Below are 144,179 nucleotides of genomic sequence, written 5' to 3'. Positions count from 1 at the left end.
CTTGACTGGTTTAGTTCATCTCACTACTCGCTGCGGGAGATTTTTAAGCTGTAAAGTATTTGTAATACGATTTTCAGGAAATTGGTATACTTACACACAATGGGACCTCACAATTTAAAAATGATCTTACCCCCAGTCTACTTGTAATGTGTCTTCTAATCTTCCATTCATGGTTTCTTGTAAATATTTAAACGTCTTTGTTTTTCTATTTACCACACATACCTATTAAAAATTTTTCTGTTTATTAAAAAAATAATTTATTGCAGTTTATTGCAATTGTATGACGTGAAAGTACACAGAATTACATAAAAGTACAGTCCTTTCTGATTTCAAAATACTTAGTGTTATTTGTTTGGGACCCTGCTGTGTATTAAGTGTGGTGTGGACACGCATTTAAATGTATAAACACAGACTCATCATTTGAAAACATAAAAGCTAACCTGATTAAAAAGTAGGCTTGGAGTGTCTATTGTGAAGTTCATTCTGAGGTGATATTCAAAGCTTTTCCACAGCATCTCAGATGCATATGTTTTGAGTTTGGTAGAAAAAAAACGAGACTACATGAGTGTTACGGTGAAATTCTAGGGGTTCCAATAAGATCCTTTATTTTAAATGAAGTGTAATTGACATACAATGTTATATTAGTTTCGTGTGTAAAACATAACGATATTTATACATATTATGAAATAATTGCCACAATGAGTCTAGTTACCATCTGTCACCTTGCCAAGTTATAAAATTTTTCTTTCTTCTTGTCATGGGAACTTTTAAGGTTTATTTTCTTAGCAACTTTTAAGTATGCAGCCCAATAAAACTGACTGTAGTCACTAAGCTCTCCTTTACATATCATGACTTGTTGTTTTTTCACATATGGAACTTTGTCCTTTTTGACACCTTTCACCCATGTCACCCATCCTCCCAACCCCCTCACCACTGACAACCACCAACCTATTCTCTGTATCCGGGAGTTTCCTTTTATTTGTTTGGTGGGTTTTTAGACTCAACATGTAAGTGAAATCGTAATGGTATTTGTGTTTGTTGGGCTTATTTCATTTAGCACTATTCCCCGCACAATTGCACCTTGGAGGTGCATCCATGTTCTCACAAATGGCGAGATTTCATCCTTTTTTATGTCTGTGTAGTATTCCATTGTATATGTATAACTCACCTCTTTATCCGTTTATCCATCCGTGCACACTTAGGTTGTTAATATATCTTGGCTAGTGTAAATAATGTGGCCATGACAATAGGGGTGTGTATGTCTTTTTGAATTACTGTTTTTATTTTCTTTGGATAAATAGCTAAGTGGAATTGGTGGATCAAATGGTAATTCTTTTTTTTTTTGAGGAACCCCAAACTGATTTCCGTAGTGGCTACACCGATTAGTATTCTCACCAACAGTTCACGAGTGTTTCGCTTCCTGCACGTCCTCGTCAACCCTTGTCATTTCTTGTCTGGTTCACAATAGCCAATCTGACAGGTGTGAATTATATCTCATTGAAGTTTTGATGTGCATTTCTCTGATAATAAATGATGCTAAGGATCCTTTCATGTGCTTGTTGGCCATTTGCATGTCTCCTTAGGGAAACTGTCTGTTCAGATCCTTTGCCCATGTTTAATTAGATCGTTTGTTTGTTTGTTTGCTACTGAGTTGTATGAGTTCTTTTTTTTTTTTAATTTTTTTAACGTTTTATTTATTTTTGAGACAGGGAGAGACAGAGCATGAACAGGGAGGGTTAGAGAGAGGGAGACACAGAATCTGAAACAGGCTCCAGGCTCTGAGCTGTCAGCACACAGCCTGACGTGGGGCTGGAACTCGCCGACCGCGAGATCACCTGAGCCGAAGTCGGCCGCTTAACCGACTGAGCCACCCAGGGGCCCCATAGTTCTTTATGTATTTGGGGTATTAACCCTTTATTGGATATGTGACTTGCAAATATATTCTCCCACCCAGCAGGTTGCCTTTTCATTTGTTGATGGTTTCCTTCACGGTGCAGAAGCTTTATAGTTTGATATCATCCCACCTGTTTATATTTGCTTTTGTCGCTCTTGTCTTTGCAGTCACAAAAAATCATCACCAAGACTGATGTCAAGGAACTCACTACCTATGTTTTCTCTAGGAGTTTTCTGGTTTCAGGCCTTATGTTCAAGTCTTTAATCCATTTTGAGTTACTTTTTTGCAGATGGTACGATAGAAGTCTGGTTTTATTCTTTTGCATGTGGCTGTCCAGTTTTCCTAGCCTATTTATTGAAGAGACAATCTTTTCTCCATTCTATATTCTTGCCTCCTTTGTCATAAACTAATTGACCATATATGCAGGTCTTTATTTACGGGCAATCTATTTTGCTCCATTGATCTATGTCCCTGTTTTTTAAAAAAAATTTTTTTTACATTTATTTATTTTTCAGAGACAGAGAGACAGCATGAGCAGGGGAGGGGCAGAGAGAGAGGGAGACACAGAATCCAAAGCAGGCTCCAGGCTCCGAGCTATCAGCACAGAGCCCGATGCGGGGCTCGAACCCACGAGCTGTGAGATCATGACCTGAGCCGAAGTTGGACGCTTAACCGACTGAGCCACCCAGGCGCCCCATATGTCCCTGTTTTTAAGGAAATGCCATACCATTTTGATTACTGTCACTTTGTAACATAGTTTGAAATCTGAGCGCACAATACCTTCAGCTTTGTACTTCTTTCTTAAGACTGCACTCTTTGGAGTCTTTTGTGGTTTCATAAAAATTGTAGGATTTTTTTGTTCTATTTCTGTGAAAAATGCCATTAGAATTTGATAGGAATTGCATTGAACTTGTAGTTTGCTTTGGATAATATAGACATTTTAACAATATTAATTATTCTAATCTATTAGCATGGAATAGCTTTCCATTTATTCATGTCATCTTCAATTTACTTCATCAATATTACATAGCTTTCAGGATACAGATTTTTCACCTCCTTGGTTAAATTTACTCTTAAACATTTTATTATTTTTGATACAGTTGTAAATGGGATATTTTTGATGACTCATTTTATATCTTTTCATCTTGGAATCCCTTAACTCATTATTATGGTTATAGTTATTTTTTCTGCTTTTTGCTTTTTAACATTCATACCAGCCTAATAAGCTTAATAATCCTTTACTATATATTTACCTTTACTAGTGAGTTTGTTTTATTATTTATTTTCATATGTTTTCTTGTTAGTAATCAGGGCTCTTTTCAGCTTAACAAAGTTCCTTTAATGTTTCTTAAGTGCCTGGTTTGTCGTCATAAACTCCTTTAGCTTTTGCTTGCTTGAAAAACTCTTTATCTCTTCTTCAATTCTGAATAACCTCACTGGGTAGCGTATTCTTGGTTTGAAGGTTTTGTTCGTTTGTTTGTTTTCCTTATAGCGCTTTGAATATATGGTGCTGCTCCCTTTTAGCCTGCACAGTGTCTGCTGAGAAATCTGATTATAATTTTATGAGGGTTACCTTATATGTAACAGGTCCTTTTTCTCTTGCTGTTTTTAATATTCTGTATTTAACTTTTGACATTAAAAAAACTTTTTTTAATGTGTATTTATTTTTGAGACAGAGACAGTGTGATCAGGGGAGGGGCAGAGAGAGAGAGAGGGAGACACGGAATCCGAAGCAGGCTCCAGGCTCCAAGCTGTCAGCATAGAGCCTGATGTGGGGCTCGAACTCATGAGCTGTGAGATCATGACCTGAGCCGAAGTCGGACACTTAACCAACTGAGCCACCCGAGTGCCCCATTTAACTTTTGACATTTTAATGATAGTGTGTCTTCGTGTGGATTTGTTTAGGGTCATTTTCTTGGGAGCTTTCTGGGTTTCCTGAATGTGGATGTCTGTTTCTTTCCCCAGCTTAGGGAGGTTTCCAGTCATTATTTCGTCGTAAGTTTTCTGTCCCTTCCTCTCTCTTTTTTTTTTTTTCTGGGACCCGTTTAACATGGGTGTTACTCCACTTGATGTTTTAAGAGGTCCCTTGAGCTATCTTCAGTTTTTAAAAATATTCTTTTCTCTTTTTGTTGCTCTGTTTTGGTGAGTTCTGCCGCCCTATCTTCCAGATCACTATTCCTTTCCTCTGCTTCATCTATTTGCTGCTGAACCCCTCTAGTGTATTTTTCAGTTCAGTTATTATATCCTCCAGCTCTATGATTTCTGTTTGGTACTTTCTTATATTTTCTATCTTTTTGTTAAAGTTCTCACTGTGTTCAGCCATTCTTCTCCTTAGTGTAGTGAGCATCTTTCCGGCCATTACTTTGAACTCTTTATCAGTTAAATTCCTTATCTTCATTTCATTATGTCTTTTCTGGGGTTTTGTCTTGTTCTTTCATTTGGAACGTACTTCTCTGTTTCCTCATTTTGCACAGTTCTCTGTGGTTTCTACGTATTAGATGCAGCAGATACCCCCCCAGTTTTGAAGCGATGGCCATAAATAGAAGACGAACGTTATCATGTAACATTGCCCTAGTTCTTGATTGGCTCTCCAACCTGATTAATTTTTAATAGGTCCCAGTTGTTGAGGGTGTGTGTGAGGAGCCGTCAGTGTTCCAGAGAAGAGATCTTGGGCAGCACCTATTTTTAGGCTGATTGGAAGCCAGACCCTGAGACAGCAGCTCTCAAAGCAAATATATACTGTTCGGTGAGACCGAAATCGTAAACCCTGCTGGCCTCCAGACCAGGTGTCTGTAGGTATCCCGTTGACAACAACTGGAAAAAAATTCAGGTCTCCAAATGGATGTTTGAGCTGCTTTCTGGAAGATGCCGGTGAGCTGTGGCAAGGCTGAGGGAGAGATAAAAATGGTGTCCCTCAGCCTGGGTTCCCGGAGAGTCTCAGAGGCTATTTCCACAGCCTCTAGATACATGGGAAACCTGACGCCTGCTTGTCAGGTTGAAGCTTCAGGACAAGTAAATAGGCCTTTTGCACAGGAATAATGATGGCGTGCTTTAGTCTGCGATCTCTGTAGTGCCTTGGGGAAGGTAGCCTGCTAAGAACTATCTCTCTGTTTCAGACCCACAAGGCCCAGAAATGCAAGCCCCTCTGGCCACAAGAACAAGGTGCTCTCGTGTAGACTGCCTGTGCCTGCCAGCTTTAGTGGGGCTACAGGTGAGCCCAGGAGCAGGGCGCATCTGCTGTGGGCACAGGCAAGGCCATGGGCACAGGGGAAGAAGGGCATACTCATCATCACTGGCAAGGTGGAGAGACATGGCCAAAATGCAACGACCAGTGCTGGCGCCCTCAAGGTAGAGGGAGAATGCAAAAATGGTGCCCACCACAGCCTCCTTCCCCAGCGAGAGTCCCACCAGGCTTCTTTTTCCCCTCCTGCAGACGTTTTAAGATTAACAAATGAATCTCCCGTCTTCATAGTCTAGGTGTTTTTCAACCTGCTGCTTTTGCACTGGGTCCCAGGGCTAGTGCGTCTGTATACACGCCATTTACGAGTGGAATCCGCGTTTCTCATGGCCCCGTGGATCTCCTGGATCTAAGCCCCATGGGTTTTCAAAGCCAGATATTTTGGGGGCTCCTCTTTCCTGTGCAAGTCCCAAGGACTGAGGGTGGCCGATGTGGGGCACAAATCTCTCACAGCTTAGTGAGAAGCTCTAGGCTGGTGAGGCCCTCCTGATCCTGGGTCACCGTGCTGGGGCTAGCTAAGGGCTTTTGCCGAGACAGTGCCTCCGCCTCTCCCATCTATCCACGTGGCCTTTGTCCTCTGTGGTTGGAAGATCTGTTCAGCCAGCGTTTAGGTGTTTTTGTGGAGGAAATTGTTGTATATGCAATTGTGGATGTACTACGTTCACAGGAAGAGGCAAGTTCATGAATTGCCTGTGCTGTCATCTTGAAATATCACCTCCCGATGGGATTTTATACTCGGGAATCGGTGCCTTTGTGAAAAGAGGCCTCAGAGAGCTTGCTCTCTCCTCCTGCCATGTGAGGATAGAACAAGAATACTGCAACTGGAATGGGACCTTGACCCAATCACGGCGCCTCAATCTCAGACTTCCAGCCTTGAGAACTGTGAGAAATTTTCTGTTTATTAAGGCACCTAGTCTGTTATTTTGTTAGAGGAGCCAGAAGGGAGAAAGGCACTGGTTATAGTAGTGAATACCTGGTACCCATTGAATTTATTATATCGTATCCTTGCTTTCATACTACCCTAAGTGCTCATTATCCATGCCCAAAGTGATAATTATTTAGTTTGGTATTCTCTGTAGCTCTTATGACCTGGCTACCATCAGTCTTCCCAGCATCGTTTTCATCCCATCTGTTCCGTGAACTCTCTGCTTCACCCAGACTACACAATGACCTCATTTCCAAGGAAAATACCTTTGCTCAGGATTTTCCGCTCTTCCGAAAGGGCAACCAAACCTTTTTCCTCATACAGCTGAGTCCTATTTATGATCTAACGCCCAGTTTACATTGGACCTGAACCAGAAAGCCTTTCTTGACCTCCGACACCAAAATGTTCTTTCTCGGAATTTCCGTAGCGTAAAGGTCCCTTTCATTCTTTGGGTCCAAAACAGACACTATCTGCGTTGTCAGGCACCTTTATTTCTATCCTTATATCTTGTTGTCTCAGCTATGTTGAAAGTCCTTAAGTGTAGAAACATGGGAGTTTCCTCTTTGTATTCTCCCATAGCATGCAATCTGTGCCTCACACTACACTCAAATATGTATTTAATTGATTAGTACACCCAACAAAAGTAGATATAGTGTCCATAGAACTGAATTTTTAAGTGCTTGTACTCGTCATTTTTAATATAGGAAGAAAAACATGTTAGTAGTCATTCCAGTTAATTTTTGTTTTCTTTTTTTTTTACATTTATTTATTTTTGGGACAGAGAGAGACAGAGCATGAACGGGGGAGGGGCAGAGAGAGAGGGAGACACAGAATCGGAAACAGGCTCCAGGCTCTGAGCCATCAGCCCAGAGCCTGACGCGGGGCTCGAACTCACGGACCGCGAGATCGTGACCTGGCTGAAGTCGGACGCTCAACCGACTGCGCCACCCAGGCGCCCCATTGTTTTCATTTTCATAATATCTTTGCATAACATCTGAGCTTTCTTTTCAAGTGATACAATAAACCTTAACTTTAAATAATATGGCACAATTTTTTAAATGTTTTTAAAAAAATTTTTAGGTTTATTTAATGGTATGGCACCATTTTTAACGCTGATAAGTGGTAATTCTGACTAAAAGTAGCCTCACTGAATGGCTCTGTTCTTTGTACTAAACGTTGAAAAGAAGAAATTCAGTATTTTTCCTAGAGCTTCTTGTTGGAAGCACCACATGTATTTCCAAGATTGTGAAGAAGTTATAGCACAGTTAAGTTTGTGTGCCCAGAAGCCAACAATTCAAAGGAACATATGTTTGGCAAGTTAGTGGGATGTCAGATGATGGATTTAAATGACCACAGGCTAAATCTGTTATTGTCTTTTAGAAGTTTCCAGATGAATGTGACTGGGATGGGGGTGGGGGGGGGAGAGCTGAGGGCACGAACAGAGCATGTAATTGTGGTCATTTATTCTACATTTTCTTTCACTTGACTATAATTATTTGCTCTTCTCCCACAGCAAATAGGCATCTGCTCTGTGATATTCCATTACCAATTGGAAAGGAAAAAGCTACATATCTCCAGGGCTGTTCAGTAATGTACCATATCAGAGCCAGTCGTCCGAGCATGTTCTGCCCTCAGAGCCGAACGCAATTATGAGGCCATTACATACATTTTTCATCTAATACCCTGACAATTACTGAGGCGGTATTTTCCAACTGTTTGTAACTCACCTCAATACCCTGAGAGGACCGGAGAGAAGTAAAGGGACTTAGCTTTCCAGTCTGCAGCCTTCAGAGAGTAATCGGGCATTTATTTGTTTCACTCTCAGAATTCTACTCTTTAAAAAAAAAGAAAAGCCCACGTGATTTCAATGAAAAGCAGAACACATACTTATGATAGTTAATTTGGAAGAACAAAACAGGTAAGAAATAAAGGAAAAGGAAAGAAACTTTTCTCATATTTCGAACCATCTATAACGAGCTACTGTTAATCTTTTTCTGCATTTCCATTTTTTTTCTTGGGATATATAAAATGTTTGTGTATAATTTGAAGCACACAATGCTATTTGGTATTTTCTTTTTAATTTAGCAATACAATGGGATACATTACATGCCTTCCGTGATGCCATTTAAATATCTTTGTAGTATTTCAATATCTCACTATTCTATATTTTAACTAATATTTTAATAATGAATACTTACGCTCCCGTTTGTAACTATTATAAATACTTCACTGAATATCTGTGTCTTTGGTTTTTTTGTTTTTTGCTACATGTTAACTTCCTATTACATTCATATTTCATCGAATAAGTAAGTTCTTTGTTCCTCTTTATGATATTCTTTTCCTGTGCACATCCTTCAATTCTGTTTAGGTTTAGGATGAATTCTGAACTCAGAAGAATTACTCAAGCTTGCTCTTTAATCCCCTCTAGTGTGCAATCTAACGTTGCCTGCTTCATTTGCACTTTAGTGGAGATTATATTTTTTTATCACTAGAATTTTCTTGATTTGAACCTTTTCTTCCCCTCTCAGGAAGGCCAGGTCTAATTTCAGGATGTAATAGTTTCTCAGATAAGCTGATAAACAAAATTTAAATGGTTGCCCCCACCTTCTTCTGTCTTAAAATAATGCATCTGTTTCCTTAGGGCTGTTTGTCGATGCCTCAGCTCGACTTCTTTCCTTGAATAGCTCAGTCATTTCATGTGCAGCTAATCCCCCCAACACACACCCAGTTATCCCATGTAATAAGCCATAAAATGAGACCTATGGGGTCTGAAAATATTTTAATGCTACTCCTGGGTGACAGAAAGCATATACTAACAGGTGCACCCTAAATGTTAGAATTTCTGGAGTATCCTGGCAAGTATGCTCTTCAGGATGGACACCATCTATCAAGTAGTTTTCTGATACGTTAAAAAATATACAGGACTGGGGACACTTGGGTGGCTCAGTTGGTGAAGCGTCTGACATTGGCTCAGGTCATAATCCTGCAGTTTATGGGTTCGAGCCCTGTGTCGGGCTCTGTGCTCACAGCCTGGAGCCTGGAGCCTGCTTCGGATTCTGTGTTTCCCTCTCTCTCTCTGCCCCTCCCCACTCTCTCTCTTCCTTTCTCAAAAATAAATAAACATTAAAATCGGTTTTTTTGGAAAAATGTATAAATGTTTGTTGATACACGGGATTGTAACTGAACCAACCTGAGTTTGCTCCTTGCTGAGTCAGAAACCACACCAGGTTGAGTTGTCCCACAAAGAAAACTTTTATTTGCATCAAATAAGGAGATCTCGGGGAATGACTTCCAAAACTGTGACTCCCAGAAAGAGGGTGAATGGGTTCTTTTTGTTTAGGTTGAGGATGAATATTTAGATAGGGAAGCCTTGTCATCCTATGCAGAGACAGACATAATCGCACACGTGCACCTTAAGGAAACATCCTCTACATGCATTGTGTGCTATGCAAATGAGGCCGAGGCTCCTTCTTGGGCTGAGATTTTGGTATTATAATGAGGAAGAGGTAATGGCAGTCCTTCCAGAGGTCATCCTATGATGACCACAGGTCCCTCTGTGCAGACATGAGTCTGGTTTAGCTCAAATGGTCTAGGGGATCTGGGCGGATGGGAGGTCTGATCAGGGTAGTGGCCATACCTGGGCATTGGTTTCAGGTGTATTTACCTGAGTTAAGAGAAAAGCTGGAAAGAAGGGCTCAGAGGAAAACGTAAGACAAAGGTTAGTGAGGACAAGCCGGGGGGCTGTAAAGGCCAGGTCTTGGGTCTGACTGGCGATAGGATCACTGAAGTAAATTAGAGGAAGAATGATGATTAATGTCTGTTACTAATTATGCCAGCAATTTTGTGAAGTCTTTTGTTAACATGGCTTATGAATACAGTATCACAAATGGTTTCCAAGGGGCAGAAGCTTCTCATAGAAGAAAGCAAGAAATCTAGTCTCTTTTGTTAGAATTTTTCCCCCCCGTTTCAGGTCTGTCTTGTTTTAATCTCAAAACAATTCTGTTTTGTTTGCAACCTTAGGCATAAGGATAAAAAAAAATCTCTATTAATGACTACTTATCATTAGCTACAAATTTCTGACTTTTTTCCTGTTTTGAGGGAAGGGGGGCCATTAGTGGGGGGGGCATTGTGTATGTGTGTGTACATGGAAAAGTGTACGTGTGTGCAAGCACACGACGAGGAGGGAGTAAAAGGGAGAGAGATGCAGACTCAGTGAGAGACATACTTTTAAGTTGAAATCATCAAGAATGGTAGCATCTAAAATAAAGTGAATGACAAGAACAAGAAACGACCTGGGGCGCCTGGGTGGCTCAGTCGGGGAAGCCTCTGACTTCAGCTCAGGTCATGATCTGACGGTTTGTGAGTTCGAGCCCCACGTTGGGCTCTGTGCTGGCAGCTGGGAGCCTGGAGCCTGCTTCGGATTCTGTGTCTCCCTCTCTCTCTGCCCCTCGCCCGCTCGTGCTCTGTCTCACTCTGTCTCTCAAAAATGAATAAACATTAAAAAAAAAAGAAAAAAAATGACTTGGCTAGCAGTTATACGAACACAGCGGAGCAGTGAATATTCACTGAATTATAACTTTTGAGGGAAGGCAGGTTGATGCAGACAACAGAAGAGGCCTGTTATGCCGAGGCACTGGGTGCCTAGTAATAGTTTATGGCTTACCAACAACAGATCAAAGTCTTTCCTACTTTTATGGAAACTCATTTGAAGGGCGCCTGGGGGGCTCAGTCGATTAAGCTTCTGACTCTTGATTTCAGCTCAGGTCATGATCTTGTGGTTCGTGAGTTCGAGCCCCGCGTCGGGCTCTGTGCTGACAGCTCAGAGCCTGGAGTCTGCCTCGGATTCTGTGTCTCCCGCTCTCTCTGCTCCTTCCCCACTCACGCTTCGTCTCTGTTTTTCAAAAATAAATAAACATTAAAGAAAATAATAAAAAAAAGAAATTAAACGTGGGGGGCACCTGGGTGGCTTCATCAGTTAAATGTCAGACTCCTGATTTCAGCTCAGGTCATTTTGAGTTTGAGCTCTGCATTGGACTCCGAGCCGACAGCACCTAGTTTACTTGGAATTCTCTGTCTCCCTCTCTTTCTGTCCCTCCCCTGCTCTCTCTCTCTCTCAAAATATATAAACATTTTTTAAAATTTTGCAAAAAAACAGGGGCGCCTGGGTGGCGCAGTCGGTTAAGCGTCCGACTTCAGCCAGGTCACGATCTCGCGGTCCGTGAGTTTGAGCCCCGCGTCAGGCTCTGGGCTGATGGCTCAGAGCCTGGAGCCTGTTTCCGATTCTGTGTCTCCCTCTCTCTCTGCCCCTCCCCCGTTCATGCTCTGTCTCTCTCTGTCCCAAAAATAAATAAACGTTGAAAAAAAAAATTTTTGCAAAAAAACAAATTGAGTAGAATACTCCCTTCATATTAATATATCACTTCACATTCATTTCTAGACTGTCTTTAACTTTCCACAGTGCTACCAAATCTTTTTCTTTACGACCTGTGGGATAGCTAAATAGTATATTACTATTTCCATTTTACAAAGAAGAGACTTGAGAGTCACTTGTCCAAATCACCTAGCAAGTCAATGGTAATTCCTGGGCGAAAATACCAAGGGCTTGACTTCTTAGTTAATTCTTGCTCTCCCTTCATCACCTCTTCAACACACACACACACACACACACACACACACTCACACAAAGAATCACAGAACAAACTCTTATGCTCGCTTCTATTACTGTTCCTAATGACTTTATAGGCTTTAAGCACACTAGTTATTTCTCATAGTTCAATTTAAAGGATAACTGAAGCATCACTGATCATCAGGGAAATACAGACCCAAACCACCATGAGCTACCACCTCCCCCCTGTCAGAATGGCTAAGATCAACAACACAAGAAACAACAGGTGTTGGCGAGGATGTGGAGAAAAAGGAACGCTTGTGCACTGTTGGTGGGAATGTAAACTGTGCAGCCATTCTGGAAAACAGTATGGAGGTTCCTCAAAAAGTTAAAAATAGAGCTACCACGTGACCCAGCAATTGTACTGCAGGGTATTTACCCAAAGAATACAAAAATACTAATTCAAAGGATACATACACCCCTGTTTATAGCAGAATTACTTCCAATAGCCAAGATACGGAAGCAACCGGAGACTAATATTACACTCTATGTTTACTGGAATTAAAACTTAAAAAAAAAAAACCAGTTCTCCTTTTACCTATTTTGTTCTGAATAGATTTGAATAAATGGTAAAAAGACTAAATGCTTAAGTATCCTGCCTCCAGAAGGAAAAACATCTTGTGGGCGAAATGTGGTCCCGGCGCCTGGGTGGCTCAATCTGTTCAGTATCTGACTCTTGATTTCAGCTCAGGTCATGATCTCATGGTTTTGTGCGTTTGAGCCCCACTGTTTCATGAGTTTGAACCCCATGTCTGGCTCTGTGCTGGCAGTGCAGAGCTTGCTTGAGATTCTCTCTCTCTCCACCCTTCCCCGACTCGCGCTTTGGTCTCTCTCAAATAAATAAATAAACTTAAAAAAAAAAAGGGAAATGTAGTCTGTTGAAAACCAGGATGAGATTACAAGCTGGCCTTCAAATTCTCATTACAGCTTTTGTGGCTGGTTACTTAATCTCTCTGAGCCTATTTTCTCTTCTTAAAATGAGAAAGAGGGAGTAATTCCTATATGGCAGAGACATATATGTACATATATGTATATGTACATATATATCAAGCATTTGACACAGAAAGTTTAGAGTCTCCATCAAGTAAATGTTGCAAAAGTTAAAAAAAAAGGATATCTGAATATTTTAACTGATGCTATTTAACACATAATTACTGTATATAGAACACACTTAAGATTTTCTCTAATGTATAATTATACGTAATTAATGTTTTGCATTTTAACTCTGTTTTTCCTATTTTGCCTTTTTCCTCTTTTATATCAGTAATTGTATTTGAAAAGTTAAAGTGAGAGAGGGGCCAGGCACAGGCAAAGAAGAACTTGCATTTATAATATATGTTAGGTATCAGTTGTAATAAAAGCAAAGTTTTATTTCTGTGATTTTTCTAACTATATATTTGGTTATTGGTAGACGTTTAATTTCATCTCTGATATTAGGCTGGGCCATATCTATAGCATCATAGATCAATAAGTGAACTCTATTCTTAATTATCTGTATTAACCAGTAATTTGCTGTGTCGTCTGCACATTACTCTTTTTTATAGGCCTATTTATTTATTTATTTGAGAGAGAAAGAGAGAGACAGACCGACAGAGTGAGCTTGAGTGGGGAAGGGGTAGAGAGGAGAGAGAGAATCCCAAGCAGGCTTCAAGATCACGAGATCATGACCTGAGTCAAAATCAAGAGACCGACGATTAACTGACTGAGCCACCCAGGCAGGCATCCCCATGGGATCGAAGTATTGTAATCAGAGATCAAAATATATTTATTCATTTTAAATGTGATCAGACATGTTAATTACAACTGGATTCTAATGAGAGACAACCATTCACCTCGAGGCTAAGCCTCTCAAACAAGTGCTTCTGCACTAAAAAATCAGTTTTAAAATTGACATAAAGGGGCGCCTGGGTGGCTCAGTTGGCTAAGCACTAAGTGTGCAGCCTGCTTAAGAATGTGTCTCTCTCTCCCTCTACCCCTCTCCCAAGAAAGAAAGAAGGAAGGAAGGAAGGAAGGGAGAAAAGAAAAAAAGAAAGAAAAGAAAAGAAAAAGAAAGAAAGAACAAAAGAAAGAAAGAAAAGAAAAGAAAAGAAAGAAAGAAAGAGAAAGAAAGGAAGGGACACAGATGTATTAATCCTTCTTAGTTCCCCAGAAACTAGGTCTAATGATTCCTGTACAGTGTGAATCAACAAATACAAACCAACTATCCCACACTGTGATAAACACTATGGGGTAACATACACTTTTAGAGAGTCTCCAGTGTAATTTACTATGACTTCTGTTACTTCACCTATGGCTTATGCTGGGCACTATGTGCCAGGCTCTGTTCTAAAAGCTTGAAGTATAGTAACTCATTTAATTTTCACAATACATGAACGAGGCAGGTATCATTATTACATACAGGAGGAAACTGAGGCAAAGAGATGTTGGGTGACTCTAACTAGTATGTGGTGGAGCTGTAGTAAGACACTCCCGTGGAAAGATCACTGATGTTAAGAAACAAATCGCTCTAAATGCCAAATGAGTGTCGGAAGCAGTACGTACTTTAGGTATTCATTAGAGGAAGAAGTCAGCGTGAGCTTATGTGGTCAGGGCATGGGTCTTGGTAAGCACAGGATCTCGACAGATAAAAACAATGTCTTTTAAGGACACTGTGAATTTACTGAAGCACAGTAGATGAAGACAACATCAAGCTCAATTATTTTTAACCTAACCGCTTATTTATGGTGTGAGTTCAAAGATGGGTGGGGGCTGGGAGTTTGCATCAAGGACACTTAGCCACTGCCTGTACTTCCTCTGTATTCTGCATTTTTTTTTGAGACAATGCTCTGCTCTATGATTTTGACAAAGAAAGCATGGGAATCTGAGAAATCAAGGTAAAATAGATTAGGTTTGAACAGATAGGTTTGAATAGATAGGTTTGAGAGCGTGATTTATAAAGATCAGCTTTGTTTCCCTTCATTCTCCATCAAAGCTCTAAATAAATCTGAAATAACTTTACCTGTGCCTTTCATGATTACCTGAGGTTGCTCATTAAAGTGACTAAGTCCACTCTGGAATGTATAGTACAGAGGCTAAATAAATACTGATTGTCTAGGAGAATGAACTGTAATATTTGATCTTGATGTTGTAGACATAAGGCTATTGATTGGACAGTGTTAGAGAAGGCAATACTTAAATCTTCCCAAATACTACTCCTCAAACTGTTGGTCAATTTTTCCTATAAGACCCCTTGTGGGTTTTTGAAATGTATTTATTGACATCTAATTGAAATATAACATGAGTTTCAGGTGTACAACATAACAGTTTGATATATGTATACGTTGTGAAATGATCACCACAATAAATTCAGTTAACATCCGTCACCACACGTAATTATAATTTTTTTCTTGTGATAGGAACTTTTAAGATCTACTCTTAACTTTCAAGTGCACAGCACGGTATTATTAACTGTAGCCACCACGCTTCACATTACATCCCCACGATTTACTTATTTTATAACTGGAAGTTTGTACATTTTGTCCATTTTCATCCATTTCACCCACCTCTCAACCCCCACCTCTGGCAACCAGCAATCTGTTCTCCGTATCTATTTTTGTTCTCTCTTTAGAGAAAACTGACTTCACTTAGCATAATACCCTTAAGGTCCATCCATGTTATGGCAAAGAGCCAGGTTTTCCTCTTTCCTTATTTTCTATGGCTGAATAATATTCCTCTGTGTGTGTATGTGTGTGTGTGCTTGTATATATCCCACATTTCTTGATCTATTCACTTTTCAGCGGGCATAGGTTATTTCCATGTCTTGGCTATTACACACGATGATGCAATGAACAGAAAAGTGCAGATATCTTGTTGAGTTGGTGTTTTCATTGACCTAAGAAAATTCCCCAAAGTGGAATTGCCGGATCACATGGTAGTTCTATTTTTTATGTTTTGCGGAAACGACATATAGTTTGTCATAGCGGAGGGTGCACAAGTGTTCCCTTTTCTCTACATCCTCACCAACACTTATTATTTCTTGTCTTTTTTCATAGTAGCCATTAAACAGGTGTAAGATGATAGGCCATTGTGGCTTTGATTTGCATTTCTCTGACGACCAGCGACGTTGAGCACCTTATCATGCACCTGTTGGCCATCTGTATATCTTGTTTAGGAAGAAAAGAAAAAAAAAGGTCTATTCAAATCCTCTCCCCATATTAATTAGATTGTTTTGTTGTTTTTTGTTCTTGTTTTTTACTACTGAACTATATAAGACCTTTATAGACATGAATTCTTTATCAGATATATGACTTGCACATATTTTCCCCCATTCAGTAGGTTGCATTCACTTTTGTTTTTTTTCATATTTCCTTTTTGGTGTAGAAGCTTTTTAGTTCAATGTAGTCCCACTTGTTTATTTTTGCTTTTGTTGCCTTTGCTCTTGATGTCAAATCCCCCCCAAAAAAATCATCGTCAAGACTTATGTCAAAGGAGCTTACTGCCTATGTCTTCTAGGAGTTTTATAGTTTCAGGTCTTATGTTCAAGTGTTTAACAGCTTTTTCTACTTTAAACCTGACATTCTTATATTTTGGTTTCCAGTTTGCAAGGGTAGCATGTCTTAGACTTACAGAATAGTCTTTTTCTTCATTTTAGCATTTATCAAAAAATGAATCACTTCCTATTATAAAAATCTTCAGCAGGGGCGCCTGGGTGGCGCAGTCGGTTAAGCGTCCGACTTCAGCCAGGTCACGATCTCGCGGTCCGTGAGTTCGAGCCCCACGTCGGGCTCTGGGCTGATGGCTCCGAGCCTGGAGCCTGTTTCCGATTCTGTGTCTCCGTCTCTCTCTGCCCCTCCCCCGTTCATGCTCTGTCTCTCTCTGTCCCAAAATAAATAAATGTTGAAAAAAAAAATTAAAAAAAAAATCTTCAGCTATACTCAAGAAGGGAGTCACCATGGTAAAGTAGGAAAATGAGGACAACTCATTGAAAAAGACATTTTTTACAAAAAGAAAGGTGTAAGCAAAGAAATAAGACAACCATCCTAAAGGAAACCTCCCCCTTACTTTGCTTTTGACCATGTCGATTTATGGACCAAAAGCCCGAGATCAATGGTTCCTCAAGTTCCTGGCTGAGCATTAGAATTATCTAGGGAGCTTTTAACAAACACCAAAGTCCGGGCCTTCCCCGTGAAATATGCGATTTAATTGGCTCGGGGTGACATCTGGGTGTTGGCATCTTTAATAGCTCTCCAGATGATTCCAATGTGTAGCCAGGGTTGAGAGCCACTAGTCTAGAAACTGTCTCAACTGCCTATATGAAATATATAGATAACATAATCAGAAGTGTATTTTATTGAGATTTCAACTCAAAGTGTGAAACTTAATTGATCTCTGATTTTTTTTTTCACTTTCAGGAAATGTTGTAGTTAGACGTTAAACTCACCTAGGCATAATAGTACACCATAATGAATCAGATCTTTGGAGCAACAGAGAGGCATGGTCTTTAACATGGTCTTAAATACTATTGGTTAAAACCTCCAACTGGCAGTAACTTCCACAGTGATAAGCACTGGTCTGTAAATGGAAATAGAATTGCACAATTTGAGCTCCTAAGACTAAACCTTAACTCTTAACTATAGTGATGGATACATAAATTGGAAAATTCTTTGGAAGGGGCTGTCCAGTGTTCATTTGCTCTCTCTTGGATCTGAAAGTGATAACACATGAAGAGTGAAAGTAGGAATGCGGGGTGGGATGCAGTCCCCATTAAAATCTCCTCCACACTGAGAAAACTGCTATAGTTTGAGGTGGCCAGGCTATGGGGGCGGTTGAAGACTCGTGGGGAATATGTCCATACACCTCATCGCTGCAGAGCAAATTGATAGGCAGGAATAGGGCTGCAAAATTCAGCAGGATGGAGAAGGAGGCATGGTCTCCCTACTCAAAGCATGCAAATATTTCTTTTATTAACTCTTTATTACTTACTGTCATTAGATGATACTGTTAAGCCAACATAGTCTCAGGGATTCGTTGGAAGTCAGCACTATGTAAGAATGGAGCATTGACGAGGCAGCAGAGTCTAGGCAAAATAGCGTCTAACACAGTCCACCAATGTGTTAGAAAACTTGATGGAAATCTACATCCAAGTCTTTCCACATAGTTTTCTCTTCCCCAGTGATTGATTAACATGGGTGGACTGCCTAAGCTCCTACTCCCCAGATCTTTTATTGCTACCTGAGCTTCTGATGCCTCCCTCCTTTCCTTCTCTCTTTCCATATCTGAATCTCCCGCAGCCATTGTCAGGGTGCCTATCAAAAATCCCTTCAAAATTCTGGTTCACCCAATGAATACTTACATAACTTTTGACAACCTCAGTGTGTAAAGTGGAAATGATGTTACTAGTCTTATGGTTTTTATTAGAACAAAAATTAGAATGATTTATGGAAGGGTAAACGGTAAACTTTTGCTGCTCAACTTTTGACAACTCAACTCAAACTGCTTATTTTCTTTGTTTTTACTGTCAAATATCGCTGTGGGAAGTATCCCAAAGATACTGATCCTACTGAAGTATTTATTTTGTTTCTATAGAATTTTATTTTGAAAATGTTATTTCACCTGAAGATTGTTCTAAAAACATTAAAAAGTTTTTTAGTGTTTACTTATTCATTTTTTGAGAGAGAGAGTGCACAAGCAGGGGAGGGGCAGAGTGAGAGGGAGAGACAGAATCTGAAGCACGATCCAGGTTCTGAGCTGTCAGCACAGAGCCAGACATGGGGCTGGAACTCATGAACCTTGAGATCATGACCTGAGCCAAAGCTGAACACTTGACTGACCCACCCAGGAGCCCCCCCAAAATTTTAAGATATAAAAATGTTATACAACTTATCTATTACAAATTAATCTGATAATTACTTCTGCAATTAGGTACATTGTGTTGGCTCACCTGTGTAAAAAATATTGCACACTTTCATTTTGTCTCCACATGTGACTGGTGTCTAAACTACATATAGTTTATATATAGGACCATATATATAGTTCTATAGGATCATAGTACTATATATAGGGTTCTATATACAGAATTCCAAACTATTTAAAAGTTATTCTGAAGGGGCGCCTGGGTGGCGCAGTCGGTTGAGCGTCCGACTTCAGCCAGGTCACGATCTCGCGGTCCGTGAGTTCGAGCCCCGTGTCGGGCTCTGGGCTGATGGCTCAGAGCCTGGAGCCTGTTTCTGATTCTGTGTCTCCCTCTCTCTCTGCCCCTCCCCCATTCATTCTCTGTCCCTCTCTGTCCCAAAGATAAAATAAACGTTGAAAAAAAAAATTAAAAAAAAAAAAGTTATTCTGAAGGCACCTGGGTGGCTCAGTTGGAGAAGCTTCTGACTTCGGCTCAGGTCATGATCTCACAGTCTGTGGGTTCAATCCCCCCATAGGGATCTGTACTGACAGTTCAGTCTGGTGCCTGCTTCAGGTTCTGTGTCTCCCTCTCTCTCTGCCCCTCCCCTGCTCGTGCTCTGTCTCTCAAAAATAAGTACATGTTAAAATTTTTTTAAATAAAAGTGTTTTTTGTGAAATAACAACTTTATAAATATCCGAACTCAATGCACTGTAAAACAGTCATTTTGGTAAACTCAGTGGGTTAAGCATCTGACTTCGGCTCAGGTCATGATCTCACAGTCTGTGGGTTCGAGCCCCGCGTCGGGCTCTGTGCTGACAGCTCAGAGCCTGGGGCCTGCTTCGGATTCTGTGTCTCCCTCTCTCTCTGCCCCTCCCCTGCTCATGCTCTGTCTCTCTCTGTCGCAAAAATAAATAAAAACATTAAAAAAAAATTAAAAAAAAATAGCCAGACCACTCACTGGTCATAATTGTAAGAAACTGACAAAACCAGACCATTTTAATGTTGTGAAATTGATTCAAACCTGCCTGATACGGCATTCCTTCACTGAGCTGAGGTCATATTATATTAAAAAAAATACAAATAAATACATCGAACTGTGAGTCTTATTTCTATAATACACCCGGTGTTTAAAATAAGCTTCTCAAAGAGAAGTGGGTAGCTTCAGAATACAGATCCAGACTTGACTGCTACCCACTGAAGTATTCCATGCCAGTCTGGGTGTCATTGCTGTTCTATAATTTTTGAATTTAACCTTTTCAGTCTTCCTATTGTATTATTTACAATGGTTATGTCATACCTTATCCACTTACCTCCAGTCTCCACTCCTCCCCCTTTTCAGCCCCTGTGAATAGATGCCTTCTCGCTATTAACAAGCACGATTGGGCCCACCCACTGGAGGGCTGCATTAAGTGTTCTACGTTTTAGCTGGCTATTTCCCTGAATTTTCATCTTCCCTATCTCTCTTTGCTCCTGCCAAAAAAATCTCTCCTCTCAGATTAACTTGACGGAATCTCATCTTCTCCTGCTCCTCTGGAACCTGCTAAGTCATCATATCCTCTCTGTTCAGCTTCTTCTCTCTCTCTCCCTTTTCATGGGCTTGTTGCCTTGAGACATATTCGTGCCACACCCTTTCCTCTCTTTCTACCTTATATTACCGTGATACTTTCCTCTTCCTTGGACCCTACATTTCTGAAGTGGGTAGTATTTCCTCATTCCCCTTTCAATATTTAACCTCTCATTATTCCTCTTCACCCCCTGTTCCCAAACTTTATGTCCTGTGGCTTCTCCGTTACACTTCCTGCCATTCGTCATTCCTCTCTTTGTGGCCCTAGCCCCCGCTTTGTCCTCTGTGATAATGGCTGTCTTCATTTTTGCCTTACATCCCACGCCCTTCCACCGAAGTCATTTTTCTTTCTAGCCTTCCCAGTTCACTTTTACACTAAACGCATTCTACAACTATCTTCTCTTTTTTTCACTTTCTCCCTTAAGATTACTATCCATTCCCACAAATTCTAATATGTCTATCAACTCTCAAATTTGTTCAATGCCAAATTTGACTCTTCTTGGGTCATGGCTTGCATTTTCAATTGTTTGATGGTCACCTCACCAAATTCATGTAAAATTAATTTGTTATGTTTCGGTCAGGCACATTTTTTCTAGTGCTTCGTATTTCTATCAGTTGAATTCTCAGCTATATAATATTATCACTTCGATTTCACTCAACTACCTACCCACCCATATTTACTCTAAACGTGATTGGATTCATGTTTAAAAAGCATTTGTTCAGTCTAGCCACGCAGTAAAAAATTCTCCTAAATATACATACCTTATGTTTTCTTTATGGTCATTTATTTTTATGAGTAATATGAATGTTTAGTAAATATTATTAGCATGAAATGGGTTACTAGAAATAGTTTGATTTGATGGAACAGTACTAATGGAGGAAGGGAATGGGTTTATAGTAATCTGACACACAACTGTTGTTTAGGAACTAAGCAAATCTAATATCTAGAGTGGCATGAATCTCTTTTACAATAATTACTGCATTCTGCCTTTAGCGTCTTTTCAAATTTATCTTATTTTATATCTCAGGTTGCAATGTTAAATGATAGTAGGGATTATGTCCTATTCACCTCTGTTTTTTTTTGTTGTTGTTGTTGTTAATATTTTATTTTTAAGTAATCTCTACACCAACGTGGGACTCAAACTCACAACCCTGAGAGTGAGTCACATGTTCTACCAGGGAGCCAGCCACGTACCCATAGCTCTGTTTTATCTATAGCCTCTAGAACATTCCCCTTATATAATAGGTAATCAATAGATAGTCACTAGCTTCACAAGGACACTCCGTTCTTAAGGTATTGTGGAAGAAACCACCCCCAAAATGGAACGGCTGATGAGAAGATTGCCGATCACGGAGTAAGGATTACAAAAAACAGTCATTGCTCGCTGATACATTTTGTCCTAGGCCTGGACATAGCTGTGCATCCTCAGCAAGAAACAGGAAATGAATACTAGAAGTGCATACAATTCTGCCCTGTGTTACCACCATGTGTTTCTTATATTCCATTGGTTTCCTTTGTGATTGGCAAGCACTACATATTTAGCTTAACCATTCATTCTGGGAGTTCTTCCAGAAATATGAGCTTAGCTCACTTATGAAACTTGAGCAATTTCACTACATGATTATTACTAGTAATAACAACAATTAGTTAATAAAGAGAAACATTGATTCGGAACCAACAGGGCTCTGTGGAATCATTTGTTGTTTGAAACGTGATGGGACGTGGTGCCTGCAGAGCCCGTGAGCAGAGTGTAGACATTTTAAATCAGCCTGAGCCAAGAATTACGGACACAAACCTTAGGGGAACTAACTTCCAACTTTATAAATTTCCTCATAAATTTTCAGGGTTACTTTTTTTGAAAATGTTCATGAAATCCCAGCACCTTCCATTTCATTTTGGAACCTGGATTGTCTTAGAATCAAGTCACTGTTTTTATCTGACTTTTACAGTTGATTTCATGCAGCCTTTCCATTAGTTTTACTGGTCCCGGCTCTAGCACCGTGCCTAAAAATGCTGGCATGTCAAGAAAATCCAACTTTGGGGTCTTATTGCCAGCATGTTATGTATGATCTCATAGAGTGCTTAGTGGTTACATGGATGGTCTTCGTTCATTGTGGCCATAGGAATTCGTTTTCAATATACTCATTTGCTGAAAACGAACGTGCCGGTGTAGGCTACTGCTTATGCCAGCAGTATGTAAAATTACAAACACATTATAAGAGACCTTAGAACATGAAGACTTGACTGAAATCTTGAAGATTTTTTTTTTAAGTGTATGTATTTTGAGAGAGAGAGAGAGAGAGGGCATGAGCAGGGGAGGGACAGAGGGAGTGGGAGAGAGAGAATCCCAAACACGCTCTGCATTGTCAACAGGGAGCCCAAGGCAGGGCTCGAACCCACCAACTGTGAGATCATGACGTGAGATCATGTCTGACGCATAACCGACTGAGCCACCCAGGTGCCCCTTGGAGAGTTTTAAAATTAGTAGTTTGAGATTTGATTTCTTAGACTCACACAGGAAGGATAAAATACTTACAGGAAAGAAGTGAAGGGGAGAAAAAGGAAAAGAAAAGAAAAATGTAAAAAAAAAAAAAGCCCTTCCTTTGAATTTTATTGCCTCTTTTAGCCTATATAGGCAACGCAAAGCTCAGAATTCATTACCAAATATGTATCCCGTGAGCCTAAGTCCAATTACATGTTAGTGTAAACATTTTCAAAATGACAAATAGCTAAATAAATGGAATAACATTTCAAGTAACACTGGACGAGAAAGATCAGGAAATGTTTGAATTTTATGACAGATTGTGAGCTCTTCAATGCCGGGAAAGATATTTTGCTTCATCTTGGTATCTATTCAGGAAGCTGGTGAAGACATAAATGTGAATATGTTAATATATAATTTCACATAAATAGATATGTGAAAACATGTATATAGTTTATATATAACTATACTTAAGTATGTATAACATATAAATGCATATGTGAAATTTACAAAGGTGTAGTGCCGTCTCAACGAGCTTGTGTTTTCATCACCTTAATAGTCACAGCCGTATGCTTCTATTGCTCTGTGGAAACATGAAGAGTGAAATTCAGAAAAGTAAGACAAAGCGGGAGCCCAGCATTCCTTAGTGTGACACATTGGGAATATTCCTACAAAACAGAAATGTCTATGGCCTGATGTGTATTACCTGAGAATATGGCCCCACAGAGATAACAGAATGAAGAAACATCTTGGTGACTTGTCTATTTTCAAGAGATGTGCTACAGTGTATTACAAATGGAAGGCATTCCTGCTCCAAAATAACACCCCCCACTCTTTATATAAAGTTAACCTCATATGTCTGTTTCTTTATAGAAAATTTTAAAGCCAGCCCCTAAAACACTTTGGAGATTTAATAAAGGTTTACCAAAAGTGCAGAATGGACTTTCTCCCCCGTTTATTAATCCTACCAGAACCTCCAAACCCAAGTCTCGTCTCACCTCCTCCTAGAGGCATCTAAAGTCCAGAAAGGGAAATTAAAAATCATCTTACTGGCTGTATTATTTTCGACACGAGAAAACTGAGATGGAGAGAGGTTAAGTGAATTACCTAAGGCCACACAGTCTGTTGCTCTGAGGCCAGAGTCTAAAACTTCCAGGCAAAGCCTACTCCATTTTCCTGGCTTCTTCGCCATCCCTAGTGAACTTCTCAGGCTTTTAAAATTACCAAAAAATGCAATAGGAGGTTAGTATTCTGGGAAGTGGGTGAAATGTTCCAGGACAAGCCGCCTTGCCTTCTTAGGAAGTGAGGCTTCCCGACAAAGAAAAGAAATGTAGGCGGCCCTTTGGAGGCAAGGCCTCCCTCGTCCTGGCTGGTTAATTCGAGGGGGTGATGATGAGAACGACAGCAGGGTAAGAACAACCTCCTTGCCAACATTATTATAGTCTACCTTTGGTATCAAGAATCAGTGTACGTTCTAGAACATTGATTTTGAAACCAGATCTCTAAATGGACTTCAGGAGTCAGTGTCTCCCACATAAAAATCTATGCAGAAATTTTCTCTTTTGCATTCATCTGGGATAAAATCCACTGACGTCCTCAAATTTTCTGAGGGTGTTACGAACCAAATAGGGGTTCAAAATCACTGATTTTACTTTCAACGAAGGTAAATGCCACGATACAAATTGTAATGTTGGGATTTTATCTTTGGTATTTCCACCCTCTCCCTTCTGTAATGTTTTGCCTTTGTTAATACTCCGTTTGTATCATCCCTTACCATTTTGCGTACTCAGTATTCTCACTCTTTTTCTCCCTTTTAAAAGTTTATCTTCGAGGGAAAAAAAAGTGCCCCAAACTTTAGACTCCCACTGAGAAGGACGTCTTGGCTCAGTAATCCTTGGCTCTTTGCCATTCTCTCTTTTAGGCCAACTCAAATGATTCCAGAACTCTTTCTGTGTTTATCAATTTAACCTTCTAGAGAACATAGAGTTTTGTCCGTGGGAGCGAGGTCACATTTCTATTAAGTTCTAAGAATTCTCTAATATCTCTTGAGATTTGTGTTGTTTGATCTTCAGTTTTTGAGAAGTCTGTTCTTAAACCCCCAAGCATAAGCCTCCTAGAGATTCAATGCAATCTCCATTCTAAAGGCATTTTGATTCTAAAGGCTTTTTTTTTTACAGAACTAAGAAAAACATTCCTAAAATTTGTTCAGAATCAAAAAAGACCCTGAATTATCAAAGAAATCTTGAGAGATAAGAACAAAGCAGAAGGTATCACACTTCCTGATTTCAAGCTATACTACAAAGCTATAGTTGTCAAAACAGTGTAGGACTAGCCTGAAAATAGACAAATAGACCATGGAACAGAATAATCAGCCCAGAAATAAACCTAAACATATAGGCAACTAATGTTTTCCAAGGGAGCCAAGTATACTCAGTGGAGAAAAGACAATCTATTCAATAAATGTGTGCTGGAATAATTACATGTTTGCATGTAAAAGAGTAAAGCTGCACACCATCCACAAAAATTAACTCAAAGAAGGTTGGTGACTTAAGTGGAAGACCTGAAGCCACGCAACACCTAGAAGAAAACATAAAAATTAAGCTTCTTGATACAGATTTTGGTAATTTTTTTGGATATGACACCTAAATCATAAGCAACAACAACCACCACCACATGAGATTACATCAAACTAAAAAGCTTCTGCACAGCAGAAGAAACCATCAACAAAGAGAAAAATAACCTACAGAATGGGAAAAAACAACATTTGCACACCACATATATGATAAGAGGTTAATATCCAAAATATAGAAAAACTCATATAACTCAATAGCATAAAGTCCGTAACCCAATTATAGAATGGGAAAGGGACTTGAATAGACATTTCCTGAAAGAAGACGTATAAAAGGCCAATGGGTGCATGAGAAAATGCTCAACCTCACTGGTCATTAGGGAAATGCAGACTAAAACCACTGTGGGATATCCCCTCAGCCCTGTTGGAATGGCCATCATCAGAAAGATGAGAGCTAACAAATGCTGGCATAAATGTGGAGAGAAGAGAACCCTTGTCCACTGTTGTTGAGACTGTAAGTTGGTGCAGCCACTATGGAAAATAGTATGGAGGAACCTCAAAAAAAAAAAAAAACAAATTAAAAAGAGAACTGCCACATTATCCAACAATTCCATTGCTGGGGACAGTACAGCTACTATAAGCATCATGCTGTAAACAAACATTGCTTTGGAAATATAGGAAAGCTAAGCCTTGAAAATTTTATGGTACAGATTTTCCTTGACTCGCAATGGGGTTATGTCCCAATAAACCATTGTACATTGAAAATATCCCAAGTTGGAAAAAATGCATTTAATACACTTAACCTACCCAACATCATAAATTAGCCTTAAACGTGCTGAGAACATTTACGTGAGCCCACAGTTAAGCAAACTCATCTAACACAGAGACTGTTTTATACTAAAGTATCGAATACCTCATGTAATGTATTGAATACCGTACTGGAAGTGAAATACGCAATAATTGCCTGAGTCTGGAATGATTGTCGGTATATTGGTCGTTTGCCATTGTGATCTGGGTGGCTGACCAGGGGCTGTGGCTTGCGGCCACCACCCAGCATCATGAGGAAATATTGCATCGCGTGGCAATAGTCTGGGGAAAAAGCTAAATTCGAAACTCAATGTACAAATTTCTACTGATGGTGTACCACTTTAATGCCCTTGTAAGTCAAAAAATCACAAGCCAATGCACTATAAGTCAGGGAAGGTCTGTCTTTTGATGATATCTGAGTAGGGGAGGTGAGCGAGTAACAAGGTATAAAATAATTTTAGTTTATGTTGATTTTTGTTAGCTTTTCTGACAAAGAAAATTTGCATATATCTAAGGTGCGTAGCAAGATGTTCTGAGATATGCATACATTATGAGCTCATTGCCACAATCAGACTAATTAATATATCCATCACCTCTCACTGCTACCTTATTTTTCTTGTGGTGAAAACACTGGAGACCTACCCTCTTGGCAAATTGCAAGTTTACGGCTCATTAACGTTAATTCTAGTCACCATGCTGTATATTAGGTCTCCAGAATTTACTCATATTATTACTTTTCTCCCACCTTCTCACCTCTGGTTACCACCATTCTACTGTCACTATGAGTTTGATTTCTTTTGAAACTTTTTTTTTTTTTTAGATTCTACATATAAGTGAGAAAAGGACTTCCAGACTAGCCTGGATAAAACAGATTTGGCTTTGGGAACGACAGGAAGGAAGGGGGAGCACCTAGAGGAAGATAAGTTATGTGGGGCCACCTATTCTGGAATAAATTTAAACAGTGTTATCACTACAGATTTAGGTACAAAATAAGGTCCGTTTGCACTGACTTTGGCAAAAAAGATGCTGGGGAAAGTGACTTGCCTACAAGACTGACTCCAGAGATACAAGTGGGTGAAAAAGATAGTATATGACTTGGCAAATAACTCAGGTGGCCAATGAATCAGGCATTCAGAACAAAATGGTGGGGACTTCAGGCAAAGGTTAATTTTCAGATTTCCGCAAGAAATTAAGGAGGCAATTATTATTTGTGAGAAGTGCCCATGGATGTAAGATCTCTCACACTGATTTGGGTCTCGAGCAGAGCTCCGGGCTTAAAGTGAGACTGTGACAGGCACAAGGACCTCTCTCCCTGCCAAAAAGTAAACAAAATCCCAAATCAGAAACAGAGGACAGTGGAGGGAGGCCAAGACTTGGTTAGGTTGGAGAAGGGGGTTATCAGCCAAATAACTTGTATCTAGAACTCTTTTCTGGAAATATAAATGTCTGGATGACCAAAGGGACACCGAAACTGTCACAGAAATCTAGCAGGTATGATTAGACCATTTTATTCCTTAGTCTAGAAGGGGCAACAATTTCTACTAATAAGGTCTACCAGGTGTGGAACAGAATAGAGACAATAGTTTACATCTTACGTGCCATGCTATTTAGGATTGACAAAATTCTGGTATGAGACAGATTGAGTCTATGGGTGGTAACACCGGTTGAACTGCGGGGTAGATGCAGGGGAAATTCGTGAAGACTACAGAAAAGATGGAAGTCATGTTTTGGAAAGATTAGTCTAAGTGAGACACGTAAAATATTCCTTAGGAGAAAAAGCTTAGGCTTAGGGGGGGCAATTTTTTTCAAATATTTTTTTAATGTTTATGTTTATTTTTGACAGAGAGAGAGAGACAGAGCATGAGCGGGGGAGGGGCAGAGAGAGAGGGAGACACAGATTCTGAAGCAGACTCCAGGCTCCGAGCTGTCAGCACAGAGCCCGACGTGGGGCTCGAACTCACACTGCGAGATCGTGACCTGAGCTGTAGTCGGACGCTCAACAGACTGAGCCACCCGGGCGCCCCGGGGAGCCAATTCATACACTGGAACGTTACAGAAGACCAGGCATAGCCATAGAAATTGAGAAAGGGGGGAATGAACATGACATAAAAACTACATGTGAGTAGAAAAGCTTGCAAGTATCTGATTAAGAGTTTGCTCATTTTGGCTAGTTTTCTGTCCCTTATGCATTTTAAAAGCTTGTTGTGTGCTCCGCACCTATAAGCATTGCTATATTAAAGGACGGTCATACACTGTCCAGGAGGTGTTTTTTCAGAGATTGTTACTTCCTCTCTGTTGTTGTACTTTGGTTATTTTATTACCCTACTCGAAGTGATATTTTGGACCCCCCACCTGGTGTGCTTTGATTTTTTTCCTTGGAGTAGCCCTGGAAAGGAAAACAGATAGACAAACAGGAGACAAAAACATGCAAACACACAAACAAATAAACAAAAACATAAAACTAAAGACTAAAAACAAAAAAACCCCAAAACACCGACTACAAGTAAAGACGAGGGTGGGGGGTGGTGCTGATGGAAGAGCACAGACAAAGAGAGAAAGGACAGGAACGGGGGTGGGAGGTGGAGAAAAAATAAACATTGACTAGGCGGGGAGACTAAAAGGCTTAATCCAGAGAGAGAAAGGAAAATAAGGAAGGAGGTGGGGAAAACGAAACACAGATAAAGTTACCCAGACAGAGAAAGTGTATGGCTTGATTATTCCAGAGAGAGAGAAAGGAGTGTAAAGAAGGAGATGTAGAACATGTATCAAGAGAATGGATTAAATATACCTGTTTAGACAGACCACTAACCAGAGTAACCAGCCTAGGGGAAAGAAGAGAGAAGGAGGCTGTTGTTTAAGATAGCGTCGGAAGTTCTAGCATCAGCAATCAGACAAAAGGAAATCAAAGGCATCAAAATTGGCAAAGATGAAGTCAAGCTTTCACTTTTTGCAGATGACATGATACTATACATGGAAAACCCGATAGACTCCACCAAAAGTCTGCTAGCACTGATAACATGAATTCAGCAAAGTCGCAGGATCCAAAATTAATGTGCAGAAATCAGTTGCACTTTTATACACCAATAATGAAGCAACAGAAAGACGAATAAAGAAACAGATCCCATTCACAATTGCACCAAGAGTTATAAAATACGTAGCAATAAACTTAACCGAAGATGTAAAAGATCTGTATGCTGAAAACTATAGAAAACTTATGAAGGAAATTGAAGAAGATACAAAGAAATGGAAAAACATTCCATGCTCATGGATTGGAATGATAAATATTGTTAAAATGTCAATACTACTCAAAGCAATCTACAGATTCAATGCAATCACAATAAAAATTGCACCAGCATTCTTCTCGAAGCTAGAACAAGCAATCCTAAAATTTGTATGGAACCACAAAAGACCCCGAAGAGCCAAAGTAATATTGAAGAAGAAAACCAAAGTGGAGGCATCACAATCCCAGACTTTAGCCTCTACTACAAAGCTGTAATCATCAAGACAGCATGGTATTGGCACAAAAACAGACACGTAGACCAATGGAATAGAATAGAGATTCCAGAATTAGACCCAGAAATGTATGGCCAACTAATCTTTGACAAAGCAGGAAAGAATATCCAATGGAAAAAAAGACAGCCTCTTTAACAAATGGTGCTAGGAGAACTGGACAGCAACATGCAGAAGAATGAAACTAGACCACTTTCTTACACCATTCACAAAAATAAACTCAAAATGGATGAAGGACCTGAATGTGAAAGAGGAAACCATCAAAACCCTAGAGGAGAAAGCAGGGAAAAACCTCTCTGACCTTAGCCGCAGCAATTTCTTACTTGACACATCTCCAAAGGCAAGGGAATTAAAGGCAAAAATGAACTATTGGGACCTCATGAAGATAAAAACTTCTGCACTGCAAAGGAAACAATCAACAAAACTAAAAGGCAACCAATGGAATGGGAAAAGATATTTGCAAATGACATGTCGGACAAAGGTCTAGTATCCAAAATCTATAAAGAACTCACCAAACTCCACACCTGAAAAACAAAATATCCAGTGAAGAAATGGGCAGAAGACATCAATAGACAGTTTTCTAAAGAAGACATCCAGATGGCCAATAGGTGCATGAAAAGATGCTCAACATCACTCATCATCAGGGAAATAAAAATCAAAGCCACGCTGAGATACCACCTCACGCTGGTCAGAGTGACTAAAATTAACAACTCAGCAAACAACAGATGCTGGGAGGATGTGGAGAAACGGGAACCCTCTTGCACCATTGGTGGGAATGCAAACTGGTGCAGCCGCTCTGGAAAACGGTGTGGAGGTTCCTCAAAAAATTAAAAATAGATCTACCCTATGACCCAGCAATAGCACTTCTAGGAATTGACCCAAGGGATACAGGAGTGCTGATACACAGGGGCACTTGTACCCCAATGTTTATAGCGGCACTTTCAACAATAGCCAAATTATGGAAAGATCCTAAATGTCCATCCACTGATGAATGGATAAAGAAGATGTGGTTTATATACACAATGGAATACTACTTGGCAACGAGAAAGAATGAAATATGGCCTTTTGTAGCAACATGGATAGAACTGGAGAGTGTTATGCTAAGTGAAATAAGTCATACAGAGAAAGACAGATACCTTGTTTTCACTCATATGTGGATCGTGAGAAATTTAACAGAAGACTGGGGGGAGGGGAAGGGGGCAAAAAAAAAAGTTACAGAGATGGAAGGAGGAAAACCATAAGAGACTCTTGAATACTGAAAACAAACTGAGGGTTCATTGGGGGGGGTGCGGAGAGGGGAAAGTGGGTGATGGGCATTAAGGAGGGCACCTGTTGGGATGAGCACTGGGTGTTGTATGGAAACCAATTTGACAATAAATTATATATATATATATATAATATGTATGTATGTGTGTATATATATATATATATATATGTATGTGTATATATTTATAAAGAGTGTAGGTACAGATGAGTCATTATATAATTTACCATCCAAATCAAGCCATATTGAGAGTAAAAAGTGGTAATACCAATAGGTAGGCAAAGACAACAGGGGTAAATGGGGGCTGTCCTGGCATGTTTAGATGTATGGTCTGGATATGGGGTCAAAGCGCAAGAAGGATTCTCGGGTTTGATCAGCTCGTGGGAAAATCCAATCCAGCATACAAGGAAATAGCACTTTGAATTTACTCACCCTTTGTGTGGTATGGGATCACAGGGGTGTGAAATCACCTAAGTATGTGTTATTTCTACTTTTTAGACCCATTTTGTTATACCAGCTACTATGACTCATATGTGAAGTGTTAGTATTGTAATGCTCAAGGCTTTGCACTCATACTAATTAGTTCAAAAACTATCTGAAAGAGAGTTTCCCAAACCATACTGTAAGAAATGCTACCTGAAATAATATGGTGGTTTTAAAACATGTCCTCAAATTCTTTGACATTCCTTCCATGAAGAAGAGTCTAATTCCCTCCTCTTAGTGACTTGTTTCTAATAAATAGAATATGGTAGAAATTTTACTGCATGCTTTTTTAGGGCAGGTTATAGATACAACTTCCCCCCAGGTCTCTCTTGAGACACTTGCCCTTGGAACTGAGAGGCAGTGCTCTGAGGGAATGTCCAGGCCATGTAGGGAGACGTTAGGCATGTGGCCCAGCTGATACCCAGCTTGGGTCCCAGGCAACGGCCAGCACTGACCTCCAGACATGGAGAAAATGACCCTTCTCGTGTTTCAAGCCCCAGCTGCTGTCACACTGCGATTGTATGAGAGATCCCAAGCAAGAACTGCCTAGCCCAGGCAAATCCCAGAAATGTGAGGGATAACAACACTCATATATGATCGTTTTATAAGTATCGGTGGGTGTGAGACGGTATATTACACAGCAAAAGATAACTGGAATAGATGGAAACTATTCTTCCACTAAAAAAAAAAAAGAGTTCCATGACCAAGTATCTTCTGGCAATTCTAGATACTATCTCGGCATGTCACCAGATATAGTAACATTGAAGTTTCTGATAGGTCTTACGGTCGAGAAAGCTGATCTGTCGTAACTGGTGCCTTCAATGACCACCTCTGCCCCACCGTTTTGGTGGAAAAAACTCGTAATATCAAAAGAATCACACATTTTCACAGAGAGTATTGAAAAAAAAAAAACTAGAAAAGCTCTCTATTTCTATTCGGTATTGCAGGTTGTTACCGAATTATCTCATTACGAGCTAAATTCACGCTCTTATGTGCATCGCTATCTTTCTAATTTGGCCAAAATAGATACTGTTCAACTGAATAAAACCTTTTGCTCCAATTCACCAAATGTCCTTTCTGGACCAGTCAAGGTCTTTATCTGAAGAATGGGGTAGACAGAACCCAGGGGTGACAGCACAGATTATTAGGCTGGAACAGAATAAAACTCAAGTCTGTGGGTAGCCTAAGCCCAAATGATCTACCTAGATGTCTCGCGAGTCTCTAGCTCTGATCTCAAAATGCCATCTGAAATTTATGAGAAGTAAAGATTAGCAGGCTGAAACAATGCTGGAGCAATAGTAAGGCGCACAGAACCATGATAATAAGCACGTAGGGCTTTTGGAGACGGTGATGAGTAATACACAATTCAGTCTGAGATCTGGCTTTAACGAGAAACGATAACGACAAGTGTGCATTAGTCACGACTCGCTTTGTAATCTGGTTCAAGCCACACCCTCTCATGTCAGATGTGGCCAGCCCTGTTCCTCTTTTCCATCCACAACTGGTGGGAACAGATGGGTCGGAGAGATTTGTTTTGTAAGATGAGCTTCTGAATATTCTAGTGCACTTTTTTACGTGAGCTCTACCTCTAAGCACAAGGCCTTCAAATCCTTTATCTATCACAGTGTTAAGGGATGCCAACCTGTCTCAGTCTACGCTGACAAATCTCATGCCCTGGCCCTCGTCCGTTTCTGCCTAAATTAACAGATGAGAAAGGCTATAAATGGAGCAGAGGTTTGAAGGGGAAAAAAAAAGTTCTTGATTGAGAGGTAGGAAAACTAAGTTTATTTGGCAAAAACTGATGGTGGGATTTTTTTTTTAAGTGACTTGGCCTCACCAACTTCAGCTTTCTTAGGAAAATAAGTGGGTTTAGCTCAAAGGCTCCCTAAGGATTCTTCCCACCGAACTTGTCATTCGGTAGCTCAGATCCCTGGTGCATTCAGCAGCACTCTGTTGGGGTTAAAAATGGCATGTCGTGGTGTGAAAAGTGGGTTTGATTTTCACAGCTCAGTTTTTCCCCTTCCTGGTTCTATCTTTTCTGTCTCCTCCACTGATTTCAAATTCTCTTCTCCCCACACACACTATGTGCTAACTTTGCCCCGACCAGCCTCCCTGGACTTCCTGTCCCTTTTACTTTTTATTAGTTCTAAATTCTAAATATCTTCTCATTTCCTCATCGGCTCCTCTCTCTCAACCTTCAGGCTTGTATCCAGGTTGTTAGCAATCACTGGAACTGTTGCTTATGTCCTCAGCCTGCTTCTTCCTCTCGAAGCATTGTATCTTCTTACGACAAGTGCGTCCTGCCTGGACAGAAAGACTAACCCAAACATGACCAATGGCGATATTGCCTCTTCCCTTCCATCTTCTCCCATCTGCAGTATGCTATCTAGGATTGCCTACCCTTGATTATAAAGTCTCAGAGGAGGAGAATGTTCTGCACTTGAGTGCTGGGTGTATGAGAACTGAATTCTCAGGCTTATTTGTTACGGGCTGTGTGATCTCCGGCAAGGAGGTGCTGTATGACCTGTGCAAATTTATGTTAATGATACCTGTAATATATTAGCTGTTTTCCTACCTTGCTTGAGTTTCTTCAAAGCAGCTGGCACTGTGCTTATAACAAGAGGGTAATCTGTAATCACTTATGAAGTGAATGAATGAAACTGGTTAAAAAATAGGAATCTCAAAAAAAAGATAAGAAAACCAATGAAGCATTAAAAGTGTCATTTTCAGTTAATAAATGGAACAGAGAAACGCATTCACCTGCTAATTGACTGACTTCTCTAAGAAAAGCCAAAGTTTTGAAAAAGTCAATAAGATTTCTGTAGCTCCCACTTTTCAGGTTTCTTTTGAAATGTTCTAAATCCCACACCTTCACAGAAGGTGTATGTAAGGTTTCTAAACGGAAGTAAAATAAGACATGCTTCTGGAAAATATCACTCTGCTAAGAATTAGTTGATTGCAAATTTGCAGATGACCATCAGGTCGCGTTGCTAGGGACCACATGAGTATGCTACACTGACCACAGATAGATTTGCCACTAAATACAGTTGACCTTTGAACAACACAGGTGTGACTTCTGGGCTCACTTATGCACAGATTTATTTTGATAAATATAGTACAGTACTGGAAATATATCTTCTCTCCCTTCTTTATTTTCTTAATAACATTTTTGTTTCTCGAGCTTGCTTTATTGTCAGAACACAGTATATAATACATATAACATATGAAATATGTTTTCAGCAACTGTGTATATGATCTCTAAGGCTTCCAGTTAACAGCAGGCTATTCGCTAAGGATGGGGGAGTCGAATGGTGTATGGGGAGTTTTGACTATACAGGGGGTCGGTACCCCTAACCCTCTGCACAGTTCAAGAGTCAACTGCACATTTTTGTTTCCAGTGAATGTTGTTGCCCATTTTGGCAAGAGTGGGACTAATTTATAGATTACTAATTTGCTCTGATGTTGTGGGTACAGATATGCATATACAAACACATGTATATCGATCAATCCATCGATATGCTAAAGACAGATATATCATAGATAGATGTAGATATACTTTCCCAGGAAACAATAGCTCAGCTAACCAAGACTGCAATCCAATTTGCCAGTAGCTGTAGTTCAACTGTGTCTGTCTCCAAGCGGTAAAAGCGTTCACATGCTCATACGTGAACATTCCCTGTAACAGTATCATAGTGAAATTTTAGAAACAATCCCAACAAAAGGGCATTAGCTAAACTGCATGTCCATACAATGGATCAAGCAAGTGCTTCAGAACTGTACCCATTAATTTAAAGATTCTCACAATAAATTCGTAAATGACAGGAATGCCATAAAACTTAGTATCATGATCTCACTTTGGAAAAAGCAATACACGTGTGTAGATAAATAGATGTGTAGAAGAATTTTCTAGAAGAATATACCCTGGAGTGATAACTTGTCTCTGGTTTGGGGAAATAGGACCTTAAAAGCCCTTTATTTTTCTTTTTTGCTTGTTGGTACATTACGTTTTTCTGTATTCAACATGAATTAACATCACAGGAAGGATACTTGGCCATGTATTTTAAAGCCCAGGAATCATCATGCCCTCAGCATAAGAAGATTTTTATACTTTGGAATATAACTCAAGAAAATATTAGTAATGTGTACAACATGCACAAAGTATTGAACTTTTTTCAACGGTTGTACCCTTGGCGATATAAAGCATTATTATGTTTTAAAAAATTGCTGAGGTGCCTGGGTGGCTCAGTCAGTTAAGTGTCCGCCTTCAGCTCGGGTCATGATCTTGCGGTCCGTGAGTTTGAGCCCCGCATTGGGCTGTGTGCTGGCAGCTCAGAGCCTGGAGCCTGCTAAGGATTCTGTGTCTCTCTCTCTACCCCTCCTCACCCATGCTCTGTCTCCGTCTGTCTCTCAAAAATGAATAAATGTTAATTTTTTTAATTTTGCCAATTTGATGGGTGAAAAAATGTTTATTTATGTTCATATTTTATATATCAATCTTTAAGCAATCTGGAATTCATATTGGACAGAAATTCTAAGGTAATACTTTCCTTTTCTATATTAGTAGACTTACTAATTAGTAAACCTACTAATTAATATCATTTATTCATTTATTGAGCATTCTAAACTTATATGAAATTGTAACCTTATTTTGCACTAAATTTTAAAATGTATTCTGGTTCATTCCTGGATTGTCTATTTTGATTCTCTTATTTGTCTATTACTATCCCTATACAAGACTTTTAAATACAAAGCTTCATGATTGATTCTAACATCCGTTGAAAATTTACCTTCACTTGTTCTCACTTTAATGAAAGGGCCATTTACAAAGTTTGACACAGGTAAATTGCTGATATATTTCCTCAGGTCTCTGGGCCAGTAATTTCATTATGACTTATTTACATGCATAGACAGGTTTCATCTGCAGATCAGTGCTTCTCCTAATCAGCTTTTTTGCTATAAATTTCCTTACTCTCTGCCACTCAGCTTATTTCCTAGGAACAAGCAATAACAATGTAGAACGTTCTTATAGCTCCTTGGATTCTGTGGTTCGTGTTTCATTCTATTTATTCTACTGTTCTGGTCTCATTCACAAGGTATCACTGTTCCTGATAAATACCTTTCCTAAGTAACACATTCTAAGGTGTGTACCCAGAAGCTAAGGTATGTCAAGCAATTCTGGCAATGATTCATTAGGAAACGCATGCTTTAGACATTTGAGATTATTCTGGAAGTTTCTGTGATACATGAAGATAATTCAAGGCAATATTTTTACATGAAAACTCTCATCTCCCATTTCTGCATTCTTCTTATTTTTCTCCTACGATCTTGTCTCCTGGAATCGTACATTTTTCTGTCAAGTCCTGGTATCCTTGGTTAGCTTTCCAAATGGAAAGTACTTTGGTGAATATTTTTCTATCCTCTTGTCTAAAAATTTCTCCACCATCTTGTCACCTCCCCACTGCTCTGTCATGCAAGCTCTCCAACGTGCCTTCCAGAATGAGTTTCACTGTTTACAAAACCTGCATAGTTTTAACATCTCTTCACTTGATCCAGCTACTCCAAGGAGGGTGCATATCTGTAGCTTCTTTGTAGACAATCCTCATTCTCTTACCTCCTAGGAATGCAGCAGTGTGGTTAGTTTTCCTAAGTTTCCCACTGCCATTTGCAAATGCTCAACTCTTGTACATGCTGCAAGCATGTCTTTTTCCTTGCAGTCAGGCAGCCCTCTACATGTCCTTAGCCTCCACGCTATTTCTCCCTTTTCACCCACAATTTAGTACACACTTCACAGTGTTTCCTCTTTCGCACCCAGTTCCTGCCATCATCGCACGTGACTACGATGTTCACGTAATCTGATAGAAAACCTTAGCTTATCTCTCAGTTTCTGGATGTTCAGTTGCATTTATCGTCTCTCTTCTTATGCTGTTTGCAGAGATAACTTCATTCTTGACCTGTTCATCACTCTAAAATTCTTCAGCTTTGAAACATTTAAAAAAAGTTTTGATTTCTTACTATGTTATAAAAATAATTGTGCTTATATTAGAAAATATTAAGGGATCACAAATATATAAAGACAATACAAGTCACCAGTAAGCTCATGATATTGGCAATTTGTATTATATATGGACCCCTATATCTACTATCTATCTATCTATCTATCTATCATCTATCTATCTATCTATCATCTGTCTTCTATATATATATCTCTTTAACATCTATTTATTATTTTTCATATGTATGTTATCCGGCTACCTATTTATCATCTAGCGATCTAGCTATCTCTTTATCTGTAATTCTTCCTCTCCACACCCGTAGCCACACCCTAACACACATATACTAATATATGGGTATACATACATACCTAATTTTGTCTATGTCTATGTGAAGTGGCATATAGCCCATTCTGGCCCAACCTCCTAGGAATAAGCATGTGCTCTGGAAAAGGACTGTGTAGACGAATTTTCAAAATTGTAATACTTTGATCCAAGCCAGTTTGAGCAAGAAGCACACCACTTCAGATATATTAGGTTTCACCACCTAAATGGAAGACCTCTTTAACTGCCTATAGCTCTTGAATAGTTGCCAAGAGTGTGACAAGCAGTGGTATACCAACTGTCCTGCAGGACATCTAAACAGCCCTGTGTTCTCTACCTCTCCAGGGGGCTTTGGAGTGTCCGGAGCAGAAATATTTGGTCCCTATGCTCACATTGCAGGCTTACATAGTCTTCTTTCACATGTTTTTCTCGTTACAGGCAGCTCTCTTTGCATGTTTGAGTGTGGTTCCTTCCCATGCCTTTCTCTTTCCATTCAGAGATTTTTAAAAATACATTTTGGAGGCCAGCATATGCCTCCTCAATCGTTTCTATTCCTTTCATAAAATTATTTTAACATTCACGCTTTTTGATTAAATGAGAGCATTCCATTGCCTTAATTCTCTACATATTTTCATAGACTCCAAGCTGGTTATTTTATCTATATTCAACTTGGATGGAAAGATATCTTTCTAGTTCTGATGTTTTCTAATATGTATGTGGATGGCACTGCGCTGCATATTTACGGATCCCAACATCCAACATGCTCCTCAAGTCCCTCACCTAGAGCAGGAGACTTGGCTCTTTTTTTTTTCTTAGAAGAAATATTTTTCATAGTGTGTGTACTGTTTTCATTAGCTGCCAATATTTTTTAGCTGTTTCCATATGTGTAGCCACTTATAATCTATAACTCCAGTGTAATCCATTTCTAAACCTTCACATAAGTGGTCAACTGTTATTTGACAAAGGAACCAAGAATACTCAGTGGAGACAGCTTAGACTCTTCAGTAAAGGGTATGGGGAAAACCGGACAATCACATGCAGAAGAATGAAGTTGGACCCTGATTGTACACCATACACACAAAATAAACGCAAGAAAAGGATTAAAGACGTGTACAAGGCCTGAAACCATGAAAGTCCTAGAAGAAAACACAGGGGACAAGCTCATTAACAGTGGTCCTGGCAATGACTTTTTGGATGTGACACCAAAAGCACCATCAGCAAAAGCCAAAAAATAATGAGTTGGACTACAGCAAATTTAAAAACTTCTGGATGGCAAAAGAAACAATCAACAAAATTGTTGGGTTGTAACCTCCTCAGGAGCTCCCTGGGTGTAATCCGAAATCCCTGAACGTGGAGGGCTGGGAGAGACCAAAGAAACAGGCAGGCCACTCCACGTTAGTAGGTGGCAGTTTTAAGAAGCAAAGGGAACTTGCATACAAGGCTCGTCTTAAGTAGCAGCAAGACAAATGGATCCTCACACCTGCCCCCCCCCCCAATCTTAAACGTTCATAAAGAGACCTTCGCTGGGTTCAGTCATGTACACTCTTCAGATGTTCTCCTCGCCACATCACTATCTCAAAGCCGTGTCCTTGGAGCAGCTTCTGGGAATGGGAAAGGCAGGTGGAACCCACATTCCAAGGATAGAAGAGAGGGTGTGAAGCTTCTGATTGCCCGGATCCCGTTCACAGGGCAACAAGCAGTCACATCTTTTTGATGACCTTCCCCAACACTCCACCCCTTGTGGCCAGCTCTTACAATCTCACATGCCACCCTCTTCTGCCATGGCCCTGCGTGGTCAACAAGGGGCTTCCCGAGCATGGAAGTGGCCCTTTCGATGGCTGTCTGGTTGCACTGAAGGCAGCTGCTACGGCCACAATACAGGCACATACATAAGAAAACAGAGATTAAATAATGATGCCCCAAATCAGTGACAGCTTTTTCCCTTAAGAGCCCCATGATCTGAACCATTGATTTATCAAGTTCCTTAAACTGCGGGTCGGATCACTCAGGATGTTTACTTGTGTCCCCATGTGACTTAGGTATGAACACACAACATTCTGTTTAGATAATGGCGCAGATGTCTCCTTGAGGCGTATATATCTATATCTATCTATCTATCTATCTATCTAACGTCTTAGGCTATTCATTTTGGAAAGCAGTTTTTCTCATGAGAGACATTTCAGTGTTCAGTAAGAATGGGTTTCATTGGCTAGCAGTTATGGCTTGCTGGGTGAATTTAGTGAAGGCTTCTATGTGCATTATACTATCCTCCAGGCAAATCAAGGAGACAAAGATGGCTGCCAATTGATCATACTAGTGGAATATAGTATCCATTGGCCTTAAAAAGAGGGAGGCTAGTAGTTTTAGGAAACTGACTTGGCTTTGCCTAGTGTACATGTTGGCTAGGGGAGGCAGCATTATCAGGCATGAAGTGATGGGCTAGGGGTGGGATATGCCAGATGGGAGCCCCGCCTTTTTCCCTCTTTCAATGATGTGTGCTCCATTTCAGGTATAAGACATTTTAGCAGGTTCAGCCTGAAGTAGGACATTGGGATCCTTGTGGAGACTGAGTAGTTCCCCTTGACCTGGGAGTGTGAATAACTCACCAATCTCAGCAAGACCTCCCACTGTAAATTCCAGAATGCTCTTGCAGCATGGTTATCCATGGTGGAAACCTCCATAACCATGGTTGTTTCCCATAACCTCCATACCTTCACAGTATTGGGTGCCTTGGCAAGGGTCCCCTGCTTGAACTGTGGGGCAACAGGACCTAGTGGGTGATTATTCACATGTATTCAAGCCTGGACCAATACTTCAGTCTACCTGGCCGAGATGGTTTTTACCTGTCAATAATTTAACCTACTGCTTTAATATTCCATTTTTTCTTCTCGGCCAACCCTTTTGCTTGTGGGTTATAGGGAATATAAAAGCAGTCTTGCATGTTATGGCTTTTGAAATGTGTTCCTTAAGGACTGTCTTGTCAATGAAGGTATCCATAGGTGGTATATACCTTTTATAATCCTCTAATGGTGGCAGCCTAGTCTGCACAATAATAGAGAAAAGCTTAGGTTAGGCCGGATGTAGTGTCCACACAAATCAAGGCATATTTAGATCCCTTACTCAGAAGGAAAGGGCCAACAAAATCAGTATGCCAATCCCTCACTGGTTGGAAACTCAGGATTCTTTTGGTTGGTTGCCTTGGGCATTGTTTAAAACGCACAAGACATGCTGTTACTACATTGACCAAGTCACTATTCTTCAAAGGCATTTGGGATTCCTGGCAATATGCCATCTTATTTTGGGACCATGGTAGCCGCTCTTTTTACATACCCAATCAACTGTATGTACTGATGGGGTCAATAGCTAGGACTCATACCCGAGCTAGGACATCAACTTCCTAATTACCAGGGGCTCTCAGTGTCTTATGAGCGGAAACATGAAAAACACTGACGGCTGCCTTAGGCTCTTGTAGATAGACCCCAAAGTCTTTCCACAGATCTTGTCCCTAGAAGGGCTTATTTATGATCATTCACTCCTCAGTTGTCCAAGCCATAGGAATAATCCCTTTATAATAGCCCAATTGTTAGTGCAAAGGGTTAATGTTTAGGGCTCCTGAGGGATTGATCGCCAGCCAGACTGCTCTGAGCTCGGCCTACTGGTGGCTTTGTGAAAGGCTTTAGCTGGAGGAGTGCCACGAACACTCCCAGAAGGGATATTGGGTTTCTACCCCCTTCCAGAGCTGGGGCCAAAATTCTGGGGGCATTTCTTCCCTTATTGTCTCTACCAGAGGGTCTGGCCCATACCTTCTAAATTCAAAGACACAGCTAACTCAAATGTTAACCCTGCTTAGGGGATCCCAGAACTTTAATCTGCTTTGTTGGTATTGTTGCCTTCTCAAAGGCAGCTTGTTGCTCTGATTCCCAGTCCCACACATACCCTTTCTTTATCAGACAGCACAAGGGATGGGGGCACTGTGCCAGGTATGGATTAAAAATCTTCCCAAACCCCCAAATCCCTACAAAGACTTGCACCTCTTTCACATTCTTTTTTTTTTTTTTTTTAACTTTTTTAACGTTTATTTATTATTGAGAGACTGAGAGACAGAAAGCGTGAGCAGGGGAAGGGTAGAGAGAGGGGGAGACATAAAATGTGAAGTAGGCTCCAGGCTCTGAGCTGTCAGCACAGAGCCCGACACGGGGCTCGAACTCACAAACTGAAAGATCGTGACCTGAGCCAAAGTTGGTCACTTAACCAACTGAGCCACCCAGACACCCCAACCTCTTTCACATTCTTGAGGGTTGTATGAACTTGGACCTTATCAATCACAACTTTTGGTACAACATCCATTTGACCTGACCAGATGACTCCCAAAACCTTACAGTGGTGCCTGGGCCTTGAGTTTTTCATGGGTTTATTGCCCATCTTAGCCCTCATAGATGGCCCAGCAAAGTCTGTAAGGTGTCCTGCTGCGGAGGCAAATCTTCACTAGTTAACATTCTACTATCAATGTAATGGGTCCATTTTACTGAGGGAGGAAGAACAGGGATGGGTCCCAGCTACTATCCTGTCACATATTCTGTATCTGTGCAGGCAGCCTTGTGGGAGCAGCTGAAAAGTTCATCATTGTCCCTCCTACCTGAAAGCAAATTGATCTTCGTTATCAGAAACCTGTACTTGTTAAAGTCATTTCTATGAATGTCGCTGAAGGAAGCAATTTTTAAGCTCAACGTGGAGCTCAGTGAAGGGCTCGATCCCACAACCACTGGATCGTGACCTGAGCCGAAATCAAGATGCTCAACCAACTGAGCCACCCAGGCGCCCCAGAAGATGAAGCACTTTTGTAGGAATACATTTTTTTTTCCGAAGCATCGGAGTGAAACGATAATTGTCTGCAAATGACCAAAGACTTAAAAATTGCCACAATTAAAGAGGTGGTGAGAGTTCATTATATTGCAATTGACAAAGGAATTTGATTATTTCTGTGACATACATGCTTACATTTCAAAATGATGACTGATGGCATTATACCGGGACAAATGAAATGGAATGAGTCCACCTCAAGGGTCATCTTGTGGTCACGGCTTCTCCATGACCTCCCGCAGCACTTGCTAAAAAACAAAAGGATTAAAAGCACAGCTTTTAACCATACAAGTCCCTTTTGGAACACTTGGATGTATTTGGTATTTAGTTAGTTGTGGTGGTGCATTACAAAGCAATTGACAAGGGAATTTCTACGTTTTAAAAGCCCCCTCCCTTCTTTTTCCTTAGTCTCTGTGGGCAGCGTTTTTGTTATCTTCAAAGACAGGAAAAGATTTACAACTTGAAAAGACAGAGAAAGAATGCAAGTTTTCTCCTAGGAGTTTGGGGGTGATTCTTATTTAATGTTTCCTTTGTCTTAGGGGTCAGAAGGCATGGGGCATTTTGTCCATTGCCACGTCAATTACAACACCCTCCTCTTTATTTTCATCACTTTCTCAGATGTTCCATTTCTTAGTGTTCTAATCCAGCTTTGGCACCAGTGCATGGGACTTAAATGGAGGCATGTCGGGCCTTCTCGGTTTTGCAAAACAGCCTGTGAAGGCTCTAATTTGTTATCCTGCTCTCCACCCGGTCAAACTCCGAACTGGCGATCAAGTTCCCACTGCCTTCCTGGACCCTGCATCACCAGCACAAGACACAGCTTCACCACCAAGAGCCCCAACACTTTCTTTAAGATGCAGAGCCTCCCTCTCCCCAGGTATGCCCAAATAAACTCCTTGGGAAAATAATAATAATAATATAATGGTAATGGGAGTGGGAGTGGGAGGAAATGGTAGCAGGATTTTCGCACAGAGAGTTGTGACACCGAGGCTTTTCTTTCCAGGAAGCAACTTTATTCATGCCGGAATCACTCATTGGGTTCACACCCAAAGAACTGAGCCCCAAACGACCAGCAGCATAGTTTTTTTTTAATACATTTTCTATTTCTTTGTCTTCCATATATGGCAACACACACAAACATGTAGTCTGATTAAGTAGTCTCAATTTACAAGGTCATGAGGGATGTTGTCACGTAGGCGCATAGCCAGGTTACCTTGAAGTTTATTGTTTTTTGTTTTTTCTTTTCTCTCTCTCTTTGTTTTCTCCTTAGGGAGGGGACCCTACCACAAAATTATAAGAGGAGTTAGATAGGTCTATGTCCTGGATAGTGGTGATGATATCATAGATGTAGACTTATATCCAAATTTATCAACTTGTATACATTAAATATGTACAGCTGTTTTTTACATGTCAATCATACTTCATTAAAGTGGTTGTAAAAAAGTCTGCTGATTTAAATGTAAACCTCGTCAAAAATACCTTCATAGAAATATCCAGAATAAGGTGTGACCAAATATGTGGGCATTATGGCTCAGCCAAGGTCACACATAAAATTAACCAACCATCAATATTTTTAAACGATATTCTGAATTTTAATTTCTTCAAACACTTTTCTCTCAGTTCCTTGACATTTAGTTACATTTATCTCCTCTCTTCTTAAGGCACTCTTAGATATGGCTTCATTCTTGACCTATTAAGCCACCTGCATAATCCAAAAATTAATTGAATATATGAATAATTGGATGGTTTGCATTGATACATGTAGTGTATAAATGATCACACATTGATAAGAGCATGGGTTAACAATGTTGCTTAGTTACGTTGGCAGAGAAATCAGAAAAGATCGCTTTGTCCTGTATTTTGATCCTATCAACCTTACCGAACACTTCTTAGGAACCCAGAAACATGTGACACAGAAACAGAATTTGTAAAATGACTTAGATATAAAATTGATCAATTAGTTGAACAGTTACTCTCGTCAAACAATGTTCTTCCATATAGTTTGTTTGAAAGTAAGACCCCCACCATTAATCTTAGAGTTCCTCCAATGTACAGAAACAACCTAAATGTCTATTGATGGATGAATGCATAATGAAAAATTTGTGTGTATATATATATACACACAATATATATATATATATAGTGTATATATACACAATATAGTAGTTTTCAATCTTAAAAAAGAAGGAAATCCTACTATTTATGACAAACATGGATTGACGTGGAGAAAGTTATATTAATGAAATAAGTTAGATACAGAAAGAGAAATATATAGCTTTTGTTCTTCCTGGCTTATATTGATCCCAACCTGCTCAAAAGAAGCATATTTGGGTCTCAGAGTCTACTCAAAAAACAACAAAAAACAAAAACATTTACTCAGGACTTGCCATCAGCATCTGGTGCTCAATTCCAGCTGTTTTTAGTTCATTTCTACCAACCTGTCACATCTTCAGGCATTATGGGGGGTGCTCCCTTACTTTGGGGAGCCCCCCTCCCATACATGGGGGGTATCCCTTACTTTGTAGAATGGGTTCAGGATTTCTAATCCGGAGAAGCTGGCCTTCCTTGTCCTACAAAGGATCACTTGGAGGGCCTTCTTTGATATGCAAATGTAGGACACATTTTTCTAGGAATAGTGGATTAGTATATAACAAGTCCTTTCACTCTCTCTCTCTTCTTAATGGTTAAAAAGTTGCAATACCCATTTGGTATGCAGTAGATCTCTGTGGCGAACGGGACGATGTAAATAAAGAGCACTGGGTTTTCTAAGGAGGAAAAGGTCAAATCGCAACCTCTATGCCCTGTGATGATTAACTGCATGTGTCAACTTGGCTAGACCGTAGTACCCAGATACTTGGTGAAACAATATTCTGTTTCTGTGAAGGTATTTTTTCAGATGAGATTAACACTTAAATCAATAGACTTGAGTAAAGCAGATTACCCACCATAATATGATGCGTGGGCCTCATCCAATTTGTTAAAGGCCTTCATAGAAAAAAGACTGACCTTCCTTGAGAGAGATGGCATTCTGCCAGCAGACTGCTTTCAGACTTGAGCTAACATCAGCTCTTTTGGGGCTCCAGCCCGCTGGCATACCCCGCAGAGTTTGGAGTTGCCAGCCTCCCGAATTGTGTGAGGCAACTCAGGGAATGCTTCGGGCCTCTGAATTACGTCACACGGGAGAAAAGGGAATGTAAGCTGGAGAGCTGGGCTTTAGATAAAGATTTAAGTTTGACTGAGAAGAGTTAGGTTTGGAGCAGTATAGAACTGTTATCGCCTTTAGATTTAGTTACTCTGGAACGAACAAGTCAATGTGAACAGCATCTAACTAAGTCCATGTGAACTAAGAACCTTAATGCCCTATCTGAAACACCATCGTAGGGAAGTGTAGGGAAGGTCCAGGGCCTATAAAAATGCTTCTACAGTAAGGACCAGTTTCAGATCAATAACTATACAATTGCAATAACAGAGCAGTCAGAATCCAATCCTCATTCTATGCCCAATATCTTGGAAGGGCATGCCATTCTATCAACTATGTAAAGCTGTAAAAGTTATTGAATGATTTTTGGGAGTGGGGGTAAAAGAGAAATACCATGGACTTCCTGATAATAGTGTGTAAGGAGGGCTCATACGGGTTACTGAAAACTTTTCTCAAGTGAAAAATCTGTACCACAATTCTAGGTTAATAAGTAACAGAATTCTTCCTAGAAAAACTTTAAACAATCTTTAATTTAAATTTACTCATTTAACCAATATTAACAAATATTTAGGGGCGCCTGGGTGGCTCAGTCGGTTAAGCGGCCGACTTCGGCTCAGGTCATGATCTCGCAGTCCGTGAGTTCGAGCCCCGCGTCGGGCTCTGGGCTGACAGCTCAGAGCCTGGAGCTTGTTTCGGATTCTGTGTCTCCCTCTCTCTGACCCTCCCCCATTCATGCTATGTCTCTCTCTGTCTCAAAAATAAATAAATGTTAAAAAAATTTTTTAACAAATATTTATTACACTTGCTCTGAAGCAAGCACAGTTACAAGTCCTGGGAATAACTTATTGAACAATTACTTGCCCTTATGGAACTTGACATTCAGGTGGGCAGGAGACAGACAATAAAAATGAGGAAATAAGTAAACAAATGCATAATGTAAAATGCTAGTGTGTGATAATTGCAGCAGAAAAAAATAATAAAACACAGGGGGGATAGGTTGTGCTAGAGAGGAGAAAAACGAAAATTTCTGATCAGGTTACCTCTCATCGAGAAGGCTATGTTAGCCCAAATACCTGATGTAACTGTTACTGGAGATGTCTGTGCTGAGTGCTTAATAATGCCTATTACTTTACCCCATTGGTGAGGGAGAGATTCCTGCCCTATTGTTACGGGGATGGCTGAAACATAACCCCATACACTGGAAAGATGAGATCAACAACAATTTATGTCACAGATACTCACAACCCAGAGCTGGAGAATGCCCATGGCATGCACCCCACACCCAAACACCCAAGGGTTGCACTTGGGCATGGAGTGAACCAGGGATTGTGAGAGGTAGGCTTAGTAGTATCCAGGGGATGGGGTACTCTCCACCACCCCCCCGAGCCCCTCCTCCCCCTGCCCCGGTTCCCATGGAAGTATGTGATTGGCTTGTTTGGGTAATTCTGTAGGTTCATAGGGAACTGAAGCCTGCTATTCAGGAGATAAGCAGGAACTGTGCCTGCCTGGTCCTGTTAACCAAGGGGGCCTGACCGACGGAAATAAGGGTAGAGAGGGAAACTCATAGTTAGGCCAATCCAGGCCCTCTGGTGTTTCCCCAGATGTCAAGGAAGACATAATATTGTATCTTAATTTTAGTTCTTATGCCAGATGGAGGGCTGGGGGGGGGGAGGTGCAGGATGGAGCACAGAAATTGAAGGATCTGTTATGAAGATGGACAGTGCCCATCCTCATTGAACCCGGATGACAAAGTGATCTTCTAGCCCCTGGTACTTAATAAGCCCTCGTCAGCTTGTTAACTACATTAGATTATGCAAATGGCGAATCAGCTTGATTAGACCCAATAAGCCTCTGCTGATCACCTATTGCTTTTAGATTCAGATTTTGCATGCGGAAAGGAAAGACCACGTTGCATTATGCGTATACCTAGGAAATATTGTGGGTTCAGTTCCACAACACCGCAATGTAGTGAATGTGGCAATAGAGTGAGTCAGATACATCTGTTGGATTTTCAATGAATATAAAAATCATGTTTACACTGTACTGTATAGTCTATTAGGTGTGCAATAGCATTACGTCTAAAGAAACAACATACCTACTTTAATTAAAAAATACTTTATTGGGGCGCCTGGGTGGCTCAGTCGGTTAAGCGGCCGATTTCGGCTCAGGTCATGATCTCGTGGTCTGTGAGTTCGAGCCCCGCGTCGGGCTCTGTGCTGACAGCTCAGAGCCTGGAGCCTGTTTCAGATTCTGTGTCTCCCTCTCTCTGACCCTCCCCCGTTCATGCTCTGTTTCTCTCTGTCTCAAAAATAAATAAACGTTAAAAAAAATACTTTATTGCTAAAAACTGCTAATCGTTATTGAGCTTTTAGCCAGTCATAATCACTGATTACAGGTAACCATAACAAATATAATAATGAAAAAAATTTGAAATATTGCAGGAATTACCAAAATGTAACACAGAGACATGAAGTCAGCCAATGCTGTTGGAAAAAATGGCACCAATAGCCTTTGTTGGTGGGAGGTGGCCACAAACCCTCAGCTTGTAAAAAAAAAACAAAAAAACAAAAAAACAAAAAAACCCACACAATACCTGTGAAGTGCAGTAAGACGAGATATGCCTGTACAAAGAACCTAATGGAATGTAGCAGGTTTTAAACTAGCTAATAATTTTCTGCCAGAGGGTTATTGGCTGGTTATAATAGCAAAACCTAAGCAAGAAACTAAACTCTTATGTAAATACAGTACCTGAAAGGCGATAACAAAATCTCTGGGCCTTCTTATGTAAAAATGTATTTACTAAGCTTAAAAGCAAATCGCTTTCTTTCATTCGTGTCATGGTATCTACTTACCACAGGTAGGAATATGATAAGTTAGAAAAGGGAACCCTGAGGCTTTAAAGGGGTTTTGGTTTTAAAAGACTAATCGCTATTTTTCCTCCTTTTATTCTAAGACTCGGCGGTTGATGGCTTGTGGTTCACAGGCTCTGCTTGTTTTTTAAGTGATCCTCCTCTAACCATTAATTCAGTGTGCAAACACATATTTAGTAGCTACTCATTTCGAAGAATTACGCTGGGGTCTTGGGATATGAGGATGACCAGCCCACATCCTAAAGGAGAGCTCAGTTTAGGGGAGGGAAGCCCTGTCAATAATTTTGTAAAATATTTTGATTTTTTGGTATTGATTATATAATGTTTAAATTATTAAAAACAAAACAGCAACCACTACTTAAGAATCGAGAAATACAGAAAGAAAGAGATAGAAACCGTCCATCTCCCAGCACGTATAGAAAAGCTTCTTTCTCTAGGGGCACCTGGGTGGCTCAGTCGGTTGAGCATCTGACACTTATTTTGGCTCAGGTCATGATCTCATGGTTCATGAACTTGAAACCTGGGTCAGGGAGCCTGCTTGAGATTTCTCTCTCCTTCTCTCTCTGCCCCTCCTCCACTCATGCTCTCTCTGTCTCTCTCTCTGTCTCTCCCTCCCTCCTTCTCTCCCTCTCTAAATAAACAAACAAAAAAAGATTGTCTTTCTCTCTACCTTTCCCCACCCCCCCTCTCTAAAATGTAAATAAATGAATAAATAAACACATAAGAAAAGAAAAGCTTCTCCAAATATTTTGGCTTTTTTTTTCCTGCTTTTGTTTTTCATTCTGAATAGGTTTGTGAGGTTCTATTCAGATTTTGATCATTTTGTACATAGCTTTATTGCTTTACTTTTGTTCTAGGATCATAATGTAGAGACTTCCCATAGTACCAAACTTCATTGCACAGGTAATTTAAAATAATGGTTTAATATGTCACTGAGTGTAGCAGGTTCCATAGCTACCTTCGTATTTGGGGGATAATTTGGTTTTAACCTTTTCCTTTAAAAATAATGTAATTAACGTCTTGCTGCCTCAAGCCCGTTTGCTACCTCAGACAATTTTCTTGGAGTGATTCTCAGTGGTGGAATTCCTTGTTTCGAATATACGAAAATATTTAAAAATGTTGAATCTGACGACCCGTCTGTCTGCTCTTGGAGATGACGTTCCCACTTTAAGTTTGTGCTATTGGTTGTTCTGTTACCGGAAGTGGAGGTAGAGACGTGACTAGGTGAAATTTCAACATGTGTGCATCGTGTGCAGAGGACAGAGAGAAGGAATATATCCAGCCAAGTTAAAACCTGCGCTCCGTATGCCCCTTGCCATTAGCCTTTAATAGCATCCCTGGAGGCGCTGACTCAGCACCAGCTCTGAGCGGTTCTTTTCTAGGTGCAGGCTAAACAGTGGAGGCAGTGCCTCAGTGTTCAGGCACCTTGTAGTCAGTCTTTGGCTTGAAGGAGCGGTATGGCTGAGTCTGCTCCAGAGGCAATTGCAACAGCACGACAGTTTAGAAATGTTTTCATTAAGTGAAAACTTATATTAAAGATCCTGTACTCAAGGGTGCCAGCATTTGTCCCACATGCTTAGGAAAGATCAACTGTCTTTGGTTTTTCAATGCTGCTTCCTTCTCAAGGCTGTGGCCAGAATGGATCCCTGCAACGACCTCACAGTTCTTGAGTTCGAGCCCCTCGTCGGGCTCTGCGCTGACAGTTCTGGATGTTCCGCTTGGGATTCTCTCTCTCCCTCTCTCTCTCTGCCCCCTCCCTACTTTGCACACTGTCTCTCAAAAATAAAACAAGCAAGCACGCAAGCAAACAAACAAAAAGATGGAATGATCCATGCTAATGTGAAGACTGGCATACTCTGATCACCCAGAAAGACTTTGCTCCCTTCTCTCTTCCTCTTAGGAAGACCTTGCATCCTTGGCCTAAGTAGGTGGGGACCGAATTATCTTTTCCTCCTGGTTCCGGTACTAACACCATCTGCTCGTATTTCTACACGACCGTCTTTGAAACAATTAAATTGGAAAGCAGAAAGGATAGTGAGGATTCTGGGTTGAAAAGAGATTTTCGTAAAGCAAGGAAAGGTATCATCTTCCACATGTGTAATTCCTTTTCTGCCCTTAGTGACTAGAAAACCTGGGAGTAGAGGCATTATGGTCCTGGGAGTGAAACAGTTACAGGAACGTCTTCCTGGTGCTCCAGTAAGAACCAGAAACAGACTCAGTTTCCTGGAGCCCCAACATCACCCCTCCATAGTGATGCAGGGACCGAAGGCAAGAAGGAAATGGCAGATACAATGAAATTTCCTTATAACCTGCAGGCCATTGACAACTACTTGAGGAAGGCAGAGTAAAGCTTTCTCCAGGAACTCCTCACTGTCTTAAGGCTAACGTTTTGCTAGAGGGAAAAATAACCTTAGCTTAACAATAGCTAGGCCTCCAGTCATCTGCGTCTTCTTTAGCGTATGAAAATCTCTTGGAAAACTTCCTCTTGACTTTACCTCCCCAACTCCCAGGTATATAATCAGTCTCTCCTCAGGGTCCTGGGACAGCTCTTCCTGCCCCCAAATCCTGTCCCTGTGCTTTAATTGTAGTGGTGAGTCACACATAGCAAGTCCTTGGGGGACACCGAGGTTTTTCTTTCCAGGAAGCAGCTTTATTCGTGCCAGCAGGGGCTCAGCGGGCTAAGACCCTAAAGTCTCCCTATATAACATACAGTCTGAATGGGCGGTCTCTGTTACAGAGTCATGAGGAATGTCGCACATGCGCAAAGAGCCAGGTTGCCTTCCCTTGAGGTTTTCACCACACTCCTTAGGCAGGTGCTCTGCCATAAAATAAAATCACCTTTTTTTGCACCAAGGATGTCTCAAGAATTCTTTCTTGGCCTTTGGCTCCAAACTGCCCCACCATCGCCCCAAAACCTCATCAGGTGCTTTTCTGGTCTTTTGTATTTTAAAAGGCCTCTTTTTCCCTTTTTTTAAAGTCTTAGGAATGGGGAATGATCTAGATAAGAGTTCCCAGCCATGTTGAAAAACTGTATTGTTGCTGGGGCCTCATTTCTAGTTTTTGCAAAGAGTTGCAAGGTAAGGACAGTTGCTTTCAATACCTCAGGGGAGGTCAACCCAAAAGACATTGTAGGTTGCTATACCCATCTGGTTCCATTTCATCCTGTGAGTATTTTTAGAAGCTTCCAAGTACCAATGAAAATATGCATCCTGCTCAGGTTGTTTAGTCTAATAGCTGGCTTTCTCAATTTGGGTGCGCATATACACTCATTAGATATCTTTTAAAAGATCCTCATTTAGGCCATTTGAGTGTTAAAGTCATCCTCAGTGTAATCTTCTTAAAACTTTCTTTTGACATTCTTCATCTGGGAATTTCTAGGCTCTGCCTGAACAGAAGTATTCAATCTGCCAGTCCATTTACCAAAGGGGGGCTTTCTCTCTGTCTCACTTGCTTGTTTGCTTCCTTCCTTCCTTCCTTCTCTTTCTTTTGTTCTTTCTTTCTTTCTTTCTTTCTTTCTTTCTAATTTCTTTCTTTCTTTCTCTCTTTTCTTTCTTTCTCTCTTTCTTTCTTCTTTTCTTTCTTTCTTTCTTTCTTTCTCTTTTTTTTTCCCTAAAAGGGTACTTCTCTTAAAACACTTCCCCAGAGATCTCCCTTACCCCCCACTGCTTTAGATAAGGGCAAAACCCTAAAGCTGATTTGTAGGGTAATTGCCTCTCACCTCTCTGAAGGAATTCTCTGATTAAAAGCTCCTGAGTGGCCACTGAAACTGTTCAGTGAACCAAGGTACACAGACTAGACAAATCAAGTGCCAAGGAGGATTCTCCGATGCCTCCCACCACCGGCTCCTGCAACATAGATGAGCTGGACCAGCTGAGCTGCGGCTGCCCACTGCATTGCCTACTGGGAGCTGGGGGAACCCTAAGGGGTTAGACCAGAGGTCCCACCTGGCTCCCCAAATCTGTAACTGAACTCAAAGGATTCACTGCTTGGAGCGCTTTAAATTGAACATCACCCAAGGGAGTGTTGAAAGCAACGATTACTAGCAAGGAGACAGGGAGATCGCTCTCAAAGTGCTGTCTCATGTAATCCCTTCCCTGTGATGTCTTGTAATACACAGAACAATGGCTGAACTACTGCAGCAACAGTTTGTTCACTTTCCCTTTTCCCTTCCATCCTTTCCTCCACCATTTCCAATAGGATATCTAACAATCCCTTGGGCTTTTGGGGGGCGTCCTTATACTCATGTGCTGGTCTAAAATGGTCAAAAAACCGGGACAAGTCTCCCCACATAGAGGTGACTGGCCAGCTTGGGATTTCCCCCACCAAGGACAAGAGGCTTTCCCTGGGGAAGGGCCCCTTTACCCATGCTCGTTTCGTTTTTCCACATCCTGGCTGGCTGGCCAACTGTTAGAAGATGGAGGAGAGGCAGCAGTGTCACCTCCAAACTGAGAAGGCACTTGGAGACCAAGACACAAAGCAGGACCCCGCATACAGTTTACACAGAGTTCTATTCAGAGTAACTTACTGACGGGGGAATCTGGCGGATGATGATCCTGACAGCTGCACAGACGTTCCCCACCAAGTCCAAACCTGCGTCTGCAGATTTTGTAAAGTGAGGGGATCCGCAGAGGGTATGTGGCAAAGTCAAAGGGTCCACTTACTTGGTAGCTAACATTTAACAGATCTCGCGATACCACTGGTGCACAGGAGTTGGGGGGGAGGGACCTATATTATCTCTACCAGTTATCTAAACAACTTTAGGGAAGAGCAGAATAAGCCTCCCTGCGTTTCTGTTGGGGTCTCCATTAATGTCCAAGGGGCCTGGAACATGTAGCCCAGGGAAGGTCATCTCACGAACATGGACGAGATGAAGGGCCAAGTGTGGAGTCGGTATTGTGGGCACGTCTACAAAATGCTTTTCAAATGTATGATAGCCTCTGATCCTTGTCAACTCCAGCGAAGCAGAATGCTAGAAGTTACCTGTTACATGGCTTTGGAACCTAACTTTATCTATAATCAAGGTTTACAAGAAAGTCATAATCCCTATATAATACAGCAAGAGGCAGAGCGGGACCCGCACCAAGATCCTGTGCTCTTCCTCATGATATGACAACACAACAACATCTACTACTGTAATTGCCAGATTTCGGTGAGAAATCAGGGACATCGCATCTTCAAAGCATTAGCCAGGTTTCTGGCACTTAGTAAGTGTTGAAAGAATTAGCTCTCACCATCATTATTTTGTTTTTAGGGGTAGTCGTCTAAATCTCTATTCTGATAATGTCTTGCAATGTGACTTCGGAAAACCTTATTTTTTTTCTGAACAAAAATACCCAGTCGCGCTATTAGAAAGAAGTTATTTCTGTGGATTAATAATCGGGAATCCCTTGCAAGGTGACTGTAAGCTCAGTCCAGAGCATTGTTATAAATTCGTGTGCGTGGAGCAGGAGTAGCACAGGAGGAGTTCTCTCCTGGGTATGGGGATAATGTGACATGTGTTTCACTCAATAGGAGTAGGGGACCATGTCCCCAAACCACATGTCGTGTGATAGTCATGGTCCCTGTAGTAGTTGTAATGAAAGAACTTTTTGCAAAATGAATTAATATAAATAAAACCCACAATGAGATGTTACATCATACCTGTCACAATGGCTAAAATGAACGACATAAGAAATAACAGGTGTTGGCGAGGATACGGAGAAAGGGGAACCCTCTTGCACCGTTGGTTGGAATGCAAACTGGTGCAGCCACTCTGGAGAACAGTGTGGAGGTTCCTCAAGAAATTAAGAATAGAAACTACCCTATAATCTAGCAATGGCACTATTAGGTATTTACCCAAATGATACAAAAATACAGATTCTTAGAGGCACATGCACCCCAGTGTTTATAAGAGCATTATCGACAGTAGCCAAACTATGAAACTATAGAAAGAGCCCAAATGTCCACTGACTGATGAATGGATAAAGAAAATGTGATGCACACACACACACACACACACACACACACACACAAAATGGAATATTACTTGGCCACCAAAAAGAATGAAACCTTGCCATTTGCAATGACGTGGATGGAGCCAGAATGTATTAGCCTAAGTGAAATAAGTCAATCAGAGAGAGAAAAATATCATATGGTTTCACGTATATGTGGAATTTAAGAAACAAAACAGATGAACATATGGGAAGCGGGGGGAGTGAAGAGAGGGAAACAAACCACAAAAGACTCTTAATGATAAAAAACAAACAGGGTTGATGGAGGGAGGTGGGTGGGGGGATGGGCTAGATGGGTGATGGGCTCTGAGAAGGGCACTTGTGATGAACACTGGGTGTTGTGTGTGAGTGATGCATCACTGAATTCTACTCCTGAAACCAATACTGCACTGTATGGTGGCTAAAATTGAAATTAAAAAAAATTTTTAAATAGATTAATAAAAATTCTTTAAGGATTTGGGATGCACAAGATTGTGGGGATCAACAGCAAAGACCGTGACATGCTTTTTAACCCCTATTTTGAAATCTAAGTAAAGAGGCTCTTTTTTTATGAATAAAATAATAATTTGAGATAGCATAGAAGTTTATTCATCCACAGAAACTTATTAGTGATTGTGACAGGCCAGAGAATTCAAGAGGCCCTGTAGATGGCCATGTACAGGTCTGACCTTTATGGCATGCTGCTTGGGTCTAAAGCTTGCTTCTTTTGCAGAACAACTGCATGGTTTTGCCTCACATCTTTTTACCTTAGTGCATTCTTTTAAAAAAAAATGCTAATAAAAGTATCACTTAGTTCACAAGAAAGTTGTGAGGATAAAAATACGTTAACTCACATATAAAAACTCAATACGTGTGATCAGTCATTCTTTGAAATAGATCTCTAGCTTGGTTCCAGACCTATCTATTTGTTTATTTTTTAATTAACAACTGGACATCCTGTCTCCATGTGACACATCCCAAACTGGTATTTTTCTTCTTACCTGCTTTACTGCATGAATCCACTCTCTCAGGGAATAGTACAAGTGTGTGTGTAAGACATATACCTATATCATATGTATTATATATATATAAATATGTATGGCACCATTGATCACTATAGTTTATCACAGTCTCTGAGTGCTAATTTGTGCTTTTTCACACTGTACCGCAGTACTCTGAGCAAAGCATATTATGAAATGTATGTGGCTCACTCATTTAGCTATTCTTTCTGTCATTTATTTTCTGCTCCCGCAAAGAGTTTGACCAATAATGATGAAAGATGTAAGCAGTAACGTCGCATCTATCACAAGAAACAAAGGGGAAAATTAAACTAAATGTCAGAATTCAACTTTTGGGGGACGTGGGTGGCTCCGTCTGTCAAGCGTCTGACTCGTGGGTTCAGCTCAGGTCATGATCTCACAGTTTGTGAGATTGAGCCCCGCATCTGGCTCTGAGAGTACAGAGCTTGCTTGAGATTCTTGCTTTGCCCCTCCCCTACCCCCCCCCCCTTTGCACACATTCTCTCTCTCTCTCTCTTTCTCAAAATAAATAAACTAAAAAAAATTCAATTTTTATGTTTGCTCCATACATCTTCTAAGAAATAATGAGGAAAATAGAGAATAAAATTCATTTAGAGATTGGTTTAAATTATTTGACATTAGAGGGTACTATAAATATAATTCTAGGCTATGCAGAGTGACCAAAACGTCTGAGAATGACAGCTGGAAAGGCATGGTATGATTACAGATTTAAAGAGAACTGAAGGACGATCATCAGTTTAAAAATGTCGTATGCATCCCTACGCAGACCGAGATCATTCTTCATTTCCAATGCACCGCCCACTGAAATTGGCAAGAGTGCAAGTTGCCACATTGATTAGAACCTGTCAGTGGTGCCCATTCCCTACAGGGACAAAGCCAGATATGAACTTGTTCTGTTTAGTAGGATCTCTTCCCATTCTTCCAGGTACTCTGCTCCAACAATGCTAAAGTATTACCGTAAACAGAACGACATTACATCCTCATTTTTTCTCAAAGTTAATTTTACATTGACTTCATTGTTCCTGCCTCCAGGAAGTCTTCCTTGCCCTGCTAAGGGTCGCCTCTGACCCCCATGCCTGCATCTTTCCTAGCCTAAAGCACAGTGTGTCATAATGTATAGGCAACACTCACTTTGCACATCTTTGTGGGACATGTCCTTGCCTATCTCCCTCGCCAGGCTGTGTAAGCATCTCAAAGGGAATGACTACATTTTCAACTGTGATCTCAGGGTCTTTCACCTTATAGGTACTAATGAATGTGCATAGAATCAATGGGGGAAAACATGTAATAATTAAAAAGTGGGTATAAACTTAAAAAAACATTTTTTAATGTTTATTTGTTTTTGAGAGAGACAGAGACAGAATGTGAGTGGGTTAGGGGCAGAGAGAGAGGGAGACACAGAATCTGAAGCAGGCTTCAGGCTCCGAGCTGTCAGCACAGAGCCCGACCCGGGACTTGAACTCACGAGCCGTGAGATCATGATGTGAGCCGAAGTCGGATGCTCAACTGACTGAGCCACCCAGGCGCCCCAAAAGTGGGTATAAACTTTCTGTTCCCTGAAAAAGACAAAGCAGTAGAACTTGGATTGAGAGAAAAGAAACCCGGGAGATTCCTAATCCTACAGCTGAAATGCTCAGTAAGTAGATGTAAAAATTCCCTTCTGGTTGTTGGCTGATGCCTATATGACATTTTGAGAAATCCCTTTTCATTGAAATCGCTCTATTACAAAAATGCGCTTCAGAATCCATAGAATAATGCCTAATTTTAGTGGATTAAGAATGGATTTAATAGTAATAACCTCAGGATTAGCTCATGGAATGTGTATTTTATAGGAATATATATATATATATACACATAATTTCTCAACAGAAATAAGACTGAGTGTATAAATCAGCTGTTAGAATGTGTGACTAAGAGCTCAAACAATACTAGGTTCAAATTCCACTTCTGCTACTTACTAGATAAAATGACTTTGGGCAAACTTTTTTTTTTTTATTTATTTTGTGTGTGTGTGAGAAAGAGAGGGAGTGCAGGGGAGGGACAGAGAGGGAGAGAGAGAATCCCAAGCCCTACTTGGGGTTCGAACCAGGGAACCCTGATATCATGACCTGAACCAAAATCAATAGTGGGACGCTTAATCGACTGAGCCCTCCGGGCACCCCTGGGCAAACTTCTTATTCTTATTTACTATATAAAGGAGGACAGCTGAGTCTCAATCTTTTGAATCTTTTATCTTTTTATTTTGAAGAGGCTTTTTTTTTTTAAGTTTATTTATTTTGAAAGGTGGGGAGGGGCAGGGAGAAAGAGAGAATCCCAAGCAGGCTCCACACCGTTAGGGCAGAGCCCAACGTGGGGCTCGAACCCATGAACCGTGAGATCATGACCTGAGCTGAAATCACGAGTTGGACTCTCAACTGACTGAGCCACCCAGGTGCCCCTGAATCTTTTATCTTTTTAAATTCCAGGTTTTTATCAACAAAATAGGGGTAAGATGGCATTTATCATACAGAAGTGTCGTAAGAATTTATATGATCGTAATATCAAGGACCTGGAACTTAGTAAGGGAGCTCACCACGAGCCATTTAGTGAGTCATACACTGTGCTATCTGGACATGCCTGCTCAGCCTCACTACCACCAATGACAGCCCCTCAAGGTTTTTTCTGGAAATTACGTCCTTTGGGTCTAATAAGGCTTTTTCCCACTCCTGGTTGTTAGTGATGATACTGAAGATGCCCTTGGAGATCTGAACAACCTTGAGCTTGTATTGTCCTACATTCTTATTTCAGGATGGCTCAAGCTCCCTGAGAGCACCATTGTGTGAGAACAGAATAGAAGATAACTGGAAAAGAGAATTTTATCTAATAATTGGAGTGGATTAGAAATTGCTTCACTGAACCGCATCTGTATGTGCAGGAAGAATGCCATTCACAAATACATATATAGCAAATACATCTGTAAACATAGCATATATTTAGCAATACATATATAATACATAGCAAATACATATATAAACATTTGCATACATTTATAACATACATAATAAATGTGCACACTTACCAAGGTCCATCCAAGCCAGTTAGCCCAAGGTAGCTTCGTGGGCTATAGTCATATACTGGAAATGTACTACTCCAGAGTGGGGAATGCGGGAAGCACGAAAGAAAGAGAAACAATAGCTTATGGTAAAGGAGCCTTAGAGCCAGGAGGCAGCCAGAACTTCCTCCTGCAGGGCCATTGTTGCAGGACAACAGCTTCAGGGTTGTGCAACACCTTTAGTAAACACTTCCTGAAGCAGAGACAAGAATGAACCCGGGAGTTTCATTCTGTCTCACTTGAGAGGAGTCAGGGACAGATCAAGCAGTGCACCCTGAGCGAGAAGGGCAGGCACTCTGCCCCTGGGCTCATCCAGCATGCTGCAGGGGCTTCTTCTGACGGTCACGGTCACGTTCCTCCTTTCTCCAGTTCCAGGTCGGTGTTTAATTCCTTTTCGGGTTCTGTTAGATACGCCAGTGAACTGCTTGCTTTTCACCTTCTCTCAATAGCTTTTTTTTTTAAACCAATTTTACTCACCAGTTGGGCTGGTTTTAGTCTGCTGTTTGGGGGGGGGGGCTGTGACTTCTGTAAACCCTCAATGTAAAGGAGAGGGAAGGAGACGACTTGAATCCATTTTCCTATGTCTGATATGGGAATACATAGCCATCAAAGGGAAAACTTCATACAGCTTAATTGAAGCAGAGAATATGATCTTCGTGTCACAAAGCGGAATTCGTCAAATCCCGCGTGTCATTTTGAGAGCAGTAAAGATGCAGAGGATTTGACTAGCTACCGCTGTGCACAAGGCTTTCAGAAAGTATCCGCTGTAATTATAGGGACCAGTTTGGCTCGTCCTGTTCCTTTTTTTTTTTTTTAATTTTTTTTTTTCAACATTTATTTTTGGGACAGAGAGAGACAGAGCATGAACGGGGGAGGGGCAGAGAGAGAGGGAGTCACAGAATCGGAAAGAGCCTCCAGGCTCTGAGCCATCAGCCCAGAGCCTGACGCGGGGCTCGAACTCACGGACCGCGAGATCGTGACCTGGCTGAAGTCGGACGCTTAACCGACTGCGCCACCCAGGCGCCCCTCGTTCTGTTCCTTTTGAGTGCATGTTTTTATGTTTGGTCCTGCCATTACTGGTGATAATAAGTATGACTAATTAGGAATAAACAGGTGACCAGCTTGATATTTCTAAAGCATTGTGCTATTACCTGATCAAAACAAGGTTATCGTTAAGCTTAAATGGATCATTTATTTCTATTTTGCTGGTTATCAAACACGTAAGACTTCAAAAGGAGAGAAATTTTACTTCTCCATAATAGGTCACTTCTGGCCTGTCCCTCCATTTCTGAGAAATTCGCCAATTAGATGTTGGTTAAATTTAATTGGGTAACACATTTCCTTAACTTATTTCTATTTCCAGAGCTTATTTAAGTCACCACATTAGCTTCAGTGCGTGAAAATCCTTCCCATTCAATCTTTTCTTGGGTTTTAGAGTGCTTGCGGAGACGTAGGAATGGGAACAGATCATCAACAAGAAGTATAGGGTTAGGGAGGGAAAGATTCTCTTCTCTCTCGCACTCTCCCTACTTGGTCACTAAAAGTAATTCTCCCCACCTCCTCCCCACTGTTTCTGATTTTTTTTCCAGGCTTCTGAGAGTTTTACTGCACATCATTAACTAGAGAACTGTGCTGGGCATTTAAGTTATTGACTTCAATTTCTACTTTGAGAGTCAACCTTAATAGAAACCTTCTTTCCCTACATGTCTCCAAAAGTGCTATCTCTAAAAATTCTTTGGGATCCCTCACTTGGTTGGCCCCTGAGAATTGCTTGGGAACTAGCTTTATTGAACAGCATAAAGATCAAGCAGGATCCGTTAACAGCTAACCCTGGAGTCCACCCACATGACAGGCTTTTCACCACATTGGGCATACTAGCTGATTCTGTTCTCTCGTCTTTCTTTGCATTCACAACATGGCACCAAGAGACAGCTTCCTTAGGAACCATGCCTAAAACCGTGATGTCTTCAAGTATTTGGTGGTGGGGACAGAGGGTTTGCAGTATCTCTTGTGAGAACAGGGTGACCGACAGACAGTTACCCCTTCATCTTCTATCTTGAACAGAGAGACCCCCCCCCACTTTACCTTCCATTTTTTATTTTCAAGACTGTCCCCTTGGCAGTGAGTATTATTCCTACTGATATTATTCCTACATGGATTTCTTTCCCAGCCGGAATGTAAAAAATAAAGCAATTCTCATTTTCTCATCTCTTCCTTTTTGTTGATCTGCCCCCACCATCCAAAGAAAACATATGTGCCTCAGACCATGACTTGTGCCCAGTTTCCATAGACATGAAATAAAATAATGAAGTGTAATTAGGCCAGCTGTTTGTACGCACTTCACCATCCCCTGAGAAAAATAACTTCTAGGATTTCATCATAGGAAAAAACCCAAATATTTAAAAGGAAGTAACAGTTGTTTGGGGGTGAGATGTACGTACACTGACAAAAGAGAAAGTTCTTTAATATATTTCTACAGGATATCCAGAGGGTACAGTACTTTTTAAAATTATTTTGTTTCAAATTAACAATTCTTTCTTATCTTCATAAAATGACTGGATGAGCCTCAAGAGCATTTATAATTTAATCTTCATAGCCAAAATGATAGATTTAATGAGGATGCATTTTTCCTCGATGTTTGTCGTCACTTTTACTACACTAAGCTTCCAATCGCCAGAGTTTGAGGGGGTGCAGCGTAGCCCAGATCTGAAGTCAATATTGAATAAACTCTGATCCAGGGCTTAATGTCATGTGTTTAGTTTGGAAAGACATTCTTTAAACGATTTGGAACAGATGTGATCAAAAATGAAAATGCCAAATATTATACACAAATGTGCTAAACTCCAAAATTGCCCCCAAACACATTAAAACAGAACATGGCAATCCAGACCAGTGCCTGTGATATTAATCTTGCCAATGAGTATTCGCTTTTCTAAAACCAATATACAGTAAAATAATTATCTCAGGCAATCCAAAATAATAGTTTTGTTTTTTCTCGATCTAGTGTTGCCGGCCAGAAGTAATCCAACGTGTGAGTTCTGTGGGAGAGAGAGAAAGCGAGTACTAAAATGAATTAGTAGAAACATATTGTGTTACATCTCGGATTTGTGTAATCCCAGGATGGCAGTTAGTTGTGTTTGTTCCACAGGCTTCCAAGTAATTAGCCTGATTTTATTCAGCTGGGAGGAGGCTGCGTCATTTCCATCAACCTGAAGGATGATTGAGCCAAACGATACTTTGGACTGCTGTGTATCTCTAACTTGGGTCATCTGTGATCATTTGAATCTCATTCTTTCAGGGGCCTTCTTGGCCCCACAAAAATAAGAGCCATTAAGAGAAAGTCTGTTTCCTGTAGAGAATGTACTATGTTGCAAGAGCGCCGAAAATCTGTTGCTTGCACACTGAAGATAGTGAGAGGTTGCCCGAGGCTTTTTAAAAAAGTATTCTGGTTTCTTGGTTGATAGATTTTATTTGCCATTTGGAAGTGTGCAGCCATCAAAGAGCTGGAGGTAAATTTCTCCGCTAATGTACATATTTGACTTCATATTTAAGTCAATTGGTAGTTCCCGATTTCATGAAATGTTAAGATTTAGATACTAAGTAGAAGCATGGAGATGCGTGTATATGTCAAGAAAACTTGCATTGGCCGGATGGCCTGTTTCCCTCACCCCTTCTGAAAGGGGAATGTGTGTGTGCTGTCATTTTTTGCTTTGATAAAAAGAATCAGCCGGATAGTTATTATTTTATGACCCAAGGGCAACTTGGGCTGATATTTACTCTTGGAATAGTGTATCATGGATGAAAACCAATTTTCAAACAGCACTGTTAGAAGAGTTACTTTGGCTGCACATTGGTGACTATATGGCTTCATGAACTCCATATTAATGGGACTAATTGCACTGATTGGACATAACCCACAAGACAGCATGTGGTTGCCTTATGGTGTGCTTGTTTGGTATTACAGGTTTGCAAGAAGCTTCAGGGAATTGTGTCAATGCCGTCAGTTAATTTGTGGCAAGAGTAATTTTCTGAACCTCTTGGCATCTTATTATTTTGACATAATTATGATAATTAGGAAAATTTTAACTCAATGCTAAAATGATCGATTTAATGTTCCTTTAGGCTTTTTAATTTCTGTTATAAAATTTTTTGATAAATAGTATTATTGTTTTCCTTTACAAAAAATAAATTAAATAGAAATAAAAATGCCCAGTGATTATCTCTGCAACAGCAAGAAGGTCTTTACAAAAAATAAATTAAATAGAAATAAAAATGCCCAGTGATTATCTCCGCAACAGCAAGAAGGTCTTGAGGTATCTTATCTGGTTCTTGAAGTCTTGTCTATGTAATGATACTTATTTTATCAAAACCAATTACAACTTTCTCCAAATGATCCTCATCTCTTCAAAGAGATTACAGAGAATTCGGTATTTGTTTGCAGAAAACCATAGACTACATGAACTGTCCTTAAAGGTCATTTAATCTTCTGTCTTTTTAACCAATTAAAAAATTAGAACCAAACCCAAAGTTCCAGTATCCTAGGGTTGATTCCATGATTTTAAATGTTTTCAAAATGTTTTTAAGAGTAAATCTCAAGTAAATCTCATTGAAAGAAAAGCTATTGCATATCCCTTTAATGGCCTGGTTTTTACCTAATGAGATTTAGCCAATGGCTCTTAAGTGGTCAAGTGCATTTAGCCATCCTAAAATGATAAAAGAAAATGGACATAACTAGGAATTTTTTAAAGTTTCTGCTTTAGGGTCGCCTGGGTGTCTCAGTCAGTTGAGCATCCAACTTCGGCTCAGGTCATGATCTTGTGGTCTGTAAGTTTAAGCCCCACGTCAGAGCCTGGAGCCTGCTTTGTATTCCATGTCCCCCTCTCGCTCTCTGTTCCTCCTCCGCTGGTACTCTGTCTCTCTCTGTCTCAAAAATAAATAAGCATTAAAAAAAATTAAAGCTTCTGCTTTAGTTTCTAAACAACATTTAAAAAAATATTCTCTGGGACATCTTTGGGATAAGCGTACAAGTCACCCAAGATGACTGACAAAAAATACTCAATGTTATTTGTTAAAAGATCAAAAAATAATATAAATTTATATTACCATAGAATTTAGGTTTGAGTGCTTTAATAAGTTGGGATTATCTTTAGAAAGCACTCTAGTCATTACCCAGAGAACTAAAGCCCTTCCAGACCACAGTGTTAGTAAATGGCCAGCTTGGGCCCATACTTTGATTTTTGGTTTCTACTGCACCTATATTCTGGGTAGACCAGTAGCCCCTCCAGAACCCAAAGAGCTGATCTATTGACATTTACTTAGACACTATTCTACACGGAGGAAGGACTCCATCAAGTGGGAAAATAAAAAAGAAAATAGAAAATTCAGTGTTAGTTTTCGGAAAGCTGAATTCATCTCAAAAATAACTTGTAGAAACAATGCTGAGATGAGAATTCAAAATGTAGATAGAAGGTTGGATGAGGTAACTGTTCAATTGTCTTTCCATAATGGCTCCAGGCTCAAAGTTCCCTTCCGGACCAGTAATAGTGCTCTAATTGTTTGCTTCTCTAATTTTTATTCTTTTCATGCTTTGTATGCAAAAATAAGTTTACCTGTATTGCAAAAGCCAAGCATTCTATGGAGCTGGCAGTGGAGCTTTATTACTGCATCATAGTTTTCTTCGTTAATGTAAAATATTGCTATTCGACAATACGAAAAAATATTAGAATCAGAAATGGCATACATCATTGATTTCATTTTTGTAACACTGTGTAGTTTTCAGAGTACTTCTACTCAATTATGCTGACACTGATAGAAGATTGTCTTAGAAGGTTAGTTTGGTTTCTGCCTTTCTGTTCTGGCCTGTATTGCTTGCTACGTTGCTCCGCAGAAGATTCAAGGTAGCGAAGAGAAATGGAAAAATCCAAAAGAAATACTTTCACCAAATAGAGATACACTTGCAAGCTTTCAGTGGGGATGTATGTGAAGGTCTAGGCTAAAGATCTGAGAGGAAGAGTGGGTTTCTGATTTTGTCTCTCTACTCTTAAATTACTCTGGCATAAAACTCAGTTAAGCCTCTGTATGTGGCATTATTGCCGAAACCCAATACGGCTGATTATTACCAACAGGCTTGTTTATTTCTTCTGCTTCACTCAATCTTCTCTTACCTTTTTTTCCCTCCTCAGTAAACACGATAAAAGAACTCTCTGGAGTGAAGAACTATGAAGTGGTTTATCCCAGAAGACTTCATTCACTTCATAAAAGAGAGGTCAAGGAGCCAGAACAACAGGTACTTCTTTTGACTTAACGAAGAGTCTTGAAAAAAAAAAATGCATATATTTACAGGTGGTATACATATAGATATATAACTCTAATATATAAATATGTACACATATTTATATAGAGACATTTTCATTTGTTATTTGACCTATATTATTTTCATTAATCGTCACAATAACCCAATGTTCTATTTTGAGCCTCATTTTTTTGCAGATTAAGGTTCTGACGGTTGAAATAAACTGTCCAAGGTCACACAGAGAGTAAACCTTAATACTTTTATGGTAATTTCTAATTCTGTGTACTTCCAAAGAAATTAGATACAGTTTATTTTATCTATCTATTATCTACTTATCGATCATCTGCATATCTATGTACACACGTACAAACAAAACCATGAACATTAAAACTGAAGTAGAAAATAAAATATTGTGAATCAATTAATATACATATATGCATATTAAGTTAAGATGAATTACTGTAATTAACCATGAAATTTATTTTTGTCTTTCCTAAAGAGAAAGTTATTGAAGTTTGTAGAATTCTTACTACTTAATGAAACAACACAGTCTCAGTCAAAAGCTAAAAGCTAAAACATGATCCATTCAACAGTTTTCTCATTACCTGCACTCAGGAGTCTTCTGCTGGGAGACAGGAAAAATACAGATAAATGAGACATAAATAATAACTTGTAGAAATATTGTAAGATGCAACTCACTGGGAGTACATATCCTCCCCACTGGATAAGCTTCCCCACAGATGATTTCTTCTAAAGCAAACATGTTTATAATAGCAGAACCCATAGGAGACCCTGTTTATTGAAATTATTCTCTCTCAACAAAATGTTTCTGGTAAATTTAAATGGGACCTGTATGCACTGGGTTCCTCATCAGTATGGCCCTCTTCAAATGCTTTCCAGTATTCTCTTAAAAACACCAGGTACCTTTTGTCACTGAATATTTTGAGGAAAGTTAATACACGTCCAGTGTTTTAAAGTGAATTCCTCATAAAACAAATTTAAGCTTTTGAACAATTTATTTTGTTGAAAAACTCTAGAATAATTACTGACACCTATTAGATGATCAATCTTAAGTTTTGGAAGAATTGAGTGGATGGATGCAGTTGATACAATGTGCTTGATGTTTATTGCCAATACATTATTTTTCTAGTCCACAACTCGATTCACTGATTGTATAAGCCTTATCTTTCCTTGATTCATAGTAAAAGTGTAAAGGATCTGAATTCAAAAGGCTTGTTTATATTCACATCTTAGCTTTGTTAATTTTCTCTGTTAGACACTGATGAGCTTCAATTTTTTCATCTTAAAATTGAGATAATGATAAGAATGCTTACTTTATATGGCTATTTGGAGAAAACTTACATGCAAAGCAAAGCAGGATGCAATTATTAACTCCCTGCTCATGATTATGCTATGGCACTGTCTTATATAACTCACCACCTTCTACTTCTGACTAACTGTCATGGCTCTTTTGCTTAATATAATGGTTTATTAAGCCGTTTTGTTATCTTTCTGCTTCTCAACATAACCTCCTTTTTAGTCAGCTTTGGTAATCTCAAAGCCTTTCTTGGCAATATGTTTATTTCTACCACTCGGCCCTTCTTATGGATTTTTTTGTTTCCTATTTAACATGTTCTCCCCATATGTAACACCCAGTTCATATTCTATTCTTGTAAAGTAAACATGGAATATTTGTATATGTACTGATAGATCCTTTTCCTGGAGTCATGCTTCAGGAATGGCCAGTGTTACACCATGTGGCTCTTGATTTTCTCTTAATATTGATTTCACTATCATTATCGTGTATGTGTGTGTGTGTGTGTGTGTGTGTCCAAGTGACTGTGAGAATAAGTTTAATCTTCTCATCTGGGTTGAAACTGCCCACGTCAATAAAAAAAAGTGGGTTTTTTTTCTACCTTTAACATGCCTCTGCTCCTCCTTACCCTCACCTCTCAACCTGTCCTATGGAAGGTATTCCATAAATGTTCATTGATTCAAAGAAATCCCCACAGAACACATCCATCTTACCTTTTGGAGGAAATAAAAACATTTCACCAAATTCCATAGACAACCAAAGGGAAATGTGCCTAAACGATTGGAGGGCTTTAATGTTTCTTTATAGGGTGAATTTTATTTTTATTTTTGTCGTTTTGTGGAGTATATTTGCAAGAGTCTCCTTGCTGCCTTCAGTTGTCGACAGTAGGAGGTAACATGTTATTCGCCATGAAGAATGTGACAGGATGAGGACTGAATGCTTCCGACCATCTCACAAATACATGTAACTCAGTCATATTTGCCTTTTAGTATTATTCAACTAGCATTGATGTTCTCAGGTGCTGGTTGATGCCTTTGAAGTACCGGCCAGCAAGAATGTGATCAAACCACTAAAAACCACAAAAAACAATTCCTGGCTGAAGAAAACATTCCAAAGGCATTGATCTGCTTTTCCCAGTCACTGTTTTCATCCTCTGATATTTCAGAATCTCACCTCCTTTCCCTCGTCACAGATGTCTAGCTCTCATTCTTATAGTTCCTGGACTACTGTGTATAGAATCACCAGATTCTAGCAAATAAAAATACAGGACACCCGGTTAAATTTGGATGTCAGATAAACAATGAAAGCTTTTTTTTTTTTTTTTGTATACGTCATCTCCAATATCATGTGGGTCATGCTTGTATTTAAAAATTATTCACTTTATCTGGAATTCAGATTTAACGATGCCCTGTATTCTAGGCGGCGATCATACCATGGGGCTTTTTTCACATCCCTGTGAACGTGTTCTGTCTACAAATATAGGGTCCTGTGCTGCTGCATGTCTGATATTTCAGGCCTGCCTGGTCAGGCTTGCTGAGTTCTGCCATGACACTTGTTTCACAAGCATAGACTATAGAAGCCAGGGCCTCCTTGTCTATCTAACACGCAGCAGGCACATTCTCTTCCCTTCCACAGAATCTTCCCTTTTTGTTCACATACAGCTTATGGCCAATAAGAACTCTGTTATACAAATAAGCCAAGTTGTTAGAAGCTATCTTCGTAGGGGAAGGAAAAAAAAAAGAGGTTAGAGTGGGAGAGAGCCAAAGCATAAGAAACTCTTAAAAACTGAGAACAGGGGCGCCTGGGTGGCGCAGTCGGTTAAGCGTCTGACTTCAGCCAGGTCACGATCTCGCGGTCCGTGAGTTTGAGCCCTGCGTCAGGCTCTGGGCTGATGGCTCAGAGCCTGGAGCCTGTTTCTGATTCTGTGTCTCCCTCTCTCTCTGCCCCTCTCCCCCGTTCATGCTCTGTCTCTCTCTGTCCCCAAAATAAATAAACGTTGAAAAAAAAATTAAAAAAAAAAACTGAGAACAAACTGAGGGTTGATGGGGGGTGAGAGGGCGGGGAGGGTGGGTGATGGGTATTGGGGAGGGCACCTTGTGGGATGAGCACTGGGTGTTGTATGGAAACCAATTTGACAATAACTTTCATATATTGAAAAAAAAAGAAGCTCTCTTCGTGGTTTCTGCGTTGAGATTATCGGTCCTCCTTGTGCAAAGAATTGATTAGCAATTATTCAAAATGACTAGAATTTGGAATGCATGTGACGGAAGGGATCTCTACATCCTGAAGATGTTATATACATTCTCAGTGAAATTAATCACTTCTCAAAGCAGGGAAGATGAGGACTTGTATACTTATTATTATTTTTTAAATATTTTTTTATTTTTTTTAATAATTTATTGTCACATTAGCTAATATATAGTGTATACAGTGTAGTCTTGGCTTTGGGAGTAGATTCCCGTGATTCATCACTTCCATACAACACCCAGTGCTCATCCCAAGAAGTGCCCTCCTCAATGCCCATCACCCATTTCCCTGCCCTCCTACCCCGCCTCCCACCCCTATCAACCCTCAGTTTGTTCTTTGTATTTAAGAGTCTTTTATGGTTTGTCTCCCTCTCTGTTTGTAACTTATTTTTTCTTCCCTTCCCCTATGGTCTTCTGTTAAGTTTCTCAAATTCCACATACGAATACAAAGATATATCTGTCTTTTTCTGCCTGGCTTATTTCACTTAGCATAATACCCTCCAGTTCCATCCATGTTGTTGCAAATGGCAATATTTCATTCTTTTTCATCGCTGAGAGGTTTTCCATTGTGTGTGTGTGTGTGTGTGTGTGTGTGTGTATCTATATCTATATCTATCTATCTATCTATCTATACCTTTTTTACCCACTCATCAGTTGATGGACATTTGGGCTCTTTCTATAATTTGGTTATTGTTGATTTATCCAAAGGATACAGGGGTGCTGATTCATAGGGGCACATATACCCCCATGTTTAATAGCAGCGCTATCAACAACATACGTACTATTAATCAACTGTGCCCTCTACTGGTCTAGAGAACAGAGGCACTGGCTTTACCTTCAGCTGTGCCAAGAGCCTGGCCCCATCCTTCTGACTTCATCATGCCTGGCATCATGAAATAGTCCTCTGAAAAATTTTCTGGAGGGGATACTCAGGGGCTGAGTAGAAACTTGCATGTTTTTTTTCATTATCGTATTTTTGGTTATGCTGCGTATGCATGGCATAAGGAAAACTGAATAACTATTTGTTGAATAAATGAGCAAATGGATAATAAACAAATGAACAAATGGGCACATCCATGAATTAGTGTAACTGGAATATATTACCCATATATCTGCATAGAAATGTATTCAGTAAGTACTTAATTAAGGTCGCGGGTGTTGGGAACTTAATATTCAAAGGTAATTCCTATCTTCCCAGGATTCTGCCTATAGAGCCCACACACTTCCTTTGAGGCCAAAACTGCCAGGCTGTTGGCTCATGTCACAAAATAAAACATCTGGCGGCACAGTACCTTCCTTATGTTGGGAACAATTTCAGGTCTTAGCTGGATCCACCAGAGTTTCTGGAGGCCTCAGACTATTGTATGTCATGGCAACAGTTGTATTACTGGCACCACACCTCCCTGGGACTTCGAGGGCTTCCTTGGCTATTTATTTTCTGTGTGCATGGGCATCATCTTGACTTCATCCTCTTGCTCCCCTCCCAGGAACGTCCGGGATGGTGGCCTTCTCAATCCACCCACTAAACCTTACCCATGGATGGTGTTTCTCCTGGAGGAAGTGTTTATTTATATGTCCCTATGGCCAGCTAACCTTATTCATTGGGCTCCAAATAATTTCCATCTAGTGGACACTGTCCAAATCAAGGTGCATCTTTCCTCTCCTAACCCATAGTTCAGGACCCAGGTTATATACAAGTAGGATACGCTTTTTATTAGCAGGCATTGCTTTCCACCATGGACTTCTACTTGGAAAGTACAGTTATAACATCACCTAGAGCACCCTCTTTCACAAAGACTTGTTTTCTTCCTTGCTGTTTCCTTTCGTCTATAATCTCTATGCTAGTGTTGGCTAAAACTTCCAGTCCAAAAGCAACAATCTTTTCTAAAACCACCACCAAATAAATTTTAGGTGAAAATCTACAAAAATCCATTGCTGACAGGAAACGCATACCTGGAGGCTTCTTCTGGGTAGAAGATTATATTTACTATCCTCCAAATATTTTAATCCCATCTGGCCTTTCTTAAACCTGAATAATAAGTGGTTACAATGACTCCCTATAATTTCTATTTTCTTTTTTTTTTTTTAGTTTTTTTTTCAACGTTTATTTATTTTTGGGACAGAGAGAGACAGAGCATGAACGGGGGAGGGGCAGAGAGAGAGGGAGACACAGAATCGGAAACTGGCTCCAGGCTCTGAGCCATCAGCCCAGAGCCTGACGCGGGGCTCGAACTCCCAGACCGCGAGATCGTGACCTGGCTGAAGTCGGACGCTTAACCGACTGCGCCACCCAGGCGCCCCTATAATTTCTATTTTCAACCCTCAGGCTTTTTTCCCCCCAGCTCCTGGTGTTTATAAACATGATGTGAATTACAGCAGCCTCTCCTCATCTAGATCCACACATTGTGCTTAGGAGTTTTTGACTTCAGAAAAGACTCCAATAATTGATCATTTAAAGGGAATGTGGGCCATAATAGTTGACTTTGGAGGTGGCAAACCCCGGCACAATCCTCCTGATCTGGAGGCCCAAATTCACTATTGTCCCTCGCTGAGCTCAGGTATTGCTCTGGCCAGGAGACGGAGGAGAGAAGAAAAGCAGAGAAAACCGCACTCAGTCATATTTGGTCTGACATATTTAGATCTCTTTAATAACAATGTCCTGGCACCCCGCAGGGAGTTTTTAGATTCACTGTTTTATAGAACAGAATCAACATTCAGCACACAATAACATCTTCTTTAACACACTTCTGTACAGTCCTATCTCCTCTTGGATATAAAAAAAAAAATCTCAATTTCCAACCATTCTCCTTTTCTCCATGAGGTTCATTTGAGGTAATACTTTCCCATTCTGAACTCCTAAGACTTATTTTCTTCCTGATGACTTCTTTCTGCTTTCGAATACATATTTCTGTTGTTTTGTCCATATTCTAGCTTCCATTTAGCCTTGAGAAGACCTCCAGACCAAAAATCATCCGTAAGAGTCTTTGAGGTCTCTGGGTCTGTGTGCTTACTATTCCTTCTTCTCAAATAACTTCCCCACCCTGCTTCACCTGGCTAATTCATGTCTCCGCTTACATGTTACCTCCTCAGGAAAGCCTTTTCTGACCTTAAGATGTTAGACACCCTACACTGCATTCATATTTATGTCTCTTATCATATAAATCATTTTTATTATCTGTATTTCCACAAGATTTTAAGCTTCCTGACAGTTGGCATCAATTTTTTCTTGCTTAGCGTTGAATTTCCGGAACCAAATAGAGTCATGCTTATAACTCAAATAATATTTGTATGTATCATGCCTATAACTGAAATAATATTTGTAAAATGCATGGGTGGATGGGTGGATGGATGGATAGATGGATGGATATACAGGTCTCAGGTAATTTGTCCATTCAGGTGGCAGAGTTGTGTGATTTGTTAAAAGAGACCAGAAGCAGACATTTGCTATTATATGGACTACTGCTAAAGAAAGCAGGCATTGTTTGCTGATGATTAAAAGATGAACGCAGCCAAATCAATTATTTGTGTATTTATAACTACCAGCGAATGTTTGTGCATTTTTGCAGGAAAAATTTGAAACTGAATTGAAGTATGAAATGACAGTTAATGGGAAAATTGCAGTGCTTTATTTGAAAAAAAGCAAGTAAGTGTTTTTACTTCTCACATTACCCTCACCAACAAAACGTTAGCAGGTGGAAACTGTGCTGAATGAGTCTGTTTCTGCTTAAGGTTCTCAAAAACCTCGGCTAATAAGCTTTTTCTCTCGACTGGCCCACGGGGTTGGGTGAATATATGTTCCTACTGAAGTGGTTTACGTTGAGCAAAACAATAGTTTATTAGTGTTTCAATTCTTCTAGTAATAAAACACAGTGAATGAGGTACAAGCAGATATACATTTTATCAAGTTCGAGGAAAAGGCAGATTTCTAGACCTTCCCCTACATTATTTTGTTATTTTAATATTTTAATTTTAAATTTATTTATTCAAATTCAAGTTAGTTAATGTACAGTGTAGTATGGGTTTCAGGAGTAGAACCCAGTGGCTTATCACGTGCATATAATCCACAGTGCTCATCTCAACAAGGGCCCTCCTTAATGCCCATCATCCATTTAGCCCACCCCCCGCCCACCACCCCTCCAGCATCCCTCAGTTTGTTCTCTGTATTTAAGAGTCTCTTACAGTTTGCCTCCCTCTCTCTTTGTAACTTATTTTTGCTCTCCTTCCCCTATGTTCATCTGTTGTGTTTCTTAAATTCCACATATGAGTGAAATTACATGACATTATTGTATTTTATTTACTTGGACTGAAAGATTAGATTTGTTTTTATTGAGAGAGAGAGAGAGACATAGAGAGCACATGGGCTGAAGAGGGGATGAGAGAGAGGGAGAGAGAGAGAGAATCCTAAGCAGACTCTGCGTTGACAGTGAGGCTTGATCCCATGAACCTCGAGATCATGACCTGAGCTGAAATCGAGAGTCTGACACTTAACCAACTGAGCCACCCAGGTGCCCCCTGAAAGATTAGGTTTTAAAACGATTCGCAATCATTTCCATCAGGAAAAAAAAAAGATATATCTAAGTTAAATAACCCCTAGAACCAGTTGGGCTCTCCTGATTCCAACGCCAGTGCTCTTTCCCACCCAGTTACACACTAACCCGCCCACTTTCTCATGCAATTACATTGTCCTTCTGTTCCCTCATTCTCTTTATTCACGCCGGCCACAGGCAACATTTCTTGCAAATTTCATGGCCTCTGCTCTTGCCCAGATCTTGATCATCCTACATCTTGACTATTTCAAACGTAGTTTCCCTCCCCCCCCCCCCGAATTCTGTGCTTTCAAGCTCTTTCAATCCTTTAATTATCCTATATAGTACAGCAAGATTTTTTTTTCATTCAAATAGACTCTTTGCCTTTTGCAAAACTTCACAAGAGCCTGGAGTTTGGAAATCACGTGGCAGGGTGGAAATAGTACAGGTGTGGACTTGAAGCAGACCTGGATATGATCCTTTGCCACTGGAACTGTGTAATTGTTATGGAACCTGGCCTGGATCCACCCAGCCGAAGAACCAAGCGGCACTCAGGGATCTCGGAAGGCAGGAGGTTTATTTCACACAGGCGGGCTCAGAGAAGGTCACTCTCCAGAGGTCTGAGTTCGTAAGCAGACGGAACAATTTATAGCCTGTGACTTCCGCATTCCGCATTAGTAGTAATTTGGCCAGTGTGGCAAGAGGGGTAGGAAGAGGAACCGGGAAGGGGAGTCTTTGGGCAGGGACTGGAATTTTCCTATCAGTCCTGTTGGCCACTTTGTAACAGATTTTTCCCTGTCATAATCTCATCTGGAAAATAATGTGAGTCATATTTACCATGTAAGACTTCAGAAAGGATGAAATGAATGATCCATGTAAAGTGTGTAACTCAGGTGGCATTTTACACCTGCTAGTTTCTTCCTTTTCTCCCCACCCCGCCTCTTTAAAAGGTATATCCAGGGGCGCCTGGGTGGAGCAGTCGGTTAAGCGTCCGACTTCAGCCAGGTCACAATCTCGCAGTCCATGAGTTCGAGCCCCGCGTCGGGCTCTGGGCTGATGGTTCAGAGCCTGGAGCCTGTTTCCGATTCTGTGTCTCCCTCTCTCTCTGCCCCTCTCCCGTTCATGCTCTGTCTCTCTCTGTCCCAAAAATAAATAAACGTTGAAAAAAAAAAATTTAATAAAAGGTATATCCAGACTCTTATGTGCTGGTGGGTCATTGAAAGAACTCAAAAAAGCTTGGTGAAATCTCTGGAAGGGCCCTACCTACCAAATGCATGTCAGTTCCCAATAGACTTTCACTGCTACGGTTGTTAGCAGTCGCTGGGAACTGAAAAGGACTGGTGAAAATATAGTTATCGTAAACTGGTGAGGGACGCTGCCCTTTTTAGGCATTTTTATCAACTCTACCCTTCTCACTTCCATTTGGAAATGGAAATGTATCTCCCCTAAATAAGTATAAAAGTCTGATGAAAAAGCAGATACTGTTCCATGCTAGTCAGGCATATCTCTGGCCCTCTCAGTCTTCATGCTTGTATTAGTCTTGAGGGGTTAGGAGGATGAGCTCAGGAGCTAGAACATTCCTGCGCATCCAGTGAAAGCATTCATTTTGATAACTGGACTTTAAAAAAAAATTTTTTTAAATGTTTATTTTTGAGAGAGAGAGAGAGAGAGAGAGAGAGAGAGAGAGGTGAGTGGGGGAGGGGCAGAGAGAAAGGGAGACTCAGAATCCAAAGCAGGCTCCATGCTCTGAGCTGTCAGCACACAGCCCGACATGGGGCTCGAACCCATGAACCGCGAGATCATGACCTGAGCTGAAGCTGGACACTCAACAGACTGAGCCACCCAGGCACCCCTGATCACTGGACTTTTCAATTAGTGTGAGTAACCATGAATTTGTTTTTCTTTTTTTCTTCAGGGGTCTCCTTGCACCAGGTTACACGGAAACACATTATAATTCCACTGGAGGGGAGGTCACCACCAGCCCACAGATCATGGTAAAATAGAATATCCTAGATTCGCTGTCAATCAGGGTATGACTCACACACCCAAAGGCAGTGTCATTGCCATACAAACAGGGAAAGTGAAAGCATTTACGACATTGGTGCCTTTTCCAGCAGTAGTAATTTCTTAATTGATCCTCCAATATTCGTACAGTTTGACAAGAACAAATGCATTTCTTGACCCATGGTCAAGACCCATGGTAACCCTTTCCAGCCTTCAGGGGCTCTCTCTAGGAGAGTAGGCAGGAGTTGCTCATCTTCATTAGAAGAGTGAAAAATTGAATACGTCTTGTGTCCTTTTTTTTTTTCCCATTTCTTTTCTTTCTTTCTTTCTTTCTTTCTTTCTTTCTTTCTTTCTTTCTTTCTTTTAGAGACAGAGAGAGAGCAGGGGGTAGGGGCAGAGGGAGAGAAAGGGAATCCCAAGCAGGCTCCATACTCAGTGCAGAGCCCAACATAGGGCTTGATCCCACAACCCTGGGATCATGGCCTGAGCCAAAATCAAGAGTCTGACACTCGACCAACTGAGGTACTCAGGCGCCCCTATATCTCATGATTTTAGTCAATGCCAATCACCTCACTGGATTGTATAGTCTCTTGATCTCAAGACTATTTCCTCAATGACAGAACTGTAGAATTCTGGTTTTTTGTAAATACTTTTTTTACTCTTAACTCCTATTTAGAGAAGGCAACTGTGTTAAGTAGTGTGAGGGGTATTTTATCATTTCCATCTTTTCTGAGCTCCATTTTACTTTTGGAAGGCTTTCACTCATTCTCCTCATAGTGATGGCACAGACATTTATGTGGGTCAATACTCATCGGTCCCAAAGCAGAAAGGTGTGCTTGATTAAAGTACATCCATATGGAAAAGTGCTACAGTTGGGCACTTTTCTCCAAATGGAAGCAGAGATGTCATACTAATCCAGTTAATCTGCTGAAACTTTTTGATTGCATCAAGAAACAACAACACAATCTGGAAAACCTATTCATTGGAAAGAGCTTGTAGGTGTCAGAAAAAATAATTTAATGAGCAATCAGCCCAGGGAAAGAATATTGATGTTTTGGGGACTTGGGTTTTCAATTTTCATCTGCATGTTGTTTCTTCCAGACTGAATTCACGCCTCTTACCCTTTTTTCTGCAAGACTTATATTTACACCAACATTTAACAAATGTTCCTTAAGCATTGGGCTAATTAACTAAATATTAAAGGTTTTAACCATAAAAAGCTTCTTAACCATTTTTTTTTTTGTATCTCTAAGTTGACTGTTGTTCAGCATAAAAGGATTTGAAAATATTATAGATCTTGTTGCCAGATTTCAAATTCAGATTTAGGAGTGGATCTAAGAACACACACACTTTCCTTTACAAAACTTTTTTTTTCTTGTTTAGGATGACTGTTATTACCAAGGACATGTCATTAATGAAAAAGTTTCTGATGCTAGCATGAGCACGTGTAGGGGCCTAAGGTAAGGCTTCAAGAATGGTTTGCGTATATCTGCGGTGATGGGTGAGTGTGTGTGTTTTAATAAAGCTGAAGAATCTCAAATATAATGAATTATATTGTAGTTAACTATGAATCCTAAGGGATCGAGAATTTGAAATTTGAAGGAAACAGGTCTCTTGATAGTGGTTTGTGAATTACACATTTGAATTACTTGCAGAAGTGTGTTTGTTTGTCTGCTTTTTTTAAATAGTGGGTTTTTTTTTTTTTTGAGCGCGAATCTTTAGGAAACAGGAGCTCCTCTCCACCTTCTCTCTTTACTCTAAATTCCCTCTTCAGCTTGTCCTATCCAAGCCTATGACATCATTTTCTTCTGTAGGCATCTGCCCACAGTGAGATATTTCTTCTGATGCCCAGACTTGATTATCCAATTTTGTCTTCCATATCTCCACATCTCTTCCATATCTAGATAGCTTAATGAAATCTCAGTCCTGATGAACCCCAAATCAAACTAATGATTTCCTCCCAAATCTGGTGTTTTTCCAGTGGTCCCTATGCCAGTGAATGGTATAATCAACCAACTTCTTGCCCAATCCAGAAACCTAGGTTCCTTGATGATTTCTTGCCTCTCAACTACCCACTTTCAATCCATTATCAAGCCCCATTGATTATATGTTCTAAACGTTCACTGAGATTATTCAATACATTCTCGTTCTACTGCCACATCCTACTCCAAGGTACCATGGTCCTTTATGCAGATCATTGCAACAAACCATCTACTTCTCTCTTCACATCCAGTCTTGTCTTCTAATTCAATGTACACTTAATCCAGTCTCTTGCTATATATTCTTATGCTTTTTCTTCATAGCTATTATCTGTAATTGTGAATATTACACATAATATATGTACTTGTGGGTTAAATGTGACTCTTTGATCCACATCCATCTTCCTTGTTTGACTATAAGCTCCACAAGAGGAGAAACCACAACTCTTTTCTTTCTTACTGTCTGCCCTTAATCCAATGACTAATGAATAATGGGAAAGCCCTAAATCTTGGTGAAATGAATCTTCGCTTGGGGCTCCAGCAGGGATAATTGATAAGAAATTGATAATATTTGTTGTTCAAGTGCTTTATATATTATGTCCTTCAATCCTTACAATCATTCTAATAGGTAGGTACTATTCTCATTTTATAAAAGGAGAAACTGAGGCTGTGTGGGTCTAGGTACTTTTCCCATGGAATCAGAGCTAAAAAGTTATAGATCCAGATTTTTAATTCTTATTTATAGGACTCCAAAGTCTTAATTTGCAGGCACCTTTAATGCAGACAAGGCTTGAGAATTGGAAGAACACTGGGTGAGAATCAGGAAATTTCCATTCTAGTGTCAGCTCTGACACAACAGGTGAGCTATGTGACATCACAATAGTCGCTTCTCTCCAACGGGCCCCATTTCCTCATAGAAAAAATAAGTTGAGGTCATCTCTAAGTATATCTTCAGCTGCAATGTTACCCTATTTTCCGTGGCCGTGAGCTTGAAATTATACAGCACTGGTAACTTTTTGCGATCTCTACGTCTATAGTGCTTTCAAAAGCAGGAATATTTTTTAAGAAGCCTGGGTTCTCATGTTTTCCAGGGGCTACTTCAGTCAGGGAGATCAAAGGTACTTCATTGAACCTTTAAGCCCCACAAATCAGGATGCACAGGAGCATGCACTCTTCAAGTATGATCCCGAGGAAAAGAAGGCTAACAGCACCTGCGGGACGGATGACATATTGTGGGTACACGGATCTCGGCAGAATGTGGTTCCACCTGCCACCAGTCTGGTGGTATGTATGCTTTTATTTTTTATTTGCAGTGCTCGCATGTATCTCGTCCTGGTTGCCCCGTCTTCCGGTCTCAGTAGTTGCGATTAATGGAAACTCGATAGTCATTGTCGAACTAGTAGCCCTATAGTAGGCTCTAGAGACACTAACATCTTGTTGTACATTGATGATTTATTTAATAAGTATTTACGGATCAACTATTATGCGCGAGGTTAAAATGCATAAGGTTAAAACCTATCGATGCGTAAGGTTAAAATGAAGTGTAAATATGATGCTTGCCCTCTAGGAAAAGGCAACTTCGCCAATGCTACAACACACGACAAAGGTCTAAAGCATTACTTTGACGTTAAATATCCTGCCATCTTCATGAATGAACTCATTCAACAGATTTCTTTCTTGGAGTGCTGCCATGGGTGCTGGGGATGTAGCAGTGAGCAAAAATAAACACAGGATGTGTCCAGAGGAATTTAGAATACTCTTACATACATGAATTCATCTTCCGGTCACAGAAGAAAAGTGAATATGGCTTGTTTGAAGCCACAGGTGGATCTAAAAAGTCATTGCCATAATTACTCTCCTTTCCTTCCGGAGACACTGTATCTAATCATTTCTTCTGTTTTCAGAATCCATTAAGCACGGGGCAGAGGTGGTCTGAATAAAAGAAAATCTCAATCCGCTGGGTTTGATTTGAGTTCACTTTGCTGTGGGTTTAAATTCTAGCCGTGATATGGTATCTAGGAACCCAGAGGAACCACTCCTAGAGACGAAGACTCAAGGGTTATTTCCAGGTTTTGGCCTGAGCAAATGATGAATGGGAGTACTGTTAACTGAGGTGGGAGAATGAGGGAGAAGCAGATTTTGTTTGCAGTTTGGGAATCGGTGGCTGTAATTTTGACCACGTTACGTTTGTGGTATCGGACATTCGAATGGATGCATGAAGTAAGGAGTTAATTATAAGAGTCTGGCCTTTAGAGAAGAGGCCAAGACTGGAGATATACGTTTGATAGTAATTAGTGCAGGGTTCCTATTTAAATAAGGCAGAACACATAAAAAGCTACCGATGCCACATAATTTCAAGCTCATGGCAGTAGAATATAGTATAACATTGTGATTCCCTAGGAAGATTGCCTGGATAAAGCAAAGGGTTGAGCTTTAATGACAGCCTCTAATACTTAGTGGTCAAACAAAGGAGAGGGTTACAGGAGTTACAAACCCCAAATGGTTAGGGCCCTGCTTCCCTCCGTAACCTCACCTACCTTCTGCTCCCCACCCACCGATGACCTCCCCCATTATGTTCTGACAAACACAACCTGTTTTCTCTGTGCTTTCAACATGCCAATATCAATTTGCTTTAGAGTCTTGTTCACTTTTTTTTTTTTCCTCAGCTGGAATTATCTTCCAATGTGTCTTCCCTTTCCTGGTTTCTCATTTTCATTAATAATGTCTGCTGCACGACCAAGTCTTGAGAACTAACCATATATTCTGAAATAACTCCCTTGTCACTCAATATCACATCACTCCATTTACTCCTTTGAGTAGCGCTAAGATCACCACCTGATAGCCCTATGCCTGTTTGTCTACTGGGAGCTCCTTAAGCCCATGGACCATGCCTGGTTCACTGCCTTATGCCTGGTGCCCCCAGCACCGGTGGTGGGGTTAGGTGCTAAATGAATGTGCTGCTCCTGTGGAGGGTGGGAGGGAAGTGCATAGCTCACCAGATGACGCCTAGAAGTCTTGTTCATGGAAGTTTATTTACCTGTTAAAAGACAAGCACTTCCTGAAATGCAACATGATAAACTTTGATAGTTTATCAGTTAGTACGAATAATGTATCTGCTACTTGTCAGTGGCACAATCCACTATGAAATGTGTCTTTTGCTGTCGTGGTTTAGTGGAGAAAAGGGAACAGAAAATAGGGAAGCTTGGAATGTGGGCAAGAGATCTAGTTCTGCCTAAGGAGAAGCAAGCAGAGGGGCACCTGGGTGGTTCAGTTGGTTGAGCGTCCAATTTCTGCTCAGGTCATGATCTCCTGATTCAGGAGTTCAAGCCCCACCCTGCGTCAGGCTCTGTGCTGACAGCTCAGAGCCTGGAGCCTGCTTCAGGTTTTGTCCCCCCGTTCCCCCCCGGCCCTGCCCCTCCTCTCTCTCTCTCTCTCTCTCTCTCAAAAATAAACATTTAAAAAATAAAAATAAAAGAGCAGACTAGGTGCCATGGTAGCTCTGGACATTGCACCATTGCTAAGGAAGGAGGTAGTCACTGGGAGAGGAATGAAAGGCTACTTAAAAACAAAAACAACAAGAAGAAAACACTGGGAGGTTGCGGAAGTCAGAGTTTCTCTATTTCAGGGCAGGAGAGCGGGAAGAGTCCATGGTTCAAAAAAATCCAAAGACTTTGGTTTTAGTTCCAGTGCAATTATTAGTTAGTTGTGCAATCATTTAAATTCTGACAAAATGAAGGGGTCAGGCTAGAATATCACCGATATCCCTGCTAGTTCTGGTATTCTGAGCCTCTCATCATAGTTAATTCTGGTTGGTTAGAGTTCAAATGATAATGTTGTCTTTATTGCCAGATATCAACCCATCTCTTAGAAAATTACACATTTCAAAGAAAAGAATGACTTTTGCGGAGAATGATGTTGTCTCAGTAATTTTCCTTTTTATATTTATTATAGAAATCAAAAGACCGGAAGGGTCGGGAACGTAAGAAATACATAGAATTTTATTTGGTCCTGGATAATGGTGAGGTAATTATACCAGATACCTATGTCTTTTCAAATCTCCTATATCAATTTATTGTGTGAAATATTAAATATATGGGTCAGTTTTCAAAAATCATGAATATGAGCTATTCCTTTTTTTGAATTGCTCTGACCCTAGGAAATTTGACATTTAATTAGAGTGTTAATGACTTCTCCTTTTCAGGAATGTACACCTGATATGATATGGATAAAGTGAATTTTTTGCACTTTATCCTTTATTTTTGTCTCCAAACTTAGCTTCCAATTAAGTTCCTTTGTTATTTTGTCTTTCATTAAGCGGTTAAATCATTGGCAAGTTAGAATATATGCTCATCAGAAAGTGGTAAATGCATAGGACTCATGAATGGAATCTTCTGAAAAAAGGCAATTTTGGGGGTAATATTCATTGTTCATATTCTTTTGCAAGAATTCATTTTCATATATTGGAAATCTAAGGTTCACATGTATGCTCCCATAAGGAGAAGTTTTATGCTATGATAATCTAAGTTAATTTGTTTAAGTCATAAAGCTTGGCCTCTAATTCTACTAAATTCATTTACCATTTACCATTCATATATATATTTTTAATGAATAGCATATTCCTTGCACTGAATCTGCACAGCTTATGAAACCATGGTATTTAAGTGGAAATACATTTGGGATAATTCCATAGAGACTTACACTGAGCTCCTACTGAAGGTGTAAAACATCATCTCTACTCCAAAAGTGCTTTAATTTAGCTAAAGCAGTAAGGAAGCATTTTGCATCTTTTAACTGTTAACTTTCATAACTGTTTGTTCATTATAACCACTGATAAGCAAAATAACCTGAAGTTGCCTTTTTTCACCTTCTAATGATATTCATTTCTACCAATGCCCATATCTTATCTCGTTTCTTGTTTGTTTGTTTGTTTGTAGTTTAAAAAGCACAATCAAGATCCAGAGGAAATAAGAAAGAGGGTGTTTGAAATGGCCAATTATGTCAATATGGTACGGTATATTTTATTAAGTGCAATTTCAACAATTTGTGAGGCGGTGCCATTGGGTTTTTCTACGAATGCTCTTGAAGCAGGGAAAGAAAGTCACCACTCCTGACTAACAATGCTTGATTGGCTCTTGAACTTTTGCTACTTAATTGAATATTAATATTACATGATAGAGATATTTCTCACTTACTTGCCACACTGTTCTCAGGTTGAAGAACGTATAAGAGATGATTTTGTTTGAATCGTTTTTGTTTTTCTAAAGCCTGGGGAGACATCACTGACCAGCAAATCCCAACAGAAATCCAAATCTATGGAAGAACATGGAAAAACAAACAAAATCAGCTGAACTCTGGCACAGAGTTATTTCATTTAATCCTCAACACAACTCTGAGATATTTCTAAGCCTTAATAGTATAGCTAAAGAATTAAATCCTGGGAAGCAAAGGAGCTTGCCTAAAATCACAAAGTTAGGAAATGGTAGACATAAGATTTGAACTTAGATTGGTTGGATTTCCGAGTCCATTTTGATTGGAAAGATGTTGATCTTGGTCTGTAAACATGATTTTATCATCTAATCCACAAAATCTTTAAAAAATGATTTCTGTATCCCTTCTGTTTAAATCTTAATTGTTAGCGTCTTGTTAGTTAAACATCTAGTTAGTCTGCCTCCTTAGATGGGTGAGTCACTTTGTGGCAGCCTGCAGGTTCTCTAAGGATAGAGGAAAAAATGAAAGTGGATTCAATGACCAACATCATCTGGGTCTCGTCTTCTCACCACAAAGACTTCTCCCAAAGAACCCCAAGAATTGGCCATATTTGCTGAGCATCTCCTTTGTAAATTTGTTTTTAAACATTTATCTGTTATTGAGAGACAGAGAGACACAGAGCATGAGCAGGGGAGGGGCCGAGAGATGGAGAGACACAGAATCCGAAGCAGGCTTCAGGCTCTGAGCTGTCAGCACAGAGCCCGACGCGGGGCTCGAACTCACGAACCGCGAGATCATGACCTGAGCCGAAGTCGGTCGCTCAGCCGACTGAGCCACCCCGGCGCCCCACTGAGCATCTCCTTTGTGACAGGAACTTTTTGATGACAGAAATAAAGTGGGGAACAAAACTGACAAATATCCCTCCCTTCAAGGGAGTTTACATTCTTGTCCAAGACAAGCATACAAATACCAAATAAAGAGTAGGTAGGATGGTGATTATAAATGCTATAAAAAAGTAAAGCAGGATAAAAAAGAGAGAGAGAGAGAGAGAGAGAGAGAGGCAGGTTCCTCTTGGGTGCTGTGTTAAATAGGGAAGCCTAAGTCCAAGATGTCCAAGGTGACATTTGAGTATGGAAAGGAAAGGAGAGAAGCATCTGACCCTAAGGGAGGGTGTGCAAGGCAGAGTGAGGTTCTGAGGACAGAACCCAGATTGTCCTATTTGAGGAACAGCGGGAGGGCCATTGTGGCTGTATGCGGTAAGCCATGGAAAGGGTGGGAGCAGATGACACATGACAGGCAGCAGTGGCTGGAAACTGCAGGTTCTTGTAGACCTATGTAAGGACTTTGTTATGCTGCATGGGTGAGAAAGACATTGGGGGACTGGGCTGAGGTGTAACATGTTCTGATGTGTGTCCTTAAAAAATCACCTTGGCCACCGCATTGAAAATAAACTGAAGGAAAGCAATTGGCAGAAATAAGACCCGATAGGGGATTGTTCCCTAATTCAAGGCAAGAGATGATGGTGGTTTGAGAAAAAGTAGTGATGGTGGATCTATTGAGACTAGCTGGTCTCTGAATACAGTCAACAGAGTATATGAGGTAGACGAGGGATGAGACGTGTGAGAAAAGGAAAAGATGAGGCGACATCGAGGATCTTGACCTGAGCAACTTGAAGAATGGGTAACGTATTGGCAATAGTGACTCAGAGGAATGATTAGCATTTCCATTTTGTACACATTCATTTTGAGATATCTTTTTGTATAAAGATTTCCGGGGGGACATCATTATGTTGTATACCTAAAATAAATATGTCATAGGTCAATTGGATTGACAAAAGTATTATTTCTTAGCGGAGGTGCCAATGGGCAGTGGGTTGCTACTTTTTATTAACTGTTCTATGACTGAGTACTTTTTAAAAATACGTTCATGTTTCGTGTTACATTTTTATATTTAAAAATGAAAATATTGGAGACCCTACATTTCAAAAATCAGAGAAAATGCTAGGAAATTTCCCTGAGATCAGGGGTAGACATGTCCATATCGACAATGACCCCCACGTGTCTAGACCCTACGAGGTGCCACATTATATCATTGTATGTATGTGCCGATGGATCATTAAGGATTAAAGAGAAGATTCGTGGGTGAAAAAAGAAAAAAAAGATATCCAGGTAAAAATGCTAGAAATACAAGATTGTTTGAAGTTTTGAAGTCTGGGTGGAGAGATAAATCCAAAAGTCTTTTTTTTTTCAAGTTTATTTATTTATTTTGAGAGAGAGAGAGAGAGAGAGAACTTGCATGAGCAGGGGAGGGGCAGAGAAAGAGGGAGAGAGAGAGAATCCCAAGCAGGCTCCATACGGTCAGTGAAGAGCCTGATGCAGGGCTTGAACTCATGAACCATGAGGATATGACCTGAGCCAAAATCAAGAGTCAGACACTTAAATGACTGAGCCACCCAGGTGCCCCTCAATGCTCAGAATGGCATAAGACGTGGGCCAGCGAACTGTAGCCTGTGGGCCGTATCTGGCATGCTGCCTTTTTATAAAACGATTTTATTGAAACATGGCCACACCATTTGTTTACGCATTATCTGTGGCTGCTTTCCTGCCACAGTGCCAGTGGTGAGGAAGAGTTACAACAGAGGCCACGCAGCTTCAAAGCCTGAAGCAGTCTCTATCCGGACCTTTAAGGAATAAGCTTGCCAACCTTGGTGTAAGATAACCAAACGAATGGTGTAGATAAGAAGAAAAGAGACCTAAGAACAGGTCCTTGAAGTGCTTCTTTGAGGAGAAGTCAGAGTACAGGAGAAACCGATAGAGACCAGGAAAGAGGAGACAAAGAGCTTCAAGGAAAACCAGGGGATAGTGTTGTTCTGGAAGCCGCTTGAGACAAAAACCCATCAAAGGAAGAAATGATCAATGACGTTAGATGCTTCTGAGGACTGAGGATTGGCCATCGGATTTAATAGCGTAGAAGTTACCAGTCGCCTGGATGAAGCACATTTCTGTGGAGCGTTAGAGTACGGGCACGATTAGAGTGAGCCCGACGAGAATAGGAAGTGGAATTAGAGACAGCAGATACAGAAAATTCTCTTCAAAAATTTCGCTATAAATAGAAGCAGAGAAATGGTGCGTAAGTGACGGGGGGGGGGGGGGGGGGGGGGGGGAAGGGTCATAAAGAGATCCTCCCCACTGTGATGGGTCATTCTTTTTATGCTGATGGGAACCGGCCCGTGGAAGGCTAAGCAGAGACAATGCAAGGAGGTTGGAAGAATTGTGGAATCATCTCCTTGATCTGGGGAGAGATTGGAGGTCTAGCGCATGAGTAGAGAAGCTGGCCTTCGGCTCTCATGAGCATTCCTCTGTAGAGTCAAGAAGGTGAGCACAGGTTGTTGGAAGAGGTTTAGCTCAGTAGGTAGACAGTGGTGGGAGCCAGTCAAAGTTCTCTTCTGATTGCCTCTTTACTCTGAGTTTGGAAGCAAGGGCATCTGCTCAAAGTGAGGTTTCAATACTTAAAAAAAATTTTTTGTTAATGTTTATTCCTTTTTGAGAGGAAGGCAGAGCGCAAGGAGGGAGGGACGGAGAGACAGGGAGACACAGAATCCGAAGCGGGCTCCAGGCTCTGAGCTGTCAGCAAAGCCTGACACGGGGCTCGAACCCATGAACCTCGAGATCATGACCTGAGCCAAAGTCGGAAGTTTCACCAACTGAGCCACCCAGGCACCCCAGATTTTGACTTTTCTTTTGATGGTTACTGGATTCCTCAATGCTTTTATTATTTTCCAAACGACTTAAAAACATTTCTTCAGGTTTCTCAGCACAAAGTTGACCCATGAGGAAGCCTGTCACCATGGTTTTTCTTTTTTTTTCTCCCCCAGCTTTATTGAGATATAATTGGCATAGCACATTGTGTGGGTTTAGCTGTTGAGTATGTTGGTTTGATGTACTCATAACACTGCAACATGATTTCCACCATAGGTTAGCGTCATATAATTACCATTGCTTTTCTGCGGTGAGAACATTTACGAATTACTGTCACCAACGTTAAGGTATATAATATAGTATTATTAACTATAAGTACCAAGCTGTATGTTAGATCTCCAGAGCGTGTTCATCTTATAACTGGAAGTTTGTACTCTTACCAACACTGTGCAGTTACATCAACTATAGTAGCAACTTAAACTCTTGAGAGTAAGCATATTGTCTTATAAGGTTAATTGATTATTTCTAAAAGTTACCCTGTATGCATCATTAGTTATTTGGCTCATTCCAGGTTTAAGAATCAGAGGACCACTTCATTGCGACTCACGGGTGCAGAACTTTTTCATATAGCACGCTCTTTTTCCCATGTCCAAACCAGCACTGAGTCAACCTTGCTAATTCTGGAATGTTCTGACTCAGGGAACAATGCAAAGCATTTGAGTCATTACCCTTACATTGAAGTCATAGTAGTGAACTACTAACTGAAAATTATAATCTGCCTTAAGGTGGCAAGCAAGAGAAGTTTATTTTGATAGGACTTTTGCTCTGAAAAACAGCAGTCTCCAGACCTGAAATACCTAAGGGTGTCTGCCTTGCCTGAGTATGGGGGTGCTAGCATCCGTGAAAAGAGGTGGTAACTTCCATTTCACAAGTATGTTTGGAAAGAAAGTTTTTACCGTGCTGGGAGAAATAGGTTTGAAAATCTAAAGTACATTGAAAATATTGAAAGATAACATTACCACCTATGTCATTCCTTTGACATGTATTCTCTTTGGACAGCTTTATAAAAAGCTAAATACTCATGTGGCCTTAGTCGGTATGGAAATCTGGAATGACAAGGATAAAATAAAGATAACCCCAAATGCAAGCTTCACCTTGGAAAACTTTTCTAAATGGAGGGGAAGTGTCCTCCCAAGAAGAAAACGTCATGATATCGCTCAGTTAATCACGTATGTAGAGTTTTTCCCTTTTGTGTGTTAAATGGTATTTAGCGTAGAAAGTTTCCAAAACCTTGGCAAAGCAGGTGGTTTCTTGGGGTAGAGGGTAAGAGGAAGTGGCTTACACAAAGGGGGTAAAAGTTTAAAAAGTATTAGATCGAATCTTATGTTGAATATTACCTAACTTTTGTTATAAGTGTTTCTTTTTTTCTTTTTTAAAGAAAAGCTAACAATTTAAAAATGATTCATCAGAAGTCTGTTTTGATTGGGTATACAGAAAGGAAAGACGGGTTTAGATAATGGCAAGAGAAGTTTCAATTCAGTGTTTTAAAAGTCCTGACTAGCTTTAGGTATTAGTGAGGACAAACTTCTAGGATATAAAGAAAACTGCGTATCATATTCTAATCCCACACCTCTCTACCATCCGGCTGAAGTGACAAAAACAGGGGGAAGGAGGAGAAATAAATCTAGTGACTATAAATTAACACAAAACCGCTGAGCATATGCCTCAAAAGAAATCGAGAAATTTCTTTTGAGGCATATGAAGATGCCTGGAATAGTTTGCAGCTGGAATCAGATAGAAGGAAACAGCAATGAATAATTGAAAATTATTCAAGAGTTACTTCCTAAGAAAACAGTAGGTGTCATAGCACATAAGAGGACTAGGTCCTGTCAGAATTAATTAATATTCTGAATTGGTTATTTACTACACATGACACATCAACCCACAACTCCCTGACTTAAAATAAGTCTTCTTGACTTGCGTGTCTGGTTCCTTGCCTGGTAGGGCTGGAGCACAGGGGCTGGTTGGTCATCTCTGTCTATATAACTTTCAAGTGGCTAACTTGGACTGCCTCCAGCATGGCAGCCTCAGGGGTCTGGGCATCTTACAAGGTGATTAGTTTTCACCCAGAAGAAGCATTGTAAGAGGACCAAGAGAAAGCCTCAAGTCTTTTCATGAGCAAACCTCAGAAATTACAGCGTCACTTCTGGTATATTCTGTTGGCCAAGGGCAAGTCGTAGATCTACCCATATTCAAGGGAAGGTACTACACAGGATAGGAATACTGCAAGCCTAGCTCACTGGGGGTTATATCTGAAGAATAGCTGCCATAGTTCCTTAATTTTGAAAGGTGAGTTCCTTAAATTTTCAAGGGTTCACCGCAGGGTGAGCTCATTTTGTTTGGAGAAAGTTAGTATTTTTTTTCAAGGACTCATAAGTAGTAAGGTAATTCACCTCTTACCAGACTGCCTCCAGGGCCATGCTCAAATTATATAAACCCCCATACTTTGAACCAACAGGGTAGAGAGATAAAAATCACAGACAAGATGGCAAATGCATAGATAAAAAATGACAAGCCAACAGGAAGAGTAGATTTCCTGTCTAGACTGGAATAAACAGGGTAAAAGTACTAAAAAGATATGGTGGAAAGAAATAATTGCACTTTCATTCAAAAATTTACCAAATCGGGGTGCCTGGGTGGCTCAGTGGGTTAAGCGTCCCACTTCGGCTCAGGTCATGATCTCACGGTTCGTGGGTTCAACCCCCGCATCGGTCTCTGTGCTGACCGCTCAGAGCCTGGAGCCTGTTTCAGATTCTGTGTCCTCCCCCTCTCTCTGCCCCACCCCTGCTTGTGCTCCGTCTCTCTCTGTCTTTCAAAAATGAATAAACATTAAAAAAAAATTTTTTTTAAAAGAAAAAAAATTACCTAATAAATTAACAGAAGGTTGTGTCTATACCTAGGCATAACAAGGTAAGAACTTTGTGGTACAGCTATAATCTATCCACTAAAAAGAGTAAATAGCTAACTCCATAACGGGGGAAGATTTATTTATTATAAATGAGCTGGTAGTGAGAATTGAACCCACACAAATGCAGACTTAAGTATAAGTAATTTTTTAATATGAAATTTATTGTCAAATTGGTTTCCATACAACACCCAGTGAAGTATAAATAATTTTATAACATAATTTTTAAAGAGGATATAAATACTGCAAATCTTTAAAATATCAGGTATAATGCAAAATATCTTTTCAAAACAACAGATATCTGAAAATTGTCCAAAGGAAGTATAAAGTGGGACGAAGTTCTCTAATTGTCCTTATTCTGCATGGCAAAATCAGTACTCTCCATTCTTGATTATGATAAGTGGGAAAATATAAGTTCAACTTTTTAGGTAAATGCATCTACTAAGGGCATTTTTTAAGTAATGCATTCTTTGAAAATTACTAGAGGCAAGCCAGGGTCAGGATCTTGATCAGATCACAGAATAATAACAAAGGCAGCACATGGAATCATTGCAAATGGAAAGAAAAAAAAGTGAAGAAGACTAAAAAAAGAAATTAACATTACTAAAACCAAACCAATAGTCTATGCAAATAAATGTAAGTGGCTCAAATTCCTTTTAACAAATATTTCAATAACATAAATGCTTCATAATGCAAATACATTCAGAATGGGCCCAAATTCCAAATCCCACTATAGCTTAAAACAGTGCTAAAAGTGAACAAAAGTAAATGATATAAAAATATATGAGAGAAAAACATAAATTAAAACAAAGCATATGTGAAAATATTAATATTCAAATTACATATATATATATATATACATATATATATATATATGGACAAAAACATTCCTATTTATTTACTTCCTGGCAAGAGATGAATTCCACAACAAAAAATATAAAATAATGAATGAGAGATATAAAATATTAAAAATGATTATATCCAGTGATTATATCCGGGTGCTTATATTTAGTTGATATGACAACCATTGCACATTAAAAAAAATGCCTAGTGCAAATTCAAAAACTGAAGGAAATATTTAAGAGTTATTATTTACAATGTGAGTTTCTCTGTTAACCATTTAGAGTCCTGGATGAGTTGTCTATAGAAAATACCATTTAGAATCATAAGTTGTTATATCAATTATTTTCTTTCTTTCAGAGCAACAGAACTTTCTGGAACAACCGTGGGCCTTGCCTTCATGTCTACAATGTGCTCTCCTTATCATTCTGTTGGCATTGTTCAGGTTTGTTTGAAGATAAATAGTTGTTTCTGCAGTTCAAGTCTGTCAAATGCTCTTTTTTTCTGAATCATGTAGGGTTTGTTTGTTGCTATGGCAAATAACATGGATTGAACTTCAAATGTTGAAACAGTCTTGCATATCAAATATAAACACATCATTGCCATAACGTATTATCTTTTTTATATATTGCTGGATTCAACCCACTAACATATCTTGAGGATTTCTATATTCTGTTTAATCCCGAGGGATTCTAGTCTGTAGTTGTCTTTTCCTGTTACGTGTTTTTCATGTTGTGTTATTAGAACAAATATCGGGTAAATCTGGCCGCATAAAATGATGTCTTCCCAACGTTTCAATTTTATGGAATGTTTTAGTAAAATTGGTATTATTCCTTCCTAAAATGTTTGGTACAATTCATCAGTAAAACTATATGGGTCTGGCATTTCTTTATGTTTTTAACTATGAATACAATTTCTTCCATAGATAACAGAAGTATTCAGGTTATTTATCTTTTCTCAGATGATATTAGCAACTTATGTCTTTTTCTTATGATCTTCCTAAGGACTTATTAATTTTATTGATTTCAAAGAAAGAGCTTTTGCTTTATCGACGTTCTCTACGGTTTTCTTGCCTTCAGTTTCATCGATTTCTGCTCTTGATTATTGAATTTCTTTTGCTTTCTCTGCATTAATTTGCTAGTCTTTTCTATTACTTAAGGAACATTTTTAGATTATTCATTTGAGGCTTCTCTCTTTTTCAAATATAAACATTTAATGCATAAATTCCCTACCATGCACTGCTTGACTGCATCTGTGATGTTTGGATATGTGTGTTTTTATTTTCATTCAGTTAGAAATATTTTCTAATTCCTTTTTGGATCTCCTTTTTGACTAATGTATTATTTAGAAGCATACTATAATGATTTCTCTTATGATTTTCTTTTAGTTTCATTATATTATGATCTGAGTATTCATTTGCTAGGGCTTCCATAACAAAATTCCCCAGACTGTATGGCTCAAACAACAGAAATGTATTTTCTCAGAGTTCTGGAGGCTAAAAATCCAATATCCAGGTATTGGTAAGTTTGGTTTCTCCTGAGGTCTCCCGCTTTGGTTTGCAGATGGCTACCTTCTTGCTGTGCCCTCACATGACCTTTCCTCTTTGCACACATCCCTTCCTCTTCAGTCATGTTGGATTAGGGCCCCATCCTAACTTATATATTCATTTAACCTTAGAGGCCCTATCTCCAAATACGGTCATGTTGGGGGTTAAGATTTCGATATACGAATTGGAGTGTGGGAGGGTGGGCACAATTCAGTTCCTAATAATCTGGAACATACCTCGTAGAATGTTAATATTTTAAATTTTTTTGAGGTTTGTTCTTGGTCAGTACTGCAGATGAACTTGAAAAAGATTACCTTCTGCTGTTATTGAATGGAGCATTCTATAACTGGCAACCATGTCAATTTAACTTACAGTGTTCAGTTCTTTTGAATAGTTTATAGAGAGTGGTTAAGTATCCAAGTATAATTGTAGATTTGTTTATTTCTTCTTTCAATTCTACAAGTTTTCACTTCATGTATTCTGAAGCTCTATGGTTAAGCAACTACACAAAAACAGTTGTTATGTCTTTTTGGAGAATTAATCCATTATTGTTTCATGTTCCTCTTTTTTCCTGACATATTCCTGTTCTGAAGTCTACTTTGATATCATTAGAGTTATTCCAACATTTTGTGGCTAAAGTTTGCTTGATGCAACCTTTTCCTTACTTTTACTTTTAGCATATATTTTTCTCTACATTTAAAAGTTTCTGGCATATAGTTGAGTTTTACTTTTTATCTAACCTGACAATCTGTCTTTTTTTTTAATTTTATTTTTTATTTTTTTAAAATTTACATCCAGTATCAACAATAGCCAAAGTATGGAAAGAGCCCAAATGTCCATCGATGCATGAATGGATAAAGAAAATGTGGTGTGGGGCGCCTGGGTGGTGCAGTCGGTTAAGCGTCCGACTTCAGCCAGGTCACGATCTCGCGGTCCGTGAGTTCGAGCCCCGCGTCGGTCTCTGGGCTGATGGCTCAGAGCCTGGAGCCTGTTTCCGATTCTGCGTCTCCCTCTCTCTCTGCCCCTCCCCCGTTCATGCTCTGCCTCTCTCTGTCCCAAAAATAAATAAACGTTGAAAAAAAAAAAAAAAAGAAAATGTGGTGTGTATATATATATATATATATACATATATATATAATACATATATATGTGTATATACATATACACATATACATATACACATATACATGTGGTGTGTATATATATATAATACATATACATGTATATATATGTATACATATTATATATATATGTATATATATAATACATATATATATATAATACATGTATATACATGTAATACATATATAATGTAATACAATATATATTAATGTATTACTGTATTAATGTAATACATTATATAATATAATGTATAATAGTAATACAATGGAGTATTACTCTGCAATCTGTCTTTTATTTCCTATATTTAAATCACTTATATGTAATATAATTATTGATATTGAACTAAAAGCTTCAATTTTTTTTCTAGATGTTTTCTATTCCATCTAGTCTATTTTTTATGCCTTCTTTAGGATTGAGGATTTTTAAAAAATAATTTCTTTTATCTCCATTATTAGCTTTTCACTGTTACCTTTGTTTGTTTATTTTTAATGGTTGCCCTGGCTTATTATATACCTCTGTTTGTTTTACGTTGAAATAATACTGAGCTGCATCACTTGTAATATAAGAATGTTATAAGAGTACACCTCTAATTACTCCCTTCCAGTTTTGTGCTATTTTTATCATTTGTTTAACTTTACATACACTATAAATACACAATATATTGTTACTAATTTTTCTTAGACAGTCATCTTTCAGCACAGTTTAAAGTAAGAAAAAAATTGAGGCGCCTATGTGACTCAGTTGGTTAAGAACCCAACTCTTGATTCAGGCTCAAGTCATGTTCTTATGGTTTGTAAGTTGAACCCTGTGTTGGGCTCTGTGTTGACAGCATGGAGCCTGCTTGGGATTCTCTCTTTCCCTCTCTTTCTGGCCCCTCTCTGACCTCTCTCTCTCAAAATAAATAAATAAACATTTAAACATAATAAAAGAAAATAAAAATAGTATTATGTTTATCTTAGCTTTATCTACACTCACCTTTATTTCATTCTCAACACTCTCCATTTCTTTGCAGAGTTTCTATCTGGTATAATATTTTTTATTTCTTCCCAAAGATTTTTTGAAAATATTTCCTATAACACAGGTGTGGTGTGGATGAATTTTTTAGTTGCTTTCAGATGACTTTATCTCTCTTTCTTTTTTGTATACATTTTCAGTGAGTTTGTAATTCGGGCTTAGTAATGTTTTTTTCTTTCAGTACTTCTAATAATTTCACTTCACTGTCTGCTGGATTACAGAGTTCCTGATGAGAAGTCTGCTGTAAACTTTATCTTTGTTGCTCTGAAATGTATCTTTTTGTTTTCTACTTCAAGATTTTCCCTTTCTTTTTAATTTTCTTTAGTTCGATCATAATGATGGTATAACTAAGTGGACTTTGGGAGAAATGGGTAATATATCACATTTAGTGTTCCTTGAACTTCTTGGGCCTGGGGCTGTATCTGTGATTAATTATGGAAAATTCTGGGCCGTTACTTCATCAAATATTTCTTCTATTTTATTCTCCTCCTTTTTTCTTCCAGGGATACAAATTCCTATATCAATGACCATTCTACATTGCCCCTCAAAAGTTATATGCTCTGTTTTTCTATTTGTTTTCTTTTTTGTCCTTTTTGCACTGTGTGTTTTCATTTGGGTAATTTTTGTTGAACTGTTAGGTCAAGTGATTATTTTCTCAACTATTCCAAATCTATTGTTAAGCCTGTTGAAGATATCGTTCGTTTCAGTTACTGTCTTTTTCATTTCTAGCATTTCCATTTGATTCTTTCTTATGGTGTCCAGGTCTGTTGAAATTTGTCATGCAGACTTGTGTGCTCTTCATCTTTCCCACTGGAGCTTTTACCATACTAATCGTAGTTATTCTAAAGTATCATCTGATAGTTCTAACATCTGTGTCAGATATGAGTCTGGATATGTTCATTGGCAAGGTAGGCCTTTTTCTTTATTTTTTTCTTTTTTGGTTTTTTTTTTTTTTTTGGATGCCTTATTATTTTTTGTTGAAAGTCAGGCATCCTGTGAAAGGCATTATCTGAGGGGTGTGTGTGTGTGTGTGTGTGTGTGCGTGTGTATTTTTTCCTTGCCTGGAAATCATCACTTCTTTCCTTCCTTTAGGCCTCTTGAGTAAGGTTTGAATCAATCTAGCAGGAGTTGGTTGGATTGGGATTTTGTTGTTGTTGCTATGACTAGCCTCAGTCCATCACAAGCTTTAAATTCCTCTCACATTATTTTATGTTTAGGGTGAAGGCTGGTTTTCCAGAGGGTTTTTCTCAGTGTGTGCTTCATACTCATTTTTAGGTCTTTACTGGATCCCCCAGAGAGTTTCTTTATGCTGCAGACTCTCTCCCTTTGGTAGGTGGTTGTTACTTGTTACTGGATGATCGTTAGAATTTTGGTGGGCAGAGGGCATTTTCTTTCGCTTTACTAAACCTCAGTTTTTGGTAAGTCTTGTGTCCTATAGTGTCGGGGGTAGGTCCTTTTAGTGCTCCTGTTCCACTGCCAGAGGTAGCGACCTCTAATGGACATAGCCCGGTATGTATTCCTGCCCTTCCTTCTCCTTTCTTCCAGGGGTAGAAGCTTTCCATGTGTTTTATTTTCCTTCCTGTTCCTTTTTTATAGTTGTATTGAGACTTTACCGGTGCCCTGGGTGACAGGATTTGTTGCTCTTTCTCTCAGAAGCTTAAGCTCTCGGTTTAGGGCTAGAATTAGAATGAGGCGAGTGACACGCTCATTTCACCCTGGTCCTTGTCATGTTTGTGCCATAGGAGAGAGAGGAGAATGATCTTCGAGTGATTTCATGCCTTTTCACGCTCCTGTTCCCCTTCCCCAGGCCCACACTATGAGGGAGGCTTTCTCAGAGCTTTCACGTGGTGAGGTCTGTGTGGAGAAAAACCCAGGAGTAGGTGAGAATTCCCCTATGTCTGAAGCTCCGACGTTTGGTGTATTTTCTTGCTGTACCACACACACTCTAACTATATGGGTTTTAAGATTATTTTATACGAGTTATTGCTGGAACCTGGTCTGTTCCAGGTAAACAAATATTCATGTCCCGACTTTCCCTGTAGCTGCCAGCCTACCTTTCCTTAGGTTGCCTTGTGGCCTCAGCTCTGGATGAGTTCTAGAAAATTGTGAATTGATGGTCCAGTGTTTTTATTGATTGTAAGTTTGGAAGTGATGCTCTCCCCAGACTTCTACAATGTGGTGGTAAGGAACAGAGGTGGGGGGGGGGTTCTCCTTTGCCTTTGTCTGGTTTTGGTCTTAGGCAGGTCCTGAGTGTCAGAAGCAAAGCTTTCTTAGGGATTCTTTCCATCCTTCCCACAGCAGCAAAATTCTGCTTTCCATTTTTTGCAGATCTTTTGAGGAAGAGTTTTCTGACCATCCCTCAGTAGGAGAAAATCTCGATGAATGTTACTATAGGATCCTGGGCTCAAGATGTTTGTTTTTTTGTTTCAGGAGTAGAGGATGTGTGTGTGTGTGTGTGTGTGTGTGTGTGTGTGTATGTGTGTGTGTGTGCATGTTTAAACCCATCCCTTAACCATGTTGGGTCTTCCGTTCTACCCTAGGTTGTCAGAGATTACTATTTCTTTCCCCAGTGGCTTTAGATTTCTATTCCTTAAAGGAGAAGGTTCTGGATATGGCTTCAGGCTCTTTTCTTGCAGCAGTTGCTACTTTACTCCTTCTGGACTACTCCCACCAAGACAAGTTCTTTCTGTTCTACTACCTGGCTCCCAAAGTGTGCCCTGAGTTCCTAGAGGAGGTCCTTGGAGAGGAGTCTCTAAGTGTATGCAAAGCACCCTTGTTTCTGAGGTCCCTCGGATTCTATACTCTGGCACTGGCCTGTCCTAGGCCTTTAACAATTCACTTAAGAAGTTAAGTGAATTGGGGCGCCTGGGTGGCGCAGTCGGTAAGCGTCCGACTTCAGCCAGGTCACGATCTCGCGGTCCGTGAGTTCGAGCCCCGCGTCGGGCTCTGGGCTGATGGCTCAGAGCCTGGAGCCTGTTTCTGATACTGTGTCTCCCTCTCTCTCTGCCCCTCCCCCGTTCATGCTCTGTCTCTCTCTGTCTCAAAAATAAATAAACGTTGAAAAAAAAAAATTAAAAAAAAAAAAAAAGAAGTTAAGTGAATTAACTTCCCCACTTGTAGGATCCCTGGCGTCTCCTCCTCTACACTTTGCTAGAGACTAGCCAGTTCCGTCTGTCCTTGGGAGGGCCTATTTTTAGTTTTCAGGTTCTGTGGATGTTCTGCAACCACAACTGACTGATAGAGTCAAGGAAAATTATCATTATCTGGCTAGTCCTTGTTGTTAGTACAAGAGTAATGCTTTTTCCAACTTTGTACATCCTAGGTGGAAGTGGAATATATATATTATATATATATATGTGTGTGTGTGTGTGTGTGTGTGTGTATAATATATCTTATAAGTCTGGGTTTGTGACAAGCTTTGTAAGATGAACAGAGGAAATAAAATATGTACTTTCTAACCTGAAAGAGTTTACCATAAAGTCGGAAGCGGAATCGGACTACTTAAAGCAATACTTAAAATATATGATAATAGAATTGAAAACTGCAGTAGGAATCCAGAGGAGAGAATTACTGATGAAGATTCACGTGGTCAGAAAAAGTTGCTTGAAAATAAACTTCAAAGGGTGGATAGGGGGAAGAGAGAATAGAGGTCATTCCAAAGGAAAGAAACATTTCAGTTAAGAGAATAATGAATTAAAGGAAGACACCATGCATTTAAAGGGACCTCAAATAAGGCAATCTGGAAAGTCTAAACACATTTACATTTTTTCCAATTTTTTTTTGGTTTGTTTTTGTCCCCATTTGAGTAACTCCATCTTATTAAAATAACAAGCTTTACTGGTTCTTCTTGACAGGATGATACAATATCGTGAATTGTAAATATGAACTTCCCATCTTACACAGGTGTTCCTTGTTTGCCAGCCTTGTACCGTGCCTTCTGGATCTCTTTATTTGGTTCTTTGACATGAAGTAGATAAGGAAATCAGGCGTCTGTGCGTGGGTGTCATTGGCAGATTCCTGTCTCCCCTGTGGGAAATTACAACCTTCAGTGATTCTCTAGTGTTGTGTTATTGTTCTTGAAAAACCTGGAGCCCCCAGTCCAACACTTCTAATCAGAAATCATCTGGTAATGAAGTTGCCTATGGGCTGGACTTTATGCCATGGGGCAAGTCTAGAACTGACTGAGGTCTAGCTTGGCAGTAACAGAACTAAGAGAGATACCAACGGTACTAAAGCCCTAGGTTAACAAACACTTTTGGATCCCTATTAGCTAAACACATCCAAGACCTTCGGTCAATTAGAAGGCATTGAAAAAGAAGCCAAGGGGAAGGAGGTAGATCAGGATTAAGCAATGCTGATTCCTTATCATTTTTGAAGACCTTTTGCCACTGTCTCTCATGGCAGGAAACCACAAAAATGTTTCTCATTAAAAATATTCCCCATTTACAAGAATAAAGAGAAAGCAGTGTGCCCTGTAATGGGCATTCAGTACCAAAGTTGTGTGTGTGTGTGTGTGTGTGTGTGTGTGAGAGAGAGAGAGAGAGAGAGAAACAGACAAACAGAAATAGAGACAGACAGAGGCAGGAGGGGAGAGGAAAAGGTGGGGAGAGAAAGAGAGATGGTGATTAGTGAAAAATCTGAAGCTGAAACCATTCGATCTACCCCACTTAGTGGAACTATTTAATTATACCCTGAGTGATAATTTATTTTAAAAACCAGAGGATCTGTTTTCCCTGTTCTTGCCCTTAGGACCACAGTGAAAACGTGCTTAGAGTAGCAGGAACGATGGCCCATGAAATGGGCCATAACTTTGGAATGTTTCATGACTCCTATGTTTGCAAGTGCCCTTCTACAATATGTGTGATGGACAGAGCACTAAGGTGAGGCTTTCTTGGAAAGATGCGTTCATATCCCTGTTTTTGGTTCACTCTGGACTGTGCTGTTCTTTTATGTCATCTTTGGCAACACATCCACGCTTTTAAATGTCAAATAGCATAATCATGAATGAATATCTACACCAAACCGCCTTCCCCCTCATCAATGTGCATTTTTTTTTCATTAACTAAAGACATCATTTAAACACATTGTGTCTTTGCTGTTGGGGTGACTTGACATTTTTAACTTCAGGTTATCTACACCAGATCTGGTTTCGGAAAATAATTGGTATTTATCACATTTTCAATAAATTCAGATTGGGTAGTGGTAGGGAGAAAGTTCTGAGAGAAAAATCTAATCAAAGAAGAACATTCTCGAGGAGCCTGGGTGGCTCATCGGTTGAGCGTCCAACTTCGGCTCAGCTCATGATCTGACGGTTTGTGAGTTTGAGCCCCGCATCAGGCTCTGTGCTGACAGCTCAGAGCCTGGAGCCTGCTTCAGATTCTGTGTCTTCCTCTCTCTCTGCTCCTCCCCTGTGCACACTCTGTCTCTCTCCCAAAAATAAATAAAGATTAAAAAAAAATTAAAAACAAAAAGAAGAACGTTCTCCCAGAAGGATAAAGAGATTATACATTCCTGCCTTGCCTAAGTAAACTTACTGTGAAATTTTATCCTTAAAAATCCCATAGTCCCTTTCATATATATATTTCCTCTCTTGTATTTCCCTTTCCCAGCTCACTCAACCTAGGGTTCCACAAAATTGTATTATGGCAGCATGCCAGCTACATATCTTATGTTATCTCTCTCAGATACTACTGCATTTTTAAACCTCATCTTTATTTGTGAAAAGAAGAAATTCTATCAAAAGTAATTCATCCAGGGTGCGCGTGTGGCTTAGTTGGCTAAGTGTGCAACTCTTGATTTAGGCTCAAGTCAAAATCTCGCGGTTTGTGGGTTCGAGCCCCACGTCAGGCTCTGTGCCGACAGCTCAGAGCCTGGAGCCTGCTTCAGATTCTGTGTCTCCCCCTCTCTCTGCCTCTCCCCCGCTCGTGCTCTGTCTCTCTCAATCTCAAAAATAAACATTAAAAAAAATAAAAAAAAAGTTGGAGGTGTTTGTGTCCATCCAGAAGGGCTAATTTAGGCACAGAAATGAGCTCATGATTTAGCCATTGGGCACTAGATTGGATTTCATCTCTTGGGGAAGGTTTGGGGTATATCATCCCCAATGTGTGACATTGCTCCCTTCATGCTCAGCATGACTGTGTTTCATTCTCTTCTTCCTTGCCTTCACAGCTTCTATATTCCTACAGACTTCAGTTCCTGCAGCCGTGTCAGCTATGATAAGTTCTTTGAAGATAAATTATCAAATTGCGTCCTCAATGTTCCATTGCCTACAGATATCATATCCACCCCAATCTGTGGGAACCAGTTGGTAGAAATGGGAGAAGACTGTGATTGTGGGACTCCCGAGGTACCCTCAAGTACTCTCTGTGGTTTTTAAAAATAATGTTTATTTATTTATTTTGAGAGAAAGAGCGTGAGCAGGGGAGGGGGAGAGAGAGAGGGATAGAGAGAATCCCAAGCAGGCTCTGTCTGCCCTGTCAGTGAGGAGCCCGAAAGGGGGTTCGATCTCACAGTTCGTGAGACCTGAGCCAAAGTCAAGAGTCAGACACTTATCTGACTGAGCCACCCAGGCGCCCCCAACCAAGTACTTTCTAAAATGATCGAATGTGTTTTGCAATTGCTAAGAAGATAAACCATAAACCTGTATTACGCAGGCTCACTCTGAAATTGTGTGTTTCTATAATTTCGCATATGTTCAGGCTGGCTTTTCTAACAATGAATGATGCATTGCTTAAAAGACTTCCTACTTTCCATCTTGGGGTTCCTTCCCCATTTCTTTTTCTTTTTTCTTTTTTAAGAACAATCAACAATTGAGTTTTGTACTCTCTTCCTTCCCATCTGGCAGACATACTTAATGGCTCCTATGTGCCTATGACCTCTTGAGTGGTTACTTGAGGCACAGCACTGTGATAGTGCTCAGAGTGCAAATAGCTTGGCCAAGGTCACAGAGCTGGTGAAGGGAGGAGCCGAGACATGGACCCAGGTGTTTGTGTCAGCAATCCCAGAACCACCCTGCCCTGGGATTGAGTTCTTCCCTTTGGGACTGAAGAGTTTTTATCGTTAGGAGTTCTGGCTTGATCCCACCCTATTGATTTGGCAGCCAGGGTTCTGAATGGGACCTTTGCCCCCATTTTGTGAAGACTTAACATGAGTAGCACGTCAAGCCCTCGAGGGGTCAGCTTTTCAGTAACTTCAAAATATGACCATAAATTTATTCATTCTGTGAGAAAGCAGATTCTTTCCAAGATGATGTGTATATCTGAAATAAGGGTAGGGGCGCCTCGGTGGCTCAAGGGCCAAGCATCCGACTTCGGCTCAGGTCACAATCTCGCAGTTCATGGTTTTGAGCCCCGCGTCGGGCTCTGTGCTGACAGCTCAGAGCCTGGAGCCTGCTCCAGATTCTGTGTCTCCCTCTCTCTCTGACCCTCCCCCATTCATGCTCTATCTCTGTCTGTCTCAAAAATAAATAAACGTTAAAAAAAAAAAAGAAAGAAAGAAGGGTGAGAGTTTTAACCCTAACAAGTTGTAACTCTAAATATATCTTAGGGATACTAAGCAGCTATAAGAGGAACTTTCTGAGGTAGGAATTTCGCCAAAACCTTATGCAGGTATCTGATTTCCTAGAAGCAAGGTGGGGAGAGCAAGACAAAGTCTATTGCTTAACACAGAGTTGGATTAAGTGTCAAACTTAGATAAAGAACTGTACTTTTAGCTTTTTAGTGTCTGCCCTGGAGACTAAATTTACTGCTGGGTAGGTTCATGAGTTCAACTAATTATGTTTTTAATTATTTAGATAAATTTTATTTTATTATTATTTTTAATGTTTTATTTATTTTTGAGACAGAGAGAGACAGAGCATGAGCAGGGGAGGGGCAGAGAGAGAGGGAGACACAGAATCTGAAGCAGGCTCCAGGCTCCGAGCCATCAGCACAGAGCCCGACGCGGGGCTCGAACCCACAAACTGTGAGATCATGACCTCAGCCAAAGTTGGACGCTTAACCAACTGAGCCACCCAGGCGCCCCTGATAAATTTTATTTTAAAAGACTGTTCCTTTTCCTTTTGTTTTCACTCATATTCTACTAAAACTAGATCACTTGCAGTACTATAATGGGAGGCTGAGCAAACTAGAAGAGATATTCAAATTAAAGAAAGAAGGTGTCAGTAGCATTCAGGTCATAACAAATCACCAGTGGCTCCAAAATCTGTTTGTTTTTTTTTTAATGTTAAACTTTGTTCTTTTATTTTCATGAAAATTATATTCAGACTTACCAAAGTAGGGTTTATGTGATGAACAAATAATATTTTGAATTAATATGAAAATAGGGGCGCCTGGGTGGCTCAGTCGGTTAAGCGTCCGACTTCAGCCCGGGTCATGATCTCGCGGTGAGTTCGAGCCCCGTGTCGGGCTCTGTGCTGACCGCTCAGAGCCTGGAGCCTGCTTCGGATTCTGTGTCTCCCTCTCTTTCTGCCCCTCCCCTACTCATGCTCTGTGTCTCTCTGTCTCAGAAATAAATAAACATTAAAAATTTTTTTTTAAATATGAAATGAGAGCAAAATTTGAGGCCCAAACAGCGTTTGTATTTATTTCCGGTATTTCTTAGGAATGTACCAACATTTGCTGTGATGCTAAAACTTGTAAAATCAAAGCAAGTTTTCAATGTGCATCAGGAGAATGCTGTGAAAAGTGCCAGGTAAGATTATTACTTTAGTCTCTTTTAATAATTAAATACTGTGTATTTTTCTATATTAAAAATCTCTGAGATTACGTTGAATAAAATAGCAGAGTGCTAGTTTTCTGTCTATAAAGTAACGCTGCTTACCATTTATATATGAGTGCTTTACAAATACAGGCTATTCGATTCTCCAACAACCTTTTGAGTTAGATATTACCATCTCATTTTGCTTTTGAGGGAATAGAGGTTCAGAATAGAGAACGTGTAAGATAATAGGGCCACTGAATTGGCAAACTCCAAACGATCAGTTCCAAAGCCAAAGCTGGGGACTCCTACCTGCCACTGCTTCTGATGAAGGGCCTTCTTGCACCAAACCTCATAATTGGTTGCATATTTCTTTTGGTGGAAAATCTTTTATTTTAAATCTTGTGGAGTCTCCCCTATCTTGACACTTAGAAGTCACTTCAGGGTGAAATTCTTGGAAAACAGATATAAAGGATTCTGTGTCCTTTTCTCTGTGGGGCTCATTGACTTTCCTTTCAGGTTCAAGTTTAGAATTTTACATTCCATTGTTGCATAGGATTCTCTATTATGATTATTTGTTTATGTGTCTCTTTCCTTAGTTAGATTGACTCCAAAGGGCAGGGGGCTGATTCATCCTCGCCTAGCACAGAGTTTTGTGCATTTTAAATGCGCAAAAACTGTTCTTAGAAGGAATGTAGAGTTATAACGTACCAGATTGTGGGTAGTATTTGGGAGAGATTGGTTTCTTTTAATATCAGAGGGAGAGGAAAGAAAGAAAAGAGACCAAAAGGAAGAAAACTTGAGAACATAAGTAGTTTTCAACAAGCGTTGAATAATGGCTATTTGTTAGAGATTGTGGGAAATTAAAAAAAAAAAAGTAGTCTTTGACTTCAATGAACATGCTGTTTCTTTAGGGTAATGACATACATACCTGAAACATATGAAAATACCATGCATGATTAAATGCCCAGGTAGACGTTATAAAGATACATGCCCTTTGTGTAGCTTTTCACTTAATTTTCATAATGGCTCTGTAAAGGCGATATTAGAAAGGGAATTGGGTTTTCAGAGTGATGAAGTCCATTTTCAGCACCTAGCCCCTGGCAGAACCAAGATTCAAACCCGTATCTTTCAAATCCAAATTTAAAGTTCTTCCCACCCTGCATAGAAAGTAAGGACTGCGTTGTGCACTGAAGAAGACAGAGGGGGCTTCATGGAAAATGAGGCTGTCGCTAGTCTTAAAGTAATGTGTAGATTTTAGATAGCAGACAGAAAGAAAAAAAAAATCCCCAAAAGAGGAGACTGAGGGAAAGAATAAAGATAGAACAGGAGGTATAAGTGTGGCTCAGGGGACAGCTGGTAAGAAAGCGAGTCTGGCTGGAGCAGTCAGTGGGGGTTGAATTTGGAGGGTCTCTTATTAAATTTTGGATTCCATTCTATCATCACTGTAAAGATTTTGAAAGTTTTCTGATGATAGGGGAGCATGCCTCCTCACCTCACCTAGGGAAAGAGATGCCTCGAGTGTCCTCACAGCCTTCCTCAGATTTGCATAAATGGCAGAATTGGTTTGACTATGATTTCTCTGAGGAAGTAAGACCAAGGTTTGCAATAATAGATGGCGATGCAGTTAACACATCAAATGTGCATCCAGTTATTTCTTCTCCACAATAAGTCATTTCATAGGAAGAAGTGAGTTGAAAAGAAATATTTGAGCATACAATGAAAGGAATTAAGGATTAGGAAACATGACGCCTGGGAAAGTCTCAGAGCATGCTGATCTGGTGCTTGTAAAAACTTATTTTCTTTAATCCAGAAGGTTCACTTCACCAATACATCTCTGAAGTTGCACATTTAAATCTTGAAAATCTTGACAAAGATGCATTCGGTAAAGGAAAAGATAAATCCCTTCTTCGCATTTAAGATGAGGCTTGGTTTTCTTCTGTATTTTTCTCATTGATATTTCTATAGTGCTGGCATTATAAATTTGGAAATATTGATTACTTAAGGACTCCGGCCATTGGGCACAGTCAATAGAAGTGATACGATAGACGTCTGTAGTTTATACAATGCAAATGTAAGCATCATTCTATCTTACCGAAAGGCAACTCCTTTCCCCAAAAAAAAGGCCAAAAGGAAAAGATTATGCGCATCAATTTGAGATATTAGGGTAAGTCAGGTGGGGAAAAAAAACAACAACACAACTTCTCTTCACTTTTATTTCCCTGCAGCTTAAAAAGCCTGGTGCAGTGTGCAGACCAGCAAAAGATGAGTGTGACCTGTCAGAAATGTGTGATGGCAAATCTGGTATCTGCCCTGATGATAGATACCGAATCAACGGCTTCCCTTGTCAAAATGGGAAGGGCTACTGTTTGATGGGGATGTGCCCCACTCTTCAGGAGCAGTGCACCGAGCTGTGGGGACCAGGTAGGAGGGCAGACCCCCGTGTTGCGGGCATTCCTGCCTCTCTCTGTCTGCACACACAAGGACAAATCGTATTATAACGGGCAACAGTGTTTAATCATGGCCAAAGTAGTCTTCTGTCCCAGTCTTCTTTCTTAGAAATGGTGCATCCGCTCAGAATCCGGGATAAGTGCATTTTTAAGACATATGGTCAATTTGGGGACTGCTAGATTCAGCAAACAAAAATAAGGATGGCCCAGTTAAATTTTAATTTCAGATTAACAATGTTTTTTAGTATCAGTATGTCTCATGAAATATTTGAAGTAGACTTATACTAAGAAAACTTGGTTTATCTGAAATTCAAATTTAATGAGTAAAGCAGGAAAGAATAGCCAACGGGAAAAAAGACAGTCTCTTCAACAAATGTTGTTGGGAGAACTGGACAGCAACATGCCAAAGAATGAAACTGGACCACTTTCTTACACCGTACACAAAAGTAAATTCAAAATGAATTAAAAATCTAAATGTGAGACTTGAAACCATAAAAATCCTGGAGGAGAACAAAGGAAGCAACCTCTTTGACATTGGCTGTAGCAGCTTCTCTCTAGATATGTCTCTGGAGGCAAGAGAAACAAAAGCAAAAATAAACTATTGGGACTTCATCAAAATAAAACGTTTCTGCCCAGAGAAGGAAACAGTCAACAAAACTAAAAGGCAACCACTGGAATGGGAGAAGATATTTGTAAATGACATATCTGGTAATGGGTTAGTATCCCAAATACATAAAGAACTTACAAAACTCAACACCGACAAAATGAATAATTCAATTAAAACATGGGTAGAAGATATGAATAGACTTTTTTCCAAAGAAGACATCCAGATAACAGAGACATGAAAAGATGCTCAACATCACTCATCACCAGGGAAATACAAATCAAAGTTTATAATAAGATATCACCTCACACCTGTCAGGATGGCTAAAATCAACAACACAAGAAGCAACAGGCGCTGGAAAGGATACGGAGAGACGGGGACACTCTTGCCTTATTGGTGGGAATGCAAACTGGTATAGCCACTCTGGAAACCAGTATGGAGGTTCCTTAGAGAGTTAAAAATCAAATTACCCTATGATCCAGCAATTGTGCTACTAGGTATTTACCCAACGAATACAAAAAGACGAATTCAAAGGGATCGTGTACCCTGATGTTTATAGCAGCATTATCTACAAGAGCCAAGATATGGAAGCAGTCCAAATGTCTCTCAAGTAATGAATGGATAAGATGTGGTGTGTGTGTATATATATGTGTGTACATACACAGATGTGTATACACACACATATATATACACACACACACACACATATATGTGATGTATATACATATAAGTATATACATATATACTTATAGATGTGGTATATATATATATATACACACATATATATGTGGTATATACATGTAAGATGTGGTATATATATGGTGTATATATATATATGGTGTATATATATATATGATATATATGTATATATATATGGTGTGTGTGTGGAGAGTGTATATATATATATATATATGTATATATATATATATATGGCCCAGTTAATATATATATATATATGTACACCCCCCATACACACAATGGAATTTTACTCAGCCATCAAAAAGAATGCGGTCTTGGCATTTGCAATGACATGAGTGGAGCTAGAGAGTATAATGCTAAGTGAAATAAGTCAGAGAACGACAAATACCATATGATTTCACTCCTGTGGAATTCATATGTTCTTTGCACAGGGACCATGTGAATCTCTGTATCGTTACAATATTAGTATATGCGCTGCTCCAGCAAGCACACTCACATGTGCAATTTAAGAAACAAAACAAACAAAGAGGGAAAAAAAAGAGGGAGGTGAACCAAGAAGCAGACTTGTAGCTAAAGAGAGCAAACTGATGGTTCCCAGAGGGGGTTGGGGGGCATGAGTAATAGAGGTGATAGAGATTAAGGAGGGCACTTGTGATGAGCACTGGGTGACGTATGAAAGCGTTGATTCACTATATTGCACACCTGAAACTAACATTGCAACTCTGTTAACTAGCTCGAATTTAAATAAAAACTTAAAAGAAAAACAAATTTCACTGGGTATCCTGTGCTTTATCTGGAAACCCTGATCAAGATCCTTCTCAGATGAGTACACCCCTGGAAGTCTGTGGAGGTGGGGGGAGCGGTGTGCCGGGAGATGGGCAGAGTACAAGGAAAGGGGAAGAAAAGAAAAGAAGGGCTGTGGGAATGCAGAAGAGCAATCTGGGAAAGCCAAATCTCTTAAAGGTCCGTTTTGTCCGTCATACTGGAATTTTAGAAGACATATTCTCTGATTACACCATAAAAATAAATTAAAAATAAAAGCATAACTTAATCTCCAAAACTATAAACTGAAACTTCCATTGTGCTCAACAGATTGATCAGAAAGGCAATTTTATTTTTAAATTTTTTTTCAACGTTTTTATTTATTTTTGGGACAGAGAGAGACAGAGCATGAACGGGGGAGGGGCAGAGAGAGAGGGAGACACAGAATCCGAAACAGGCTCCAGGCTCTGAGCCATCAGCCCAGAGCCTGACGCGGGGCTCGAACTCACGGGCCGCGAGATCGTGACCTGGCTGAAGTCGGACGCTTAACCGACTGCGCCACCCAGGCGCCCCAGAAAGGCAATTTTAAAAATATCAGTTCTCCGGACTTTCTGCATAGGATGTCCATTGTGCATGTATATTTAATTTTCATACCCCCCTCTGCAACACTTCCAGATTCTTACCTAAGTGGCTGAAGGAATTTTTCAAACGGGGGAAATACATCTTCCTAAAAATACTTGAGGAGGGCTACCACATGCCAGGAACTTTTCATAATCCCTGAAAATATACATAAAACAAGAGAAAGGAAAGCAACATCGATCGCTGATTTACAACACACCCGGTCAAAGAGAAAAAGAAAAAGAAAGAAAGAAACCTGAGAAATACGTGGACTAGAACTTAGAAAAAAATTCCTGAATAAAACCCTTTGGATCAGGCAAGGGTGGGCTGAGACACAGTTTGAGGAGAACGCTGGACACCCCTGGTGCCTCAGGAAGTGCGCTGACCCCTGGATTCTGGCCTCAGCAAACCTCCCGATCACAGGTCAGGCGGACACGAACGCGAAATTACAGGTGGAAACAAGGATGGGTTTCCGGGTTAAAGAAACATGGCTTCCTTGGCTGACGTCAGTAGATAGCAGAAACCTGGGGAAAGAAAAACTTGAGCACAGAGGTGAAGCTCTGAGCTTCCCCTTTAGTATCTGGTGACAAAACCCTGAAGGAAATGCTTTCACATGGTCCTTTTGCCCGACCCTTCACTATCTGCCTCACCTGCGAATCTGTAAACTTCCCAGCACCCAGACACTATGTATTTTGTTCACAACTGTGTTCCCAGGGGGTCCTAACACATTGCCTGACTTGAGTAAATGTTCAAAATTATTGAATCACTGTGGAACATATTTATCTGATATTAGAATAGGAGAGATCTTTTAAATCATACATTCATAGGCAGCCCTTATAAAAGACCAGAGAAGCAGAGTTGCCTCAATGAAATTCCAAATTTTGCCGTTCATAAGGGCTCACAAATTTATTTCAAATTAATCTTCGAAGTTTGAAAAGTCTATCGCATATATATAGAAGGAGGTCTCGAGATCGCTATTCGATATCAGATCATTTCTGTAAGTCAGTTGCCGTTCCAAATATTAGAAATGTGGCCCAGGCATTAATAGGCAATTTGTCATAAAGAAGTACAAACATCTAAAGAACATTAAAATCATCTTAACTCACTAGCGAGAAGTAGAAGTACTGACACATTGATGAGTCAGGAGACATAAATATAGTAAGAAACAGGAGCGAAAAGTTGATTCCTTCCACGTTTGTCAAATTGGCAAAGCTTTTCTGCAGTTAGTGCTCAGTTTCAGTGAAGCTGTGACACAACACCCAGTTTTATAGTCTGGTAAGAACATGAGTTAGCACAGCCTTTCCAGGAAGAATTGGAAAAATGCATGTAGAATCTAAAAAGAAAATGCACTCTTTTCCCCGGGAATCGTATTCAGGAATGTTTGTTTACAAAGGATTTTCAGCCAGCACTTTTTCAAAAAATTATAATGGGTAATTGGGAAACATCTCAAAGTCCAAGAGTAAGCATGAGTGAAAATAAATTGTATAATATTTATGCAGTGCAATTTTTATAGCTATGATACTGCAGAATATGTAGTCATTGGGGAAAGGACAAGTGTATTGTTATATTAAATAACAAGGAGCCTGTAAATGTTACTGAGACCAAACAACTAAGAAAATACGGTAATAAAACTCATTTTTTCATCTTGGACATTGTTCAGGAAGGGCATGGACAGTGAGTTGAGTTACAGACAAACCCAGAGGTTAAGGCACTTGGCCAAGGTCACACAGCTGCGATTTAGCTCCTGAACCCTGAACCACTGTATTCTGTTGCTCATCTGATGGGGCTCTGAGAAGGATTACATGAGAAATGAAATACGTGATGCTTATTGTTGTGCGTGCACAAAGCAGTTTGGCTAAACATTGGAAGAAATGGTATTTCTCCTGGCAAGTATTACCAGGAGAGCATTCCAATGTCTGCCTGTGGGTTGTTAATGTACTGATTGTGGCTCTCCAATTAAGTCTTTACATTTAGATGGAGTTTTCTTAATCTTAAGCATGTCAGCCATATTTCCAAATGTGTAGCTATCCATTGTTCAAAAAATAAATATTTAAAACATTATTTTAAATTCTAACCAGCTTTCTTAGTAACAAATTATTGCAGCCTGTATTTCTGACAAGGGTCAATGGGATTATGCCCTAACAGTGCTTTTCATGCTATGTATTTCATTAATTTGACGTTTCATGAACCCTCTGTGGCATCGAACGCCTTATCTCTTTTCTTTTCTAATACGTCCCTGCTGACCATGCCTGGTTCCAGGGACCAGCGTTGCAGATAAATCGTGTTACAGCAGGAATGAAGGTGGGTCGAGGTATGGGTACTGTCGCAAAGTGGATGACACACGCATTCCCTGCAAAACAAAGTAAGTGGCCTTGTTGTTTGAACCTTCCTGCTCCACAGACTAGGGGACTCACTCTCTTCCAGACACACATTCTGATTCATTCCAGTTAAACAGAAAGTGAATTTGGACATCGCCCATTTGATAAGCATCCATTAGGTGACTATTATGTGCTAGGGTTTCAGGCTACTGACTGAGTTAAAAAGACAAATAAGAAATGATCTCTTTTTTCCAGTCGCTCATGGCCGGTGTTTCAGATGACATCGAGTACAGTCGTTGTTAAATAGAGTGAATGTTTGGATGAAACATGCAGCAGTGAATGGGCCTGGCTGGAAATCTATACGTGGATTTAATAATATTCCTTAGGTGCTTTTCCACCTAAGTCTTTCATTATGATTCAAGGAGTAGAGATATTTATCTACTCAGAAGAATAACCAATATAATGCTTATATAGTTTTATTTAAACTTGCCATGGTAAAGCATAAGAGACTCTTAAAAACTGAGAACAAACTGAGGGTTGATGGGGGGTGGGAGGGAGGGAGGGTAGGTGATGGGTATTGAGGAGGGGGCACCTTTTGGGAGGAGCCCTGGGTGTTGTATGGAAACCAATCTGACAATAAATTTCATATATTGAAAAAAAACTTTCCATGGCATTACAGAAAGAAAAAAAAAATACAGTAAGAAAAGATCGACAGTTCATCTGGAGCATTTGTTTTACTTTTTGTATTGATATTCTGGTGGGGAAAATTCTAGCATATCACAAGCAATGGGCTTAAAATTTCTCTTGATGTTTATTTATTTATTTGGAAAGAAAGAGCAAGAGAGTGAGTGGGGGAGGGACAGAAAAAGAGGGAGAGAGAGATTTACAAGCAGGCTCCGTGCTATCAAGGCAGACCCAACGTGAGGCTCAAACTCACAAGCCGTGAGATCATGACCTCAGCCACGATCAAGAGTCAGACATTTAATTGGCTAAACCACCCAGGTGCCCCAGGACTTCAGATTTTTGTTTAAGATCTTTTTTTAATTCCACAGTTTTAAGACGACTTTTAAAATTCAAATTATCACAGATTAAACTTAGTACCTGCTCCAGATTTTACACACACTAAGTACTGCATAGCAAGAGACTGAAGAAGGTTAACATTTCTCAACACTTTTCTATTAAACAATAATTGTTCTAGATGATAAATAGTACCAAACTGTATTTTGGACATAGTATCATCTCTTGGGGGTCCGGGTGGTCTCTCCTTTATAAGAAATCGGGACAGATTTAAAAGGGAAGACAATTATGTAAGAAGAAATGTGTATGTGTTTTGGGGGGACCAACATGTGGTTTGTGAGGTAGCAAGTGCAAAAGAGAGCAGAGTAGCTCCGTTTCCCTATGAGCATGTACGCACGCTATCGTTCTGTATAACCGTTTGTATGAGCACTGGGTCATTTCCGCAACTAGCGGCACAAACGTATCATTCTTTCCACGGCCCGACCTCCTAGTCACTTCTGAGTAGTCATTGGCTGTAGTGGAGACTACGCCTGGAATTCTCTGTGCTCTAGAGCCTTCTGTATACAGTGACTCCAGAAAAACACCTTCTCCGTTTTGGAGACAATGTATGCCTTTCTCCACTCTGCAGTCACATTTCCTAACAGCTACCAGAAGCATCAGAAGAATCTGATTCCCTCACTCTCAGAATAGTTTTTCTTAGCCCTCCTCTGAATTCTGCATGAAGCAATTGGCTCCAATTTTATTGGCATCGACTACTCACCTTGGCAGTAAGTGGATGGCTTTACTGAGTGCTGAGCTGTTTCATCTTTATTTGCAGGGAGATAGTTCTTCCAGTAACCACACGTGATGCCTTGGCGTGTCACCCAAGACTCAGCCTTAGATAGACACAGTTACAGTGGGGAGAATTCCTCAGCGCAATTCATGAAAATAAGAAGTAACCTTAGGGCACCTGGGTGGCTCAGTCGGTTAAGCGTCCGACTCTTGGTTTCCGCTCAGGTCATGATCTCTCGATTCGTGGGTTCCAGCCCCGCATCAGGCTCGGTGCTGCCAGCACGGAGCCTGTTTGGGATTCTCTCTCTCTCTCTCTCTCTCTCTCTCTCTCTCCCTCTCTCTCTGCCCCTCCCCCATTTACACTGTCTCTGTCTCTCTCCAAATAAATTAAGTAAAAAAAAAAAAAAAAGTACCTTAGCCGAAACAAAATAGAAACGGACTCCCTGTGTGCCCTTCATGATGTTACAAGTCAATTCTCCTTTATCTTGAAAATGACCTTCATTCCCAAGTGTTTCTTTTGGTCTGTCATGGCTTCTCCAGCTCCAGCCACTGCATTCCAATAAGCCAAAATGAGGAAAAGACATATTCTTTCACGTAAGGCCACCTGCAAGAATTTGCACGCAAGGTTCTGCTTTCTTGCAGTTGGCCGGAACTTAGTTAGGCACTTGGCCAAAAATCAGCTGCCCGAGAACCTGGGAAATCAGGATTTTGTTGTGTTTTGTTTTTTTTGTTTTTGAGTAGCAATGTTTCTTGTTACTATTCACTAGTTCTATTACCGAAGAACAAGGGGAACTTTGATACAAAGGAGAACTAGGAATCTCTGCTCTAGGGAGAAATGCCATTAATTAAATACCGATAGGGAGCTGTGTTACATTTGGGGAAAACTGCAATGTGGATCCTGGTGTTTTAACCGCAGAAAAATTTGGCTTTTCCTCAGTGATGCCCTGTGTGGGAAGTTGTTCTGCCAAGGTGGGTCAGATAATTTGCCCTGGAGAGGACATATAGTAACTTTCCTGACCTGTAAAATGTTCGATCCTGACGACAGCAGTCCAGAAATAGGCATGGTAGCTAATGGAACTAAGTGTGGACACAGGAAGGTAAGTTGAAAGTGTAGCTTTTAATCAAAATGTTCTTTGGTCTTGTTTTTTGTCTTGATGTTTGCTACTCAAGGCCTCCTTCTGTTCCACGGAGGACGGTTTTCAAAGCAATACTTACGCCATTCTTTTATGCATGCCTACATTCACCCCGTCAGTATTATTTAACAAGCAACTATTATGTGCTTAGTACTAGGTTATTAAACCTAGGTAAATTTTATTGCCCCCAAATCAGTAGGGTCTCAATAAATTATAAGCCATTCTGATAATAATAAAGAGAATAATAAAAATACTACTCATTTTTAGATAAATGATAATTGTTTGAATATTCCAGATGACATGATATTAACATGTTTTCCATAATGTTTTTGTTTGGAATGGGTGCCTTGTATCATGTGTAATGCTTAGCTCAGTGCTAAATATTTGTCTCAGGAGTGGACTGAAGGGGTAGATGAACAGAATGACCCATGAGGAATGAAGTCAAATAAGGAAATATTCTCTAGAGAACTTTCTAAATATTTAAAATAAATATTATCTAGATCCCATATTCTTATTTGCAAAGGAATGTTGTGATTTCCCTAATAAAAAGGTCAGTTTGGGGGCACCTGGGTAGCTGAGTTGGTTAAGCATTCGACTTTGGCCCAGGTCATGATCTCAGGGCTTGTGGGTTCGATCCCCGCGTTGGGTTCTGCGCTGATAGCTCGGAGCCTGGAGCCTGCTTGGGATTCTGGGTCTCCCTCTCTGTCTGTCCCTCCCCCGTTTGTGCTCTGTCTCTGTCTCTCTCTCTCTCTCTCTCTCTCTCTCTCAAAATAAAAAAATAATAATAATTTTAAAAAATTTTTAAAAAGGTAAGTTTGATAACAATAGTAGTGGCTAATAATATAAGACTAAATTCCAAAGGCTGAGCAATTTGCAGAACTGAAGCCATCAGGGATTGATGTGAACTCAGTGTTTTTTTCACATCACTTTCAGGTTTGCATTAATGCAGAATGTGTGGATATCGAAAGAGCCTACAAATCGACCAACTGCTCCTCCAAGTGCAGAGGGCATGCCGTAAGTTTTGAAAACGTTTCCCCAAGCTCGCCGAATCTTTTGGAAGTTCGGGTCAGTCCTGATGATGCTGAAGTACCGTTTCAGCGCTGAATGATACTAAGTCTGCCTAACCGCTCAATAGTTTGGTTCGATAAAAAAAATTTTCTTCCACGCATCTGGTATTGAAATTCCCATGATGGATCCATACACTACGGAGGTAGTTGCAAGGGTGCAGAGCAGGGGTTAGTCCTTCTTCCGAACGGATGAACAGGCTCCTTGGGTTGGTGGTCAGCCTAGTGTGGAAACTGACAGGATCACTGCTTGTCTAGGTGTGTGACCATGAGCTCCAGTGTCAGTGCAAAGAAGGATGGGCCCCTCCTGACTGTGATGACTCCACAGTGGTCTTCCGTAGGTAACATTACGCGTCTTGCTCTCCTCTTCCAAGCTTGTAGTTCGTAGTACATTAGATTTTGTCGCCTTTTTTTCTCTCCTCTTGGAATTCTTGTTCCGTAAATATTGAATCTAAAATATTAATCTTCAAGGTTTCTAACAACTTTTCAATCATATTTTCTAGTCCTTATGCTCCTGCTCGACATACGAAAAGATCTCCTCAATTTTTAGAGCTGCGATCTTATTTTAATTACCCCCATTTTCTCGCTTTATGATTATTCTATTTTCATAGCGGGCTTGGCTTAATGTGTAGATATAGAATCCTCATAAAACTCTCTAAGAATCTGGCTTCGGTTATTTTTGTAGGTTCACTGCTGTCCCTTGAATCATCTCTAATTCTTTTGAGTTTGATTGATCTGTCTTTCACCCTGTCTCTTATTTTACTGTGCTGTTTTTTTTTCTTCAGAATATGGGACCCTTGTTGAATGTGGGATTAGGCTGACTCGAATTAGCTTGCATGGGTTTTCTTTGTATGTTTTTGTGCTTGTTGTACCTCCTGATACCTCTCTGGATGGGACATCTGGATGTGAGCTCTATCGGTAGATAGAGAGACCTCCCTCTAGGACTTCGGAGTGGTAAGCAGCCAGGGTGGGGAATCCTCACCTCCAGTCGCCATGGTGAAGAGTACTTGGCCCAGGAGAGAGCTCTTCATTGCATTTACTTCCCGAGAGAGCTGCTTTTCCTCCACGCTCTTTCCTTGATCCTCCCTTTTCTGTCTCATCTACTGTGGGTATCTGCAGTTAGCCTCCATTCTGTTCCTCAGGCTCTTGAATCCCCCATTGCTTCTAGAGAGCAGTTCTTGGGTCTTTGCCCAGAGGCATAGCCCACTATTATTCTGCATACACAACGGATGGGGGTGCAGGTGGCGACGGGCCTGACCAAACCATCTGTTCCAAGTTCAGATTCTCTGTGGGCTTCCCAAGAAAAAAAATGGCATCTACTTCTGACGTTTGGGCTATTTTTAAAAAAAATTGTTGGTTCTGGGGTGCCTGGGTGCCTCAGTTGGTTAAGTGTCTGACTGTGGCTCAGGTCATGATCTCATGGTTCATGGGTTCAAGCCCCGCATCGGGCTCTGTGCTGAACGCTTGCTCAGAGCCTGGAGCCTGCTTCAGATTCTGTGTCTCCTTCTCTCTCTGCCTGTCCACCACTTGTGCCCTGTCTCATTCTGTCTTTCAAAATTAAATAAATGTAAAGTTAAAAAAAAATTAAAAACAATTACTGGTTCTTTGCCAGACTTCTCAAGAAAGAATAGCATTTACTTCCGATGCTTAATTATATATATGCTTTAATACATATATATATATATATATGCTTTATATATATGCTTTAATACATATATATATATATATAATTCTGATGCTTCTGAGCTATAATTTACTTTGTTTCTGTCCACCTAAATCCCCTAAAAATCCTTTTAAACTATGACTTCCCTCATGTTGAACTTTGTTTCTTCTCTTGATTGGCTAAATCACTTCCATTAGTAATTTCTTCTTTCTTTTTACATGAAATTTAACATTTTTAAGGATTTAACTCTGTTGCTAAGTAGAAAACATGAATAGTGGATAGGATTGGATTAAATTTTTTAACTCCCAGTTTTAACTTCATGACTCTTGAGAAGTAGATACTGATATTCAAAGTTCAAAACCTGAGGCTACCCTTATTTTGTTTGTTGGTGTCGTTAAATAACCCCTTAACAATAATGTTTCTTTTCTCTTAAATGTTTTTAGAATTGCTACTTAATGAAAACCAGTCATCATGTTATGCCTGGGTAATGTTTTCTTTTTATTATTTCGATTGTTTGACAGTGAGGTCTTTCAAAGTGAGGATTTGATTCTTCAGTTCCAGGAATGTGTCTATTATTACAGATTTTAAAATGGATTCTGTTCCACTTCTTTGGTTTCTAATTCAGAAATATAAATTATTTGTATCAAGTATCTTGACTAGGTGGCCTTATTATCTTTTTTTTTTTTTGGCATTGTCTATTGCCTGTTATTTTGGGGAAAGTCTTTCAAAATTATTTTCTGTAAAATACAGTGAATTTTTGGCAATGTTAAGACTCCTATTTATTAGTTATAATGACATTTTATTATATTTTTTTTAGTTATAGTGACATTTTAAAATATTCAGTGACATTTTTGAGTTTCCTTAAAGCACTTTTTTTTTTTTAAATCTTTATTTATTTTTGAGAGAGAAAGAGAAAGAGAGCACAACAGAGGAGGAACAGAGAGAGAGGGAGACACAGAATCCAAAGCAGGCTCCGGGCACTGAGCTGTCAGCACAGAGCCCAACATGGGGCTCAAACTCACGAACTGTGAGATCATGACCTGAGCCTTAGTCAGATGCTCAACAGACTGAGCCACCCAGGCACCCCTCCTTAAACCACTTTCATATCATTCTATTATCTTCTCATTTCATGTCTTCTTTTTTTATAATCTGTTGTCATTTTGTTCAGAAGACCAAGCAGATGCCACCCTAAATTTACTTTGACTCTTTATAGATTTTATTTCTGAAAGCATAGATTCTATATGTATTCTACCTCTGCATATTATTTTAAACCTAATCTTTTTTTTATATTTTTATGCTTTTTCCCCCTCAATTGCATATCATCCAATAAAGGAGAATAAACTCCAACACACATTGTTAAAGTATTTCTTGAAAACTTTAAATCCAAGGACTGGTGATGCAAAGATACATTATACTACATCAAATTTATATCTTAAGGGAATCAAGGAGGCAGCTGGAGTGGTTCATGATACAATTTGGGACATTTTTCTCCGAATCACTTATGCTCCTTGTTAACACCACTGTGTCAAGATTCAACTTCATCCGTTAGGTTTTCTTTTTGTTTTGTTTTTGTTTCCATTTCTGGTACTACCTCTGACCCAACTGTCACGGAAAGCCTCCACCAGACTGGTGAAAGTCCTCTAATTCAGGAAAGTGTCCTGTCTCCAAAAGGACAGACCTCAGCGGATAGTTTTCATGATATCCAGGCTTCGCATCTCAACCTGAATGAGAAAAATTACATTTCTATTTTTATTAAATTCTAACTAGAATTCAGAATTTTCTACGATTACAGGGATGTAAGGCAACAAACCACCATGGTATTAGTAGTTCCCATGACTTTGTCACCCATACAAATCATATATATTTTTATATCACATTGTGGTTGCTGCATAAATCTTTATTTTTTAAAAATGTATTTATTTAAATTGAAGTTAGTTAACATACAGTATAGTGTTGGTTTCAGGAGTAGAACCCAGTGATTCATAACACCCAGGGCTCATCCCAACAAGTGCCCTCCTTAACGCCCATCACCCATCTAGCCCATCCCCCCACCACCTCCCTCCAGCAACCCTCAACTTGTGCTCTATTGTTAAGAGTCTCTTATGGTTTGCCTCCCTCTCTGTTTTTATCTTATTTTTCCCTTTCCTTCCCTTATGTTCATCTGTTGTGTTCCTTAAATTTCACATATGAGTGAAATCATATGATATTTGTCTTTCTCTGACTGACTTATTTCGCTTAGCATAATACACTCTAGTTCCATCCATGTTATTTCATTATTTTTTGATCACCAAGCAATATTCTGTTGTGTATACACACACACACACACACACACACACACACACACACATATATACACCATATCTTCTTTATACATTCATCAGGTGATGGACATTTGGGCTCTATCCATAATTTGTCTATAGCTGACAGTGCAGCTATAAACATCGGGATTTCCCTGATGATGAGTGATGTTGAGCATGTGTCTATTAGCCATCTGGATGTCTTCTTTGGAGATGTGTCTGTTCATGTCTTCTGCCCATTTCTTCACTGGGTTATTTGTTTTTTGGGTGTTGAGTTGGATAAGTTTTTTTATAGATCTTGGCTACTAATCCTTTATTCAATATGTCATTTGCAAATACCTTCTCCCGTTCTGTCGGTTGCCTTTCGGTTTTGTTGATTGTTTCCTTAGCTGTTCAGAAGCTTTTTATCTTGAGGAGGTCCCAATAGTTCATTTTTGCTTTTGTTTCCCTTGCCTGCGGAGACTTGTCTAGTAAGAAGTTGCTGTGGTCAAAGAGGTTGCTGCCTACATTCTCCTGTAGGATTTTGATGGCTTCCTGTCTCACATTTAGGTTTTCCATCCATTTTGAATTTATTTTTGTGTATGGTATGAGAAAGTTGGTCCAGGTTCATTCTTCTGCATGTCACTGCCCAGTTTTCCTAATACCATTTGCTGAAGAGACTGTCTTTTTTCCATTGGGTATTCTTTCCTGTTTTGTTGAAGATGAATTGGCCATGCATGTATGGGTCCGTTTCTGGGTTCTCTATTCTATTCCATTGATTTCTGTCCGTTTTTGTGCCAGTACCATACTATCTTAAGATTACAGCTTTGTAATATAGCTTGAAGTCCAGAATTTTCATGCCTCTAGCTTTGGTTTTCTTTTTCAACGTTACTTTAGCTATTTCGAGTCTTTTCTGGTTCCATACAAATTTTAGAATTGTTTGTTCTAACTCTATGAAAAATGCCGGTGTTATTTGGATAGGGATTGCACTACATGTGTAGATTGTTTGGGGTAGTATAGACATTTTAGTAGTATTTGGTCTTCTAACCCATAAGCATGGAATGTTTTTCCTTTTTTGTGTGCGTCTTCTTCAATTTCTTTCAGAAGCTTTCTCAAGTGTTCAGTGTACAGACCTTTTACCTCTTTGGTTAGGTTTATTCCTAGGTATTTTATGGGTTATGGTACAATTATAAATAGGATCGATTTCTTGATTTCTCATTCTGCTGCTTCATTATTGGTGTATAGAAATGCAACCAAATTCTGGACATTGTTTTATATTCTATCAATTTGCTGAATTCATGGATCAGTTCTAGCAGTTTTTTGGTGAAGCCTTTTGGGTTTTCCGCATAGAGTGTCATGTCATCTATGAAAAGTGAAAATTTGACTTCCTCCTTACCGATTTGGATGCCTTTTATTTCTTTTTGTTTTCTGATTGATGAGGCTAGGACTTCCAACCCTATGCTGAATAACAGTGGTGACAGTGAACATCCCTGTTGTGTTCCTGACCTTGGAGGGGAAGCTCTTGGTTTTTCCCCATTGAGGATGATATTATCTGTGAGTCTTATGATTTTGAATTATGTTCCTTCTATCCCTACTTTCTTGAGGTTTTTTATCAAGAAAGGAGGCTGTATTTTGTCAAATGCTTTTTCTGCATCCATTGAGAGGCTCATATACTTTTTATCCTTTCTTTTTACAATGTGGTATGTCACATTGGTCGATTTGTGAATACTGAACCAGACCTGCAGCCCAGGAATAAATTCCACTTGATTGTGGTGAATCATTCTTTCAATGCACTGTTGAATTCAATTTGCTAGTATCTTGTGGAGAATTTTTGCATCCAGTTTTGCCAGGAATATTGGCCTGTAATTTTCCTTTTCAGGGGGGTCTTTGTTTAGTTTTAAAATCAAGGTGATGTTGGCTTCGTAGAATGAGGTGGGAAGCTTTCTTTCCATTTCTATTTTTGGGGGTCAGTTTGAAAAGAATAGGTATTAACTCTGCTTTAAATGTCTGGTAGAATTCCCGTGGGAAGCCTTCTGGCCCAGGACTCTTGTTTGTTGAGAGATTTTTGATAACTTATTCAATTTCTTTGCTGGTTATGTGTCTTTTCAAATTTTCTATTTCTTCCTGTTTCAGTTTTGGTAGTGCATGAGTCCCTAAGAAGTGGTCCATTTGTTCCAGATTGCCCAGTTTGTTGGCGTATAATTTTTCATAGTATTCTCTTAAAATTGTTTGCATTTCTGTGGTGTTGGTTGTGATCTCTCTTCTTTCATTTGTTATTTTATCTGTTTGGGTTCTCTCTCTCTCTCTCTCTCTCTGTCTCTCCCTTTTGATAAGTCTGGCTAGGGGGTTTATCAATTTTGTTTCTTCTTTCAAAAAACCAGCTCTTAGTTTCATTGATCTGTTCTGTATTTTGTCTCTTTGTCTGTTTCTATATCATTTATTTCTGCTCTAATCTTTATTATTCCCCTTCTTCTGCTGGCTTTAGGCTTTATTTGCTTGTCTATCTCCTTTGGATGTAAAGTTAGACTGTATATTTGGGACCTTTCTTGCTTCTTTTTTTTTTTTTTTAATTTTTTTTTTTTTTTACGTTTATTTATTTTTGGGACAGAGAGAGACAGAGCATGAACGGGGGAGGGGCAGAGAGAGAGGGAGACACAGAATCGGAAACAGGCTCCAGGCTCTGAGCCATCAGCCCAGAGCCTGACGCGGGGCTCGAACTCACGGACCGCGAGATCGTGACCTTGCTGAAGTCGGATGCTCAACCGACTGCGCCACCCAGGCGCCCCCCCTTTCTTGCTTCTTGAGATAGACCTGCATTGCAATGTATTTTCTTCTTAGGATTGTCTTTGCTGCATCCCAAAGGGTTTGGACTGTCATATTTTCATTTTCATTTGCTTCCATGTATTTTTTATTTCTTCTTTAGTCTCCTGGTTAACCCATTCATTCTTTAGGAGAATATTCTTCAACCTCCATGTATTTGAGGGCTTTCCAAACTTTTTCTTGTGGTTGATTTCAAGTCTCATAGCGTTGTGATCTGAAAATACGCATGGTATGATCTCGATCTTTTTGTAACTGTTGAGGGCTGATGGCTACATGAATCTTTAAGTATGACATATATGTATCTCTAGTTTGAAATTATGGTGGTTATTAATCTACCATTAGATCTTATAATTTAGGGCTTAAAAAGAAGCAAATATTTAACTATATCACAGATTGTTTTATAATAGTTTGACAAGTGTATTCCAACATCATTGGCTTCCTTTTTAGTGCTATACATTTTATTAATGAATTTAAAAACATTCAGGGAGGGGAGCCTGGGTGGCTCAGTCGGTTGAGCGTCCGACTTCGGCTCAGGTCATGATCTCACGGTCCATGAGTTCGAGCCCTGCGTTGGGCTCTGTGCTGACAGCTCAGAGCCTGGAGCCTGTTTTTAGATTCTGTGTCTCCCTCTCTCTCTGACCCTCCCCCGTTCATGCTCTGTCTCTCTCTGTCTCAAAAATAAATAAACGTTAAAAAAAATTTTTTTTAATAAAAAAAAAACATTCAGGGAAAGGGCTTACAGGTTTTATCAGATTTCCAAAATGATCTGTGGCACATAAAAGGTTAAGATCCCTGCTCTATAGTATGGCCATATATAACCATGGGCTTTCAAGCTTACTTAATTAAAGCCATTTTTCAGTAAAATTTATACAGAAAACATATAAAGAGATACATTCCATATATTATTTATATACATTTATACTATAACATATATATATGTAATATAAATTACAAAATGAGTATTCATACAATGCAATCTGGGCAAAGGAACAGAGCATTGCCAGCAGTCCAGACATCTCCTCCCTTGGCCCCATACCTGTCCTAATGTCCTCTCTCCTTCTGAAGGTTAACCCTTTCCTCTATACCATGTTTTCAAAATCATCCATGCTCTTCCATGTATCTGAAATTAGTTTATTTTTGCTATTGTGCATAATATCACAATTTTGTCATGTATTGGTGTAATTATATATCTATATATCTAAATATCTATATCTATATATCTATCTATATCTATATATCGATATCGATATTGATATAGATATAGATAGATATAGATATGACAATTTCCTTTCTTACTGCTTTTATGGATACTTCAAGGCGATGTTGAAAAAAATTTCCATAAATGTTATCATTCAAGTCCAGTTTTTTAAATGCTTATTTATTTTTGAGCGAGGATAAGTCGGGGAGGGGCAGAGAGAGAGACAGAGACAGAGAATCACAAGCAGGCTCTGCGTTATCAGCACAGAGCCCATGTGGAGCTCGAATTCATGAACCTTGAGATGATGACTGGAGCCGAAATCCAAGGTCGGAGGCTTAACTAGCTGTGCCACCCAGGCACCCCACATTCAAATCTATTTATCTTAACTATGTCATACCAAATTGTTTCCGGGGTGGTTGTACAAATTAACACTCCCAGCAGCAGTGAGTATAAGTTCCTATTGTTCTACGACCTTTAAGCCATTTGCCATTGGCAGATAGCAAATTTTAGCCCTTTTGGCTGTTTTTGTGACGGCATGTTGGGTTTTCAATTTTGCTTTCTGTAACTACTACCACTCTGAATAATGAAAGAACATTTCCTTATCTTTTGGCCATTTGGATTATATTTTCTGTGAAGTATTTGTTTAAGCCTTTTTGTATTTCTAGTGAGTTGTCTCTCCCCACCTTTTTATTCACTTGTATATGTTTTAATATTATATTTTTCATATAAACTATTTTCAGTTATATATGTTAAAAGTAACTTCCCTCCTTCTGAGTTTTCTTATGCTTTTTGTGGTGTTATGTGATTATCAGAAGTTTTTAATGCAGTACAGTCCATTTTTTCATCATTTCCTTATTGTTAGTTGTGTGTGTGTGTGTGTGTGTGTGTCCTTTTTAAAGGAAATTTTCCCTACTCTGAAATTGTGAATATATATTTGTGTATTGTCTTCTAAAAAGCATTATTTTATTCTCTTTTCAAATTTAAGTCTCTATCTGAAATTGTTTTGTGTATGATGCAAATGTTTAATTTCATTTTTATCCCAGATGGATGCCCAATGGTCACATCATCATTCATATGATCATCTTTCCCTAAGGCTCCACAGTGACACTTATCTAATAAAGCAAGTGTTCATATATCTGTCTTTCTGGGATATCTGTTCTTTTCTGGTGGTCCTATTTATCTGTGTACTAGTATGGCACTCTTTTACCACCAGGTCTTTGAAATAATTTTGATCTAGGTGGTCCTTTAACTCTGTTCTTCATGAATGATTTGGTTAGTAGTTTTTTGTACGTTCACATATATTCTCAAGTTACACACACAATTCCTGTTGGGATTTTCATTTAACGTAGACCACATCTGTGGTCTCTATGGGAACAATGAGCACATATAAGCTGTTGAATTCCGAATCTATTGACAAAATGTCTATCCGTTTATTTAGTTTTTTCTTAATTTTGCCAGCTAATACTTGATAGCTTCACCACAACAATTTTGCATATATTTTATTAGGTTTGTTTCTAGGAAATTAAGTTTTACTGTATATATTTTTTTCAATATATGAAATTTATTGACAAATTGGTTTCCATACAACACCCAGTGCTCATCCCAAAAGGTGCCCTCCTCAATACCCATCACCCACCCACCCCTCCCTCCCACCCCCCATCAACTCTCAGTTTGTTCTCAGTTTTTAACATTTACTGTATATTTTAAATGGGCTCTTTTGAAAAATATTTTTCAGCTATTACTAGAATATAGAAATTCAACTAATTTTTGTATATTCATTTTTGTGCCAAGCACCTATACTACCTCTGTTAATAATTCTAGTAATTTATCTGTAAATTTTAGCAGATTTCCTACATAATCATATTATTTCAGATAATGACAGCTTTGTTCATATCTCTCTAATCTTTACAATTTTAATTTCTTGTATTTGTTTTCCTTCACCGAATAGAGCCTCCTGTACAATGCAGAATAGAAATAGTGATAAAAAGTTTCTTTGTTTTTCTTCCGATCTCAAAGACTTGCAATATTTTGCCCCGGTATCTGAAGGTATTCTGTACATATTTAGATCTTCTTCAGATTAGGAAAATTCACTTCTATTCCTACTTTGCTGAGAATTAAATCAAAGACATTTTCTTTCTTTACTGGGTGAGATTTCTGACCCCTTTATACAGCTAGTATTTCAAAGTAAATTGATTGATATGTGAACATGTATTTAACTTTGCAAACTTTGGCTAAACTCAACATAGAAACAGTATTGATGGATGATGTTTGCTATGTTATGTCCATGAGTGATACTGACCCGTAATTTCTTTATACTGTATTTGCTCAGTGTGGGTGTTGTTATGTTATGTTATGCATAGAAAATGAATTAGAAAATATTCATTTTTTATATTCTCTGGAAGACCTTGTGTAAGAGTAGAAGAGCCGATTTCTTTAGTAGTTATAAAACCCTTCAGATTTTTAATGTCTTCGTATATAAATTTTGTTATATTATGGTTTCCTACACAGTTTTTCTGCTTTATCTAAATTTAATTTGGCCATCACATTTACTTTTTTTAAGTTTATTTATTTATTTTGAGAGAGAGAGGGCATGAGCAAGTGTGAACAGGGGAAGGGCAGAGAGAGGGGGAGAGGAAGAGTCTCAAGAAGGCTCCACACTGTCAGCGAAGAGCCCAACGTGGAGTTGGACCCACGAACCATGAGACCATGACCTGAGCCAAAAGCGAGTTGGATGTTTAACCGACTGAGCCACCCAGGCTCCCCCTCACTTTTCTTTCTATCAATGTAATCTGTAGAATCGTTTTTTCTCTTTTTGAATATCATCCAAATACAAATTTTCAATTGTTGTTATTTTTTTATTGTTTTTCTTTTTTTTTACATTTTGTTTGCTATTTCAATTTATACTGTAATTTATCCTATTCCAGTCCCTTTCCTTAAGTTTATTTTGTCTTAAATAAATTCTCGAAGGGGATATTTGGTTCATTAACTTTCAGCCCCCTTTTTCAATACATTTTTTGAGGTTTATAAATCCATACATTTTTCTCTAAGACCTCTCTGAGTTGTCGCCCATTTGCTAAACGATATTTTCATTATCGTTTGATTCAAATTATGTTGTGTTTTCCATTTTCTCTCTTCTTTGGCCCTTGAAATGCTTAGACATATGTTTCTTAACGTGTGTGCTTATTCAGACTTCCCACGTGTTGTTAAATTAATACTTAACATAATCCCATAAGGATCAGAGAAACTACTAGGGTAAGAATCTGTTGATATACGTGGAGACTTGCTTGCTGCGTGGCTCAGCATGTGCCCATACTTGTGAGTCTTCTGTCTGTGCACACAAAAATATGTATTCTACGGTTGTTCTGTGCACCATTTTCTATGTTTGTGAGGCCGCCTTTGTTCACCGTGTGTGCGTGTATCAATCCCTACTGATATCTTGTTTGTTTGTGCTGTCAGTTACTGAGCCAGGAGTCTTAAAATCCCTCACTATAACTGTGAATTTGGTTATGACTTCTTGTTCTACCAGTGCTTATATATTTTGTGACCACGCCACTATTACATAAAAGCTTAGAATTGTTATGTCTTCTCAGTGAACTGGCACTTTAATCCGCATGCAATGCTTCTGTGTATCTCCGGTCTTCTTCTTTTACAAGTTTTTTTTTTAGTGGTTGCTTCTTTTTGAGAGAGAGGAGGACAGTGCGCGAGAGGGGGAGGGGCAGAGAGAGAAGGCGACAGAATCTAAAACAGGCTCCAGGCTCTGAGCTGTCAGCACAGAGCCTGAGGAGGGGCTTGAACTCACAAGCCACGAGATCATGACCTGAACCCAAGTCGGCCGCTTAGCTGACTGAGCCACCCAGGAACCCCTTCATGCTTTTTAAAGTCTATAGTAAGACTAATATAGCTGTACCAAATTTCTGTTGGTCTCCTTTGCATTGGCATAACATTTTTCTGTACTTGTACTTTCATTCTTTCTGAGGCATCGCGTTTTATATCTGTCTCTTGTTTTTGAAGAGTGTGGAAATATACACATTCTTAAAATTTTAGTCTTACGATATATATTTTTAAACCAGGGTACTTAGTCCGTTTAAATTAAAGGTAACTACTGATATACTTGGGTGTAATCTACAATCATATTATATGATATTTATTTGTTCTCCTGTTCTACGTTCCTTTTTCTCTTCTTCCTTGCTTTCTTATGGACTTACTGAGGATTTTAATCATTCCATTTTTCTTTTTATTAATTCAGAGATTATGTATTTATTTTATATTATTTTAGTGGCCATTATGAAAATATTCATTTTATTTGGTGTTGTAAAAAATCGACATTACTTTTTAGGAAAGTTTTGGGTTCACAGCAAAATTGAGCAGAAAGTAGAAAATCCCCATATACCTTCTGCCTCTCCATCCTTCCCTGACGCAAAGCCTTCCTCACAATCAACATCCTCCACCAGAGTGGTACATTGTCACAACCGATGACACACAATTGTCACTCAAAGGCCATAGTTTAAATTCGGGTTCATGCTTGGTTTATTTACTTTTCATTCCTTCCTGCATTTCTGAACTTCCAAGACCAGGATCATTTTCCTTTCTGTCTTTCTGGGTTCCTGCCCTCTCACTAATCTTTCCAAGGTCATTTTCCCCTATTTTTTAAATTTAATTTTCTTAATGTTTGTTTATTTTTGAGAGAGAGGAAAAGCACGAGACAGGGAGGGGCAGAGAGAAAGGGAGACACAGAAGCTGAAGCAGGCTCCAGGCTCTGAGCTGTCAGCCCAGAACCCGACGCGGGGCTCGAACTCACGAACTGCAAGATCATGACCTGAACCAGAGTTGGACACTTAACCAACTGAGCCACGGAGATGCCCGTTCCCCAATTTTTTTTTCAAATATTGCATAACTTTGACAACTTTTGTGTTTTTTTTTTTTCTGGAAAAATGTCTTAGTTGCTCTTAGTGGGAGAGTGAGCCTGAATTTCCCAGACCGCCATTACCAGAAACAGAAGAGTGTATTTTCTCTTCAATTATTTCCATCTTCAAATGCATACCTACTTCCAATTATGATACTTCTCATCTGCCTTATACCCCAGCTTTCTCTGCAGACCTTGTCCTTTCAAATTAGGGGTGTTTGTGAAACAGTCAATTTCCTCTTTATTTCTTCTGGTGCCATGTTAGTCTTCCGAAAATAGTTACAATTTTAATGTTAGGCCCAGTCCTTTTTTCTTTTTTTTATTCTGAATGTATCTATACCATATTCAACACAAACCCTTCAGAATTTTATTTCCTTTGGCCTTTTGGATCGGAATTGTTATGCAAGGTGGAAAATATTAGATGTTCGTCATTATCTTAAAATTCTGCTTCTGACATATTTGCCTCCGTCTGCATGTATGCGTGTTCACACTTGGGAGTTTTTCTCGCATTTCTGCAAAATTTAATCTTATGATTGCTCTGCTGAGCTCTAATAAGAAAGCAGTAGTTGTTTGCACCGCCCCCTCACACTTGTACCTCCTGGTCTCTGAAGCTTCTGACTATTATAAGAGAAATTAATGTCTGCGGTAGCAAAAGATTGAAGTTGCCTTCATTACTTAGATCAGGAATTAAAACAGAGGAAACACCATCTAGAGCCAGGAAACGTGTTCAAATCATGCCGCAGTTCACCGGGTCACATAATCTCTTTTCTGTCCATAATCATTCTGCTCTGGAGCCAACATCAGTAAGACACTCGCTTGTGTCGCTCTCAATTCTGGTCTTCGTGTCTTCACTCCTTATTTGCTACCGACAGGAATATGATCTCAAACCTTCCGTTTCTTTTTCTCTGATTCCGAGGCTGAGTGTGAAAAGTGTGCGACTCCTTTTCTTCCATCTCCTGACTTCGTATCTCCTCTCCTCTCCCAGCCCTACACTTTCCAGAGGTTAGAGACATCGTGCCTCTCTATCTGCATAACATTACAACACTCAAGATCAAAATGTGTTTTTATTTTATTGACTATTAGAGATTTTCCAGGGAATGCGTGTTTTGGACGGGGCGGGTGGGGGGGGGAACGGGAGGTGGAATTTGTGATGAGAAAAGAAATAAGGACTAGAGTGATGCATATTTGTGAATTTCTCATGCCCTCACCAGCTCTGCTTCTCTTTGTTGCAGACTTCTCCATTGTGGTCGGGGTGCTGTTCCCCGTGGCTGTCATATTTGTGGTGGTTGCTATAGTAATCTGGCACCAAAGCCCCAGACGAAACCAGAAGAAAGTCCAGAGGTAGCCTTCTATCTTGCTTTGGGGACTTTTTGGCCTCTAATTTATTTTAAATTTAAGGAGCTGACCCAAATTCTCAAAGTTAATTAGGGTTCCCTTCGAATACTCTGAAACAAGTCCAGATGCATTTTTTCTTGGACCAGATGCTGGGTGTCAGTTTTACTGGGAAATCCTGCACAGTAAGACATGTCTTTTTGTGTTGATCGCTGTATTTATAATTAATAAATATAATTAATAATATAATTAATAGTTATTCTATTTATTTTATCTATCTATTCTATTTATTTATAATTAATAAATATAATTAATAATATAATTAATAGAGTTATTCTAACTCTCATCATTAAGGATTTTACACCCATTGTAGGAATAAAATATGTAACACTTATCGGTCACTAGCTTATGACACGTGCTGTGCTAAGTCTTTTTGCATTCATTATCTCTAATCTTCACAAGAAGGTTGTGAAGTACTAACTGTTAATGCCATTTTATAGATGAAAAGGTATTGTATATTAATTCTTTTTTTTTTTTTTAATTTTTTTCAACGTTTTTATTTATTTTTGGGACAGAGAGAGACAGAGCATGAACGGGGGAGGGGCAGAGAGAGAGGGAGACACAGAATCGGAAACAGGCTCCAGGCTCTGAGCCATCAGCCCAGAGCCCGACGCGGGGCTCGAACTCACGGAGCGCGAGATCGTGACCTGGCTGAAGTCGGACGCTTAACCGACTGTGCCACCCAGGCGCCCCTTGTGTATTAATTCTTACAACACTCTTGCAAAGCCAGGCACTTTACACTTGTCCTAAAGTGGAAGCAAACGTTCAGAGAGGCTAAAAATATGTTCAAAGTTTTACAAAGTAAATCGGTGGAATCTGGATTTCCACCTAGATTGCCTCGTCTTTCAAACACGGTCTTGACACTGTAGCGTCTTTCTAGCATTTTTAAAACACCGACTTACTCACATGTAATGGGTTTTCCTAAATATTGAGTGACTAAATCATTAATGAAATAACATAATTTTTACAACCATTGATTCAGTGCCATCGTTATTAGGAATTCAGGGCTCTGTAGAGAATCACAAAGAAAATTCGTGGTGGTGATTATGAATTCCAGGACAAGGTAACCTTAAGGATGTCCTAGAGAACAGAAGAAAGGCCAGTCAATGACCAAAGATGATGCAACAGGCAAAGGAAATTGGCAAACTTCTCTTGAATGTCCTCATCATGGTGAAGGAACTGCTAAGTCAATGTATATGATATGCTTTCATATACAGGCCAGCATCTACCACTGGCACCAGGCCTCGCAAACAGAAGAAGAACCCACAGACGGAGAAGGCTGTACGACCCCAAGAGGTGAACCATAGTTGGTACTGTGTTTGCCTTGGGCCCCAGTTCATGATTCTCTCATTGTCTCTTCTATCGTTCCTACTCAGTGGCGTTTTACAAATCCAGTCCACCGGTTAGTATATAGTAAGAATTTGGGGCTCCGTAACTACACATTCAGAAATTTCTCCTTTGCCTTTGTTTTAAATCCCAAAGAGTCTTCCCAAAATGCAGAGGCTCCTTGCTGAAGTTCACAAATGCAAAGAAGTAAAGAGAACAAGGAGGGCAGACTCCAGATCTCTCTCTCTCTCTCTCCCCCCCGCCCACACACACTGACTGTAGGTGGACCCTTTCCCTTTTGCAAATGTCCCAATAAAGACAACGATATGTATAGTTCCATGACAGCATATATAATATGTATAACCCTTAAAGCCCTGGCTGTGTCTTGCAAGTTTAGAAATTCGGGTAGAGGTTGGCTAATGGCAATGCCATTGGCCGTGATGTTTAATGGAAACTTACCTGTCTCTAACAGCTCTGGTTACAGCAGAATGCAGCAGCGGGGCCACTGTGATTTCCTGTCTGGTCTCTTGTGTCATCTCAGTTTCTGATCTCCCGTGTCTTGAGAGGACTGCTTATTTGGAAGTTGAACTTAGGAAACCGATCATTTCATTTTAAGATATTATTATTATTATTATTTTTAGATGACTCAGATGAAGCTCCATACACCTGATCTGCCAGTAGAGGGCACTGAGCCTCCAGCTTCTTTTGTGAGTTAGCAACCTCTCTTAAATATTGCTTCCAATCTAATCGCAGGGAAATACTAGCAAGAGACATAACCCACGATAGCCCATTGTTTCCTTAGAAGAATGTGAAAATCTGTGCGTATATTTATATGAAAGCTAGATTTTCCTGCAAAACTTTTTGAAAATGCAAAATGTGAGAAGGTGGGCTATTCCACTACATTCCTACGTTTAACCTCTGAACCTGAATTATGGCGGTCGGAAAAGTTGGTAACTTAATACAAGAAGAGTAGAAATCTGCTGTATAGAGTGCCGTCTTCATGGTCTGTCTACTGGCGCTGAGCTTATTTCTGAATCGCACGTGCATACCTAAATGAAAGCACTTGAACTTACAGCTTTAGATGATTTGCATGGGCAGGATCATGAGTTCACCATGTCTAGAACTGATTGAAGCCTTTCCATTCAGCACATCTCTTTTCAAGGCCCCATCTTTGCATTATTTTTTATTTTATTTTATTTCTTTTACCTTTTCACTAGCTAATTACGAAGCCAGATTTCCCACCGCCCCCAATACCTACAACCGTGTCCACTTCCTCTTTCCTTGTAAGTATCAGGTAGTCACTAGTGACTCCTTAAATGTCATCTGGGCTGGATGTGAATGGCGTCTGTAAATCTGTAGATTCTTTCTCAGGATATGTGCTCCCTAGGTCAACCTGAGGTATTGTAGCACACAGGTATATCTGAGAAAGCAAGGCCTACTTACTATCTATAAATTAGTATGGGTATTAATTTTTTGTTGTTAAAAATAATTCTTTTATTTTATTTAAAAAAATTTTTTTTATTATATGAAATTTATTGTCAAATTAGTTTCCATGCAACACCCAGTGCTCATCCCAAAAGATGCCCTCTTCAATGCCCATCCCCTCCTCTCCCCTCCCTCCCACCCCCCATACGTTAAAAATAATTTTACTGTTACATAATCATCAAGAAATGATGACTAGTTCTGCTATAGGAGGTAAACAGTGTCCTTCAAAGGATAGTTCCTAGATGCTTACTTTGGAGAATATAAAATTTTATTATAAATTATATTTTACTTTTTAATATGATATAGACAGAATAAGCCCTATATTAGCCACAATTGTCTGTGGAAGATAGGATATTAAAAAACAGACCAGGGGCACCTGGGTGGCTCATTCGGTTGGGCGTCCGGCTTCAGCTCAGTTCATGATCTCGCGGTCTGTGGGTTCAAGCCCCGCATCAGGCTCTGGGCTGACAGCTCAGAGCCTGGAGCCTGTTTCGGATTCTGTGTCTCCCTCTCTCTCTGCCCCTCCCCTGCTCATGCTCTGTCTCTCTCTGTCTCAAAAATAAATAAATGTTAAAAAAAATAAAAAATAATAAAAAAATAAAAAATAAAAAACAGACCATATGTAGGCAAACCTGCAATAAAAGTCAGGCACTACGAAGTAAAAAGTAGGATTCATTCACTTGAGTAATTACTGAGCACATTGTTTCTTCATACTTGGTACCCTGTTGTGGGTAAATGAGAAAGAACTAAATTTTTTTTTCAAAAAGTTTACATGCTTAGTGTGTAAACTAGTCATATACATATAGAGCACTTAATTCCTCGCGTATTTTTTTGCACCAAAGCAAGTCATACCAACGAGAAGAATGTGGTCAAAAGGGAAATGAATGGGGTCAGATTAATTTAAAGTAAGAAAAAGATCCATTGACTATGTGGTTAGAATTTGAACTCGACCCTGAAAGTTGAGTAGAATTTAAATGAGTTATGGGGAGGTAAGGAATGATTTAAATTAGGAAATAAATATACTGAAGATTGGAAATGCATAACATTTCTAATGACCTACTATTATTTTTGTCCCTAATATAGTATGCCACAAAAGTGCTTCCCTCTACTGTTTTTAAGGATAAAACAACGTCAACACCTAAGGTAAGAGATCAATAGCCAAACTGTTGTAATCTCGTCACACTCCTACTATGAAGGAGAGAAGTTCTAACCATGTCTTCCTGGAAGATGTTCGCTAAGAACAGTGTTTGTATGATTATAGGATAGGAGCTAAGATGTCTTCCTTCTTTTTTAAAAAAATTTTTAAAAGATTTTTTTTAAGTGTATTTATTTTTGACAGGGAGAGAGAGAGAGACAAAGCATGAGTGAGGGAGGGGCAGAGAGAGGGGGACAGAATCTGAAGCAGGCTCCAGGCTCTGAGCTGTCAGCACAGAGCCCGACGCGGGGCTGGAACTCATGGACCGCGAGATCGTGACCTGAGCCGAAGTCGGACGCTCAACCGACTGAGCCACCCAGGCGCCCCTGAGATGTCTTCCTTCTAAGTTTGGTCAAACCCAAGAGGAAGATGGAAGGGTTTTATCTGGAAAGGGATGATGATCCTAATACTCGTCATTTTCTCAGAAATATATCCCAGGGAAGTGAGATAGAGGACATTTCTCATAGAATAATCATCCGATGTCTCATAAGTTTTCTGTTGGTCCCTCACCTTCTTCATATTATACTAATTAGTCAGATGGATATTTGGATCACAGTGTGAGGTTTTTCTCACTTTCTTTCCCTACCTTCCCATGTTTCCACCCCTTCACTGTGATATATCAAATAATCTATAAAATAGGATGTGTGAATACACAGAATTTATTTTAATTTCTTAAGAGTTCAAAAGTTATATAATATCTAAATTTTTGGAATAAGTTGATCATTTAAGAACTTGTCTTTTTCAGGGTTCCAACCCAAAGGTCTGAAGCAGCAACTAAGCAGGTGGTGGGTAATAATCAACTTAGAGGACTGGACAGTCTGGACGGAAGAGAAATGTACTTACTTTCTCCTTATTATTTGCTCTTGATACCCAAGGATGTTAACATTTCTTTCTTTCTTTCTTTCTTTCTTTCTTTCTTTCTTTCTTTCTTTCTTTCTTTTTGTTTCTGGATGGGAGAGGGTCTGGGAGTATGTTAACATTTCTTGATTCATGTTCTACTTTGAGGAGATGAAACAAAAATTTTCTAGAGAGACATACTCGAGAATCTTTGTATGAATTTAAGATTTCTATTCTCCATATTCATGGGAAAGAAGATGATTCTAAACAAAGAGCTATGAATCTGACGTGTCTAATTAGATGACTTTCCTAGACACCCCCCTCTTCTTACTGTTGTATTGATTACTAGTTCCTCAAATATTTTGAGTATCTTGATGTTCTCATTTAGTAAGAAGTAATTTACCCTCTACTTAAAGCCAGCAAACAAACAAATAAAAACCCTGAGTAAATTACAGGAAACTGAGAGGGATGGAAGAACATTGTATATTCATCATTAGATAACTAGCAACATCTTGATTGTTTTGACAATTAACCTGTCAAATTAGAACGCTGACAACAAAATCATATAAACATTCTCTGATTCATATAACATCTTTTTTCCTACACCATTTATTGCAATCCTTATTAGCTATGTCATTTGAAGTTTACTATAAGTGAATAAAACTTTATTAGTTAATTTTTTTCCCAGAAATTTGTATAATTCAGTTACTGGCAAGGTTAAAGCGAACTTTGCTTTCTAAGTAGAGAAAGTTTTAGTTACATAAATTCATAATGTAAACCAGAGGTTATAAACTGGTAGTTTGCAGGACATATCTGGACGACAGAGTTGTTTTATTTGGATGGGATGATTTTGGTCATAACGTATTTTAAGATGTTTTGAATGCACTGCCAATATTTAAAAATTGGGAGATCTTGCATAAACATCCAGAGTTCCAGCTTTTTAAAAGTAATCAAATGATTTGGCAGCCCTGGAATCACATTGCCCACAGCAACCATTAGTCTAGTTGACTGGTGTTGGCATAAACATTATTGGTTGCCTTCCTTGCTTTCAGAACACCAGTTTTATTCAGCTGCCCATGTTTTAGAAAAGGCACTCCAGACTCCATCTCCAGAATAAATTGCTATTACTGTAAAGCAGTCATAATAATCGTATTTCCTTTACTAGTGCTTGATTTGGTAAGTGTATGACTTCGCTCTTTTTTGTTTTGTTTTGTTTTGCCGATGACACAAGAGAAAAGATACCTTAGGAAATTTCTACCAAATATATTCTTCTGGCTGTCGGCATCTGGATAGCCTAGCTGGTATTGTTGCAACCATGTTGCGATTATGAGGGCAAGGCTGATATACTCAGTAAGATAGAGCAGAAAGGTAAAAAGAATAAAACCTGGTCTCTTGATGATGTCATTGAACTGGTAGATTAATAACTGTTGAATTTACCCTATACTTTATTGGGATTTCCTGTTATGTGATCAATAAAATTTGCTTGCTGTTTAAGCCATTTCAAGTTGGGTTTTCTTTTCTTTTCTTTTCTTTTCTTTTCTTCTCTTCTCTTCTCTTCTCTTCTCTTATTTCTCTTCTCTTCAAGAGACAGAGCATGTGCACGTGAGCAGGGGAGGGGCAGAGGGAGAGGGGGAGAGAGAATCTTAAGCAGTCTCCATGCCCAGTGCAGACCCCCAATGTGGGGCTTGAGCCCGTGAACCGTGAAATCATGACTTGAGCTGAAATAAAAAATTGGATGGCTTAACTAACTGAGCTGCCCAGGTGCCCCCCCCCCCCGATTTTCTTAATTGCTGCAGAAGTCATCCTATCTAATAAAGTAGCCGCTACCATTATCGGGGCACATGCTTTCCATGTGGGAAATTAGGGCCACTTAATCTTCACTGTTTTGTTTGTTTGTTTGTTTGTTTGTTACACTTGGCCCGTTTAACAACTTCCACCATGGACCTGGTCCCATACACCTTCCTTTCCATGGGGGACTTTACCCACCAGAAATTTGTTTCCTCTCGCAGTGTGAGTTTCTATATAAGCTCATTCTGGCCTCAAAAGTGAAACTCAGTCCCCAGCAAACCCAGAATCCATCTGTCAAATCACTCCTATTATAGCACCCTTTCCTTCCATGTGGGAGTACACTAAAGAACACATTAAAAAGTATAGCTTTATCTGTAGGGTGAAATTTCAGAAGACCTTGCCCTAACCCAGAAAGAAATCCCTATTTCCCATAAGGCCATAGTCTTACTTACGACAAGCCTATGGATCTTTCCTGTATTGTTTATTTTATTTCTTTGTTTGTTCTTCGGTTTTTGTTTTCATTCCTGTCCCTATCTCACTCTTTTTATTTTTATTTTATTTTATTTTTTTTAATTTTTTTTAACGTTTATTTATTTTTGAGACAGAGAGAGACAGAGCATGAAGGGGGGAGGGGCAGAGAGAGAGGGAGACACAGAACCGGAAACAGGTTCCAGGCTCTGAGCCATCAGCCCAGAGCCTGATGCGGGGCTCGAACCCACAGACCGCGAGATCGTGACCTGAGTTGAAGTCGGACGCTTAACCGACTGAGCCACCCAGGCGCCCCTATCTCACTCTTTTTAATACTGATAAAATAGAAATCCTTCACTTAGGAATCTCCAACTAGCTACCGCATGACCCAAGCTAAAAATCAAACATCCGCTCTCAAGAGGAGGCATCTGAACTTCTCTGTAAATTCTGAAATGGTGGCCGTAGGTGTCTAATGCAGAGAACTCACAGCTCCTTATGAAGACAGATACCTTGAGGACAATGCTGGTAAGGTGATTCTCTTATCCTAAGACTTTGAACCCAAGCCCTGCCGAGTTTCCTACTGAGCTAAACTGTGGGGCAATTTAGACAGTTCAAAGCAAAGACTTTGATTTCACGGTCCTGTTTTCCAAATTAGATCTGCCACTTAACCAACCTTAAGAGAATTCCTCGATGTGACGTTTAAAAAATCTTTAATGTTTATTTATTTTTGAGACAGAGAGAGACAGAGCATGAACGGGGGAGGGGCAGAGAGAGGGAGACACAGAATCAGAAGCAGGCTCCAGGTTCCGAGCCATCAGCACAGAGCCCGTCACGGGGCTCGAACTCACAGACCGCGAGATCGTGACCTGAGCCGAAGTGGGCCGCTCAACCGACTGAGCCACCCAGGCGCCCCTCGATGTGACGTTTAACCCCCTCGAGTATGCTACCGAACCTGCTTGTATAATTGGTTATTTTTACTTTCTCCGCTTTAAGATGATAGATTAAACTATGGTCTTTTTCAGGTACTGTATGGCTGGTGTAGCATGTGGTTTCTCTAAATACTCCTTAGCACCTCACCAAGTTACTGCTTTTTATGAGTTTTGAAAATGTTTTTAACTTTGCATGAAATGACCAAGTTGTGTGAGGTACGGGTGACAAAGAGCACACCTTTTAGCTGCAATCAGAAATTGTGGACAGGGTGAAACTGTATTATTACTTAAGTGAGTCATAATGCCACTTATACGGTAACGACTTGAGGGTGGCCTCTGAGCGACAGACAGCGTGGAACTGCACATGTCAGGCCAACAACACGGAAGGGGCTAATTCTGCCAATGAACATGCAATGAGCTCAGGAACAGCCCCCATCCCAGGTAGACCTCAGCTGCTATCTGATGAGAAAAACAGAAGCAGAAGACTCAGCTCCGGTTTGCCCAGATTTTACAAAAATAGAAACTTTGAGAGAATAAATACATGTTCTTTTCAGCTGCTGTGGTTTGGGGAAAGTTTTTTGTGTTTGTTTATTTATTTTGAGAGAGAGAGAGAGAGAGAGAGAGGAAAAGAAAGAATCCCAAGCGGGCTCCGCAATGTCAGCGCGGAGCCCGACACAGGGCTCGATCTCACGAACCGTGAGACCACGACCTGAGCTGAAATCAAGAGTCGGACACCCAATCAACTGAGCCACCCGGGTGCTCAGGTTTGGGGAAATTTGTTATTCAGCAATAGATTAACTACTGCAAAGGAGTAGAGATCAAATGTTTTGAATATTCCAGACAGGTTTAGATAGAATTAACCACTATCTTTAATAGGAATTCCATAATCTCAATTTTTTTCTCTCTATATATTCTTTTTTACTTATTCTTCTCTCTCTCTTTTTTTTAAGAGTATCAATGATCTGGGGCGCCTGGGTGGCTCAGTCACTTAAGCCCCCAACTTCAGCTCAGGTCATGATCTCACGGTTGGTGAGTTCGAGCCCCACACTGGGCTGTGTACTGACAGCTCAGAGCCTGAAGCCTGCTTCCAATTCTGTGTCTCCCTCTCTCTCGCCCCCTCCCCTGCTTGAACTCTCTCTCTCTCTCCCTCAAACAATAAACATTAAAAAAAAAATTGTTTTAATAAAGAAAAAGTATTGGTGATCTGTTTGAGATCTCTGCTATCCAGTCTTCTCATATATCATGTTCTCTCTCAGATTTGTTCGCCTGTTTCCTTGGCATTTTTGAAGAATTCCTTAAGTTGATCTTTCGAATTTCCGGTTTTATGTTTTATACTGTCCGTGCTCCTTTTTACTAATTTTACGGCATTTTTTCGTTGTTTCTCAAGTTTGCTCCACAACAGTCTCTTCTTTCTCATCTTATGTTAGTCGTGTAAAAGCCTGCTAATGACCTAGTTTTGCCTTTGGTTTCCAGAATTTTACTTTTAAAATTCAGTTGACAAAGCAACTTCTGTTTAGACCTTGTTGGTGCTTCTCAAAGTATTTTTCAAGAGTGTGTCCTTCTTCAGCCGCTTGAGTACTATGCTGCCGGGATGCCAGACACACGATTGTTTTCACAGATGTGGCACTGCCACTTTCCAGTTGGGTCCCCTTCATGTCCCGAAAGTTCTGTCCTGACCTGTAATATTCTCGCAGTTTATATCCTTGTCAAAAGAATCAATCGCTTCAGCTAAAGAACTTCAGTACGCTAACATCCTGAGTGTAATCTGCAAATAAGTTGGGCCATGAGTAAATCTTCCATGTTCTCCTCGGCCCAGATTCTCTTTGCTTTTTAGCTAAAACCATCTACTGGGGCCAGACCAGGAGTGGCTGACCTTGTCGGTGATACTGAAACCTACCTCATCAGGCTTTCAGGCTTCATTAGGGGAATGCCTCCATCGACAAAATCTGCAACCATCTTGGCGTATCTGCTCTTGAATTTGCCCAGTTTTTTCTGTTGCTTCCAGAAAAAGACCTTCCCTTGCCAATGACAACTTTAGACATTGCTTAGCAACTAGCCCCGGGCAGTCTGTTATGCTGACATCACTAATACAATATCACTATTATTATCACGCTAAGTCAGGAAAATTGTTATAGAAGCTAAATCCTTAGGCAGAAGGAAATTTTGGTATGTAATTTACATGAAGGCATCTCCTTGTTGATATTTAACTCTTCTCTCTCTCACACCTCGTGTTGAAGTCCAAACTCTTTTTTTTAAATCCATTAAAAAAAAAATTATTGTGGTGAGAGCGCTTGACATGAAATGTACCCTCTAACAGATTTTTAAGTGTACAATAAATACAACATTGTTACCTATAAGCACAATGTTGTGCAGCAAATCTCTAGAGCTTCTTTTTCTTACACAATTGAAATTGTATGTCCGTCGATTAGCTGCTTTGCTTCTATGAGTTTGCGTGTATTAGATACTTCATGTAAATCAATTCAGGTAATATTTATCCTGCTGTGACTGGCTGATTTCATTTAGCATAATGTCTTTCAGGTTCACCCACGTTGTTGCGTATATCAGGATTTTCTCTCTTCTTTAAGGTTGAATAGTACTCCATTATACGTATACGTCACATTTTGAAAAACCCATTCATCCACTGATGGACGTTTACATTGTTTCTACATTTTTGGTATTGTACAGAGTGCTGCAATGTACATGCGGATTACAGATAATTCTTCCGGATTCTGATTTCGATTATTTTGGATAAATATCCGGAAGTGGAATTGCTGCGTCATATGGAAGTCTTATTTTTAAATTTTTGAGGATCTTCCGTACTGTTTTCCACGGGGGCTGCACCAATTTACATCCCACCCAACAGTGTAAAAGTGTTTCCCTTCTCAACACCCTCCCCAAACCCTTGCTGTCTCTGGTCTCTTTTGATAATAACCAGCCCAGTAAGGTGTAAAGTGATATTTCATTGTGGTTTTGATTTGTGTTTCCCTGATTAGCGAAGTTGAGCACTTTTTCATATACTTGTTAGTCATTTGTATATCATCTTTGGAAAATATGTCTGTTCGGGTCTTTTGCCTATTTTTTTTTTAAGTTTATTTATTTTTGAGAGACAAGGGGGAGGGACGGGGAGAGAGGGAGACAGAGGATCTGAAGTGGGCTCTGTGCTGTCAGCCCAGAGCCTGATGCGGGGCTCGAACTCATAAACTGTGACATCATGACCTGAGCCAAAGGTACGTAACTGACTGAGCCACCCAGGTGCCCCGCCTTTGCCTATTTTTATTTTAATTTAAATTAAATTAAATTAAATTAAATTAAATTTAATTTTATTTTATTTTATTTTATTTTATTTTATTTTATTTTATTTTTTTAATATGAAATTTATTGTCAAATTGGTTTCCATACAACACCCAGTGCTCATCCCAACGGGTGCCCTCCTTAATACCCATCACCCACCCACCCCTCCGTCCCACCCCCCTTAGACCCTCAGTTTGTTCTCAGTTTTTAAGAGTCTCTTATGGTTTGGCTCCCTCCCTCTCTAACCTTTATTTTTCTCTTTTCCTTCCCCTCCCCCCATGGTCTTCTGTTAAGTTTCTCAGGATCCACATAAGAGTGAAAACATATGGAATCTGTCCTTCTCTGTAGGACTTATTTCACTTAGCATCACACTCGCCAGTTCCCTCCACGTTGCTACAAAGGGCCATATTTCATTCTTTCTCACTGCCACGTAGTATTCCATGGTGTACATAAACCACAAGTTCTTTATCCATTCACCAGATGATGGACATTAAGGCTAACATCTGGTTATTTGGGGGGGTATTTTTTTTGAACATCTACACAACAAAAAAGCTACTGTCTTAACCATTTCAAATTTAAAGTTCAGTGCATTAAATACATTCACAATGCTGTATAACTATCATTACTATTCCTTTTCAGAGCTTATTTATCTTCCTACCCGGTAAATATCTTCCCCTCACTCTTTCCCCCAGTCCCTGATAACCTCTATTCTACCTCTGTCCATATAGATTTGCCTACTCTACACATTTGACGGAAGTGATAATATACGATATTTTGGCTTGTTTCACTTACCATACTGTTTTCAAGGTTCCTCCGTGTTGTAGAATGTATCAGAATTTCATTATCTTTAAGGTTGAAGAGCCTAATATGACTTTAATATATCTCCTTTTCTGTTTGAAGCAGCTGGGGATAGTTTCTGGGTCTCCACATATGCATTCATATTAAGATTGTTCTTTATCCTTGCTTATTTTCTAGCCACATAATGACTTTTAAGACTTTGTTTTAATCTGGACTTCTGAGCAGGGGAGGGGCAGAGAGAGAGCGGGACAGAGGATCCGAAGTGGGCCTTGAACTCACCAACCGCGAGATCATGACCTGAGCTGAATTCGGATGCTCACCCCACTGAGCCACCCAGGCGCCCCATAAATCAGGATCAGTTCTATCTTCTTCTTAGCAACAAACAAACAAACAAAAACATGTCTGAGATTGCTTTCTTAGACTTATCTGCCTCAACCGTCTTATTAACCATCTGTATCATTTCAGTGTTGAAATCCACCGTGTACAACCCTGATGGGAGAAGGAACGAGGAAGTTCGGAAATCTATCTTAGGTAGAAAACAGGGCGGTGACACTTGGGATAGAGATAGGGGGCTCCTCCTGAGTAACTTCTGAGGAGAAATGGTCTCAGCCTCGGAACTGCAGAAATCCTTGTATTTCTCACAGTTGGAGACCCCGGATTCACAGGCCAACTGTTGTGGCTTCGCGCCTAGCACGTTTCCCTGTTAAGTCCATGCGTGCCACCAATTCGGGTTTCGAAACTCTTTAACTGCTGTGAAAGAGCTCACAGAGATGTGTGTGTCTTTTGGGACATGCTGTAGCTATCAATGGAATGGAGTCTACAGGAGTCAGTTCCAGGCAGAGACTTCTTTTGTTGTCTTTGCCAATGGCAGAGCCGAGCAGATCCCGTGGGAGCTGGAGCATCAGACGGGGAACCAGGAAGGTCAAGAGAAAATTCAGTAGAAATGGACAGCGAAAACAAGAATTTTTTTTTCCCCTGAAAACAGGGCTAAAAGCAGAGACAGACCCCTTGCTCTTCTAATAACTGGCTTTTTTTAGACCTAGTCAATAATTTAAACTCTTTGGGCATCTTTAAATTCCTCACCCATGAAATGGAATGAACAATTCATGACTTCCCAGTTTCCAAAGAGGGTTTTCTAAGAAACACGTTAAGGCATATGAAAATATAAAATGGATAAATGGGGCGCCTGGGTGGCTCAGTCGGTGAAGCGTCCGACTTCGGCTCAGGTCCTGATCTCGCGGTTCGAGTTCGAGCCCCGCATCAGGCTCTGTGCTGATGGCTCAGAGCCTGGAGCCTGCTTCGGATTCTGTGTCTCCCTCTCTCTCTGCACCGCCCCCCCCCCCGCCCCCCACCGCTGCTGGTGCTCCGTCTCTGTCTCTTTAAAAAAATAAACATTATAAACAATTTTTTAAAATATAAAATAAAAAAAGAAGAGAGATTCTAAAAGTATGCCTCTGTCCTTGGATTTGTCAGAGATGAGGCCCCTCTCTGCGTGGGCTACTGTTTCAAACAGCTTTGAGCAGGAACCCAGCCAAAATGAGTTATTACTTGTACATAGTTCATTGGTGAGCCTGTATTTCTCTTGATGTTTTATTCTTCCTCTGAAGTGTGTCAGGGAGTAAGAATTCCTTCAAGGGTCCTTCTAGCTGGACTAAGAATCGAATTGACACGAGGCAGATTAACAGGAGAAAATCAAATTTAAGAGTGTGACTACGGGGAATCCACCCAGACGGGAATTTCAAAGACAAGCAAAATGAGGTATAAATGCCACTCTGAAATAAAGAGAAGGGGTTCTGGGGCTTCAGAGGACAGGAATGCACTTCACAGGGCGTTAAGAAAAAGGGCAGATGTTGGGTAACTAGATGTTTGCACTGTCACACACATGGGTCACTCAGATTAAATTGATCTCTGCTGACAATCCTTATTCTGGGAAAGACCCCCAATTTAGATTTTCCTAGATAGTTAAGAGAGGGGCACAAGTTTCTCGTGAGCTTTATAGAGTCTCAGTTGCCTGCGGCACAATAATCTTCATGTCACAGGGGCCCATTTTGGGGTGGCCTTCCCTCAGCTGGTCTCCACCTTCTTACATTAAATCTAAATCTCAGGCAGAACTTCTGGGGTAGATCAAACACTGTCCTAGATCTGAGGCTGTCCTGTGCAATGATCCTTGATTCTGACGATTCTAATGGCCTAGATCTGAGGCTGGCCTGGGCAGTGATCCCGAATTAATGATTCAGGGACATCAACATGTACCTGAGTCCACAAAGCCATTAGAAACAATGAAATTACAGCAGTGATGATTTGTTAAATGAGACGATCATAGGGTAACCATAAAAGTTTACATTTGTAGCAAGCGATAGGATTTCTACCAGTATGTGTTTCATCCTCTTAACAAATTGGTGTGAAAACTGATGTGTCGTCATTTAACAGATGAGAAGCCAAGATACGATAGGTGATTTTCCTCTACTCCACATAGCTAGTAAGTATTGGAATAGGGATTCAAACCCGACTATTCTGAATCCAAGTGTTTAGTTCCCTCTACGCAACCACACTGCTTGCAGCAAAACTATTTTGCACAAAAAGGCACTTTAGTATTACTGTACTAAGTATAGAAATTCCACTTTATTTCCAATTACAATTTCATTTTAGGTTTATTAATTTGAGTATGGCTGTCAATTTCTTGTTGCAGTCAAATCTTAGGCCCCCTGACTGCCCACTCCTTCTGAAAATCACTTCTGATTTTTGTCCCCATTCTCCTGACTAGTGATCACCATAGAGCCTTGAAAATGCAAGTCATCAGGGGCGCCAGGGTGGCCCAGTTGGTTAAGCGTCTGATTTGGGGTCAGGTCATGATCTCATGATCTCCCGGTCTGTGAGTTGGAGCCCCAGGTCCTGCTCTGTGCTTTCAGTTCAGAGCCTGGCGCCTGCTTCAGATTCTGTGTCTCCCTCTCTCTCTGCCCCTCCCCCACTCATGCTGTGTCTCTCAAAACATGAATAAACGTTTAAAAAAAATTAAGAAAATGGACGTATTCAAAAAGTCTTTGTTTTACAAAGGTCTTCCGTCAAGATCCTGGATTTATGCATTGTGCAGTTATGCACTTACCTGGATGGGTTTTTTTCTTGTCGTTCTTTAATTCAGACATTTACAAAACCCTCATTCACTATGTTGCCACTGGGAATGGAAAGAATAAACTCTTTCCCTGCTTTCCAGGGATTCACAGCCTCTTTTGTTATTATTATTGTTTTTGTTTTAAGGTTATTTATTTATTTTGAGAGAGAGAGCACGAGCAGGGGAGGGGCAGAGAGAGAAAGAGAGAGAGAGAGACAGAGAGAGAATCCCAAGCAGTTCAAGATCATGACCTGAGCCAAAACCAAGGGTTGGACGCCTAACTGACTGAGCCACCCAGGCGCCCCCTAAGCCTGCTTTTAAAGACTGACATAAATAAACGCATAAATAAAATAATTGCTAAAATAGAGGCAAGTTGTTAAAACACCAGCACTAGGGAGCACAGAGGAACTGTTCATCAAGGGAGGGCACAAGAAGTTTCTCAGGGAGGTACCATTTAAATCTGAAATCATAGGTGGTTTATCAAGACTGTAAAAGAAAAAAAACATACAAAAGGGGCTCATTCAATATAAATAAAACGATTTTTCTTCAGTCTAGCCTCAGTAAACCTGATGAATCATGACTTCATACATTGTCGAACTCACGAAGCATAAGAAAAATCACATAAACAGAGCCAAAGCAACCAACCAAATAAATAAAAGTCAGTGGCTCAGGAGTACAGCTCTTCTGCCTCTGAAGTCTGAAAGAAGTTTTCATGACCAAATCTGGGAACGTCTCTTCCCTGGGCTCTCACACTGATGTAGGCCCTAGGTATTTTGTATATACAGACTCCTGGCTCCCTGTCCCAAGCTCCCTTCTGTTCACACCCAGTAAGAAAGGTACCCCAGCAGGGAACAATGCATGCACTCAAGTTAGGGCATGGCCCAACCTTTTTGTCAGTGACTTTTACCACTTGTCAAGGTAATGGAGTAATTATTTTTAGTTTTATTTATCATTTTTATTATTTATTTTTGAGAGAGAGAGAGAGAGAGAGTGAGTCGGGCAGAGGCACAGAGAGAGGGAGACACAGAATCTGAGCAGGGTCCAGGGTCTGAGCTGTCAGCACAGAGCCCCATGCGGGGCTCGAACCCACGATCCATGAGATCATGACCTGAGTGGAAGTGTGACGCTTAACTGACTGAGCCACCCAGGCGCCCCATGGAGTAATTATTTTTAACTGAGCTGCACACTATGAATTGA

At 39.9% G+C, this 144,179-nt stretch overlaps 1 protein-coding gene across 1 annotated transcript; it reads left to right on the top strand.

Moving 5' to 3' along the window:
• Nucleotides 1-58,870: 58,870 nt before the first annotated feature.
• ADAM28 (ADAM metallopeptidase domain 28) lies at nucleotides 58,871-132,791 on the top strand. The gene is made up of 24 exons (XM_043561417.1): nucleotides 58,871-58,991; nucleotides 64,799-64,902; nucleotides 72,036-72,112; nucleotides 74,911-74,989; nucleotides 76,383-76,459; nucleotides 78,070-78,262; nucleotides 80,930-81,001; nucleotides 81,913-81,984; nucleotides 86,944-87,113; nucleotides 90,050-90,134; nucleotides 98,121-98,251; nucleotides 99,540-99,717; nucleotides 101,973-102,062; nucleotides 104,297-104,492; nucleotides 109,461-109,563; nucleotides 112,245-112,404; nucleotides 113,374-113,454; nucleotides 113,763-113,841; nucleotides 127,597-127,705; nucleotides 128,974-129,052; nucleotides 129,724-129,789; nucleotides 130,300-130,365; nucleotides 131,651-131,710; nucleotides 132,508-132,791. Exons 1-24 carry the CDS (start codon nucleotides 58,934-58,936, stop codon nucleotides 132,526-132,528), a joined length of 2,406 nt encoding a protein of 801 aa, XP_043417352.1. The 5' UTR covers nucleotides 58,871-58,933; the 3' UTR covers nucleotides 132,529-132,791.
• Nucleotides 132,792-144,179: the final 11,388 nt, after the last annotated feature.

Source organism: Prionailurus bengalensis, chromosome B1, assembly GCF_016509475.1.
Source record: "Prionailurus bengalensis isolate Pbe53 chromosome B1, Fcat_Pben_1.1_paternal_pri, whole genome shotgun sequence".
In the NCBI taxonomy this organism is placed as follows: domain Eukaryota; kingdom Metazoa; phylum Chordata; class Mammalia; order Carnivora; family Felidae; genus Prionailurus; species Prionailurus bengalensis.
Note: the sequence above shows the minus strand (reverse complement) of the source record. Positions and strands in the feature narration are given on the sequence as shown.

What these genes read in the sequence shown, in the direction of transcription:
- ADAM28 (XM_043561417.1), top strand. Translation starts at nt 58,934, where the DNA reads ATGCTGCAGGGGCTTCTTCTGACGGTCACGGTCACGTTCCTCCTTTCT. An exon ending in CCACCAGCCCACAGATCATG is followed by an intron (nt 74,990 to 76,382) that starts GTAAAATAGAAT and finishes TTTCTTGTTTAG; the next exon opens with GATGACTGTTATTACCAAGG. An exon ending in CACCTGCCACCAGTCTGGTG is followed by an intron (nt 78,263 to 80,929) that starts GTATGTATGCTT and finishes TATTTATTATAG; the next exon opens with AAATCAAAAGACCGGAAGGG.